The following is a 144,179-nucleotide window of genomic DNA, read 5'->3' as shown; positions in this document are numbered from 1 at the left end:
TCCTTTGTCATTTAAACAACTCGATTATTGTTGATTCATCGGGTGAATGTTATAAACATCTCGGATATTGTTCCTTTATCGGTTGAATGTTATTAGCTAACCTCGACCACATCGATGTCATGATATATTTCCTACACGATGTGTAAATGTTGAAAGGGCCAAATGTCCTCCTCTCATAGTATTGACTTCAAGGGTGAGCGAAATCAGGTGTTTAGGTTTTCTGAGGCGGGTTTCTTTGTACCTAAAACATTCAATCCCAAAAAATGAAATAGTCGGTGTCGGTCATTAATCTGTATTTCCGTTCATTTGTGTTAAGGTTGATAACGTGTCTAATAAGTATATCATTCATTCAAAGTTGAATTCCTGTATAAATGAAATACAAATCGACGGATAATGTTATCGTTTCCTAATGGTATTATCGTTTCCTACGCGTGATATCGTTTCCTAAGGGTATTATCGTTTCCTAAGCGTGATATCGTTTCCTAAGGGTATTATCGTTTCCTGCGCGTGATATCGTTTCCTAATGGTATTATCGTTTCCTACGCGTGATATCGTTTCCTAAGGGTATTATCGTTTCCTAAGCGTGATATCGTTTCCGAAGCGAACTAAACAAACTGGATTTAATCCTGGTCAGCGATTCCGCTTTACTGCACTTACTTGGTATCAATATACACGTCTACTTGTGTTTGGAGCGTTCAAATAATATTCCTATTTAATGACGAGAAAACGATGACACTGCTAGTTTGTGTACGCTAATTATGATATCATGTCATCATATTATTCAGTTTAAGGACTCTGGTGATGGCAACGGTACATAAACCTACACAACATGCCCTGCTTCTTCCTCTAATACAATATAAGCATTGTAATATTATCTTTACGAATGTAAATGTATGACAAGTTAGTGCATGATGTCCTCGGTACCCATCTCTGGAGCTGACTTCATTCCTGCCGAGATATGAAAGAAACATTCTCACTGCGACGTTGAAGTTTAACTCAGTTTTGTCATTTGTTTCTGACTTTGTTGGAATATGTAATCAGTTCAGATGGAAAATCTATATATGATAAGACACAATATTAAATATGCATACAAGTTCCATGATACAGTGTTTGTGCAAATACGACTGATGTAAATATTGGTTTCGACATAAAAATGTGTTGGCACCTATTTAGAAGAACACCAAAACATGAACAGTATTTGACCTAAAGATCGGGGTACTATAAGGCAACCTGGTGATAGTTTAATATGAGTGACTGATGAATGTCCAACGATGAATAACTATGACTGCTAGTGTAGACAAGGGCCGGTGGGGCAAGATTTGTTTATTTTAGTGTTAAGTTTCCGCCCAGTAGACCCCGGAACGCCATTTCCCCAGTGTATCAAACATGCTAATGCGTGTCCTCCCTTGTCGGCAGCCTATGCCCTAAATTCGCTCGATTGATTCTCTAACTTGTGGTGTTCAATTGGCCAATTACTTCAAGATGCTTCAAGAGGCAATCCACAAACTACTCTCGTTGATGTTCAGCTATCGTGAGACTTTGAAGTAGCTTCTCAGACAATCTTGCCTCTCTTCAGTTACCCCCCTTGGATATGGCCTATAGGAGCAGGGTTCAAAAATACCAACAATATTTTTGGATTCGTCTGGAACTCACAGAACAGCGGCAGAGTAATCAGATTAAGAAAGCTTTTAATACCTGGACCTCGGAACTTAAATAGAAGTAGCTCGTGCTGTAGAGCGTCTGATGTCGACCACCAATGGGGAAGTGCTGACAACTGTGTACCAACTTCCAGAGTTGCACGGCAGTGAAACACTACAGCTAGGAGTCATCATATGCTTACGTGGAACATGACTCGGAAATTAAAGCAAACACGTTTTTCATCTATTTCAGTTCTACAAGCGTGAATGTCGTTCAAAAGAGTAACCGGTATCTACAAACTGACAATTGGATACAGTCACTAGCATATTATTAGCGTAATCGTATTTCAATCATTCGGGAAAGAGAGAGGGTAGATATCTTATATCGAAAATATGCTACTCATCAAATAAACAGCAAAGCACACTTTTGTAATTCAGTATAACGGTTATTCATCTGCTAAGGTTTTATACCATGACTAAATTACTACCATGCATTTTACAGTTGAGCCTTACATGGATGCATCGGATGTCGCGGTATAGAGCCTCCTGGAGAACCAAGAACATATATCTCCACCTGATGAAGGAGTAAGCATATACTCCGAAAAGTTGTGTTCATAATAAAAAGGTCGACATCCATAAATTCTCATCCTTATGTGTGTCACATCTAAATGCCTTTCAAAACACTTGAAAATATACCTTCTCAGTTGCTAGACATGTACGGTTAATATGGCTATGCAATTACGTTTCAAACAATTCACTTAGTGATTCTGGAAGCGAACACTGAAATAGTTATGGTTGCTTTTTCATCTGTTCTACTGGTGTGGGTAAATGAGCTAGGCCTCTCAAAACACAGTGTGAACCAACACATGTTCTTGTCTTCTACCCTACTGGTGTGGGTAAATGCAGCGACCCCTGTCAAAACACAGTGTGAACCACCACGTGTTCTTGTCCTCTGTTCTACTGGTGCGGGTAAATGCAGCGAGCCCTGTCAAAACATAGTGTGAACCACCACGTGTTCTTGTCCTCTGTTCTACTGGTGTGGGTAAATGCAGCGACCCCTGTCAAAACACAGTGTGAACCACCACGTGTTCTTGTCCTCTGTTCTACTGGTGTGGGTAAATGCAGCGACCCCTGTCAAAACACAGTGTGAACCACCACGTGTTCTTGTCCTCTTTTCTACTGGTGTGGGTAAATGCAGCGAGCCCTGTCAAAACACAGTGTGAACCACCACGTGTTCTTGTCCTCTGTTCTACTGGTGTGGGTAAATGCAGCGACCCCTGTCAAAACACAGTGTGAACCACCACGTGTTCTTGTCCTCTGTTCTACTGGTGCGGGTAAATGCAGCGAGCCCTGTCAAAACATAGTGTGAACTACCACGTGTTCTTGTCCTCTTTTCTACTGGTGTGGGTAAATGCAGCGAGCCCTGTCAAAACATAGTGTGAACCACCACGTGTTCTTGTCCTCTGTTCTACTGGTGCGGGTAAATGCAGCTAGGCCTCTCAAAACACAGTGTGAACCAACACTTGTTCTTGTCCTCTGTTCTACTGGTGTGGGTAAATGCAGCTAGGCCTGTCAAAACACAGTGTGAACCACCACGTGCACTTGTTCTCTGTTCTACTGGTGTGGGTAAATGCAGCTAGGCCTGTCAAAACACAGTGTGGACCAACACGTGCACTTGTCCTCTGTGTGCGTAAATGCAGCGAGCCCTGTCAAAACACAGTGTGAACCAACACGTGTTCTTGTCCTCTGTGTGGGTAAATGCAGCCAGGCCTGTCAAAACACAGTGTGAACCACCACGTGTTCTTGTCCTCTGTGTGGGTAAATGCAGCGAGCCCTGTCAAAACACAGTGTGAACCAACACATGTTCTTGTCCTCTTTTCTACTGGTGTGGGTAAATGCAGCGAGCCCTGTCAAAACAAAGTGTGAACCACCACGTGTTCTTGTCCTCTGTTCTACTGGTGCGGGTAAATGCAGCTAGGCCTGTCAAAACACAGTGTGAACCAACACTTGTTCTTGTCCTCTGTTCTACTGGTGTGGGTAAATGCAGCTAGCCTGGTCAAAACACAGTGTGAACCACCACGTGTTCTTGTCCTCTGTGTGCGTAAATGCAGCGACCCCTGTCAAAACACAGTGTGAACCAACACGTGTTCTTGTCCTCTATGTGGGTAAATGCAGCCAGGCCTGTCAAAACACAGTGTGAACCACCACGTGTTCTTGTCCTCTGTGTGGGTAAATGCAGCGAGCCCTGTCAAAACACAGTGTGAACCAACACGTGTTCTTGTCCTCTTTTCTACTGGTGTGGGTAAATGCAGCGAGCCCTGTCAAAACAAAGTGTGAACCACCACGTGTTCTTGTCCTCTGTTCTACTGGTGCGGGTAAATGCAGCTAGGCCTGTCAAAACACAGTGTGAACCAACACTTGTTCTTGTCCTCTGTTCTACTGGTGCGGGTAAATGCAGCTAGCCTGGTCAAAACACAGTGTGAACCACCACGTGTTCTTGTCCTCTGTGTGCGTAAATGCAGCGACCCCTGTCAAAACACAGTGTGAACCAACACTTGTTCTTGTCCTCTGTGTGAGTAAATGCAGCGAGCCCTGTCAAAACACAGTGTGAAACACCACGTGTTCTTGTCATCTGTTCTACTGGTGTGGGTAAATGCAGCTAGGCCTGTCAAAACACAGTGTGAACCAACACGTGCACTTGTTCTCTGTTCTACTGGTGTGGGTAAATGCAGCTAGGCCTGTCAAAACACAGTGTGAACCAACACGTGTACTTGTCCTCTGTGTGGGTAAATGCAGCGAGCCCTGTCAAAACACAGTGTGAACCACCACGCGTTCTTGTCCTCTGTTCTACTGGTGTGGGTAAATGCAGCGACCCCTGTCAAAACACAGTGTGGACCAACACGTGCACTTGTCCTCTGTGTGGGTAAATGCAGCGAGCCCTGTCAAAACACAGTGTGAAACACCACGTGTTCTTGTCCTCTTTTCTACTGGTGTGGGTAAATGCAGCTAGGCCTGTCAAAACACAGTGTGAACCAACACGTGCACTTGTCCTCTGTTCTACTGGTGTGGGTAAATGCAGCTAGGCCTGTCAAAACACAGTGTGAAACACCACGTGTTCTTGTCCTCTTTTCTACTGGTGTGGGTAAATGCAGCTAGGCCTGTCAAAACACAGTGTGAACCAACACGTGCACTTGTCCTCTGTTCTACTGGTGTGGGTAAATGCAGCTAGGCCTGTCAAAACACAGTGTGGACCAACACGTGCACTTGTCCTCTGTTCTACTGGTGTGGGTAAATGCAGCTAGGCCTGTCAAAACACAGTGTGAGCCACCACGTGTTCTTGTCCTCTGTGTGCGTAAATGCAGCCAGGCCTGTCAAAACGCAGTGTGAACCATCACGTGCACCCTCCTCTCATAGCCACTCGGACACAAATGTTAAACCTTTTCAAATCTTTTCCCATTTGAAATGGCAATTTTGCTTGAAAAGTGAAATAGAAGCCATATCTCAAAGTGAACATTTGCATTGGTCTATTACACCATTACATATATAGCTGACAGTGCGAGAGTCCACAGTCCCTTCTGTTAACATGACCTGCGATATTGGAACCCTATTGAATGTCCTACAAATACATCTTGACAGGCGCTGTGTAGGTCAAGGACACACATTGACCCGTGCTTGTTAACAGTAGTCAATAACGGAGAAGTAACAGTTCTTAGCATACATGACACAAGGTAGATGAGGTGAGGTGAAATTGGGTTAACGTCGCGTCCAAGATTATATTCCTTGTTTTAGCCCCTTTAATGCCGAGCGCCAGACGGGGTAACAAAAAGTACCATCTTTTAACATCTTTTGGCATGACGCGGCCGGGGATCAAACCCCGGACCTTCCGCTCTCTTGGCGGACGCTCTACCACTTGACCACGGAGGCGGTCCAAGGTAGTAGTAGGTGTCACCGCACCCGCGCGAAGGTTTGTGGGGTCACACTGGGAATCCATGTACTAAATACTGCTAAAATTAGAAATTTGAGATACAACACAACTTACAGGTGTGGCCAGTATTTACTAGTATGTTTGCTTTTTGGTATAGTAGGCTTCTTTTACATAGCTTACGCATATTTATGAAATTTACGGCGATTGGGGGTTGTTTACCATACAAAAAACACCTCAGGGAGAATAAACCATTTGAACAGCCTTTTCAAGGGTGTCAATAAATTGTACAAACTTCAAAACATTTTCACGTATTTAAATAATGACTCCTCGAATACAATCCGACCTCGGGAATGTCGGACAAGTCCATGTTATGTACAGGAGAGTTAAGTTTGGTATTCTCACAATTTTCACGTCGATTATCTGCACCTTTTCTCCCAATACCGATTGTCATATCTTTCCCACTTTTGGGTGCGATCGTACGACCAATGCGTTCATCTACGCGGTACAGCGATGTTTGTGAGGAACAGCTCAAAAGACACTTCCATCTAAACAAATAACGTCGTTCTATTTACGACGTCATCAAGTTGCGAGCGCATGTTCGAATCCCCAGAAATGACGTCATGATAGAACAATGTTTTATCGTGAAATAAACTAAGCTTCGTTTTTCATTGTTCTTTGCGATTTATCATGTAGCTATTTAATATTTTGTAATAATCATAAAGTATAGCAATAATGATAAGTATGAACACTACAATAATGGTACAAATAATGATAGTAGTCAACATTGTAATAATGATAGTAGTCAACATTGTAATAATGATAGTAGTCAACATTGTAATAATGATAGTAGTCAACACTGTAATAATGATAGTAGTCAACACTGTAATGATAGTAGTCAACACTGTAATGATAATAGTCAACATTTTAATAATGATAGTAGTCAACATTGTAATAATGATAGTAGTCAACATTAGAATATCGATAGCGAAACATATAATATTGATAGTAGAAAACATTATTATATTGATGATGATATATAAGCATAACAATAACGATAATCATCCTCATCAAGACGCTTCACTATTTAACAACAGTAGATGACACAGGTTCCCGTGCCATTCCAAGCAGCTTTGAGGGGTAGGATAGAAATACATCCAGTTTTATTCATTTTTTTCGTTTCTTTCATTTCCTAACTTAAATATCTTACAATCACACACGTTGACCTTTCAAGACGGCACAACCAGTAATAGAGGCAATTTTCAGCTTGTTGAGTTTCTACATGTGACAATTGGAGACAGGGAATCTCAGGGAAGACTCTACTGCATTTTGGCCATTCCACGTCAAGTGGTGCATAAACACGTTGTGACAAGTTCCATTCTATTTGCATACAGTGGAGAATTATATTACTACACCCCGAGCGTGCTGCCAATACAGTTAAATCATTCAAATGAAATACCGGACAGTTCTGGTATTTCAGTATGACAAATACGTTTAAGAACATAGTTATCGCCTAACACAATCATTTTCTTTTAAATTTTATGATAGACTGCGGTTCAAGCTGTTACGAAATCAGCAGTATCGTCTCGTTCATAATATAATCAATTCACGCCTGTCAGTGGCAAAAAACCTGGGCCAGGAAAATAACTGACAAATGTGCATATCTGTGCATATATAACTGTTGCTCAAGTTTCAACACTTTATATATGGAGTCGATAAATACACACGGTGTAGCACGAATGAAGATCAAGTAACAATTAACGTAAAATAAAATAATACACGACATTTACTCAGGAGGGTTAAAGCGTATGGGCAGCAGTTACACGTACTCCCGGATGTGGCGTTTGATACTGAAAACTGGTCTTGGCACATAATAAATATTGTGTCTCTTTATATCGCTTTGGCCTCTCTCGGTGGCATTTGAACGGTCACGTAGGGCAAATTTCACAATCGAAATCTTCAAGTCATATGTCCTCTTTTAAATTTGTTCTCAATATTGGCAGAAAAACGCCATTGTTGAAGTAAAACATTGCAGGAAACGCGATTAATGGTATCAACGGTCTGGTTGTCGATGCTGCCGAGTCGTAGCGGTTAGATGCCAAGTCATAGATATGAACGCATCAAAGCATATGTTGTACACCTCAAACAAGAACTAAAGCTTTGTACTAACATACTCAGGTGCCCTTAATACTCCATTTATTGGATTTCATTGTAACATTTTCAATTTCAAATATATTTAGTGTTGTATTTTCTTCCTTGCTTAACGGGTTTATTACGGAAACACAATCCAGTTTAAAATTGTGCTTATTTCTATTGTCACGATGAAGAAATATTATATTTCTACACTTATACAAAAGGTCGGGGCGGTCTAAATGGTGACTCCTACATCCATGGTCCGGTGCCAACAACAACAGGCATGATGGACGGGATTAGCCTTATTAGCACTACTGCTTTGATGAGGCGGATCATTTGACAGTGCGAAAACCAAATGAAAACTTGATTGACTGATGTAGACTAAAACCTAATCAATTTCCACACGAGGTTTGTTTAATTTCTCAACCGCCCTCTGACAAGAGCGACACTTTCATCGTTATGATTTGAATGTACTAAGGCGCTGAACAATGTGTGTTAGTTTAAGGTATGTCATAATGCCATCACAAGTCTCTATCTTATACCGTAAATAGAAAACTGGGAACACATGGGTCATCGAGATCGCGAACAGAGTGAAGATGTGCTCGGTTAAGCGTTAAACTTGTGTAATGTGGCATTACAGCTCTTGTCGTGAGTGAATTACCAGCGCATAGTCGTCGTGCAGCTATAACCCAACTGGCTTAAACGATCGATTTAGAGTAAATATCGCTATTCGTTATAAAATACGGCTTTCAAATCAGTCATCCTTGCACACAAATGCTATTGACATACTGAAATTAGCAAACACCAATTTCAGCAATAGATTTAAGTCGTGTCATCGGTTTAGAAGGGCAATTGATCACTTGGCGAAACTCACTTTGTGTTTTACAATTATGATGAATGTAACTCCGGGGTAAACAAACAGACTGGCTATTAGGTGACAATGGATGCTCAGTTTACGACTAGATAATGTCTGATCACCACAAATCGGTTCATGTGGTTTTTACGACATTAGAATGAAAATGAATCTTATGCCGCAAATTTTGGTTTTATGGCTGCTTTACGGCAATGTTCGGAAAGCAGATATCGGATAAATAGTTCAGTTGATTTAGGAATATATTTAAGATAACTGACGCAGTGACGCGTTCTGACCAATAGAAACGTATTCCAAAAGATAAGAAAGTACATAAATATGGCCCAGCTGCCGCAGTGGGTTAAAGTACTTGGGTAAGGAAATGAGATTTCTGGGTCACACCATATGCGAAGTCGCACACATTTTCGGTGAATGTGACACAAAAATAAAATCCATCGGTATCATCTTAGAGTATACTCAGGTGGTAGAAAAATAAAAATATAAATATGGAATCCATTACCAATGATAAACAAAAATGATACAGAAAAGCTAGAGTACATACATAGACACAAACACACGTTCCTGCCTGCCTTCATCGTCTAGCGTATACTTACGCACGTGCGCACGAACTCACACACACAAATATGGGGGATGATCTTAGGTGCAGAATATGACGTGATACCTAGATTTTGAATCATACCCCAGTTGTTAGACAGTGGAGTAAAGATTGCTTGTCAGAACATATAAGATATACCTGTTGTGGTAATGGACCAGTCCTAATAGACTTAATCCTGTGTATAATTACGGTTAAATAAATAAAGACGTTTGATTTTTGTTCGTTTAACGCCGCAATATTCCACGCTTCATGACGACAATCTGTAAATAATCCAGTGATTGACATCATGAGCATAGATCAACACTTTTGGGACAAGCCCGATCCCGTTAGTCGCCTCTCACAGGTATAATCGCCTTTTACGGAAAGCATAGGCTGCAGAAGACCTATTCTAACCCGGCTCTTCACGGTTGAAAGACCTTTGACGTTATAAGGTAGAATAATTGATTTAAACATTTAAACATTCGCAAAACATTTGATCTTGAAAACATCTTAAATTTGTAAGTTCTCACCCAAGTTTCTTTAGAGAATGTTGAGTTTTCTCAATTTATATGTTTTTACTAAACTGTGCATATAGTCAGAGATATCTGAAAGAAAGTTGCCTTTGTTACAGGCCTCAGGTACTCTTTCATCAGGGCCTCTGTAGCAGGAACAAGATTGGGTTATTCTACCACAAGTAGCAATCTTGACACGTGCTTTCATCATAAATGTATTTTGTTTTCATAATTTTTGTAACCTACGTTAAATAACGTTTATAAAAATAAAATACTCGATAGCGACGTTTGCACGATATCAATTAATGAAAAATGTTAAGAACAAAAGAAATCAACATCAAATGTCATAACCACATAGAATAAATCTAAGAATTTGTTCAGCTGTAAGTTGAAAACTAGGTTTTCTAATATAAGAGCCTGATTATATACCAAAGGGCACACAGAGGTGAATATGTCACACATTTTAAAATGTACATACATCTTAAGTGATTTGTTACGATTCCATAGCCCTAAATGATGTACCTTGATGAAGTGATACATTACTTACACCTTGTTGACATATTTATGTGGCTATTAAAGCCCATGAAACACAGTGAAAGTATTTGCATTTAATTGTTATAACTCTTATACAACTGTATTCTCAATGCATGCGCGCACGCACACACACACACACACACACACACACACACACACACACACACACACACACACCACCTAGGTTTAGTTGTTCAAGTATAACTGATAGTGGTTTACATATTATGTCTGTGTTTTGGGGGTCGTGCTTGATACTTCCGCATTATTGACGCGTGAGTGAGTGAGCATGGTTTGACGCCGATTTTAGCAATATTCCAGCAATATCTCGGCGGGGGACACCAGAATGGGCTTCACACATTGTACCCATGTCGGGATTCGAACCCGGGACTTACTGACTGGTGATTTCCTTCACAAACGAAAGGTCACATAATTTGTTCAGATCTTTGGTAGTTATCTTACATATATGTACTTTGTTTTTCAGGAAATGGATCATTTTTTGACGACAGTGACGGCTGTGATTCTCGCATGCGTGTGTGTGACTTCACTTCCGGTAAATGAAGGCGACGATATATCCAACCTAGCCAACTTATTGGGTAAGCTCAGGTCACTTCACAGAAAGAGGCTTGACTCTCAGAGCTGGGGACATTTCAAATCTACCTCAGGAAATGACGACAAACCACAGTCGTCGGACTTGGCAGACTCAAAAAGCGATGTGGCAGACGACCCCCAGGCCCTTTTAACTGAGGATGTGCCGGACATGAGAAAGCGACAGGGCGCGTGGAGCTACGATTACGGTCTGGGCGGAGGAAGGTTCGGGAAGCGCAATTACGGAGAATATGGATTTGGTGGAGGTCGTTTTGGACGGGATGTGGATCACGTGGATCTAAGCGACTGATCGTCTGAGGCCCGATGACGGGTTGTATTCCCCAAACACGAAACTCATGAGAAGATAAAACTTATATTTAACCTTGTTCTGTTTTCGCAATTCTTTTTCATTCTTAAATCCAACAGACTATTGAATGTTGTGTCACATTGTGACGTCTCGGAAACACTCCTACACCTTCTGTTGACCAGACACAAGCTGTACAGATCACAGCTGCGCCGTTGTATACCTTGGACAATATGCCTGAATTTGTTTCCCAGTTATGATGACATGTATATTGTGCTGACTTGTAACTTTATGTTTTCCAACAAATATCTTCGACTGACCCCTCAGGAGATAGAAATTACTTTATGTTATGAGACAATCAAATATCGTTTTCCAAGTTTCTGTTTGAAATAAAGCTATTACATAATTCACTGTGTTTTAACCATCCAGAAATAGCTTAGATAACGGCAGTTATATGGAGGTATTTGTAGATGGTGATACTCAAATGGTTTTAGAAGAGCCTGACACAACTAGGTGTGCAATTTTAAGATTAAGACATTTCGGAACATTTTATAAGATTATTGACATGACTCATTTTGTAGTCAGGACACGTTCACAACATTTAAAATTGTAATCAGCATCTTGAAAAATAATTACACCTTTTTCAACAATGTTAATGCTGCGTTGGTCTCCATGCACATGGAACAAACTGAAGGAGTAAGGCTGCGTGCACATTGCCTCTGCATGAAATCGATGTGCAAATAAATGATTATTATTCCTGCCATATCATGGCTGGAGACACCGTGAATAGGTGTCATGACCTGCATCCATGTGGCCACATGAACCGGGGTGTTCCGAGTTGCGCGCTACCATTACGGTGTAGTTGTAACGCCCACTAACCACAACCTATATACCCCGACATCCTACTGCTGCTGCGTGTCGGGTCTTCACTGTGACGTACAGCAGATATGTGTATAGATGTATTCTTCTATTTCCTTAAAGCAAGATCACCAGTACAATACGAGATGGAATGTTTCATTATTGAGACATACCAGAACCAGCAGCACGATCAGTTACCTGGCTTGTGAAGACTGCTGGCCGCCCCCTCTAGGCTGGGACTGGGGTTACTTCATACATTATATATGCGTTTCTATTAAGAACTGGTTATCGGATTTCGTCAAGAAAACCAAACTGATTTGCCAGACCAACTTTACCTGTATTCATTATATTACTTTAGTTCTTAATATGAAATATCATACACGATGCATGTGAACTGTGTTGTCGTTAATAGTTTAACGATTCCCCGAACAATGTGTGTGTTTTTTTCATATTCAAGACAGGTGTCTACAAAGCTAGGCAAGTCACGTCGCCGTGTGTTCTGATTCGTTATTCCATTCAGACAGATTAATATGTTTGTTTCTATTTAACACCGCACTCAGCAATATTCCAGCTACATGAGGGCGGTCTGTAAATAATTGAATGTGGATGAGACACGCATGTGGGATACGATGACATGCATCAGCCAAGTCAGCGAGCATGACCATCCGATCCCGTTAGTCGCCTCTTCTGTGGTTCTAGCTGAACAAATCCTTGATTAACGTAGCACGTGGCACTGGACGAAATACCAAAAGCAGGAAGGTTTGTAGTATCACCCGATTTATTGACCCGGGGTATAGAGATAGTTTGGCGTATCATCTGAGTTAACCAAGGTGTGTGAGTGAGTGACTTTATGGTTTAACTTCAAACAGGGCATGTGAGAGATTAATGTGGGGCAGAGCGACAATGATGCAGGAAGATACGTATAAATGAGCATGGGTATAGTACTGACAAAATAATGCTTATGAGCAGAGCGGTGCTGGGGTTGGACGCACGAACAGAGAATTAGGACAGGTGGGTCGTGCTGAGGGTGTTCCAACAAATATAAGACCACCTGATATCGTCTAACAATGAACACATTTTCTTGGCAGAATGTGCCATCCTCGAAAGCCCGCAGCTGTATTTGTAAGCTCATCGATGTACACCTAGCCCCACAAATGAATAATGGCAGCCGTCGATCCTTAAACTTATTATTTAGCTTAAAATATTTAACCACTGAAAACAAATTTGGTAAAATCGACATCAGGTAGTAGACCCTGACACGCATCGGCTGCTGCCTTGCTTCAGGTGATGAGAGACGGTTGGTCACGTGACCTATGTTGTATGTACAGAAGTTGTATCCTGGAAACCTATTGTTCTTCAATGCACAGTCACTGGTCAGCTGGGAAATGAGAGAGTCATAGATGCTGTAATCCGAAACATCGTGTTTAACGTGGTAAGGAAAACAATGTCACAATTTGCGCTTTTCACAGAACTTGTGTAAACCCCACATCACATGCAGGGAAATGAAGACCTTCGTTTGCCACAGTCGAACCTAGAAATGATATTTCTCTCATGACTGACAAAAACACATCTTTATCCAAGATGTTCCCGGAACACTGACCGCAAACTCCACTAACTGTTCATGTTAGTAATCACGTCACCTCAAACAAAGTGATGCATAATAGTCCCGAATAGTAAAGTAACGTCTAAGCGGAGTAACGAACACGGGGGAAATGCCGCTAATACACATGTAGCAGTTGAGGCTTCAAGGAACATTTTGAATGCACTACACGAGGATCAAGAGCAATTGGTCACGCCTTAGTCTGAGCTCTGAAACCAACAGACATTGTGCCAGTCGTGACATTTATATTTCTCCAGTTATTCTTGAATTCAGAAGACTGATTGTGGTCTGAAATTGTTGGTTTAAACTCTATGGTCATCAACTTTCGACAAGAAAACATTCAGTATTAATTTATGGTGTTAAATTATTCTATTGTAAACAATGAAAACCGTAAATAAAAACAATGCTTACATACCAAATACTGATGATCATTTGAAATTATTACAGTTTATCTTTGGTGACGGTGAAGTATCGGGTAGTGATGTTGACATAGTATAATGGTACAGCTGCTGAAGACATGAGGATGCTGACCTGTCTGTCGCCCGGCTGCCACCATTACCACCTGTACTTTACACACAGAGAAAGCATATATGATGTGGCGACACATCATGCCTTTAATCTGTCAACAATTGGTATTAAAGACAGCATCCTGGTATGTATTAGGTCGGTCCTTGTAGGTAGAACCATCCTGTCTTCATGAGGAATTCTCTGGTATCTGTGTTATTGATGATAGTCCCATATGTTTAAAGTGGTGATAAACGTGGACGGTTCTCTGTCGAATAAACGTAATATTAGCTGCACCTGACAAAGACTCATCACATGAATGTCGATAGAAAATTAAAGTTCACATATATACTACAAATCTTACCAAATGCAATCAACAATGTATGTCTAAGATAAAGGGGCTGCTACTTTGTTAAACTTTGACCTAACTATCCTAACTTTTACGGACCAGTTTCTGACATGGGGTTTCAATCGCTCTCGAGGAAAGTGTTTTTTAGTCAAAGTTGAAATGTTGAAATTAAACACACACAAAAACATTGATCTCATGATGGGGATTATTAGACAACTGCAGATTTTTTCCAAACCGAGTCGACTAAACAAAATCTAAAACTCTATGACTTGTTGCTTGGTGTTGAGATTGCGGAAGTACATGGTGTGTATATTGTATATCTTCCACATTTTACCGTCTTAATTCAATGAAAACAGACGAACGATACACAGTTTAGAAGTATGTGTTTACTAGCTGTGCCCGGTGTACAGTACAACAGTTGGGTTTGGTTGTACAATCCCGTGATACGTGTCGTATCTTGTGTGGTACAGGTCGTGGAAGTCCGAGCCTAGCCGCCACACCCTAGAGAAGCCCGGGGGGTATGTCTGCACCACTCCCATGTCCCCGCCTACATCAACAGACCGGGCACCGCTAGTTGGCGATTCGCGGTGTCTCGATCGGATCACACGAACACATTTCCCGTTGGTCGTTTTCGAAACAGTTGCTGACGAACAAGTCTGTGTTTCTTCGTCCTCCTCCCTGAAGTAAGGGTCCTCACATATCCCCATCTTGTTGAGGACACTGAAAGGGAAGATCTCCGACAATGGCGGGACACCTGTCCCAGAACCACAGCTCCGGGCGGCGACTGTTTCCCGTCTCGGATGTGTTACAGCTATCTCCGATGAGAGTTTCTGAAGAGAGAATGTTTTCCCTGTGATAATATCCCGCTCCGACCTGAATGTACTTTTACCATAGACAAAAGAAGAGCCCTTCCCAAAGACGTGGATCGTGTCATCATCTGTATCATCAAAGCCCTCACTGCGGACAATATTCAGTCCTGCTGTTTTGGCCCCTTGTGCCAGAAAGATTGCTTTCTTCAGAGCAGACGACACAATTAATGTTACTCCCTTTCCCGCCAACAGGGCCTGGACTTGAGTCAGGGCTAATGTATCGGCGTCAGAGCAAGGTGCCTCTTCCCCGGGAACTTCCTCAGCTGATCTGGTTGCTGGAGAAGATGCTCCAACATCCGATTCACACGAGGCTTTGGTTGTCTACAAAACAAGGAATGTGAGGATCTTAGTGATATCATATACTTGCCACTGTTAATACTTACTATAAGGGAGATTATGTAAATTAATATCAACAGAGTTAAATGAAAATTAACAGGATAGCACGGGGTAAAGCACAAGATGTGTATTGCTAAATACATGAATGTGGATATCATTGAGTTATTGTATATACCTTCTTCACACTAAGGAAGTCCTACCCTACTAAGGAAGTCCTACTGCATAACCATTTGATAAAGGCTGACACCCTAGTTTCATAATCTCGAGCTTTGGACATCAGTTAAAGAGTAATTCTACACGAGTTAACCTGATAAAATCACACGGGTAAGAAAACTGAATTATGTTTCATATGCATGCAACAAATTTACAACGTCGGCCTCCAGCCTTCATTCGTATCACTAGTCTGCCTTCAATGGAGTGTACGGCTGCTCAACTGACTCGTGAAGATCCAGGGTAGAATAGGTCTTCAGCAACCTATGCTTGCCGTAAATGGCGACTATGCTTGTCATAACGGGATCGGGTGGTCAGGTTTGCTAACTAGGTTGGTGTATGTCATCATATCCCAATTGCACGATGCTCGTGATGTCAATCACTGGATTGTTTGGTCCAGATACGATTATTTACATACCTCCGTCATATAGCTGGAATATTGCTGGATGTGGCTTTAAACAACAAACAAAACAACAACAACAACAACAAAAACGGCTGCTCAACTGAAGATCAACAAATAGTTGAAATTAACCAGTTGTGTATTTGAAATTGATAATAGGGGAGCTGAAATGTGTGTGTGTGTGGCTGCTTGTACTAGTCCGGACTGATGCCGATTTATAGTGCTAGCCCACGAAGTAGCCAGGTCGCAGTTTAACATTGATACACCACTCAGACACAACATACAGTCCTTGATTTAGCCAGACAGGGTAACAACAAGTACCATCTTTTAACGTCTTTTGGTATGACGCGGCCGGGGATCGAACCCCGGACCTTCCGCTCTCCGGGTAGTAAATGTGCTTTAAATAATATAATATTTCTCTACATTGTTATCCTTCAATTGACTTGGTAGAGAGATAATTGACGGCGAGGTGCAACCAGCCATACAGCGACTGCAGTTAACATGCGATTTCATCTTAATTAAACGTTTTATGAAGTTTAATGAAGTTGCTTTTACGCAATGTTGACACTCAATGGCGTATACAGCCTTTCAAAGAACAGTGTCAGGCAATTCAAGTGTTACAAGTCCTAGTGATGATATATATGTTAAGATTGTCAGATTTAACAGTTCTCCGGAGCAGACAAAGTATGTTTATCATGAAGACAGATGCCCCACCCTAGTAAAGCTTTTTCTGAGTTTGACACTGTACACTGGTATACTCCCAGGGATTCCGGGTCAAACTACAGTGGGAGTAGAGTCGGACGAGGCAACTTCATGGACCGGTGGTCAGGCTTGGGGACCCGATGATTACGTGTCATCGTACACCGATGGCGTGGGTTGTTACTCATTATATCAATCACTTGATAGTCTGGTCAAAACGCGATTATTTCACTAAAATATACACATATTCCTCTGTCAAAGCTGCACCTGAATTTTATGCAACTTTCGGTAGATGAATTGTTGCTTTGGTTCATTTTCCGTTTATTAAAACCATGAAGCATCAGGTTATTACTCATCAACGCAGGCGTCCATGAACAGATTGCAGATCATATAACGACAGTTGAAACATCATTTTCTGAAGATTACATATGTAACAATATGATGTGAAACACGGTATGATAAAATAGGCTGGTGTACATACGTATAATTTCTACCTTGGGAAATCAAAACACACGCGTACAGCCACTGACGCTTATCCTGACATGGCTTCAAGTCCAACATGAGGAAATAGATCCGTGTGTTGCCACCAAGCAGAGACAGAGAGACCTGCACCACCCCTGGCCAATTTACAACGATGACGAGGCTACAGTGACGGGACTGTATAGGGGATGCACAAAGTTGCAAAAACCTAGCAATGGAAACAAATGATTTCAGGATTTGGAATGTCAGTTACCATACATGCTGGAGAGATATATCTTGATATATTACGTTTTGGTGTCTCTTACTTTGGGCGCATTTTTATAAACATGGTCAACATCAACTCCGATGATATTTCTCTTAATGAGCGATCATGTTGCCGCCTACAGGCCACATTTGCATTTAAATTGAATGTCTTGTCAAGAAGGTCATGGACGCTCCCGAATATAGCTCTGACTTAACGCTTGTTTCTCTATGACATTAGATTGGTGTTTTGTAGAGCAGTTATTATCTGTTCTTTTATATGAGAAGACAGTGCGTTGTAAAGGTTGTAAAGGTGCAGTTACTCATAATATCGCGTATGCTTTCATGATGATGACGAAGATGTAGCTGAGTTGGTCACTCGAGCTGACCTAGTCCATCACGTGCATCGAGCGGACCCCAGTGGTCGACAGGAACAACTGAAAACGTGGCGTACCTGAATGTGGGATTGATTCGCTGATGCTTTCCTGTAGAACATATAGACCACGGCAGATGACGAAGCACCGACCAAACCACCGGCTAGGAAGTAGCGACATTTAGTTGCGCTTGTAACTGAATCAGCCATTGTAACGCAGAGCAGATCGCGCCTAACGCTGTCGTTGCATGGGAAAAGACAATGATGTGACGTCAGAGGCCAAATCACGTATGACAACAGAAGGTGCTGGCATAAATCTCTTTTTTATGGGCTTGATGGAAATAGCCGAACGTGATTAATGTTGTCACTGAACGGGACTAGAGACAAAGGTGTGACGTCCGAAATGGGTCTGTCACGTGACGTCAGGGGCTACATCACGTATGATACGGGACTGGAGACAAACGTGTGACGTCGGACACGGGTCTGTCACGTGACGACAGAGGCAACAACCATTCGTCACCACTCGCCCCTTTCCGTAACCTGCAAGAAGAAGTTAAATTCATCTGGGAAATATGGTCAGTCGTAAACCTTTTAAATAAAAAACCCACTGTATTGGCATTCCCAAAGACATAAACAAACGTTTAAACATTACTACATTTGGGGTTAGAGGACAAATTTCCCAAAATTCAAGATTCTTGTAATGGCCGCGCCCACACTGGTGGCAGCGATGTTACCGAGAGTGTTAACGAAGGTGTCACGCGCTGGGAATTAGCTTGGTATGATACGGTACTGGAGACAAACGTGTGACGTCGGACCCGTGTCTATCACGGGACGTCAGAGGTTGAATCACGTATGATACGGGACTGGAGACAAACGTGTGACGTCAAAACTCGAAGAGAAACTTAGTCAAATGTATGAGTGTAATGTGCAAGTAAGTAAGCTGGTTCCCGGCTCTCTATACGCGTCGCCAACTTATGATATGTAGAGGCGGGGTACGGATTACAAGAAAGATAAAAGACCTAACGCTTGGAACTTTTGACATTTATCGCAATCATGTGATGGTGACGTAGGTTCTGAACGTTTGACCTAAACGTCGCACAAGTGATTTACAATAACAAATATTGTCCATAAAGCGACACAAAAACAAACGATAAAGGTGGTTTCAAAGGTGGGGTTTTAACGTATAGTTTTGTGGAGTAAACTGAGGTTAATTAAACAATATCGTGTATACCCGTTCTACTAAGGAATAACGCATTGCACGGCTTATCCCGAACAATGGGGTGTGGCCATAATGTACTTCGGCTTCCTTCTGAAAAAAAACAGTCTTTCGCTCTGCTGTAAATCACAGCATTCGACGGGTTTAGATGGGGATTACACCTGCTTCTATTAGCTCCTGCTTGTTGTAAAGGACATCTGAATGGATCGGGTGGTCAGGCTTGATGACTTGGTTGATGTGTCATCGTCTCTCCACAGCGTGGATCGTTTCTTATATTGTCAAGGATAGTCTGGCCCAGACGTGACTATTTACTGGCCGCCGTATATTGTTGAGTGTGGCCCTAACGACTGACAACACAGTTTAACGAAGCTCTCTGTGGTTGTGAAATCTGATCACAAACATTGCTGCCACTCAATCGCTTCATGCGGTTTTACGGTATTTAGAAAATATACGATTAGAGTGTAAGAATATTTGTGTTTAGTTATTTCTTACATCTACATCGCTACCACATAGAGATAGTCAACGACCTAGTGCAAACCGTTGAAAGATGGTTGTAATAAACAGTTTCACATGCCTTAACCTGTGTGCGCAGTGGGTTCCGATCTTCCAGCCTGGCGTAGAGCAATATACACAAGGGTATTTTACGAGAGCTTCGGGGTTATCGTGGCCTGAAGTTCTATGATGTCTATGAAAGAAAGATATGTATCAATTCCAAATGCTTGCTCCAACAGAGTAGAAAGTGGTATTATATTTGTGTTCAGTTCACACAATTGTGTAGCCGTTTCCGTGTTAGTCCGTGAACGAATTTCACGAGCGATACTAATATCGAGATTAAGGATTTCTCCTGCTTGAACTCAAGGAAGAAACACATTCACCAATCTGACTCGGAAATATGCAGCTTTTCAACTGTTTATTCTCGAAAATTATACACACGGTGCTAGAAGGCAGTACAATTTAAGTAATGCAACGACAATGGTGATGCACAGCATCAACATCTAGCCGCATCTAGGCATCAGTGTATTTATGATGTTGAAAACCTTTTGGAACATAGCAGAAAATCGCAAACGTCTCTTCATTTTGGACTGGGTTGTACTATTCAGAAGGTTCATAACGCATACAAGAAGCTGACAAAATAAGTAGAAAGTGAAGGCGAACATTAACATTACCAGTACAACAGGCGCCAGTCCTTGTCAGCTCCCAGCGGGCACAATAGTTGGGTATTTCGGTAAAACCTCCTTAGACAATACAGAAAGGTTTCCAAGATATTCTTTGAACCAAAAACTACTCACGTTTAAATTTGAGCCCAGTTCTCACAATGTGAAGGCATGGGTTGATCTTACATCTCTCAGAGAGATGCTGCAAGGTTCGGCATAAGTTCGGCACTGAGCACAAACCCTACCCTTGGCTAAAATGTCTGCCGTGTGAGCACTATAACTGACACCGAAATAGTGTCCGAAATAGCAAAAGGCAGCAATTCAGCATTTGCCTGAGATATATCAAAGCGTTGTGAAATGTTTGAACCGTTTATGAGCTATAAAAATTCCTGTATAATAAAGGGCATTAGTTCGACATATCCTAGTGAGTCAGACTTGCTGCCTTGGAAACACAACAAATGAAAGCTTTGAAAAACCTCCTGAATTGCAAAAGATACTTTCAATACTTAACTGTGTACAAAGCTTCACGTTATGCTGCAGACATGATCCTTCTCTTTTTGAAGATATTTGAAGAAACGCTGATTCAAGCATAACTTTAAAGTGTTAACATAAAATATTTTGTAAAATGACACACTTGAATGGCTGTAGAAATGTATACATACGGTTGTACAACATTTCAGAATTAACGAATTTACGTCTTCAGTAGTCCCTGAAGCGTGCCACAATTTCTTGTATGAAGTGACAAAGTGAACACAATATTTGGATAAAAACTTCTTTATTACTGTAAAGGCATAGACCCATGCTTGACAACGGTTGAAGGATACATACTGAAATGTCGCCTTTACAGCAATAAAGAAGTTGTTATCCATAAACTGTGTCTGCTTTGTCATCCGCCAACTGAGGGAGAATCAGTGCCCTTCCGCATCGCCCTCCCATTCATAGGAAAAGCCTCCTACATCATCAACCGCCTCCTCAAACAGCAAGCCAATATTGACACCTACTTCGCAAGTTCCACCTCCCCCAATACCCTACTAAGAGCCAACGACAGGAACACAACCAAACCCCCAGAGCCTAAAGGTGTAGTTTAAAATATTGACTGCAACTGTGAACAATCTTATGTAGGTGAAACATCTCGCCCCATCAACACCAGAATCAAAGAGCACAAAACCCCCACCATCAAATAAGACAGCAAATCAGCGATCTCGGACCATATCAGCAACTGTCCCAATCACAACATCAACTGGGACATGGTCTAAATCCTCTCCAACAGCCTCCATGATTTCACTAAAAGAAAACTAACAGAAGCAGTCCACATTCGCCGCCACAAGCCATCAATCAACAGAGACTAGCCTATTTCATCCCATCCGCCTACTATGAACTCATTAAGCAATAACCACTACACCTATACAAACGTATCCTGTTTAGTTGGCTTCATGTCCCATTGGCTTCCACCTTTATGTTCTCTGTCCATCATGTTGTGACAGTCTTATCCTTCTGTTGTCATTACTTACTCAAGTTCCCCACTCATGTATGCAATTGTTGTTACTGTTAATCATCTGCTGTTAATCCTCCACCTACCATATATATTCTGTACTATGTTCTTCATTCAGTCAAGACATACTTAAAACAGAAAACAAACCCACAAAAGAAACAAACAATAACAATCTGGAAATAAACCAACCCTACACAATGGAGGAGCTCCTCTACGTAATCCAAAACAGGAAAAAGGGCACAGCCCCAGGATTAGACCTAACTTCTTACCAAATAATTAAAAAACTCTCCCTAAAACTACTCCAGGCACTACTCAAACTATACAATCTCATCTACCTAAACCGACAGGTTCCTACTCCCTGGAAACAGGCCCTAGTCATACCAATCCCTAAACCTAATAAACCAGCTAATCAAGCTAACTCATATAGACCAATATCCCTAACTTCAAACTTATGTAAAGTAATGGAATCAATGGCTAAAAATAGATTACAACATTACTTAACCCAAAATAACATCATAAACCCAGATCAAAGCGGTTTCACTCCTGGCCGCTCAACCCTAGATAACCTCGCCCGACTAGAGCAAGACAACTAAATAAACAATATACCACAGGCATCTTCTTAGACTTCTCTAAAGCTTTCGACATGGTATGGCACGACGGGCTAATACAAAAACTTCAAAACATAGGACTCAAAGGTCAGATAATAAAATACATCCTAGACTTCCTAAACAATCGTAAAATAACCGTGGGTATAGACCAAACACTATCGGACCAATGTCCCCTAGAAAATGGCACTCCACAGGGCAGTATCCTCAGCCCCACCCTCTTCAATATAATGATAAACGATCTATTCGAGGGCCTATTCCCTAAAGTAAACACATCAAAATTCGCGGATGATGGAGCCCTCTGGATCCGCACTAAAAGCATTAAAATGGCCCAAAATTTACTCCAAAAATCTCTTAATAAAATACAACAATGGGCTGACAAATGGGGCTTTTTCCTTAACTCAGAAAAAACAACAGGAATAGTATTCAAACATAAAAACATGAAAGCCGCCTCCCCAATCCTCAAGCTAAACAACCAAACAATCAAATTTCAAAAACAAACCAAATTCTTAGGACTTATTTTCGATGAACATCTCACCTGGGATGTTCACATCCAAAACCTAACAACTAAATGCAGTAAAGACCTAAACACCCTAAGATGCCTAACTGGCTCTAACTGGGGAGCATCCAAAGATACCCTCCTCTACATATCACTAATTAGATCAAAACTAGACTACGGCTGCGCCATATACAACACCCTAAACAACTCTCTATCTAAAAAACTTGACTCAATACAATATCAGGCTCTCAAACTAATTACACGCACCCAAAATGGCACCTCCTACACTTCACTTCAGGCCTTAACAGGAGAGATGCCACTAAGTCTACGCAGGGAACAGCTAAGGTTAAATTTCTGGGCCGCGTCCCATTCAAACCTTCTCATCCAAAACTTAATACGGTAAACCAAAACATCAGCCCCAAAAACCAAGCTCTATCTCGTAAACACCCCTTACTTACCCCAATATCCCAAAGAATAACAAACTACCTAAAAGAACACCAAATTAAAAATCTTAAACAAAACTGCAAACAATAAAATATCTTCACCCCTAAACTTAAAATACCCAAAATAGACACAACACTAGCTAGCCAAATAAATAAACAAACCGACCCAAACATAGCTAAAACCACCACACTAGCATACATACACGAAAATTGGCCAAATTGGTGTCACATTTACACGGATGGATCTTCAGATCGGACCTCCAAACACACAGGTTTCGGAGTCCATACCACACAACCAACTAAAACCACACAATCCTTCCGACTCCCAAACAACCAATCAATATTCACGGCAGAACTAATGGGCATGGCCTCAGCCCTCCATAATCAAGAATCCAAAAACCACCAAAATAAAATCCTAATACTAACCGACTCCCTAAGTGGACTACAAGCCCTCCAAAACAAAAATACCAAAAACCGAACTAAATTAATAAATCAAATACTTAAAAGCTCCAACGACCTAACTAAGGCAGGCAAACAAATAACCTTCTTGTGGATACCCGCCCACGTAGGAATATACGATAATGAAAACGCCGATAAGGCAGCTAAACTATCCCTCAAAATCCCAGAAATAAGCTTAAACTTACCCATCTCAAAATCAGAAATTAAAAGCGTAAACAAGCAAAAAATCACCAAAAAATGGCATAACCTATATCTAAACTCAAATAGCCAAATCAAAAAAGTACTGAGCAAACCACTAACCAAACCAAAAATTCTCCATCCATCAAAAAAAATCGACAGAGTAATCACTAAACTCCAAACAGGACACACCAACCTAAATAACCACCTAAAAAAAATATTAAAAAACATACTACAGGTAACTGCCCACACTGCAAACAACTAGAAACCCCAGGACACGCACTCATCCACTGCACACACTACCTCACACATCGAACCGCATTACAAACCACCCTCAATCTAAACAAGGCTCTCACTCTAGAAGCAATACTTAACCCACTAAATAAACTAGAAAACTTCAAGGCCTTAGGCGTATTCTTAATCAAAACGGAACTAATAAAACGCATCTAAAAACACTATAATCTACCAAATCAAAATTACATAAACAAACAAACATCCACCATACCCAGCTCCCTTAGTCCTCCTTCCCAATCCCATCGGCATCTATTCCAAATCTCAAAATTCCCAAATTCTATATAAGCAACCCCTAAAGCCCCCTCTTGGGTTGCACACACCACTTTCGCCCCTTTCGGAAACACATCAGTCGGAAAGCGCACGTTAAATCTCCAAAGTAAGTAAGTAAGTAAGTTCATTCAGTCTTGCCTGACAACGGTATAAGGATCTATACCGAAACGTCGCCTTTGCAGCATTAAAGAATGGAAGAAAGTAGATAGTTTTATGTTCGAATGAGTGAGTGAGTGAGTATGGTTTTACGCCGCTTTTAGCAATATTCCAGCAATATCACGGCGGGGGACACCAGATATGGGCTTCACACAATGTACCCATGTCGGGAATCGAACCCGGGTCTTCGGCGTGACGAGTGAACGCTTTAACCACTTGACTACCCAACCGCCCCCTTATGTTCGATGAGCTACTTCATTAGAGGGCATTATATTTTTGGAAAATCAAATTCCGTTTATTCACGATCGTTAATCCCAAACTGTATCACAGACCGCTGGGAACCTTTGAGAAAGGGGACATGGCTACGTTCCGCAGAGCTATCCTACATCAGCATAGAAATAAATACATGTCTCCTAATGTAGGCTTCAAACATAGTCGGTTAAATATGTATCATAACCATTTTCTGTGACACATGTTTAACTTAAAACATATTTCATTCTCATGAAAAGGATTGGGCACAAATTATCGCAAGTTTGATCACCCTCTCCCACAGATTTACACATATGATCAGTTACAATTGATACACTAAATGACAGAAAGGAAATGAGAGAAATAGAGTAATAAATGTACATGATATGTACATTAACATTTGCATGCAGAAAGTTACTAGCGTCAACATGGTCAAGTCAATATTAACATCGAATGTATATTTCACAATTAACAATGATGAGTGTATCAATTCGTTTCTAGCAGTTTAAAAGATGGACATTCAATGAAAAATATGTAACGTTTCACATGGGCTGGCACATCAGTAGTTGGATCCTCGTTTGAACCTCATATGTAATTCACTATGACATGTCTTAATTTTGTAAATATAATGCTAATTTATATGAGAATTATGGTGGAACTGTATATCTAAATGTTATTAAACTGGATTTAAATGTAGAGAAGGTTTCAATATTCCTTTGTTGAATGAGTAATGTATCCAAAATGTAATAGAGCAATGTTGTAACGAGGATTCAGAAAACGCTGTACGTAATAAAGGCATGGTTATATTATGAGCAATGCGAAGGTTGTATGTTATGTTTGATCCGACAGAGTCAGGTACGACGTCTTTAAGATATGAATGTGTCATAGTGTTATGTATTTTATAAAATAAACACAATCTATGATTTCTCCTACGCTCCGATAAGGGTTCCAAGGAGGTTTCCAAATACATATATTTTAACAGAAGTATAGCGTGGTAAACCAATGATAACACTTGCTGCTTCCAATAACACCAAATGGTAACAGACGAATGCAGTCAGAGACCATCCTCGGAGTGGCAGGCCACGCGTAATCAATAATCGACAAGACAACTGGATTCGAACAACACACCTACGAAATCAATTCTAGCCAGCAACAGTGACTGCAAGAACCATCCCTGGCTTTCGACGAATATCTTCACAAACCATACGTCGTCGCCTCAGACGTGCAGGGATTGTCGCCAGAAGACCCGCCAGGCGTCCCATTTTGACAGGAAACCACTGTCAAGCACATCTACAGTGGTGCAGACAGCGTTCTATTCACTGACGAGTCTTGTTTTCACCTCAGCCACAGAAGATCGGTTCGGGGGCGGCAGCGTCATGCTATGGGGAGGGATTACAGCAGGATAGAGGACCCGTTTGAAAGTGGTAGAGGAAATTCTCAATGGACAGCGCTATCGCGACGAGATCATCGACCTTGTTGTACTACCGTTTTTGCGTCGTCATGGCCCAGGCATGGGATTGCCTAAAAGTCGGGCCGGGCCGGGCCAAGACGGGACAAAGTTGTATTGGCTAATTACTCCATTATCGGCGACCATACCTACATTTCATTGATGCAACACACACACGTGACATTAATGAACAATCATCAGCCAAAAACGTGCACCATAATTAAGTGATTCGGAGTAAATCGCTTGAAAACCAGAAAGGGGAGCTTAAGAAAATCTTTGTCAGAAGTGTTCGTTCCGACTTGACCTGGGCTGTCAAAATCAACTTTAAACACACAGATGTATCATCAAATGAGTTTACATCTATAGACTAATATTATATCTACCTACATACTACTTTATAATGGCACAGTACATCGCATTGAAAGAAAACTTATCCGTTAAAGTCAAACACTTTTACTGAATTTTCTTAAGAAAATCTTTGTCAGAAGTGTTCGTTCCGACTTGGCTCGGGCTGTCAGAATCAACTAAACCTCACAGATGTAACATCAAATTGTTTCACATCTATCAACTAGTATAATATATACCTATATATCACTTCGTAGTGTCACAGATCGCGGTATTTAAAGAAAACACAGTGTCAAAGTGAAGCCCTTTTCCCTCTCCATTCTCAACATAATCTCCATCAAAAGTGTTTGGCTTTTGTTGGGTCCGACTTGGTCTGGGCTGTCAAAATCAACTTTAAACACACAGATGTATCATCAAATGTGTTTACATCTATAGATTAGTATTATATCTGCCTTTATACTACTTTATAATGTCACAGATAGCGGTATTTAAAGAGAGTAAGGAGCTCAAAGTGAAGCCCTTTTCCCTCTACATTCTGAACATAGACTCTATCAGAAGTGTTTGGTTCAATTCTCATATTGTTTCCACATCATTATAACACACTTGTTTTAAAATAAACTTGTTATAATGTGCCTTCTCTGTATGTTGAATGTACTTATGTGTTTTGCACTTACTGTGCATATATTTTGTAGTTTGTGATATAGAGAATCTCACCCGAGTGTCTTTTGATATCAAATATATCAACACGAGTTGATAAAAGTGGAAAAATCCGAGGCTTGCCGAGGATTTTTGCCACTTTTATCAACGAGTGTTGATATATTTGATATCAAAAGACACGAGGGTGAGATTTTATTTATCATCCAACATCATTCTTTCAACTTTTTCAATTTGTAGACAGTAATTAGCAGTGTCTTCAGTGTAAAAAGTACTGCAAACAGCTTCAGTAGCAGAGCCATTAGTGATGTCATTTGATTGTGACGTCATGGTAACCAGTGATGTCACAATGGTCTGCAAAGCATTGTGATGTAATTTCATTGCAGCGATATCTACAGTGTAGATATCGCTTGATCTCATCCAAGCGATATCTCCTGTGGGAGCCAGTTTTGGATGATAAAGTGTAATATTGCCACTGTTTCTTCATGGAATGTTACGCAATACACATCTCATCTTCAACATCTTTGTTATAAGACAGTTTGTTACAGTTGTGTACGGGGGCACGGTTGGCCAAAGTCGCCTTATGCGCTACAATTCGCTATGCAGAGTGGTGTCCCTTGGGCACGCCAGAAACCTATGACAGTGTGTTCGAATCCCGGTTCGCCCCGATTATGTTGTCAGCACTGTACCCGTGCTCATGGGTTTCACCAAAGTGGTGAACGTCTAATACCTGCATCACTTCGGGCTTTCCTTCCACATCAATCTAACACGCCGTTATATAACTGGAATTATACTATTCAAAGCGGCGTTAAACCCAACTCACTCACTACTCTTGTGTACGGTTCCGTTTGGTGAACTGGGTTTGCGTTGTGATTACACCCGGCTTAAATTTGAAGTATGTTTAGAAAAAATGTTACTATGTTCAAGCCAAACATAGTGAATATATCATGCAACCGAATTATTTTTCAGGAGAATAATTGCAAACTAAGGGCCAACATGTTGATTTCCAATGTATCCAGAAGCAAAGATCTTATACGGGTGTATAATCTCTGCAGGAAGTTAAAAACAACTGTCATACAATAAACCATGCAGAACCATAAACCGCCGTATGAAACGGTATGAATCATACTTTACATACAGTGGACTACTTGAAACTCAAATCTGCACAGCAAGCACCATACATGTGATTGTGAAGACAACTTATTACAAATTTCTGATATCAAACCCGTTGTTTTACATGTGTTGTTTATTGAACAAAGTCATGCTTCATAGAAGCCTGGTATTTAATCGTGTGGAACAATTATTTGCAATAGGAGTGTGAAGGGAGAACGACTGAGTGCCCGTTACATGCTTGACCTTAATTCCCTCCCTGGAACCATTATCGCTGGCTGCCTGAATAACATACGATACATTGCAAAGTGCAAAGGTAGTGCGCAAAAGAGCTATTCGGGTAAGGGAAATAATCACTCACTCTCAGTGATACAGCTTGAATAAGATACGATGTACAGCATTGCAAGGTCACGCGTGATAAACCCTATACTACGCATACAGCTAAAGGAGATAAACGCTCAGAGCGCAATAGGTAGATTTGTTAGTAAATTTATTGAACCTAATAAAGTCGATATATTTTATTTAATATCATAGATACAAATATGAAATTTTGGAGTTCGCTAGTCCCATGTTGTCGTTGTATAAAGGCATTGAAAACTGTTCATTGTCACGTCACATAAGGCCACAAGGGTGCGCTGAACTCAGTATCTCGTGTGACCGCCCTTGGCAGCAATCACGGCTCAATCACCAGCTGTCAATATACAAAACAGAATAATACATCAAGATGACAGTTTTCATGTAAAGATTAAGTATTTCTAAGCAAATTAAAGATACATATATCTAGATATTGTACATATCTTTAAGTTGCTTAGAAATACTTAATCGTTACATGGAAACTGCCATCTTGATGTATTATAATGTATTGTATATTGACAGCTTGTGATTAATTGTTACCAGATGGCTCCAGCTGGGGTAGCAGACGACATACTTTCCAACAATGGGGAACAGGGTAAAAATATGAGTAGGCTGGTTATCATCGAGCAGACGACTCACCAGTCTCAGATGTATTGAAAAAACACACAACCTTATCTAATGTTAAAGGGGCACTGATCTAACGCAATTCCCCGGGACTGGTTGTTGCCTTTGTTATTGTTTTTTCCCAGTGAGTACCCGGATGTATAGCAGAAATCTAGACTAGTTCGCGACCTCTGCTGCGCCATTCGTAAGCGCATTAGTCACTTTTATGGGTTGTAATAAGGGCGTATGGTCACATTGATCAACAAAATGAAATACAGTTTTCGAGATAATAGGTAATGTAGGTATCTTTGTGAGTAGCACCGGTAATGGTGACGAAGTTTTGATAAGTCACTTGCTTGGTAATTTTGCGATTTTCGTTTACACTATTTTGACTTGCAACACAAAGTATATATTTCACCTGAGCATATGCTTTTTTTATAGTGTGTATATTTTTTTACTGTCAAATGTGTAACAAATATATTAAACGTCTAAATATTCAGTTATTTTACAAAGTGACAGAAAAACATTTCCATCTGTATTATTATGACAACGAATTCCAAACATTTTGATGTTTAATGTCATCACCAAGAGACTGAAAATGTTACGTTGAAAAGTACATTTCTAAGTTGTTTGGCTTTTAATCCTACATAATAATCTGTTGTGATGTTTGTAGGCCCTTTTGATCGTCTTGATCAATCTGGACAGATTTTTTAGCCAAAATGACTGAAATATTTACACATTCTATAAATTGCCTGAGAGAATCACATTTTAGAAATTGACGGTAATATATACACGCTTACAAAGGAAAAGACCTGTGACAACGTCTATCGCGCATTGAAGAATTTCCCAACCAAGACGTAGAGAAACAAGAACGAATCGGTTCAAATGAAGGAAAAAATGCAGATATCATAATTACAACCTACCAAATTTATGCGTTTAAGTTTTAGGCAGCTTCCTTGTTCGAGGAATGTATCCGTGAATATCCACACAAAGGAACAATATCCCACTCGTCTGCAGCTGTACAAAGAAACTTATTGGATGTCACGTGTCTCAGTAACAATCAAATATTTTAAACGATATATATCGTTTCGGGATATTATAACCCGTGTTCGTTTCTCAACTGATCGCTTGGATTGTTTCAGGTGTTTTACATAGGTGTCAAGTCTCAATGGTCGTGACAAGTATTTTCATAACGTCCACGGTTCCTTGAAATTCCATTGAGTGATAGATAACAATGATCAATCAATCAACGTATTATGAGTTAACCCTTTGAACAAAGTATGTTGTTTATACATCGGCACTTCTCGCCATGATATGAGTGTATTCCCTTTGTTTTAGTAAACCTAGACATGTAAACACTCACTCTTGACATATCCACTGCGCAAGATAACAGTGATTAATCAATCAACGTATTTTCTGTTAATCCTTTGATGACTAGGAACGATCCGTTGATTTACAAAAATAAGTAAATCAACTGATCATTCATCTCTTGCTGGGCTGCCACGTGTAATTACATAACACACATTTCACCTCACTTCAAACCTGGATTTAGATTGAATAATTACCCCAGACACAATAAATGCTAAATGGGAACCTTTGTCAGGTAATCTAAGTGGCGCTACCACTAATTGTACCTGTAATAAATTCATTAACTGAGCATCAAGTGAATGACGACAAATACACAAGTGTAGGGTTATTATACGAGAAAACGTGGATGACAACAAGGGAGTAGTAATCGTATTATCGACGCAAGCCGAAATTGCTTTCACAGCATAGATACTTTTTTTTAGTATTAAACTATAACCATCTGGGGTATTTCCAAATGACATCCGATGAGCTCCCTTGTTCTTTTTGTCTGTTTGTTTAGGCTGAAGAAATTAATTAACATGCGCCCTTTGTCGAAATCTTTATAGATCACAGTTAACCAATCAGTGTTCAAAAATGCGTAAAACAAATATTGCCTCCAGCCTCCAAGTTTATTTAGCTGTCCTTGCAGACGGTACCCCAGTCTCTGGTCACGCTCAGTTGCGTTGCGTATCATCCGGGTACTCACGGGGGAAAAACAATAACAAAGGCAACAACCAGTCCGTTAGATCAGTGCCCCTTTAATTCAACAATTCATCATATACTTAGCGGTGGGGTATTCTGTTAATAATCTCTCATAATTCTATTCAATGTTTCTGTACATTCTATCAATGTTTATTTGTACAAAGCTGTTTTATGTATGTACAGAAGTGAGACATTAATAAATTATTGTTTGTCTGTCTACAATGTATACCGTACAATTAAACCGATTACACACAGGAGCTTCACTTTGAGCTCCTTGTTTTCTTTAACTACCGCGATCTGAGACACTATAAAGTGGTATTTAGGTAGACATAATACTTGTCTATAGATGTAAACACATTTGATGTTACATCTGTGATGTTTAAGTTGATTTTGACAGCCCGGGCCAAGTCGGACCCAGCACAAGCCAAACACTTCTGATAGAGACTATGTTGAGAATGTAGAGGAAAAGGGCTTCACTTTGACACTGTGTTTTCTTTAACTACCGCAATATGAGACAACAAATTGGTATATAATTAGATATAATACTAGTCTTTAGATATAAAGAATGTTAGGAACTTTAGAAGTGCTTGGACAGTTCTTAACACGTGTCGTGTCAATCACGTGTTCCACAGACACTCCAGGAACTTCGAAACTTGCTCCAGCAGATATGGATAGATATCCCACAGGACTTTGTGCGACGTCTGGTCCATTCCATGAGACGAAGATGTGTTGCTTGCATCGCAAACCAGAGGTGGACACACACGCTATTGATTTGTAAATTGACATTTTGGCATGTACATGTTGTTGTTGTTTTTATGAAATCACGCATTTTTCAGAAGCCAATATGGCAAATTAAACCATTTGTACACTTACAGGAGTCTTTTATCTGTTGTAAACCGAAAATGTTTCAGATTTGTTAAAAAATACAACTTTGCATTAAATCTTATTCAATGTCACAGAAACTTTTGTTCAGTATAATATTCAACACACTAAAGATGAGAATAACCTTAAACTTTCTCACTGAATTATTCGTTTTTAGGTAGTTTTAATTATTAATTCAAGATGACAGGACCACTTGTCTGATTGAAGATGCAAAACTCCTTTTGGTACGCGTGATATAAATAAAATTGTATTAAGTACTCAGATTAAACATTTTACAAAAATTATGGAGTACGTAAACATTTCCTTTGTATATTTTTTTCAGCAATTAACTTTAAATCGCACCCTTTTACGACCTAGCAACGTGATCTATATAGGTTTTCGTCTGTGATCAACGGTCTGCTTTAGTAGCTCAGATATGTGCTTTTGAGATTTGTCTTAAGTAGTGTTTGAGATTCAGGAAATGAGACAAAGCTAGAGTGAAAGTATTCGGGATTCAGGGAAGTGGGGATGGAACCGTCCTGATTACGACAATGGAACACCGAGGTGTTTGTGTGTTTGTATGGGTTTGTGTGTTAACATTTTTAATGTGTTTATTGGCCATTGAAATTATGTGTCCCTCAGTAAGCAACAACTAGGTAAATCCCCTACATTCCTTCAACACTTTCATTTCCAAGGGGCCCCATAGTCTACATATAAGGGTTGATCACCCCAAACTCCTTCCCAGCGCGTGACACCTTCGTTATACTCTCGGTATATAGATAAGCTGGTTCCCGGCTCCCTATGCGCGTCGTCAACTTGCGCCAAGCTAGGAGCCGGTACAGGCCAAAATAAAAAGCACTCAGCGTGTTTATTTGACGTCACATACGGTGATTTTCAAAAATGGCTACGCTAATACCGATACAGGGGAGGGAGGGGACACACCTGTGAAAAGCGTGTCATCTTGCGTTTGCTGTGGTTACACCAAAATCTGATGGCGGGCAATTTTATAGAGTGGAAAATAGAAAAACAAAATCAACTGACAACAGTCTCGCTAATATTTTGGAGCGCTAAGGCAGATTAAAAGTGGTTCATGGGTTGAATTCTAAGTGAAGACAGTAAATATTCAAAAAATTGTATTTCTGAAATTCGATGATTTTGTTTGCGTTTGTATATTCACATAAACCTAAAACAATTAGATCCTGTCCTCTAAATGGTTAAAAGAGCTGCATTGTTGGCATATGTATTTACAAGATATATTTTGGAGCACCTTTAGAATACGGTACTGAATTCTAAAGGTAGGCCGAAGATTTTGTAGATTTTCGGGCAACGAGGTCCATTTACACCTTGTCCAGAATGAAGGCTTACAAAATTCCTAAAAATGTTATGAAGAAGAGAAACTGACACAGGCTTTATGATAGAGGGACATATTTGTCCCTCCTCTTCAACCCTCACTGTGAAGTCGAATAAAATTCAAACTGCAGCAGTCACAGATACACTTCACAGTTTTGAATACGGTGGGAAATTCCCTGTTTGGTCATGTCATCCACTGGCATTTTTGGCCAAGCAAAATTACTGAAAATTAGGTGCATAGTAAATGTCGACATATTTTTTACACATTTCTAAATTACCACTCACGGCGTTATTTACAGCATGTTTTGAAATAATAAGTTCGGCTATTCACTCGGCGAAATGAATTTCACAAATAGCGTAACATCACCGGTATATCTGTCTTTGATCAAATCCTCAATGCTCATTCCAAAACGTCGTCGATAGCCCTAGAATCGTTTAGAATGTCTTGGAAAATACGCAAACACGATCGCCGAAGTGAACTTTCCGTCATATTGGATAGCGTTTACAAAATCACGTTTCACGTATCCTTGCGTAATATAAGTTCGATCACATAAGCAATCCCGCGCCGTACTAGCGGGAAACAAAGCAAACATAAAGAAAACGAAAGCTCACCTTAATTACTGTTTATTAGCGTCCATATTGGCAAAGTTCCAGTGAAATCCACTGTCAGATCGATCGCTACTTCGCCCGCCATGTTTGAAGTAAACAAACATGACCTAGAAAAACGTCACATAAGTTCGGTCACCTGATTGGTTGGCTCGCTCTCCCGCATACAGTGGAATGTATGGAGTCCTATCCGTGTCACAGTACATCACACAATGCCACGTTGTCGGATTTATCGTTTTTCTTTTAATGTTTAGAGAAAATCCCACACATTTTAAAATTTGAAGAAAACATGAAAATTAACATATTTACACAAGATACAGTCTGGATATTATTATTCTTTTTCGTTATGACAAGGGCACCAGAATTCTGAGTTTCTTCTGACTACACGCACTGAAGTGCAATAACGAAGGTGTACCCAATGCTGACAGGTTGGATGAGTGCATTGAGCCCAGCTAGTGTAAAGTTCTGAATAACAGTTGCCAATTGCCTGTGGCTCACGTTTGCTGCAAACACAACAAACTTCATTATCTGCCTCTCTGTCGCTGTCAGAAGACCAATCCAAAAGATCGCTATCGTTGATAGATACAGGAGAATTATTTGCCGCTTTGCTTGTTGACAGTCGGGGCGATGCCTGGGTGCATTTCTTCTTCTTCGAAATTGGTTTGGAGGTTTTAGGTGGTTGAGATTTCCTCTTTGGCACATATGTCTTAGCCTGATGTGAAACTATTTCATCCAGAATTGAAGACTTTGTTATCGGCTTACCACCAACAACGGCACTGAGAACGTTTCTTTTCTTGGTAGGCACTGCCTTCTTGCTTAAAACATCTTCTTTGTCTTGAAAGAAAGTTGTAACATCTGTCAAGGAAGTAGTTTGATCGCCGTCATCGTTTTCGCCATTCGACTTTGAAGCTTGTTTAAAGACTGTAGACGGGGCAAAGTTGATTTTGGTAGTAGTTGACTTGTCGAATGGATAGATTCCACATTTTCGGAAAGAAGACTGTAGATTAGAAGTAGTGAGTGAGAGATTATAGGCCTTGTATGCTAATTCACAAATCGAGTGTTTGTCAATTGATGATGAAGCATTCTCACGCATGGACTTGTGACGAAGGTTGTTGTAAACCTTAGAAAAGGGTCCAAAACAACCAACATCCATCGGCTGTTAAACATGTGAAGTATGAGCTGGAAGCACAAATAGAACAATATTATTTTCACGCGCCCAGGTAATAAGTGGAATGGAAATATGGGACTTGTGACCGTCATACAAGACCAACAACGGAAACTCTTCAGAAGCGGCGACAGCGTGTTTCTTGAAATGAGATTGTAGATAATGCTGGAAAACTTCCGTGTTTGACCATCCCGTCTCCGTAACAGTTCCAGTCGATCCTGGTGTACAACCTGACAAAAGCTCCTCTCGCATTCTTTATCCCTTAAAGACGAAAAACGGGGAAATAGCATTTCCTGACGCATTACCACATCCGATGACAGTTGTCGTGCTTGACCTCGGTGCTACAACAGCTGTTGGCACTTGTTGACTTGAAACTATGGAAGGTGGAACGTGATTTTCTACAAGTCCCTTTTCATCTACATTATAGATTCTCTGTGGACTGTCCTCCAACCTATATTTCTTCAAAATGCTGCCCAGTTCATCAAAGTAATGGGTAATGGTTTCCTCGGATGTTGCCTTGGCTCTTTGAAGATCTAAAGATCGGGGCTTCTTAACACGAAGATCAGGCCATCTCTTAACAAAACCGTAAAACCACTGCATAGAAAGAGGTGGATCATCTTTACTTCTTTTTCCAAGATGGATCGCAAGATCAGTGGCAATAGCGGTAACCTCTGCCCTGGAGTAACCATGTATATCCAAAGTTAGCCATGACGTCGATGTGGTCAACTAATAACTTTTCTTCCTCAAGTGAAAGAAGAGGCTCCCTTCCAGTTGTAACACAGTCAACTGACACCTTCCCGCTAATCCGATCATGTAAAGTCGAAAACGGTACACAAAATTTCTCTGAAGCTCTCCTTATAGCCATCCCATCAATAACAGCTTCATATGCCTTGTCTAGTGCGTTTGACATATATTGACGGTACTGGCCTCTCCCTGTTGGTTCTCCATCGAAGATGGCCTAAAATATTAAATTCATTCTTGTAAATAACTTGCATACACTTGAAAACCCCTAATATAAAAAGTTCACGTCGACCAGAAAGCTTTAAATTACGTGGAAATCGAAATAAGATATGGTCCAGTGAAGCTTCCATAGATTTTTAATCAGGCGAGGGCGTGACCTATTGTGTCATGTGACTTCCATTGTCCAGATAGTAAACAAAGCAGACGACGTTTTCTCTGACATTTACGATGGCTCATTTCTTTAATATTACGATGTTTTGTTTGTGGAAAAAGTGAGTTAAGGAATCCTTGGTTAAAAGTACATTTTTTTATAATTATTTGGATTAAACTTACGTTGTGCATTTTCACACGAAGCATATTTAGTCCAGTCGAAGCGAAAGGCTGCCGCTCTCGATGAAAGCTCCAGGTACCGCAAAATCTAATTGCTATTCTATTCCAATATCAATATTTTCAACAGAGGTTTTATCATTTTAAACGTAATCATCCAATAAATATATTGCAACCAAATACGAGTCGTACAACACATTTCTATTTTGTCAGAAGAGTCACATCATATTTATTACGAGTTATTCTTTATTCCTTAAATGGAACACCAACCCTCTTAAATAAACTTTTTCGACGTCATGGAATGGAAAGACAAAGTTAGGAATATTTTCAATGCGACATTTATACTGTATGGGTGGCTCTACATATGTCGACATATATAAACTTCCGACATGCGTATCAGGAGATTATCAAAGGTAGATACACGTTGTGGCCTAGATCTACGTATAATATCACAATATAACATTGACAAATATCCAAGGTAGGCGAAAAAATGTATGAAAGATATGCAAAATCTACAAAACAATTATAACTGTAAACAGCAGGATACAATGATCGTGTGTGCTTTCATTCAACATTGTTCAAGGACCTTCACCTCCAAGAAATTACCTAATATGTTCAACAACGTTGGCGTATGACATCACTACCGGTGACCGACTTTTACACACAAAAAAATGGCGTGTTCACTGTCAACGGTACACGGGATTTTAAGAAGGGACTTTCGTTGATTCAGGAATCGTGCATGCATGAATGTGACATGTAAATAATCAGAAACATTCTGACAATCAGTGTATTGTTATTTGTTGTGATATTTTTCATTGAAACCAACGGAAATAGTCAGAAATTCCGATAATTTTCGTTGTCGTTGTGCGTGATTTTGCGTCAGTCATGGCGTCAGTTGAAAATATCGACCATTGCAATGTATCTGTTTTTAGTTCCCTAATTCTGCATACGATTCTCTTCCCATGCATATTTTGAAATTGTTGTGCCAATGTATTCAATGAATAGACGAATGGATAGTTCAAAATAGGACTTTGATTGATTTCATCTAAACACTTTGTATTGGTGACAAGGACCATGTGTCATTTGATTCTACTCTGTCTGGGGAATTCAAGGATGTATGTATCGCAGCTGAGTATAAAATAACGTGATGTTACAGGCATCTCATAACCAGTATACGTGAAACGTGGTTTTGTAAACACTATCCAATATGGCGGAAAGTTCACTTCGGCGTTCGTGTTTGCGTATTTTCCAAGACATTCTAAACGATTCTAGGGCTATCGACGACGTTTTGGAATGATCATTGAGGATTTGATCAAAGACAGATACCGGTGATTTCATTTCTCCGAGTAACGCGAAGATTCCGGGGTAGAACAGGTCTTCAGCAACCCATGCTTGACGTAAAAGCATTCGTGACCAACTCGTGTTATTCCGAGACAAGCCGAATAGCGACTCGTGCCCCTCTCGTAGCCATTTTACGACCGGGTTCCATCTTAGCGCAAACGGGCATACCTAAAACAATATTGGCGATTCGTTGCGTAATGGTTCACATATATTTCCCCATATATCATATATATTTCAGATGCAATTTAAAGCACATCGGGACTTGTGGAATTATACAGTATGATTGAACACATTTAACTGTGTCTTGGGTATGTTTTTAGATGCAAGACATATGTAAAATCAAAAATTATTTATGAGGGATTCTTTGGAATATTGCTGAGCGCGGCGTTAAATAACCAACGAAATTATTATTTCAAAACATGCTGTAAATAACGCCGCGAGTGGTAATTTAGTAATGTGTAAAAGAATGGCGACATTTACTGTGCACCTAATATTCAGAAGTCATTTTCAGTAATTTTCCTTGGCCCAAAATGCCTGTGGATGACATGACCAAACAGAGAATGACCCACAGTATTCAAAACTGTGAAGTGTCTCTGTTGAATTTCATGACAATATATATTTATACATCAAAGTGACCGTATCGCTAGCTCTCCGTTGGGCTTCGATGACAGCACGTGGAGCCGTACAACCTATGTAAACAAAGGATAACTACGCAAAAACAAATAGATTTTCACGTATTAGGATATTTTCTTAATGAACCGTAGCCATTCTTTGATATTTGTTTTATTTGTTTAGGTTAAAAAGATATGGCAAGACAAAAACGCTCGAGATGAAGCCCTAGCTCGTAAAAATCCCTCACTAAAGCCATCTGGGATATTAGTACGTGAACTCATTCGAAGTCACAATTGCGATGACATTCAGCCTCCAGAAAGTCACTACAAAGGGTTACACCCTCCCTGGACTTTAAAAACTCCCAAAGTTGACACTGCTTTAACATCAGAAGTCACTAAAAAAGAAAACCCAACCCTACTACGATCAGTAGCTATCACTAAAATTCAAACTACCTGGGACAGCTGGGCATATATATACACTGATGGATCCAACAATCCTATCAACAACAGTGTTGGTTACGGGATCCATATCCACAGCTCCAACCCCCAAGCACATTCAGTTCGCTTGCCTGATGGTCAGTCAGTATTCACGGCTGAATTGGAGGCAATTCATCATGCACTCAAACTCATACCGGAACTCCCGGAAGCAAAGACAGTCGTCCTATCAGACTCGCTAAGTGCACTTCAGGCCATCAGTGGCAGAAACTCAAACCCCAGGCCAAACACAGTCAACAATATTCTATAAGAATATACAAAACTATCGGACCAAGGGCAACAGGTGGAGCTGTGTTGGATCCCCTCTCACATAGATATTCATGGAAATGAAAAAGCAGACTCACTGGCGAAGCTAGCTCTAGACAAAGCGGATATACAGCCTATTCCATTTGGTAAACTAGAGATAAAAAGCAAAATCAAAGCCTCCATAGCAGAAAGATGGCAAACCGAATGGGACGCAAGTAAGATCGGCAGATGGCTATACAAAATTCAACCCAAGGTCCAACAAAAGCCAAACTCATACTCAAATGAAAGGAAAATTGAAATTGCTATCTCACGCCTCACAGAAAGCACTATGACAAGGTTTGTTCATCTTGCAATCGGGCTGAAACCATTGACCACGTGTTACTAGAATATTTATGTCAAGACCATGCCCCAGCCCGGGCTAGGTTAAAACAAGAATTGCAGTTAGATCCGCTATCTGTCATAGATCCAAAGCCAAGAGATGCAATAGCGAAGGCCAAACTAACTCTATTTCTGAGAGATGGACAGCTGCTCGAATGTATATAAACAGAGCAGCCAAGGATAAAAATGAAATCATATCAATATAAGAAAATAGAAATCATATCAATGCAAAAACAGAAATTATGTGAACACCGAACTCACAATAGATATGCGAACCCTTCTCACACACAGGAGTCCCAAAAAGGGACAGGTCAGCCGAAATTGCCTAGGCAGAAGGCGACCTCTTAAACACCTAATGCAACAACAACAATTTTACAACACCAACGACCGTATCGCTAGCTCTGCGTTGGGCTTCGATGACAGCACGTGGAGCCGTACAACCTATGTAAACAAAGGATAACTACGCAAAAACAAATAGATTTTCACGTATTAGGATATTTTCTTAATGAACCGTAACCATTCTTTGATATTTGTTTATGAAAATGTGTAGACTTGTCAAACATGAAACGGATGAAAAGCATATTCAATATCTTGAATGGACTGTAGCCTATGCTATGCTGACTGGCTGTCGGCCACATGGAACTAACTCAACAGCCGAGAGTGTAGACTGGTTCCCTGATCCTCCGCTTTGTGTCGATGCTCTTGCTCCGCTTTCCAATCAAAGGTACGTCGCAGGAACGAACGGGAACCAGTCTAACGAGAGTGTAACGAAGCAAGCTCCTTCCCAGCGCGTGACACCTTTGTTACACTCTCGGTAGTATGAGAGAGCTCCGCGAACGGGCTATCGCTGCGAGGAGCTTGTTAACGAAGGTGTCAGGCGCTGGGAATATCGTAGACTGGTTCCCGGATCCTCCGCTTGGTGTCGCTGCACTTGTTCCGCTTTCAATCAAAGTTCCAGTCTGTCGCAGGAACGAACGGGAACCAGTCTAGGAATATCGCTGTGAGGAGCTTGGATCACGCCGGATACCTAAGCTGGTTCCCGGTTCCCTATGCGCGTCGTCAACTTGCGCCTATATTGTGATTTTAGAGACGGGGCCTAGCTTACCTGGGAAGCCCAGTACTATGAGGAAATACTTCACGAATGTGGGCTTCGCCGTTGGCGTCTTGTTTAAAGTATGCAACACGTTATTACTGTCACGGGCTGAATTGGAAGGACATTCGATCAATCAGGTAAGAAATGAGAAGTATGTGACTAGAAAAGGATACATTGTAAACATTATAAGGTAAACAATCATGTCCAGTGTTCAGCTGATTAGATGTTTGTGTAGGCATAGTGCGATGTAGGCCAAGATCTAACTAGGCTAATAGTAATAATAAACAAACTCGCAAAAACTCGTCTGCGAATTTGTTTGTTATTTTTATTAGTTACATGACACTGTGGTGTATGTGAAATGCTCTAATGGCTCTTTCACGAAAGATTGCGTGTTGTGCAAGATTACTCAGTCCAGAGACCATAAAATAGAGTCATTATCAGATTTGAGCATTCTCTTGTCCTGTTAGTTATGTTTGCATAATTTCAAAACTGTTGATCAAATATTTATCAGATTTGGCAATGTATTAAGAAAGACTTTGTTCTAACACTAAATACAAATATAAACAACCAACTGTATTTTATGAAAGATTCTGTGCAAAGTTTGGTAAAAGTGTGTGTCCCCAGGTCCAGTCTGCTGTTCAGACCATCCTGGACAACAAGCTGGAGGGTGTGGGCAAAGCAACGCACCTGGGAATACCCAGCTAAATTTGCAGCTAATGACATACTGCTGGCAGTATCAGTGGTTCTCCCAGAAATCGTCTAAATTCGAAGTTCATCCTTCACCTGTTTCCAAAGCAATCTTAATGCTACTGCAGTTGTAAGGAAATGTAAATAATGTTACAGCACCTTTGATCATCGTAGACAACGATTGCTTTGGTGAGCAGAGGTGCAAATTTGTGAATGAATTTGTAGTTAGTTGTAGTAACCTAATTCCTTTTATGGCATATGTGGATCAATCAGATAAAGAAGGAAGTTATGTTATGTGCGTTTGTGACACAATCCACAATTGAAAAATGCACATGTATGTCAACAACTAAGTATTTATTTTATAAGTTATCAGTAAATTTACGGAGTGTCAAAAGAACATGTAATTTTAGTATGTAAGCATTGACAGAAACATTACAGGTATCATAGATTAATTTTGAAAACTAGGAGCACCTTAAGAACAGTACCACAACTTCCCGGAGGACAAACCATAGATCACGTCTCAAAGACAAGCAGCCAGTTTTTGTGAGAATCTGTCAGATGCAAACATGCGCCCTTTGAATTGTTAACCTGACACCTAGCTGACTGAGCTACGTCTACACTGTGAAACTAAGTGCAAATTTAACTAGTCATGCCTACGCCGTTACAAAACTGAAAGAAAAGAGTCGAATAGATGACGGACACTTAAGAAGGTTAGAGGTAAGCACGGTGTCTTGTGAGTTTAGTCTACGGACACTTACGAGTGATTCCGATGCCATTCAGTTATCAATAAGATACCAAGTAGTGAGGAGTGAACCGAAAATGGCTCCAGGCTTCAGATATCAAACTTGCGGGTATGCATGAATGACATGGTATTTAATCATTCGTCAAGTGATTTTTGTAACAGAAAAGTGTTTTAGGGAACCACAAATATTAGATATTAAACCATGTAAACCTTGACATCTAACAGTCATTTCACTATCACAGATATGTTGCATTTCATCATATGAAAAGCGGTATTTTAATTATTTTATGTAACTATTTTGTATGGTGCCAGTATCATGTGGAACACACATCATTAATCTTTATTCATCAAGAGTGCAAATGGTGTTGCTGTCGATCACTTCCGGACTGCACTGCACTTTACCGATCTCTCTAAGTGTGTGTTCAGGCTATACTAAACCAGAATAATACTACCAAGAAAGTATGACTCATAGTTAGGCCGACCTGATTCTACAGAAAAACATTTATTTTCGAGCCGATACACGTTAGTATGCAGTACCTATAATCAGAGCTCAAGATAAGCTTTTGGTGTTGTGGGTATTTTACCCATGCATTTTAAAATCGATGGGTATCAGTAATTCTATCTGGGTATTCAAATTTCTGGTACCCACTAGTTTTTACATATGTGGGTATTTAAGTTAAATATTTAAAAACACTAATCATCTAGTCCCTGCAAACTGGTGTCGTGTGGGTTCGAGAGCTTTGTAGGACTCAAAAATACCACGATACTTCCACAAGAAAGTGTGATGGCAAATGATCATGATGTAACTGTCATCTAGGAGTTTGGCAAGGTTGACGGAATGCCCGTTTATAATTTCAAAATAAGTACTACCAGACCGCCCCCCTAGTGGTTAAAGCCTTCGCTCGTCACGCCGAAGACCCGGGTTCGATTCCTGACATGGGTACAATGTGTGAAGCCCATATCTGGTGTCCCCCGCCGTGATATTGCTGGAATATTGCTAAAAGCGGCGTAAAACCGTACTCACTCACTCATTCGAACATAAAACTACCTACTTTCTTCCATTCTTTAATGCTGTAAAGGCGACATTTCGGTATAGATCCTTATACCATTGTCAAGCAAGACTGAATGAGGAACATAGTAAAGAATATATATGGTAGGTGGAGGATTAACAGCAGATGATTAACAGTAACAACAATTGCATACATGAGTGGGGAACTTGAGTAAGTAATGACAACAGAAGGATAAGACTGTCACAACATGATGGACAGAGAACATAAAGGTGGAAGCCAATGGGACATGAAGCCAACTAAACAGGATACGTTTGTATAGGTATTTTCTATAGCAGTTGCGTTTTTGACTTGATTCAATACATGTACTACAATATTGAAAACCAAACTTTACTTGTTTGAAAAATACACTAAAATATTGGTGTCACCAGGGTCACAGGAACTTTTGTTGTTGAGTACATTACAGACTCTATGATACGTCAGCTCTCTACCAAATGTTCTTAAATGCAGGGATTTCAGCAGGTTTTGCCCCAAAAAGAGGAAAACTCTAGGGGGGTCTAAGGGCATGCGCCCCCAGAATTGTTTTAAACATTTGGTTGGATTTTAAGCAATTTCGTTCAAGTTGGACAACCTTCAAACCAAGAAATGTAATAAGTCTATGGCACAAGTCAATAAGTCAAATAAACAAAGATGGCGGATGTAGTAAAATTTGAAGTTAAATCAGTATTTTTTTAAAAATCAGGCATAGCTTCCGCACACCCAGCTACCGGCCTTGTCTGGGAGCAATACTGCCATAAACTTCAACCCCCGTCCCCCAGACACAAGGACAGCTGTCACAAGCGTGCAATGTCTGACCCTTTACCCATGTTGAACCATATTGAAAAAAACTTACTTTATACTTACCTCGAAAAAAACAAAACAACATTGCAAACATAAGACATTACTACAACATATATCCCCGTGTTTTGTGAAAAACAGGACAAGCCGCGATGGTTGGCCAGAAACACGATTATATTTTTCGGAGAATTTTTTTTAATTGTTTGATTATATTTTTACAAGGAAGATGATTTATTCCGAGGACTACTGTTTTAACAAATGTGATTTTCCGCGTTTCTGCAGAGATTTCACATCCCTGTAAATGATGTATCTCCCAGTGTTGAAAACAACAACATGAACTAAGGGAAGGTATTTTTAAATTTAATTATAAGCTGACAAGGCCACTACCAAACACCTCACTCATTGGCTGGCACTTACAATGATCTCTTTCGACTAGACATTATATACAGGCCTGGATACACAAGTGCTAATATTCATGGCATTATGTGTAGATTGTGTGGATGAAGATGTGAGACAGAGATGGAGATTGTGTGGATGAAGATGTGAGACAGAGATGGAGATTGTGTGGATGAAGATGTGTGACAAAGATGGAGATTGTATGTAGATTGTGTGGACGAAGATGTGTGACAAAGATGGAGATTGTGTGGATGAAGATGTGTGACAAAGACGGAAATTGTATGGATGAAGATGTGTGACAAAGATGGAGATTGTGTGGATGAAGATGTGTGACAAAGATGGAGATTGTGTGGATGAAGATGTGTGACAAAGATGGAGATTGTATGTAGATTGTGTGGATGAAGATGTGTGACAAAGATGGAGATTGTGTGGATGAAGATGTGTGACAAAGATGGAGATTTATGTAGATTGTGTGGATGAAGATGTGTGACAAAGATGGAGATTGTGTGGATGAAGATGTGTGACAAAGATGGAGATTGTAAGTAGATTGTGTGGATGAAGATGTGTGACAAAGATGGAGATTGTGTGGATGAAGATGTGTGACAAAGATGGAGATTTATGTAGATTGTGTGGATGAAGATGTGTGACAAAGATGGAGATTGTGTGGAAGAAGATGTGTGACAAAGATGGAGATTGTGTGGATGAAGATGTGTGACAAAGATTGAGACTGTGGATGAAGATGTGTGACAAAGATGGAGATTGTGTGTAGATTGTCTGGATGAAGATGTGTGACAAAGATGGAGATTGTGTGGATGAAAATGTGTGACAAAGATGGAGATTGTGTGGATGAAGATGTGTGACAAAGATGGAGATTGTGTGGATGAAGATGTGTGACAAAGATGGAGATTGTATGTAGATTGTGTGGATGAAGATGTGTGACAAAGATGGAGATTGTGTGGATGAAGATGTGTGACAAAGATGGAGATTGTGTGTAGATTGTCTGGATGAAGATGTGTGACAAAGATGGAGATTGTGTGGATGAAAATGTGTGACAAAGATGGAGATTGTGTGGATGAAGATGTGTGACAAAGATGGAGATTGTGTGGATGAAGATGTGTGACAAAGATGGAGATTGTATGTAGATTGTGTGGATGAAGATGTGTGACAAAGATGGAGATTGTGTGGATGAAGATGTGTGACAAAGATGGAGATTGTGTGGATGAAGATGTGTGACAAAGATGGAGATTGTGTGGATGAAGATATGTGACAAAGATGGAGATTGTGTGTAGATTGTCTGGATGAAAATGTGTGACAAAGAAGGAGATTGTGTGGATGAAGATGTGTGACAAAGATGTAGATTGTGTGAATGAAGATGTGTGACAAAGATGGAGATTGTGTGGATGAAGATGTGTGACAAAGATGGAGATTGTATGTAGATTGTGTGGATGAAGATGTGTGACAAAGATGGAGATTGTGTGGATGAAGATGTGTGACAAAGATGGAGATTGTATGTAGATTGTGTGGATGAAGATGTGTGACAAAGATGGAGATTGTGTGGATGAAGATGTGTGACAAAGATGGAGATTTATGTAGATTGTGTGGATGAAGATGTGTGACAAAGATAGAGATTGTGTGGAAGAAGATGTGTGACAAAGATGGAGATTGTGTGGATGAAGATGTGTGACAAAGATTGAGACTGTGGATGAAGATGTGTGACAAAGATGGAGATTGTGTGTAGATTGTCTGGATGAAGATGTGTGACAAAGATGGAGATTGTGTGGATGAAAATGTGTGACAAAGATGGAGATTGTGTGGATGAAAATGTGTGACAAAGATGGAGATTGTGTGGATGAAGATGTGTGACAAAGATGGAGATTGTATGTAGATTGTGTGGATGAAGATGTGTGACAAAGATGGAGATTGTGTGGATGAAGATGTGTGACAAAGATGGAGATTGTGTGGATGAAGATGTGTGACAAAGATTGAGATTGTGTGGATGAAGATGTGTGACAAAGATGGAGATTGTGTGGATGAAGATATGTGACAAAGATGGAGAATGTTTGTAGATTGTCTGGATGAAAATGTGTGACAAAGAAGGAGATTGTGTGGATGAAGATGTGTGACAAAGATGTAGATTGTGTGAATGAAGATGTGTGACAAAGATGGAGATTGTGTGGATGAAGATGTGTGACAAAGAGGGAGATTGTGTGGATGAACATGTGTGACAAAGATTGAGATTGTGAGAATGAAGATGTGTGACAAATATGGAGATTGTGTGAATGAAGATGTGTGACAAAGATGGAAATTGTGTAGATGAAGATGTGTGACAAAGATGGAGATTGTATGTAGATTGTGTGGATGAAGATGTGAGACAGAGATGGAGATTGTGTGAATGAAGATGTGTGACAAAGATGGAGATTGTGTGGATGAAGATGTGTGACAAAGAGGGAGATTGTGTGGATGAACATGTGTGACAAAGATTGAGATTGTGAGAATGAAGATGTGTGACAAATATGGAGATTGTGTGAATGAAGATGTGTGACAAAGATGGAAATTGTGTAGATGAAGATGTGTGACAAAGATGGAGATTGTATGTAGATTGTGTGGATGAAGATGTGAGACAGAGATGGAGATTGTGTGGATGAAGATGTGTGACAAAGATGGAGATTGTGTGGATGAAGATGTGTGACAAAGATGGAGATTGTGTGGATGAAGATGTGTGACAAAGATGGAGACTGTGTGGATGAAGATTTGTGACAAAGATGGAGATTGTGTGTAGATTGTCTGGATGAAGATGTGTGACAAAGATGGAGATTGTATGTAGATTGTTTGGATGAAGATGTGTGACAAAGATGGAGATTGTGTGGATGAAGATGTGTGACAAAGATGGAGACTGGATGAAGATGTGTGACAAAGATGGAGATTGTATGTAGATTGTCTGGATGAAGATTTGTGACAAAGATGGAGATTGTGTGTAGATTGTCTGGATGAAGATGTGTGACAAAGATGGAGACTGTAGATGAAGATGTGTGACAAAGATGTAGATTGTCTGGATGAAGACCTGTGACAAAGATAGAGATTGTCTGGATGAAGATGTGTGACAAAGATGGAGATTGTATGTAGATTGTGTGAATGAAGATGTGTTACAAAGATGGAGATTGTGTGGATGAAGATGTGTGACAAAGATGGAGATTGTGTGGATAAACATGTGTGACAAAGATTGAGATTGTGAGAATGAAGATGTGTGACAAAGATGGAGATTGTGTGAATGAAGATGTGTGACAAAGATCGAAATTGTGTAGATGAAGATGTGTGACAAAGATGGAGATTGTATGTAGATTGTGTGGATGAAGATGTGAGACAGAGATGGAGATTGTGTGGATGAAGATGTGTGACAAAGAAGGAGATTGTGTGGATGAAGATGTGTGACAAAGATGGAGATTGTATGAAGATGTGTGGTTGAAGGTGTGTGACAAAGATTGAGATTGTGTGGTTGAAGATGTGTGACAAAGATGTAGATTGTGTGGTTGAAGATGTGTGACTAAGATGGAGATTGTGTGAATGAAGATGTGTGACAAAGATGGAGATTGTATGTAGATTGTGTGGACGAAGATGTGTGACAAAGATTGAGATTATATGTAGATTGTGTGGACGAAGATGTGTGACAAAGATGGAGATTGTGTGAATGAAGATGTGTGACAAAGATGGAGATTGTATGTAGATTGTGTGGATGAAGATGTGTGACAAAGATGGAGATTGTGTGGATGAAGATGTGTGACAAAGATGGAGATTGTGTGAATGAAGATGTGTGACAAAGGTGGAGATTGTGTGAATGAAGATGTGTGACAGAGATGGAGATTGTGTAGATGAAGATGTGTGACAAAGATGGCCTCAATATTTATCCTTGCATCAATATGGGCAGTCAGATACTAAGTATATGATGTGAAGTCTATTACAACTTGCCTGCGTCACAGCAGTTATGTATATGATAATTACCTGAGCAAGAAGAAACATACATCTTCTATACAGTTGTTTTAGTTGTAAGTTTAATCTGACAGCCAATTCTGATGAACATGTGATCACTTAGCTGTATTCGATTCAGCAAATAGTGGTAGATCTTTCTAGGGCCATTGGTCTTGTCTGTGAATCCCTTTCAAACTTGTGCCTTGTTTAAACTACAGGTCATTGTTCTTAAAACTGATGGTTTGAAGTTGTCCAGAAAGTGTTCGTTGTGACTATAGGTTGATCTGTGACACTCGTCCTGCTTGTTTCCGGGACAAAAACACATGTCAAACCTTGATGTGTTATTCATGCCATCAATAAAACAATTATTTTCAGGATGAGACAACCCCACACACATGTGAAGTAACAAGCACTTGTTAGAGGCCCCTTGTCACACCAGCTCAGACCAGCCACCTGGACACATACACCAAGTTGTCAAGCTGTCTTGTTAAAGGTAGGAACTGAAACAAGATATTTCTTCATGTCGGGTCTGGATTTGATATTCATTTTCTTTTCTTTGACATGTTTGATACAGAGAAAGAGTTTATATGGTTTTAACACAAATTCACATATTAGAGCAATGGTATTCCTGCCTGACTACTCCGAATGGACTGTGGTGGTAATGAAGCATGATGGGCAGTATGGATTATCAGCAACAGGTTTAGTGATGACAGCTGTGTGCCAGAAATATGTAATACTACCAGTAACAGGTACAGTGATAGCAGCACACCGTGGCATGTTGCTGCAAAGGTGGTGCAGGGATTACTTTATCATACTCATAGATGATATGTATTGTGAATGAGCATCTTCACCAGATGCATTGGCAAGTCTATACGACAGAACAGTGATTTTCATAATTGTTTGTAACTTGTTCCATTTTGGAAAAGGATTCTTGAAATAATAATCCTAAAAATGTATCAGGTGATGTTTGTATGACATACGTTGCATATGTGGATATACTTGCATGAAGGTAATGTTCACTTTCTTTTGTAGGTGTTGTGCAGATAGGCCGAAGTAATGATGGCGTACTCCTCCATATTGCCGTACACGTGTGTGTATATTGGTATGTCTTGTTTACCTTCTTGTCTGATCTCAGTTTGGTTATGCACAAACATCCACTGTTTATGTATTGTATAAAGATGGAAAGTAAAAAGGAAATGACCAAAATGTGATATGTATCTGATTTGAACCCCTGTATGTGCTCTGGAGAAGTCTCAGGACTATCTGACGATGTAGTGAGCATGATACTGAATCAGGAATGATGTCATGACATGATCATGATGATGCTGTAGCAAGAATGGTGTCATGACAAGATGCTACAGTGGGAATGATGTCATGACAAGATGCTACAGTGGGTATGATGTCATGACAAAATGCTACAGTGGGAATGATGTCATGACAAGATGCTACAGCGTGAATGATGTCATGACATGATCATGATGATGCTGTAGCAAGAATGGTGTCATGACAAGATGCTACAGTGGGAATGATGTCATGACAGGATGCTACAGTGGGAATGATGTCATGACAAGATGCTACAGCGTGAATGATGTCATAACATGATGATGGTGATGCTGTAGCAGGAATGATGTCATGACAAGATGCTACAGTGGGGATGATGTCATGATAAGATGCTACAGTGGGAATGATGTCATGACAAGATGCTACAGCGTGAATGATGTCATAACATGATGATGGTGATGCTGTAGCAGGAATGATGTCATGACAAGATGCTACAGCGTGAATGATGTCATAACATGATGATGGTGATGCTGTAGCAAGAATGGTGTCATGACAAGATGCTACAGTGGGAATCATGTCATGACATGATGGTGCTGTAGCAGGAATGATGTCATGACATGATCATGATAACACCACAGCAGCAATGATGTTATGTGTATGACATAAGACAATGATATTGTACATTTGGGCCATGTATTGAGACCCAACATTGGGGCATCCAGGGCAAGAAGAGAAATCTGGAAATATACTTTTTTGTCATTTGATTCTGTATGTCCAAGTTGTATTCAATCAATCATCTGATCACTAAAATGACTAAATGAAACTAAAAAACTGTAACGAATTTACCTGTTCATTGAAAGAGTTCTGATGTTTTAGTCGACATGTTAAAATTCTCAGTTGTAAATCTTTTATTATCATTGTTCTTTTTTATACAACTTTTTTTCAGATTGTGATGCAAAGGACTTGACTTCTGCTGTATCAAAATGTATGAGCTTTGACAAGGACAGAAATGGTTTGATAAGAGAGTTACAAAATCTATGGACATCCCACACAAACCCAAACCCAGTGATACCATGTCTCTCTGTCAGAAGTGGCTTTGACCTTTTCCTCACAGTTATGAATTTTCCACCACAGTCGGAGATCATAATGTCTGCTATCAACATTCCATCAATGGCTTATATTTTACGGGAACATGGATTAAAGATTGTGCCCCTAGATGTAAACATCGAAGATGTTGCTCCCAAAACGGAAAGGATGACAGATCTACTGACAGACAAAACTGTGGCCATTTTGGTTTCTCACTTGTATGGCAAGATGTTTGACATGGAACCAATCATACATTTTGCCAAGAAACATAAACTTTATGTGGTTGAAGATTGTGCAGAAGCATTTTGCGGCTTCAGTCATATTGGACACCCTGAAAGTGACATCTCACTTTTCAGCTTTGGCGTCATCAAGTTCTATACCTCATTCGGAGGAGGCATAGCTAAAGTGAGAGATCAGGATGTTTACCAGAAAATGTTAGACCTCCACAACTCCTACCCAACTCGAACCAATGGAGAGTATCTCAAGAAGATTCTCAAGTATTCCTTGGTTTACATATTTCTAAACTGTCCAAGTATTATCAAACCTCTTGTTTTCGCATCTCGAAGTCTGGGAATAGATCACAAGAAGAAGGTGATCAAGATGCTGCGAGGGTTTCCAGAGGATATGATGGCCAAGATTCGGCACCGCCCCTCCACAGCGTTATTGGACATGATGCTGGAGAGACAATCTAATTTCTCCATGGCAGAGTTCTGTACACGGCGCCTCAAGGGGGAGTATGTACAGCACCGTCTGCCCGAGGACATTGAGATTGTTGGGGCAGGCCTTGAACACAACAACTATTGGCTGTTTCCTATACTTGTGGTAGGTATGAGAGTGGTGCACAATAGTCAAATAGGATTCTTTGTATCCCAAAACAACTGACAAAGGAATTTGTTTTATGGCTTTACAACTGTTTTTTAATGAAGGGTTTGACATGGGAAACTTTCCTTAGAAATGCACATGACATTGATAACAATAGTAGATTAATAGTGTCACTGGGTCGGAGGGTTAACGGCGAAGTTGCTGAATAATTGTAAATAGCAGTGTATCACTCAACTTTTGACATGCTTCTTTCAGACAAGGTTAGTGACAGTTTAAAGCCATGGAGCATACACTTTGATATCCATGTTGTAATTTCAGGACAATCCTGACAATTTTGTGGAACAACTAAATGCATTTGGTGTCGATGCCTACCGCGGTGCAACACAGCTCAACATTATCGAACCTGAAAACGGCAACTCTACAATGCATCCTGCTGCATCTGTGAACCAGCGCTACCCTCATGAGGCCAAGTATCTCATTGACCATGTTGTGTACCTGCCAGTCAACAAAACTGTGCCTTTCCATGTCCTTGACCAGCTGATCAAGGTCATCAAGATGGCGGTCATGCTTAGCAAGACACAAACTGACTCTCACCAGGTCAAACTGGTATCTAAGCTGTAGGCTGTGATCACAGGATGTGAATGTCTGTTTATTGTTGATGCTTCCTAATATTGTGAAGAAGTCAATTTGTTTGGGGTTTGATGTTTGGGAGTTAGGACCTTGAGAAATATTAGGTATATGTATACACAGCTCAAACATTATGATATATGGTTATGATCTGTCATATTTACACCGTGTAGATAAATAGGTCTTGTTAAGTGGAAGTTACAGCTTTCCTGGAAGAACATAAAGAGATTGATCTTACTGTCAAATCACATTTCTGAATGCTACTTGGCAGAGTCACTAGAATAATTCATGCTAATTGTGAATATTGAGTAAATCAAATTAACCATTCAGAATTTACTTCTTATGCAGACAAGTTTCAAATATTTTGATTAATAGTAACAATAAATTATAATTATTGGAACCGGTTTTGTAAAACCATGATAATAATTCTAATATTAGCTATAAAATAAGCTGTCACTTGCTTTGAGTGTTTACTTTAAACATTCTAAACAATATCTGAGCAAAGGAAATTTGAAGCAGATGTTGTCAAGTGAACAATAAAATACTTCTATATTCAAATAATACATAATTCTCATGAATACCCTACCTCTATTACATCATAGCCATAAATTCCTGTTTATGCTGAGAACCACACTACAAATTTGAATAAATTTTCAACAGACGTCCTCTTCACTGCCAACATATCTAATAGTTGTGAAGGAAACCCTATCCCTCGTCAGAGACGCCACTGCACATGCGCAAGGCGGGAATCACCTCACTTCTTTCCCGTGTGTCCAGATGACAACAAGGAAAATATTTTGTTGCATACATCTGTACACATGATTGCTGTTCCACACTTACAAGCCACACTAGATCATCGCAAGCTTCACTAAAGACAAGCAGTGACCAGTTCTACAAGCAGAGAACAGGGGTATAAGAAGGCAGAAGGCTCTCGTAAGTAATTAGTTGAGAACGTGTTGTGGGATGAGGATTTCATCCCCAAAAGAGACGCCTGTCTGTTCAGGTTGTGGGCAACATCAAATCACTGGTGACCCTCACCCTAGGTGCCTATCATGCAAGAAAAGCAATTGCATGCAAAAATCAAGGTGCAGTTATTGTGAACCTTTGTCCAAGGAGAAGTTTGAGAAACTTTCTAAGGCATGGCTCAATGACCCTGATTATAAAAAGAACACTAGAGCATCAGCAAAATATTCATCTGCTTCCTGTAAAAAAAAGATTAAGTCCGTTGTGACACCTAAAGAAAATAATTTGGGTGACAAGCGAGTGTCGTGTAGGGACGCCTTCTCGCCTTCTGAAGAGAAGAGATCTCGTTGCTCATCCCACTCTCCGAATATAGTTAAGGAACCGATGTACCTTTCAGGTTTTAATGTAACCTGATAAGGTGGATAATCTAGGCTTGGAAGAAGCAACCGATTTCCACGTTTTCCCTTTAACTTAAATGAGTTCACGGAAAAAATAACCAATTCCATGTCTGTAATGATTGACAAACGTATGCAATCAATGTCTCATGAAATCGCATATCTAAAAGAATCCATCGCACAACACAAGATTCAAAAGAGATCTAACGCTGAATATGACAGGGCATCCTCACAAAGCAGACACGCACACAGTCAAGCTGAATCAGATTATTATGAGGACAGTAGGAGAGTCATAAAAAGAGATGGAGAATCTCATAGATCCTCTCCCTACCACGCACATCATAGGGTAGATCGTGAATCACGGACATCGCATCGCAGAGTGCACAGAAATACACACCAGTCACCTTCTAGCCGCTATGATAGATGAGCTGATAACAAAACTCATACAAATCAGGATAGAATTCCCAAGCGTGCGCCATCCCATACCGTCACACAGTCCAGTTATATGGGCGGGGAAAGCGAAGCGGATGTTCACTATCATACAGTTATAGAACACGTGATTCCTGCTCCGTTAGCCATAGATCAGATGGCCGGGATTACTCTACCCCGAGCCATATGTCCTACCCCCAGTGCAGCCTAAGCAAAGGGTGTGGATCTCTCGCTAACACTGGTTCTTCATACACTTTATAATATGTTGCCGGCCTTAAAACCAGATAACAAAGACAAAATGTCTGTCAAACCCTTGTTAGAACGTGCTGGGTATGAAGAACCTGTCAGCAAAACTGAAGAATTTCCCCTGTCTGTCATATATTGATGACATATGACGTCATCAAGAAAATCGAAGCATCATTGAACGCTTCATTGGCGCATAATATCAGACTTGGTATGCCTGCTTCTAATATAAGTGCTTACAAGACACACGATGCCCCTTTCGCACAACAGCCTAGTATTGATGAAGATTTCTATGATCTTGTTAAGAAACCTAACACCAGGATGCACGTTGACATGGCCAAAATCAGGGACTTTGACAACATCAATAAACAGATGATTAATATCAGTTCATATATTAACTGGATTGCAGCTGGAATTCGCCACGTCATTCCCCCGAACAATCACAGCGAAGGTCTTCCCTTAAGACACCCCCATGGAGATGACACTACAGCAGACCGGGTTTATTCACAGCTCACTGGACCATATGCAGGAAGATCTTCAATCAGCACAAGTTTGGATGTCAGCACAGTTCCTGCTCATGCAAAGAAATCATCTGCTACAACAAGTTCATCATATGATTCCAGAGCTGCTAAGAAGGTCCATGCCATCACAGGCTATTACAGACCACAGATATTCAACGGCAGACTGAAGTCAGTGAAGGAAGCCATTGCATCATCAACTGGTCAGAAGTTCAAGAATCCACGATCTCATCCAAGATCCAGAAACGGCCGGCAGATTTCCAGCATCAACAACAGAATCCTAAATCTCGTCATGTGAACTCTGGTTGCGATTCTTTTCGAGCCTCTACATGGAAGGACATATAAACTGACGTCCAAAAGAAACTTTACCAGAGTTTGAAATCACTCTTGCTCAAAAACAATAAAACATACATGCATGAAGTAAAGTGTATTGAGAAAATCAATATATCAACACAATCAACACTGAAAATGACGTCAAAGCCCCCAAAAGTTGGGTGTGGTACAAAACTCGAGCTTTCAGAATCATGGACAATAGGCAGAGTACATAAACAATCGCTCACGTTCAATAACAAGTCAATAGTAGCGTGTGTGACCACCAAATGCCTCAATACAAGCAAAAAATCTTCGACGCACAGAAAAAGTTAGTCGTCTGATGAGGTCACATGGGATTTGACGCCATTCTTCTTGGAGGGCCAAGATCAGTTCTTGCCGGTTGGCTGGAGAGTGTGTTCGTTGCCGAACACGACGATCCATCAAGTCCCAGAGGTGTTCTATGGGGGACATGTCGGGTGAGCATACAGGCCACGGCATGTCGTTGACGTTGTTGGCTGCAAGGAAGTTAGTGACAATTCTGGCTGTATGGGCTCTAGCGTTGTCATGCTGATAAATGACACCACGTGGCTGCTGTTGGAGAAATGGTAGGACAACTGGACGAAGAATGTTATCCATGTAACGCAGAGCTGTCAAGTTTCCGTCAACGATGACCGAGGGTCTCCTCTCCTGCCCACAGATCCCTCCCCACACCATGACACTCCCTCCACCATATGGTACGACCTCCTGCAGGCAACACGCCGCCGTTCATTCACCCCTTCGGCGGTAAACACGTCTTCCATCAGCCCTAAACATACAGAATCAACTTTCGTCAGTGAAGACAACCCTCTGCCAGTCACGTCGTTGCCAACGTCGTACAGTCCGGGCCCATCTCAACCGCAGACGACGATGTTGCGCTGTCAATAGCTGTCCTCTGTATGGTCTAAAAGCCTTGATTCCATGAGCCCTGAGTCTCCTGGCCACTGTCTGTCGACTAACCCTGTGACCTAAGGCATTTGTCGCCGATGACGTCACTGTCAGGAAGCGATTTCGGAGGTGCAAGGTACCGGTCATCATGGGGCGTGGCCACCCTGGGTCTGCCTGTCAACGGTCCGCCCTGTCTGTCTGTAACGTTGCATCAAGTTGGTAATGGCAACACGGGAGCAACCGAAGGTTCGTGCAATATGGGCGTGGGTGGCTCCCATCTGTACCATTCCCAAGGCTCGTTCACATTGTTCGACTGTGAGTCGTAGCATTTCTTTTGTGTTTTTTTAACACTGTTGATGTCTGACTTGCCGTTGCAATCGTTTTATAGCCTTACCCGCACGTGCATTTGCAGTTGTCCGTGGTGCACGTGTTTATCACTTTTTCGCGTGTTATCTCATAAACATGTAACAGACGATTAACATTTTCTGCATACACTATTGTTGTATTTAGGTTATGTGTTTTAGATAGACTTCATCGAAAGAAAATGTATACTTTGTCTGAAATTTATATTTTCAGTTGGTAAAGTTTCTTTTGGACGTCTGTTTAGTTTCACTCCAAGAATAGGAACTCCAAAGATGATCATCCCACTTCACAGAGAGGTAGAGGCAGAGGAGACTTCCAAGGGGGATACTGCCAGAAATGACTCAACCAGAGATCTACAGATTCCTTCAGACCCTGCTGACATTGCCTGCCCAGTGGACAACGATTTAGAACTTCAGAAGATCAAGGCTACAACCACATTGAATCCCGTCGAACTAGCCTGTCTCACAGACATGGAGCCAAGACTACCCAAGTTCAGCACTCCCCCTACCCCGGGACCAGTCGGAGGTTGTCTTATGCAGTACTCAGACAACTGGGAAGCCATCACAGACGACTCATGGCTGCTCGAAGTAGTAAGAAAAGGATACAAACTTCCTTTCTTAAAACGCCCAAGACTAGTCATCCATCCTACTGGACCGCGATTCCATCTATCTGGACGGAAGTTAATTGCAGCAGAAGTGGCCATACAAAAACTACTTGCAAAAGGAGCTATCAGCAACTTAAAGGAGTCAGACACCACTCACGGATTCTACTCCCCAGTATTCCTGGTACCAAAGAAGAATTCTTCAGAGATGCGATTAATCATAGATCTAAAAGTCCTAAACAAAGAATATCTGGAAAAGCCTCCCAAGTTTCAGATGGAATCTATGAAGAAGTTGAAGAATGCCTTAAGCAGATTCAATGATAAGCATAGACCTCCAAGACGCCTATCTTCACGTCCCCATCCATCCAAGTCATCGTAGTTATCTGCGCTTCGTTGGTGGATGTCTTGCCTCGGCTCGCTCCAAGATCTAACCTACAGAGGCAGACTACAGTTATGTCCCCTGCAAAATTGGATGAATACCACCAAAGACCTAGGGTTGGAAGCTTTAATTCAACCCATCATCTGCACCACTCATCAGTACAGATTGCTACAGACAACTTGACCGTGGTTGCTTACATACAGCAAGACACATACCGGGCAAGTTAAATATCCTAGCAGATTACTTATCCCGGAAAAATAAGATTGTACCCACGGAATGGTCACTCCAAACCTAGATCTTTTCGCCACATGTCTCAACAACAAACTACCAGTCTACGTCAGTCCGGTACCAGACCCGCTTGCTCTTCAGGTCCACTCTCTTTCTATGGACTGGGAGGGAATGTTTGCTTATACATTTCCCCCATGGGCTCTTCTAGACAGAGTTCTGAAGAAAATAGAAGAGACAGACTGCGTCATAATTCTCATAGCCCCGGCATGGTCAAACAGGGATTGGTTTCCAAGGTTACTACCCCACCTAGTGGAAAAAAAACCTCTGAAACTCCCGGTACATCACGATTTACTGAGACAACCAAAAACGGACATATTTTACGGCCGCCTCGACAATCTCCACCTTCACACTTGGAAGTTATCTCGAAGGAGGTGCAAGCCGCCGGGTGAAGATTTCAGAATACCTCATGAACTCAGGGTAAGTCGACCTTTGTACTTAGTTTGCTATTGGATAGTAGACAAGTCAAGTGGCAACACTGTAATCATAGATCGGAAGGATACAAGTAATATATGGTTTCTACATGATAATCTGGGATGTATGATGTACTAACACCGGAAGTGACGTCATGGGAGACCTCACTCCGGACTAACGTCCAAAAACGTTAAATATCACTATCCAAAAGGGCATAACGGATGCTACATCATAAGGTGATATGAAATCATAGAAGACATATGTCGCAAACGAGGTCATTGAATGACAACCGGAAGTGACGTCACAGGTGATGTCATCACCGGAAGTGACATCATAATATGTCTAAGTATCACAATTGTGGCTAAATATAAGTATATTATATTCATAATAGGACGTTTTTCTCTATGTCTAGCCTTGAAGTTAGGTCATTAGACATATACTGTTTAGTCCCAATTTTGTATACAATCCTTGTATTCCCACTTCACAAAGCCAAATATCTAAGGGATGCTAGATACAAGATCCCACCTGTCCCTCTGGTTTATACTGGCTATGATGTAATAGAGGTAGGGTCTTCACAAGAATTATCTAACAATAGTTATCATTTTGTATAATTCTAAGAATACTACCTCTATTACATCAGGAATTAATCCCTCCCACCTCCCCAAATATCTGCATCTAGTTGATGAGGGTCACAGGTTGAAAGAAATGAGGTGATTCCCACCTTGTGCATGCTCAGTGGCGTCTCTGACGAGGGATAGGGTTTCTATCACAACTATTGATATGTTGGCAATGAAAAGGACGTCTGTTGAAAATTTATTTCACTTTGTAGAGTGGTTCTCAGCATAAACAGGAATTTATGGCTATGATGTAATAGAGGTAGTATTCTTAGAATTATACACAATCATAACTATTGTTAGATAATAATCGATCATATATTATTAAGTAATTTTTTATCATGTATATTACTTTTGCACATTATATTACAATTGTTTTGATTTTGCTGTTACATTATCATTTGTGCACCTGCACTGAGTGTTGACAAATACACCCATGATAAAAAAACTGGTAATAGACCAACAAGAGCAATACATGCACCTGTGATAATTTTAGCTACAAAATGTGATTAGTAGTTATGCATCTCACCATGACTACAGCTGACATGATCTCTTGACAGTTCATCAAGAGAGGGAGAAGACTCAGTGGCAGTGGCATTTAGGTGAGCTGTACATAGATGGAGTCACTGTGAGGTGCTTGTATGTTCGACTGTCAACATTTCACCCAAAAACTTTGAGGATTGATTAGTTCTGTAAACATGTTTAAAGTGTTTGTAGACATGTGAATTTATGATCATGTAATTGAACTTGTATCTATTTAAAAAATATAGTTTGAAGAAATCGGCTGTCATCTTTCCAGGGGTGTATTTATACTCGCTCAGAGGCAGACATTTGGCCTCAATATGCCACAAATGTCAGTACAAAATTCTAAATGGGAATTAAAGATTTCCCAATTCATGTTAATATACTGGTAGTTGTAACTGTAGAATGTGATGACTTAGGCTACTTGTATTTCACTGATAACAGGACCAATATAGTTGAAGAGCCTTGAATGCCTCATGTTACAGCATTACATTGAATACAATATAATGTTAAATACCCGAAATTAACAACTTTAAAACAATCCCAGTTATAACAAAAATAACAATTATAACCCATTTTGTCTACCAAGGGGACTTCGTTTAGCATCACCATATTTGAGGTTAGGGAGGAGTTCTTGTGTTCAAACAACACTAGCTGGGTGAGTCCAGGGCAGACTTGTCTCATTTCCAGTTTGGATTTAGCCAATGACATGTCAGCTTTGTGTGCCGAACAGGTCTCCTTGCATAGGATTCACTGAACAGATAGCACAATGTGATTTGAAAGTTTAAATTATTGAAAGGCCTGTACTGGATTTGGACATTTAGAATGCTTTCTTTTAGGTCATAGTTACAAATTCAACTGGAATTGGAAATCACATTGTTCATAAGGCTCCCATTAAACAGTGGGCATAATAGTATATGTTTATCCAAGGTTACTGGGTGATATAGGTAAACATGTCCAGAGAAACACTTTACTATCACCCACAAGTGCACTGCAGGTTGTATATTTGTTTTGTTTTATGATATTTATGATAGTGTGAGGTGTTTATTGATCTCTACATTATTCATATTCATTGTTTTTGTTTTAAAATATTCTAGTTTGAATCTGTGCCATATGTGGTATACTGTTTTTGCATCGAGATTACTTGAAACATTAACTTTGAAAAAGAAAACAATTCTCCATCAGTCTCCAATGCCAACAGTTTTGGCCTTTCACTACTTCTAACTTAGGTATTTACAGGATGAAGTGCCTCTGACCATCTTCTGGACCAATCTTTAAGTAGGAGTGCACCTGACTAAGTTGACCCATTTACGAGTCTCTATTTCTTATATATATTACAGAATATATTACAGAACACTCATCTGTGTAGGAGTATATAATTGCCCGATAAGTATCAGCGAAAACGTCTCAGTTTCATCAATGTTTGAAGTAAGTTTTTTCTTAACGGCTCAATCACAACAAATTTAACTTGTGTGTGGTTTTAATATGTGCACCCTTTTGTCAATGTTCTAAGGGTCATACTAGGGTGAATAGGGTTATAAGATAAGAATTGGTGCTTTAGCTGGAAAAGCTCAATTTTCAGTTGATCAACCGTTATACTTAAATTGGTTCATTAATTGACTAACCTGATTAGACGTGTTGTCTTGACCATGTTTGGACCAAGATATACCTACATCTATGGCATTGAGAAACATGAATTGTGTAGTGTAGGTGTGACTTTATGAATAGCCAGTAGGACCGCCTAGGACCGGTACGGTATCTCAGTGAACTAGCACTATAAATCAGGATCAGTCCGGACTAGCACAAGAAGCCATACACACACACGTGCATGCACGTCGCTATATAAGTGCAATAATCTTGGATTCGACGTTAAACCCAATTTCACCTCACCTCACCATGTATAGCCAGTAGGCCTGGACCAGATAGATGACTACATTACTTCATGTACTTTATCACCACGGGAATGGTATGCATTATAAGACAATTACCTCACTGAGTTACTTATTAAGCTTCACTTATGTCAGTATATCACCAGGTGATAGTACACACTTCATGGGAACAAATCTCAAGCCAAGCAATACTTAGTTGCATTGTGGTTCCTATCACTTCTGCCAGTACGAAGCTGTGTAAACCATATCAAAAGTACTTAGTCTGTCTCATGTTGTATGTAACCACTTATTATCACTCCACATTGCACTGCACACACCATTACTGGTGCAAAAATATGTAGATAAGTTTGAAAACATCAGTACTTGTGGAAAGTTGGAATTTCCAGTGTGTGTAAGAAATGAGTGAGTGAGTGAATATGGTTTTACGCCGCTTTTAGCAATATTCCAGCAGTATCATGGCGGGGGACACCAGAAATGGGCTTCACACATTGTACCCATGATGGGAATCGAACCCGGATCTTCGGCGTGACTAGCGAATGCTTTAACCACTAGGCTACCCAAGCCCCTGTGTGTAAGAAAAGTAATAGATGTTCTTGGATCAAGATATATTCACAATGGTGACATGACACTTGTAGCTTCAGATTGTATTATGGATTGGACAAACCACTTTGATTTCTTGTTTTACTTAATAAGACACTTTTGGAAGAGTAAGAAGGAAAACAATGTTATTATTTAATATGAGACATGGTTATAACATTCTCCAACAAAACTGCCACTGTGGTGGTGTTTATTGTTTGTTAAACATACAGCTTACTTGTTTGTTTCTCTACAGTATCATTCGTTAAAACTAGGAGCAGATGACAGCAAGTATATGTTCTACTGATCATAACGTCTTTTGTGCATTGTATTGACTTTGCAAAACTGGAGGCATGTGCATATATAGAAACAAAAAGATCTAATTTGTTATTCAACTTCAAAATATTACCGGTAATGACTAATGGTCAGTCTAATTCAAACAGATCTCAGTTCTCACTACTGCTGAACAAAGATCTGAGGACATTCCATTATGGGTCGTATCAGAATGACTTTTCATCCTACCTATCAGTGTCACCAGATTGGGAAAGTGACAGTCGAAATATGTTTTCTTATCATGCATCCTGAAAGAGGTTAACAGTGCTTAACACTAGGTTTTCCAAAAGACAGTTATGGGCTGAATGATTGATTTCATCAAAATCTTCGTATTTGAAATTGGAAGCGATTTCCATAGCCGGTGGTATTTTTGGGAAATACTGCCACACAATCTCGGCCATCTATTAGATATTCCAGCGTTTTCTTTTGTTCAGTTTTCAAATTTTGAATCAATATTTTTCAAAGCATAGTATGAAATGGAAGTCGCCAATTTGAAACTAGTGCCGTAAAACTTGATAAAGTAGCTTTCTGATTGGCTAATGTTGACCTATCGTTACCTGGTAGTCATTTATTTCATTGGTCGGTCAAAGTTCGCAAAAGGTAAGAAATATAATTTGAAAAGTTTGTATTACCATGATTTCTAATATATACAGCTAGCAAATGATGTGGATGTGACGAGGCTGAACTTAGTGAAGATGCCAGGGGCAGCAATGTTGAAACTGTATCAGTGTTTCATGTGAGAAACCGGGGCTTACCAGGACTTGACACATACTGATAGTATGGAAACAGTTCCACATTCTTAGTTTTGTGAATGGTTTTCAGTAGGCTATGAATCTGTAATGGTGAGTTTGTTATGTATTCAAGTTATGTACAGAGTCTACTCCACAGCTGACAAGTTGGCAAAAGTATCTCACTTTCCTATCCATTACTGAACATGTTTGATTTCATACTAACAATTAATACACATATCAGGAAGAGACTTCATGGATGTCAACTTCTTTATTATTAGTCAACATCCATAAACTCTCTTCCTTATGAGTATCACTTCTAAATGCCTTTCAAAGACTTACATACGCATATCTACGCAATACAATTTCATGTTTTACACTTGGTGTGTTAGAGTCTCAATAAATTACTATTTTTACACTTTTAAATGTGTTTGCTGTTGTTTATAAGGAAAAGCTAATTAAGCTACATGTTTCACAGATTTTTGTTCCCCATATACCTTGATATACCTCTTGTTGAAATACCAATAAATCAATGACATACAGTACATACATAAATTATGACTACAGTGTACTTAGTGCCTAATACTATAATTTCTTGATGGGGTTATAGTTTTATTTTTAAAATGCCATCCTTTGACATCAGGGGACGTTTTTGCTGGAGTGAGCTAGAGAGAACACATATAATCAAAATATCTTTCTTATATTAAATCTTACTATACCAAGCTATTTAATTTTTTTTTATTTATATGACAAAAACGTGATCAGCAGATAGTAATCCAGTTAGTCTGTCCTTAACTGTCAGTCTCGTGAGCAGCTCTTTTGAAACCAAAGTGGCAGCTGTGAATCATCATGTAATAATTATGAATGAACCTAGATAGCATATTTCCTTGTACAAACCTTATGAACTGAAACACTGTTAGACATAACTCATAGATACTCAATAGCTTGATGGCTATACCATTAGAACTCAACACTTGAATTTTAAATCCTTTGTCCAGAAAATATGAGCGCAAAGCGAAGACTGCATGACATAAATAGTTTATTATACATGTATACACTCACACGCAACAATGGTGATGAACATCAGACTACCACATGCTTCCTACAGATCTTGTTAACTGTGCAGACTAGGAGAACTGCTGCAGTGCTGTCTTCACCCTGAAAACAACACCATCCATTAGTTCAGTCATATCAGCAGGTGCCTTTTAACAGGTGAGTTAAAAATGGTGAGGACAGATTGCCTCTAATTGTATGTGAGAAAAATATTGCTACCTGGTTAATGAATTGTAAGTTTTAGACTAAAAATGCTGGTATATGACTGCAGCTGCAACTCAGGAAGTTTGCCTTGTGCATCGCTTGAACTTACTTGTCAAAGAGCGTGGAGTCTTGTGTACCCAGCAGCTGCTGCAGGAGCTTCTGGACGCCCATGTCCCGGAGTCGGGTCTGTCGATTGTATGCACCTAAACAGCAGGTATATCTCATTCACTCATCAACCAACACTTGACAGATATAAAGGCACAGCTTGGAAAATACTGGAATTGGGTTCCTGTTTTAGTACAGGCTTCAAAGAAATTGTAATATGGCTAGGAAATGCAAACTGCCTCTACTCTCTACTATATTGTGTTCCAAGTAGTGTCTGGCAAGATGTACTTTGCCTACCTTCCTCCTCATTGCAGACCAGGTTGGAGATGCAGAACGTAGCAGCAATCTGCAGCTTGACATTGCTGTGAACCTGTGAGGAACAGAAACATACAACTCACATAACTAAACAAACACTACACCATGGACAGGGACATTGTTAGTGACATCTAGACACAGGACGCCCTGTACAAACACTACACCATGGACAGGGACATTGTTAGTGACATCTAGACACAGGACGCCCTGTACAAACACTACACCATGGACAGGGACATTGTTAGTGACATCTAGACACAGGACGCCCCGTACAAACACTACACCATGGACAGGGACATTGTTAGTGACATCTAGACACAGGACGCCCTGTACAAACACTACACCATGAACACCCCGTACAAACACTACAGCATGGACACCCTGTACAAACACTACACTATTGACAGGTACATTGTTAGTGGCACCGAGTCCCTGTACAAACACTACTCCATGGACACCCTGTACAAACACTACAGCATGGACACCCTGTACAAACACTACACCATGGACACCCTGTACAAACACTACACCATGAACACCCTGTACAAACACTACACCATGGACACCCTGTACAAACACTACACCATGAACACCCTGTACAAACACTACACCATGAACACCCTGTACAAACACTACACCATGGACACCCTGTACAAACACTACACCATGAACACCCTGTACAAACACTACAGCATGGACACCCTGTACAAACACTACACCATGGACGCCCTGTACAAACACTACAGCATGAACACCCTGTACAAACACTACAGCATGGACACCCTATACAAACACTACACCACAGACAGGAACATTGTTAGTGGTACCTAGTCCCTGTACAAACACTACACCATGGACACCCCGTACAAACACTACTCCATGGACACCCTGTACAAACACTACACCATGAACACCCTGTACAAACACTACACCATGAACACCCTGTACAAACACTACACCATGGACAGGGACATTGAAAGTGGCATCGAGTCACTGTATAAACAATACAGCATGGACACCCTGTACAAACACTACACCATGGACACCCTGTACAAACACTACAGCATGAACACCCTGTACAAACACTACTCCATGGACACCCTATACAAACACTACACCACAGACAGGAACATTGTTAGTGGTACCTAGTCCCTGTACAAACACTACACCATGAACACCCTGTACAAACACTACTCCATGGACACCCTGTACAAACACTACTCCATGGACACCCTGTACAAACACTACACCATGAACACCCTGTACAAACACTACAGCATGAACACCCTGTACAAACACTACTCCATGGACACCCTATACAAACACTACACCACAGACAGGAACATTGTTAGTGGTACCTAGTCCCTGTACAAACACTACACCATGGACACCCTGTACAAACACTACTCCATGGACACCCTGTACAAACACTACTCCATGGACACCCTGTACAAACACTACACCATGAACACCCTGTACAAACACTACACCATGAACACCCTGTACAAACACTACACCATGGACAGGGACATTGAAAGTGGCATCGAGTCACTGTATAAACAATACACCATGGACAGGGACATTATAAGTGGCACCAAGTCCCTATACAAACACTACACCATGGACAGGGACATTATAAGTGGCATCGAGTCACTGTACAAACACTACACCATGGACACCCTGTACAAACACTAGACCATGAACACCCTGTACAAACACTACACCATGGACACCCTGTACAAACACTACAGCATGAACACCCTGTACAAACACTACACCATGAACACCCTGTACAAACACTACTCCATGGACACCCTGTACAAACACTACACCATGGACACCCTGTACAAACACTACTCCATGGACACCCTGTACAAACACTACACCATGAACACCCTGTACAAACACTACACCATGAACACCCTGTACAAACACTACAGCATGGACACCCTGTACAAACACTACACCATGGACACCCCGTACAAACACTACACCATGAACACCCTGTACAAACACTACACCATGAACACCCTGTACAAACACTACACCATGAACACCCTGTACAAACACTACTCCATGGACACCCTATACAAACACTACACCACAGACAGGAACATTGTTAGTGGTACCTAGTCCCTGTACAAACACTACACCATGGACACCCTGTACAAACACTACTCCATGGACACCCTGTACAAACACTACACCATGAACACCCTGTACAAACACTACACCATGAACACCCTGTACAAACACTACACCATGGACAGGGACATTGAAAGTGGCATCGAGTCACTGTATAAACAATACACCATGGACACCCTGTACAAACACTACACCATGGACACCCTGTACAAACACTACACCATGGACAGGGACATTATAAGTGGCATCGAGTCCCTGTACAAACACTACACCATGGACACCCTGTACAAACACTAACCTATGGACAGGGACATTGTTAGTGGTACCTAGTCCCTGTACAAACACTACACTATGAACACCCTGTACAAACACTAACCTATGGACATGGACATTGTTAGTGATACCTAGACAGACTCCCTGTGCAAACAAACGTAAAACTCACCACCCACCCACCCCTTCTTAATACACTACTTCTAAACAGCAGACTTGGTGGCTGACACTGTATGCAAGGTATTCCACTCCTCACCATGTAAGACATGAGCTTCTTCAGAACATCTTCATTAGCCATGATGACATCCTTGGCACTATCTCCATCTGCGATGTTTGCCAGGATACAGAGAGTCTGGAAATATGTTAATTACAGTCTGTATACCTATCAATCATAAAATCTCTATTTTCACCTGTGGTGATCAGTTCAAAGCTTCTGGTTAACCATTTTAAAAAGGCTACTACAAAACTGGCAGTGGTGATCTGTAAATATCCTCAAGTATGGCAGAATAAATCATATTCCCATGAAGTCTGAATGTATTAATATCTGTGCAATGGAGATATTGTTTGGTTGGTATTGTATACACTAGGAACTACCACTGAGAGCCCTGTATGTGGCACAACCCTTTGAAGCTAAGTATACTGTAACCATTCCATACAACACAACAACGAGCAAAATAACACACCTGTTCCTTGACATCCACGGAGTGATCTCCCTCAAGAATAAAGACAACGGCCTGCATCACCTGTTTCCCATACACGTTCATGATACTGTCGATGTGCTGAAATTTGGTCAATGTCTGTAAACATTTGAGTGAGATTATTCTTGAATATTTGCATGAGTATGGTGAGTGAGTGAGTTGGGTTTAACGCCGCTTTTAACAGTATTCCAGTTATATCGCGGCGTGTCAGCTTAATGTGGGAGGAAAGCCCAAAGTGATGCAGGTCTCAGACGTTTACCACTTCGGTGAAACCCACAAGCACGGGAATGGGGCTGACAAACCTAGAAACATAATCGGGGCGAACCAGGATTAGACAACTGGGCCACCCATGCCCCCTGCATGAGTATGATATCATGAAAGACAGTCAACAGATGAGATTCTGAAACTACAGGACAAGATGAAATGAAGTATGGAAGATATTAAGCACTTGCCAGAAGTCAGGAGTGTGTGGACCTTGGAATAGGGAGTCCTCTATGACAAACAACAATTCTTAGATTGGTAAACAAATGTTTTCAAGCTTGTCTTTCACATGACATGTGGTTTACTCAATCCTGATTACTTTCTGATCTTAAGTCCATCAGATATTGCAGGAGAACTGGACATAATTTGAAGCTGCACAATGACTGACCAGCATATAGGAAAGGAGTCCTGGAGAGAGTGGGGGCAGTTATTAGAGCAGGGACTCCTATTATGTTGAATATTGGACAACAAGAATCCAACAGGCGAAACATAAGCCTCTTGTTACCTTCATTCATTGTTCTATACATGTAGTGATTGTTGTTTCAGTTTTCAATGTTGAATTTAACAGATTGGAATAGTGTATTGTATAGGAATGTCATAGTTAGAGGGACAGTGCTTCCATTAACTACATGTGTGTAACAGCTGGGTGTCTAAAGATGTACTGAGATGCAAGAGGAGAAGAGATTTATGAAAATTAAACGTTTCAATGATCTTTCTCAAATTTACACCACCATTGAAAAGAGAATGTTTTGGAGGAGAGTTAAAATATCATTACCTCCATGCAAATTCAAAAAAACAAACTAGATGCAGATTACATCCAACTGAAATGAAACCCATTGAAACTGTTCCAACATGCTGTCCAAGAGAAGAAGGAAGCCCAGAGCCCAACACAAATCACAGAGTAGACAGCACAAAAAACTTTAACCTACTTGGCACTTCTGAAATTTCAAACCTACTGGTTTGTTTGACAGGAGATTCCTCAAAAGACCCAAAGTCTTCATTAAAATGTTGGGGTTCTGGTCTGACAGAAGACAAAACAGCTGATCTGACCCCAGTGTCTCAACAATCTGAGTCTTCACTTTCTGGTCTGCTTGAAATGCCATGTTCTGAAATAAAACAACAGACTAAATGACATGACTGTATACTGTACTCAACCATGAAAGGCAGATAAATACAACAATGGACAAGGTAGATAAGTGTGAAAGCATTTCCTACAACTGTACACTGTCAGCTGATGGGATTCACAAAGTGTACGGTGTATGTCATAAAGTAAACAAAGATGGGAATACACGTAATGATTTTCTGCGTACATGTAGCAAACATAATGATGTTGGGTAGAGCAGCAGGCAGGCATGAAAATGTATTGATTACTAAGTTTGGGCTAATAGCTAATAGTGGCATGTGACTACTGGCTGCAGTTCAACCATGTGGAAATCACCAAACATACTAATCTTCCTGTGTCCTTTACACTAGACAATGGCAGTTTTCACAAAAAACATGGGCAAAAGATTGAATGTGTTAAGTGTTGTACGACTCTCACCATCAACCCCCACACTCCATTCAGTCTCAGCGGGGCCTCGTTACGACTGGCAAGACTGGCTAGGATATTGATAGCTCCACACTCTAGAATAGGCTGAAAATGAATAATAATAATGATATGGAACAATACTTGAAAAGAAACTTAATTCTTCAAATATCAGCTCATTTATAATTGTCTTAGCAATACACATCGTGTAGTTGTTTAGCACATTTTGTGAAGATGTTTTGCAGAAATGTAGAAACAAATATTTTTGTAAACTCATGTACAGCCTCAACTGATTTCTGATTAAATGTAATGTTTTTTATACTTACCTGCTATAAAGTGCTTTGGATTCCCTACCTTATATAAACAGACTGGAATAGGAGAGACAGTTCAAACAGACTACAGCCCATAGCCCGATACTCACAGGTTATCCACCTTGGCCCATAATCCCTCATATTCTTCACTGTATGACTGCAGGCGCAGCATTGACAGTGGTGCCAGAACGGTGAGTCAGAAGAGGCAGACGCAGTCTGGGTGGGCCCAAAGGTGTAGCACCAGGTGGGTATAAAAATATTGCATTTAATCAGAAATGCTCATGTTTCACCCTACCTGACGCTACACTGTGCTTTATTCAACTGACATGGAAAGCGGGCTTAATGTGAGAAACGCCAGTCACACTGAGGCATCACAGCGAAGGAATCAGACAAGGAAACCTACAGGCGACAGCGAGGCAGCCACTCCAGTCTCAATAGTCTGGGAGATTGGATGTGGGTCAAGCCCTCTTGGAACAGAATGGTGGGCTGAAGGCAGAGAGAACATCACTTGACAAAAGGTAAATAACAAGGCAGACCGCATCCAGCTCGAGAGAGGGGGGGAAAACGGTACCAATACTTTACCAGGTAATGACTGCAACCCAGAATATTCATAAAGGACTGAAAAAAGGTGTGGTCCTACCTCGTCAGCAGGTGCCAGCAGAGCAAGTGGGGCCACAGGCGACCTAGTTCCTCATATAGGGCACGTTCAATGACATCGGGGATTCATCAGCTGCTGGGCCAAGATAAGTGGACTGAAGCTGTTTCTGAAGATCGAGTTCCACATTATCATGTGGACCGATGATCCCCGAAAGTTGTGGGACATGAACATGCGGATCAGGTTGACCAGGAAGTTGATTTTTAGCGAGGAAGTCCCAAGAAAGACCAAGGTGAACCAGGCCGTGAGGTCGCTGGTCGAACCTGACCCGGGTGACATCAAGGGCATGAAGCTCACTAACCCTGACCACCGTGGCAAGAGCCAGGAGATAGCAGGACTTTATGGTGAGATCTTCAACGAGGCAGACATGAGCGCTTTGTACAGTTGCTTGGCGTAACCCATATAAACCAAAATTGAGATCCCAAGCAGGAGGACGGAACTTCTTAGTCTGACCATCCAGTCGAAAACTTCAGACAAAAAGTGCAGCCACAAACGATCTGCAAGACAGAATGGAGTGCCGCAAGATACGTTGCAATACTGGAACCAGCAAGGTGACGGGACTAGCATAGATAAACCAAGGAGTCAGCCTCCTGGCCTCCACCAAAACGATGTGTCTGATTGAGCAGAAAGCAAGATGAGCAATCAACGATGAGCCCTAGAGACAGCCACTGCAGCACGAGTCGAAAACCCTTAAGCGATCAAGGACTTCTGGAGTCATACCATACAAGCAGATAGTAGTTGTTGGGGTTTTGATGTGGTTGTCTGGTGTTGAGCATGCCAGAAGATGCATACCTGGCAAGCTGAAGAAGGCTTGGAAACCAAACTGTGGCCGGCCAGTAAAGCTCGACCAAAATCAGATCCAGAGGACAGGTCTGAGGTGCATTCAATAAGCTGTTTGGAGCCGATGTGCCAGCAAGCGCCTCCGAATATTTTCTAATGGATGAAACGCATACTGAGAGCGCTTTCTAGTGCCTCCGCGCATACTGAGGAGATGGCACGCCGAGGGACAAAGATGGCAGACTTGAACAAATGCGGGTCCTGTGAACATTACATTTTCGACATGGAAGAACTTGTTAGACATACACACACACAGTGGTGAAGTTTGATACAACCACATTAGTGATTACATTTATTGGAAGACTTGTCACTTGTTAAAACCAGGAAAACCCAATTGTTTTAGCTTCATTCAGAAACCCCTCACAGCACAGAGTATTTTTCCTTGCAACCCATGTTAATTTCAGAACAGAATAAAACCTTTGCATGTGCTGTTTGTGAACAAGATACATGTATAATAAAATTTGGTATGAAGTTGCAGTTTTGTCCCAATAACACTCATTTGATTTCTATTTGTTAACATTTGACATATATTATTATGCAATATAAACCTTCATTTGTAAAAACTAAAAGAAAAGGTAAATTCAGATATTTTCATAGATGTCTGTCTTTTCTTAAATAAATCTAAAACATTGCAATTTGTTTTTTTTTACTGCAGTCTACAATATGCCAGCAATATCCTGGCGGCCTATAAATAATCAATTTTGTCCCTGACAACTAAACCAGTGGTGATGTGGACAACGTCCCATGCCGTCGGGGCATTTGTGGCCAACTCGTGTTATTCTGGGACAAGCAGGTTATGAAAGGGGAAAATGCTGACGAATGGCCGTCGGGGTACAATGAAACACAATTAATTTATTCCCCTTAATAACTGTCCTGAATATACTGAAATTAAATATATATGAATTTAAATATCAAACAATTATGTTTTTACCCATTAGTGGGTAAAAAACAGTTAAATAAAATACCTGGAATGCAGTTTTAAAAAATAAGATTTTATTTGAGTCCGTAAATCCACATCTTCGAGTATAAGGCTGATGGCTTCAATACAAGTTTTCTTATGGGTCTTTCAATTTCAATTTCCCCCTGACGTCAGCAAATCTGGTGATTCATCAATTATATTACACTCCCATACACACATACCTTGCCGCGAATAGCTGCAAGATTGCTGAGTTAAGCAAAAATTACTCACTCACTCATACACACATACAAACAGTACTTCAACAGTATATTATTTCATTATTTATTTATATTATGGAATAGTTGATAAATTACGTCCAATCTATTTCAAGGGTATATTAATATTAAGACAGAAAGAATTTCAAATACATATTCTGATTTAAAAAAATATTTTATAGCTTTTTTCTGTATGATTTTGGTGAGTGAGTGAGTGAGTGAGTATGGTTTTACGCCACTTTTAGGAATATTCCAGCAATATCATAGCTGGGGACACCGGAAATGGGCTTCACACATTATACCCATGTCAGGAATCGAACCCGGGTCGTCAGCATGACGAGCGAACGCTTTAACCACTAGGCTACCCGACCGTCCCTGTATGATTTTAGAATAGTATGGCATCCAAACTTTAGGGGGATTTCCGAAATCAATTAGAGAACCATAGAGATATTTGGTTTAAGGATTTCCAAAATACTGGAACATTTTTGAGCTCATCACTGATTAAAAGATTGCTAAGGGAACAAGATATTTTGTCAAGTCAAAAGATCTGTGATCATTGTTCGGTGGAAAGTTAACTTGTGGATAAGATATAAGATATACGTGCTGAACCAGAAGTCCTTATTTACCTAACTTTCCAATCTTTATTTTATTTACCCCAGTACATTTGTAAATACAGTAGGGCACTGATATAACGAACACGGATAGAGTGAACAAACAGATACAACGAACTGTTACAAAATCCACGATTTATCTCCTATATATTATCATATAAAATTTGCGTACATAACGAACTCTCTACAGCGAACTAACGGATATAGCAAACTGATATCTGATCCCTGACGAGCCCATCTACCACTAGTGACTTGTACAGCAAACTGAGAAATCTCACTCAGTGTCAAGTGTCACTGACAATTGGCTGTACACAATCAGCGGCAAATCAACACAATCACGGTCTATAATTTGATTTTCCAATGTTAAATAAGTCGGTAGGATTACATGAGTTGGGTCCGACATATATCACGATAAAGCCATAAAATAGAGTTTTGTTGTTTGATCGGTGACCGTCTAACTTACGGTAAGTTTATCATATCTTTATTCTAAACAATAATACTTTAACATACACATGTTCAACAACATTGCTAAAATCAGTCTGCAACCCCATTTTGAAAATCACGCCCTCTGCTGGCGGAAGTTGACACATCATTCATTTGCAGCCGAACATCCGCAGAGAGGGCTAAGTAAGCGCTCGGAAAGCACCTCGGCCTATTGAGCACAGGCCTTGTCTGCTTTGTGAATGACCTGGGTAAGAAGAAATGGGGGCAGAAAAGTTATGCGCTCTGTGGGGGAAGGACGATAAGGTCGAGAAAGTGAGTCTGCTAACACATTGCGACATCCCGGAATATGATGGGCCAGGATCTGAAAAGGGCGGAGATCGAGTGGTTGACCTTGTGCTCACTGGGCCCTGGATTGGATGGCTTCGAACCGATCTGGAACTTGTAGTGAACTGTCAGAAAGTAGCTGCCAATGAAAGTGAGGTGGCGAGAGTGATTAAGATCCGACTTCTCCAACTTGACCACCCAACCAAACTCATGAAGGAGTTGAAGGGTGAAATCTGGCTTAAAAATCTGGGTCTGAAGGAAGCTGTGGCTGATGATGCAGTCGTTGAGGTAGGCTTTGAACCGAATTCCCCTCCGGTGAAGGAACGAAACTATGGGCTTGGTTAAACACGTGAACAATCATGGGGCTGTAGAAATTCCAAATGGGAGCACTTTCCACTGAATCAATGATGCGCTGCATGAATGAGAACGTGCAGGTAGGCAAACTGTGGGTCCAAACTGATGAGGTGGTCCATCGATTTTATCAGGTGGTGAAGGGTGCAGTTGGAGATCATCTGCAACTGCGGCATAGGAGCGAGATAAGCGCCAGGTTGTGAATCATCCACAGTTTGGAGGAACCCTTCTTGGGTGAATAAAATCCTGACTGGATGGTGTCAGCGTCCAATTTTTCAAGTGCATTCTTGCCACTCAGTAAGTCAATACTGGCCTATAGAGGCCGATATTGAGGTTCCAATAGGGTGGTAGTGAGAGGAGGAATGGCATGAAACTATAGGTGAAACCCATGTCAAAGGATCCACATGATGAATGGATCCTGTAACAGCTGCCAATTCCTCCTGTACCCTTGAAGTCAACCTCCTACTTGCTGAAAAAGGACAACTGGCGGAGGAAGTTCCTGGTTGCGGGGGCGTCTGAGGGAAGTCATTTATGTCGGCGGTCCCTGCCAGAAAAACATCCTGAGCAAGGGGCCTTGTAGTTCTGGTATTTCTTAAGGGACTGGCACTTGTGCCAAAAGCAAGAGGGCTCCCTCGTGAGACTAGGCTGCCCTTCCAAAATCTGATTTCCTCTGTTGAGAGAGCTGGGAAGACGTTCCTTATTGTTAAGGAGAAGAAACTATTGTTGGTTAGCATCCCAACTCTGTGCGCCCTTTGCTACTGTAGGGACCTGGCTGTGGAAAAGAAACGAACCAGACCAAGAGTGGCACATCAACTGAGTCTTAAAGAAGACAGCTTAAGTAAAGCCGAGCACCTAGCAATTGTTTTGGAGCCTAGTCATTATTGGCAGCATGTTGACATGTGAACACGCTGTCGTCGTTGCCAGTGCAAGGCAGAAAGTAGCTGATCATTAGCTTCAGATGGATGTTTGTCCAAACTGTCTTGTATTGGTCGAGTTGCCGGAAGCCACTGCCAACAGGATAAAGGGAGTGGCAAACAGCCGCGTCCATCCAACCCAGTTGTGTATCAGTCATAGGGATCAATGAACTTGTTTCAGAGGATCCGACAAGCATAGGGACGCCCTCATCAATGGGTAGCGAGAAGTTAGCCAAGTACATGGAATAGAACGGGCTATGCTCCTTCCGGAATCTAGGGATCTGAATATACGGTTGGCCGTAGGGAGGGCCGTAAAGGCAGCGTCCAGCAATCAGGCCAAATCAACAACTAACTGGAGAACGTCACCTGAATCCGAGACATTGTGTTCCACCTGGGTGGAGGCACCTCGCTCAGGTGAAGCGCAGGGGAAATGAAAAGTGGAAGAGAAGTATGGGGCGAGAAGACAGCCTGGTGACTTGTCGGTGACCGTTAACGATGTCCATGTGCCTGCAGGCGACATTCTGGCGACTTTCCGAAGACAGCTGCCAACAGCGCTTGCCAAAGGAATCAGGGAGGTCTTCAGGTGTACGGGAATGGCAACAGGATCCTGCAGAATCCCGTGAAGAAGTTTCGCAAGTTGTGTCGAGCGCTTAACAAGAGCTCTTCTGTAAGATGCAAATTCTAGAATTGACATAGAAGAGCAAACAGAGCACCGGTTTGCAAAAGAACATGCAGGTCAGCAGTAAGGGCAAAGATGATGTAGGTCTTTCCCCGACACGGGACGTTTACACAAAGTACAATGCATAGAATACATTCTGCAAAAATGTAAACAAGCACATAAGAGTAATTATCAGAAATAAATGTTAAGTGGAACATGTTACTGGAAAAACATGAGAACCATGCCCCAAAACACAACCAGAATGTGGAGAGTGCCTGCAAGATAACCAAAAACATATTACGCCCAAATGATAGGTAATATGTCAACAGTAAGTCAATATCATTAACTCGTTGGTATCGGGGCACGGGCTGTAGACTGTTTCAACTGTCTCTCCGTTCCAGTACTATCTGTTTGTATAATGTAGGGAAGCAAAAGCACTCATTATCATTCACACAAAAAAAGAAAAGTTTCTTTTTCCCCCAGAGCAGATTAATACCGGGTACATTATTTATTTGTAGATCCTATTGAGGTTAAGATTAACTTGATAAGGTAGTATCATACTTCCTTGCTAGGGGAGAACTCCAGCAGCAGGTTACACAGCGTCGATGAGGCAATGGCCACAGCTTCCTCATTGCCACTCTGCATCATCTGCAACATTCCACACACACACCACATCTGAGATTCTTTAACCACTACAGGTCTGAACGCAGCTTTAAATCTGCAACATTCCACACACATATCCATCTTCCCGAGGCAAGGAGTTAACTGACTTTAAAAGTCAAGTTTCCACCCTTGCCGAACTAGGCTGGAATTCCTGGGCTGGATCATAGCGCCACCAGTGGCTATTGAGAGTTATGTCCTTTCTATGCCTCTCCTACTGACCAATCAGATTCAACCTCTCGTATCACTTGTATTTGCTTCAAACAAAACGGTGGCGCCCAGTCCAGCAATCTGATCGATAATCAAGATCTATATTGTGATAAAACAAGTCTTACATTGCGAAGTGCATCAAATCACGTGAACACCTTGATTAAAAACATGAAAAGATTTAGAAAATATTTGTTGACAACGAGTTAGCGGTGCACATGCTTTGCAACCGAAATCTGCATGACACTTTACGAACCGGATATCCATTTCGGTGCGCGATTTTGATTGGACTATGCATAGACTCTGCAACATTCCACACACACACCACATCTGAGATGCTTCTAACCACTGCAAGTCTGAACGCAGCTTTAAATCTGCAACATTCCACACACACACCACATCTGAGATGCTTCTAACCACTGCAGGTCTGAACGCAGCTTTAAATCTGCAACATTCCACACATATCACATCTGAGATACTTCTAACCACTGCAGGTCTGAATGCAACTTTAAATCTGCAACATTCCACACATATCACATCTGAGATACTTCTAACCACTGCAAGTCTGAACGCAGCTTTAAATCTGCAACATTCCACACACACACCACATCTGAGATGCTTCTAACCACTGCAGGTCTGAACGCAGCTTTAAATCTGCAACATTCCACACATATCACATCTGAGATACTTCTAACCACTGCAGGTCTGAATGCAACTTTAAATCTGCAACATTCCATACATATCACATCTGAGATGCTTCTAACCACTGCAGGTCTGAATGCAACTTTAAATCTGCAACATTCCACACATATCACATCTGAGATGCTTCTAACCACTGCAGGTCTGAATGCAACTTTAAATCTGCAACATTCCACACATATCACATCTGAGATACTTCTAACCACTGCAGGTCTGAATGCAACTTTAAATCTGCAACATTCCACACATATCACATCTGAGATGCTTCTAACCACTGCAGGTCTGAATGCAACTTTAAATCTGCAACATTCCACACATATCACATCTGAGATACTTCTAACCACTGCAGGTCTGAATGCAACTTTAAATCTGCAACATTCCACACATATCACATCTGAGATGCTTCTAACCACTGCAGGTCTGAATGCAACTTTAAATCTGCAACATTCCACACATATCACATCTGAGATACTTCTAACCACTGCAAGTCTGAACGCAGCTTTAAATCTGCAACATTCCACACACACACCACATCTGAGATGCTTCTAACCACTGCAGGTCTGAACGCAGCTTTAAATCTGCAACATTCCACACATATCACATCTGAGATACTTCTAACCACTGCAGGTCTGAATGCAACTTTAAATCTGCAACATTCCATACATATCACATCTGAGATGCTTCTAACCACTGCAGGTCTGAATGCAACTTTAAATCTGCAACATTCCACACATATCACATCTGAGATACTTCTAACCACTGCAGGTCTGAATGCAACTTTAAATCTGCAACATTCCACACATATCACATCTGAGATACTTCTAACCACTGCAGGTCTGAATGCAACTTTAAATCTGCAACATTCCACACATATCACATCTGAGATGCTTCTAACCACTGCAGGTCTGAATGCAACTTTAAATCTGCAACATTCCACACATATCACATCTGAGATACTTCTAACCACTGCAGGTCTGAATGCAACTTTAAATCTGCAACATTCCACACATATCACATCTGAGATGCTTCTAACCACTGCAGGTCTGAATGCAACTTTAAATCTGCAACATTCCACACATATCACATCTGAGATACTTCTAACCACTGCAGGTCTGAATGCAACTTTAAATCTGCAACATTCCACACATATCACATCTGAGATACTTCTAACCACTGCAGGTCTGAATGCAACTTTAAATCTGCAACATTCCACACACACACCACATTTGAGATGCTTCCAACCACTGCAAGTCTGAACACAGGTTTAAACCTCAGTGATAACACAGACATAAAGAATATCTGTAAGCTTATAATTATCAGTTCAGAAATGTGTGCTCCCCATAACATTAGACACAAAGCCAGAGAGGCTTGACCAGGTCAGCATGTTCTCACCTTGAGCAAGGGCTTCCACACTGCATGGTCCTGGAATGTTGTCCTGAGCTGTTGTACAGAGCGTGACAGACTGTGGAGACATCTGGTGGCAGCGATCTGAACCTTCATGTTGGTGCTGTTGATGGCGACCACAATGTGGTCCATCAGATTCTCAGTGGCAATCACCTGGCAGAAGTCAATATGGTTACTTGAATAGCAGTTATTCTAGTCTAGAAATAACAGAAGATAACTTACGTTAGGGGCTTCCTTACACTAAGTGATATCAGTTCTTTGATAATGAGATTCCATGGTGGGATATGGCCCCAGTACATGATGCTTGGGTACTGTGTGTGCTTGTGTACGAGTGGGCTTGCGTGTGCTTAGGCCGCACTCAGCACTGTTCCAGCTGTATGATGGCAGCCTGTAAATAATTCATTCTGGACCAGACAATCCAGTGATTGATTTTATGATCAACAATCCATGTTGTTGGGAGTACAATGACATGCAGTCAAAGAAGTCAGCAAGCCTGACCACCTGAAGGATTTAGTCCCCTCCAATGAACAGCATGGGTTGCTGGGGACCTACACTTAGACACTCATTAAAACTTCCTTAAAGAAACATTTTACTACCTTCTTGCGGATGTCTTCATCATTGGCACCTAGAGAGGCAAAGGCTTTGAATGCAGCCTGTCTCATTTCATTCCCCCAGTCAATATCCTAAAAAATGGACATTCATTATATTAGTAGGAGAAGTTTCTGGTGCAACATATTGTTAATTCCTCTTCTCATCAATCATATAACACAGAACCCACAATGTGTCACTACTACATCCGAGATGCCCCTTGCCCTTGGATACCAATCAGAGTTATCTTTCCTTGATTCCTCACTTCCTTCTCATCAGCACATAGCTTGATGTCCAGACAGGAGATGGGAGGGCATGCCTGAGACCTTTTATGTAGTGTCAGGATAAGTATACTAATATCAAGAATATCCAGATTCATGTTAATTATTTATTATCCTGACAAAACAATTAAATGTGGGTTCTGCACATTGCAGTATTGGTAACAAGAGCCAGATTGCTCAGCAAGCACCCTCTTCACTAATCACCTGTCACATCCTTACTGTAACATGCATGCAAAGCTATGCCTCAGGGTCAAATACATGTGCAGCTTCTGATATGTGACAGCAAGAGCCCAGAAATCCCACAAGCATGAATATTGTGATGACAAACCAAGAACAATAATCAAAGCTAACCGGGATTCAAACCGACGATCATACATTTCTGGCATGCCCAAGGGACGCAACCCTGCACAGAGAATTGCAGCACCTTTGACATGCCCCATCAAATCTAAAGCTCCACTGCATGGCTGTTAACTCTGGCACTGTGCTGGACCCAGGAGCTGCTAGGACCGGGTTGATGGCAGCAACTTAAGTACCCATTGCTCCACCCTGTAACCTCTTGGCTGGTCGTAGAAATAGCAAGTAGTCTGTGATGAACTGAGGCATTGCCTACTGGCATCCACCCTTTTGCAGTAGGCAGTCAAATAATAGCTGTCATAGGACATTTCAGTGTCATTCCTGTGTGCACATCCATGAGTAGACAGCCTGAGCAGGACTGCACCAAACAGAAATGTAGTCATCATGGTGTTCACTGCCCAAGCTACCTTAGTCAAGATAGAAGAAGTGGTGATGATGGAGGTGATAACACGAGTTAACTCTCCTACCTATCTAACTCAACGCCTGCTGAGTCTTCCTGCTACGCTAAAGACAGGCCTCAACCTGCTCTAAAGATACAACATATTACACTCCCAACATCCAGAATCTAAGCTGCTGTTAGATTCCCTGCAATCAGGAAAGTCAATTTGGGGATCCCTTCTTGACTTGCGTTCCAGTAATTGTCAACTAAGAAAAGCAAATGCCTGCATAGAGAAGTACTCACATATCTGCCATGCTGTAAACATATAATGAATTATTTTTTAAGTGTGCATAAACATCACAAAATGAAAGAAACTAGTTACAAACAATAAATGTGATAAAATCACACAACAAATAGAAAGACTTTGGCGGGAAAACCTTCCTATCACCCACACGAGTAATGTGAAGTATATTTGCCACAGAATATGATGTATTAACTTCCGAGAAAGGTTCCGAGAAATTGCAAAGTTTTTTTCATCAAGAATGTATAGTATGACCGTTATTAAGGATATAATTCCACAAAAGCAAGCACATGTGCATCCTCTTGTGCGATGAATAGGAAACTGAAGGATCAAGAACAAATTGGTAACCAAGAGCAACAGGTGCCCTGCATGTGTAGAAGAGGCACATTTTGTGTTCTGTGTCACATGATCAAAGAGAAAGAAATTGGAACATGTTGTGTCAAAATAAGAAATAATTTAACTACTCTGTTCTCGACTAAATCAAAAGTGGCAAGCTCTAACCGGGGGCTATAATTTGATGTGAAATAGAAAAACATAATGTTTAAGGGACTGTAGGACAATTCCCTATTTACAGATTTTAGGTTTCATTGGTGGTTAGCTTCTGGAGTGATAATCGTAATGTTCAGTATGAGTAATATGTTGGAAATTTTTAGGGTTTTCAATCAAATGGTCGACAATGCAAGGGAAAGGAGTGACTTCACATATGTGGGGAATCCAACCCATTTGTTCCTTCAATGTGCTGAGCTAATGCTTTACCAAGTTCTCTACCCCTCACAACAAAGGTGATGTATGGGGGACGCGGCTCTGTAGTGATCCCATGTCACAGGCTGACCAACGAGATCCTTCATACCATGAAACACAGCCGACATTAGGAAACCTTATGTCACGGACCACTGGCCATGTTTCTAATCTGAATCTGTGTTTCTGATTATGTTAGTTTTTGTCCTCCAGCTTACTATGGAAGTTTTACAGCATTATCACCATGTTGCTAACCTTCCTCTGGGTGCGAGACCCGATCTGCTGCACATCGCCATACTTGAGGTAGTCAGCTAGTGTTTTTATCACATGATCCGAGATTGATGCCAGTCGCTGGAGCTCGGGGTCTACCTCAATCAGGTATGCCAAGTTCTCTGCTCCTTCCACATTCTCCTCTAATGTACGATCTTTCTTGCACATACGGACCAAAGTTGGAAGTGTCTGAAATTATAAGAAATATTTTGCCCCAATTCAAGTCTACAGCAAGACTCATTGCCATGGTGTTGCTACATCAGACATAACACATTCAAACTAAGATAACCTACATCCTGACAAACCCTCATCATCACAACCATATAAGAGCAATGACCATAGAGTAACACCCATATACATGTACTGCTAATAGGAAAAAGAATTCACTCCTTGCATGAAGCTCTGGAGGGTACCTTCAGTGTGATGATAGTGTTGCTGGCCTCGATGGCGCTACCCCGATACAGGTATGTCATACACTTAGCAGCTGCCATCTGCATCTCAGATGTCTTGTCTCTGGCCAGCAGGTGGATGAGAAGTTTGGGGATTGGGTCCCCATTGTAGGTGGCTGAAGATAATAATTCTAAGGATGACTTTCTACATACATTGCTGACAGAGTGGAGATGATGACTACAAATCCCCTGATGTGACTTCAATTCAGTGTATGAAAAACTTCTAGATGGTTTGCAGACACAAGACAGGTTTGAACAAAAGAAGAAAATTTTGATGAAAACTAGATGCGACATGAGTTTCATGACAAGCAGAGGTACTGGCTGCATCCCTCACACACCTGAAGCCACAGCCTGTGACACAGCATCATTCTGGTGACACAGAACAGCGAAACATTTCAATGTTGGCATCTGGACCTGCAGCACAAACAGTATAGTCTTGTCTTAGTTCATGAGTCACCATTATATCTCATTACATGTCAAACAAAAAGAGTGTCTATTGAATCTGAAGTTAATCAAAACAAAGTGAAACAAAGGAAGCACATAAGTATTGCCTTTCTCCCCTGACAACTGAATCTATAGAATTTTAGTAAAATCTAATTTTTTTTACATTTGTATACTTATCCTGCATTACTCCTTAATGCATTCACTGCTTACCTTACGACAACAAGAAGACAGCACAACGGCGATGGTCTTGGGTGAAGAAATGAAGATTTGTAGGGTTGTTCAAATATCAAACAGATTGAACATAAGAATTAAACAGTAGTTACCTATACACATTTAGTAATAAAGAAAATAATAGCTAATCAGCTAATTCTTTACTTACTATGTCATAGAGCTGGCATTGACAAACAAGATTATCTAATATTCGTCCACTGGCGGAAACTGAGCGACTGCACATGGAAGTAGGCTGGCTCTGTATAGGACGAGTTCATTATTAGCGTCGGGGGTTGGTAACCTGCTGGGCTACAACAAGAGGGCCAAAACTTTGCTCACCTTCAATGTCCTCAAAAGCCACATTGCGAAGATAATGACTAACGAAAACTGTGTCGAACCGCCAAAAACTTCCTTTCATGATTGTTCTAATAGAACAGTTGCTCTGTAAAGCCATGGTAGAAGCTAGCATCCTGATCTCATGAGGGTTATTTAGGCTCTCGGGGGATCAAGTTTGGCGATCCAGCCTGAAGGATAACTGCGCATAACCATAGGGACATGGTGTTGCGACTAACTTCAGTCCTGAACATAGGAGACTTGGGTATAAATAACCACTTCCTTGAACCACACCTAGTCTTGGAGCGGTGGATGAAAACTCGAAGTGCTCACACCGGGCACAAGAGAAGTTCACCCTCATCTTGGGCTACCACAATAGTTGATATTGGTGGGATGGTAAAGGAACAATCGGGTTGGCCTGGTAGTTGATTTTTTGCTATAAAATCCCAGCACAATCCGAGATGTCCCGCTCCATGCGTCCCATGCTCAAAGCGTATGTGGGTGATGTCCATCGCATGTAGCTCGCTCACCAGTGCAGCCATGGCTAAAGCAAAGATAAATATTGTTTTCTTGGTGGGTCATAAATTTTTACAAACCTGTAGAGGTTATGAATTCTCTGATGAAATCCTCCTTCGGGGACTTATTGCAATTTCCTGGCTCAAGAAAATCTACATGACATAGTTGTAACCATTTTCCTTAATAAAAAATGTTACCACACAAAAAACTTCGTTTTTGTATGATATACGTCCACCTTTATGGTGCCTCACCCTCCATGGCGCGTCACGCCAAGGGAAGCAACTCTCACCCAAATCACTTTCCATATGTCTAATGCTGACGGAATGTGGGGAGGCGGGTGGCCTTGCCCCAAGGAGGATTTCATCAGAGAATTCATAACCTCTACAGGTTTGTAAAATTCTCTTTCAGATTAAATCCTCCTTGGGGCACTTATTGCATCAAGATAGACTCTTAAAGATAATCTAGGAAGTGGCATCCGTCAGCAACAATCGTGCACAAATACATCGTATTTTGATTATTTCAATGAATAAACAAGAGTTCAATAAATGGAACCAACCTTATCGTGAGTCACCACCGTCGAAAGGCGGGGGCTGGAGACAGGGCGTGGTCAACCATACACAATGAAAAGAGCCATTCTTTCTGGCTTATCATATTGAGAACTCGAGACACACACACACACACACACACACACACACACACACACACTTTTTTGAACAAGTGATATGGGGGCGCAGATCACGAGGGACTATAAACCCGTGCAGAGCTAGGCCAGAGGGTCCCCGTGAATCGAAGGAGTGCATGTGCAAATACGATGATTATCGAGTAGTAATGGGTGGTATTGTTATCGACCGTAGAAGATATAATCCGGACCGTTACTGAGCAGTTTTATAACCGGTCCGGGCGGTCTAAAATCTCGAAGGCTCAATCGGCTAGAGATGCAGAACTTTGCCCAGTTCGGAGAACTGACTGACCAAACCGAGCATGCTCGCTTGAGTGTTTGTCGAGTTGGTAATGTTTGATGAACGTGCTCGGCTGGCTCCAAATAGCCACGAAGCAGATCTCCTCAATGGGCAGAGCCACGGCGTACGCTTGTGTCATAGCCACTGCTCAAACCGAATGAGCCTTCAACTTGGTAGGGGGGGGTCCCTGCCTTGAAGGGTGTACGCAGTACATATAGTAGAGACTATCCACCTGGAGATAGTTTGTTTGCTCGCAGGTGAGCCAGCCTTCCTACCGCCATAACAGCAAAATAGTTGATTATCCTTATGGATACCCTTAGTTCTGTTGATATAGGACTTGAGGGTCCTGCGGACATCCAAGACATGAGCGTGTCTTGTAGTGTCACAAGGAAGGCTGTGAAAGAGCAGGTAGCTCAATTGGAGCTGTCCCTTGGAAGGCGTGTGCCACCTTAGGACGGTAAGAGTCCAGCAGGCGAATACTGACCCTGTCCCGGTGAAAGACAGTTAGTTCGGGATCGGCTGACATTGCGTGAATGGCGCCTACCCGTCTGCCGGACATTACAGCCACAAGGAACGACGTCTTCCAGCTCAACAGCTGAAGAGAGAGACGACATATCCCGAAAGGAAGGACCGGACAGCCAATCAAGAACAATTGATAAGTCCCAAGGGGGACTGATCCGCTGGACAGGCGGTCGGATCCTGTCAACATCTGCTAAAAAGCCCTGCACTAATGGGTGCGCACCCAGAAGTGCCCCGTCGACAGGGACGTGAAAGGCTGCGATAGCTGTAGAGTACCCCCGGACTGTCGATGCGGCCAGGCCGTCATCTAGTCACGACTGGAGGAACTCAAGCACGGCTACGAGATCTGCAGAAAAGGGATCTGCAATCCCTCTATCGGCACACCAGCGTGCATAGCAGGCCCATCTATCCTCGTACTGAACGTTTGTCGAATCCCTCCGCGAAGCCAGTATTGTGTCTGCAACTCGTGCAGGAATACCGCTCTTCTGGAGGCGATTCCGGACAGTGGCCAAGCCACCCACAGAATCCTGGGATTCTGGTTGTGGGCCTCGTTCTGGGATAGGAGGTCCGGTCGTAAAGGTAATAGAACAGGAGGCTGAGCCAGAAACCTGAGTATTACTGGAAACTAACTCTGTGCCGACCAAAGGGGTGCCAGGAGCACAAGTAGTCGTGCAGGCTGAGTGGCTAGCCGAGACAGGACCTTGGAAATCAGAGGTACTGGGGGGAATGACCACAGAATTCTGTCCGTACAATCTAGCTGGAAGGCGTCCGGTGCCACCAACCTCGGGTCGGAGACTCGGGAGCAGAACGTTGGTGTCTGGTGATTCACCCCAGACGCAAACAGATCCACCTGGAACGACACTTATAACTAGGAGATAATCCCAAATATCCCCGGGTCGAGCCTCCACTCGTGAGGAGCGAGGATCCGGCGAGACAGAGCATCTGCACGGACGTTGTCCACCCCCGGAAGATAAACAGGTAGCACCCTGATAACGTGTGAGTCGCACCATAGGAGGAACTGCCACGACTTTTGGAGAAGCGATGGAGACACCATTCCCCCCTGCTTCCGGATGTAAGTCATCGCCATTTGGTTGTCCATCTCTAGACACACCACTTGGCCACGAAGCAGATCCAGGAAGCGTTTGAACACCAACCTGACCGCTCTCAGTTCTAGCACATTGATATGCAGTTTGATCTCCTGCTGGGACCATAGTCCCGAGGCAGTGTGATCGTTCAGAACGCCTCCCCAGCCGGAGAGTGAACTGTGAGAGACGGAACGGGAGTGTCGAGGGGGAGCCCCCGGGACAGATTCCTGACCTCAGTCCACCACTGCAGGTGTGCATTGAGCCCTTGCGGAGTCTCGAGAACAGTCTCGAGATCTTCTGAGTTCACCCAAAGTCGACGGAGCGCTTGTTGAATGGGTCTCATTCTCAAGCACGCCCGCCAAACCACATCCACTGTCGCCGCCATGTTGCCCAGTAACTGGAGCCATGTACGAGCAGTGTGACATGCGGACAGAAGGAACTGGGAAGTAACACTTCTGACACTGGTGACAGAGATACAAGTCCACTCACCGTGTTGAAATTCGCCCCTAGGAAGACTAGATTCTGAGTAAGGCTCAGATCTGACTTCTTGAGATTGACTATCCACCCTAGAGTGATCAGAATGTCTATCACGTCTTGTGTAGCTATCTGACTCAGGGATTGCGATAGAGCTCTTAGTAACCAGTCGTCGAGGTGAGGATGGCAGAACCGATCTTTTCACCTGGCCACTTGGGCGGGAATCAACATCAGCTTGGTGAACACCCTCGGGGCCGTGGAGATCCCGAATGGTAGAACCCTGAACTGATAACACCTCCCGTCGAAAGAAAACCTCAGGTATTTCTTGAACTCGGGGTGTATGGGTACGTGGAGATAGGCGTCTTTTAGGTCTATTGACGTTAGCCATTCTGCTGTCTCGACAACTGAGATCACCGAGCGCAGTGTCTCCATCCTGAAGGACGGTACCTCTATAAGTTTGTTCAGCCTTCTCAGATTGAGAATAGGCCTGAACCCTCCATCTTTTTGGGTAACTAGGAAATATGTCGAGTAGAAGCCCTCGCTTTCCTGTCCCACGGGAACCGGTTCGATCGCAGCCTTCATAAGAAGTGCGTCGACCTCGGCACGGAGGAATTCCGCCTTCTCTCAAGTAGCAGGCACCGGAGTGTGCTTTATCCCGGAGAAGGGGGGCGGATGATGTTTCCACCGAGGCATATGGCCATCCCTTAGAGTGGACAGGGTCCAGGGATTGGATGTGACTGTCTCCCATTCCTTCAGGAATAGAGCCAGTCGGCCGCCTACGGGGACATCCGGCTTGAGGCAGTGGACCCCGGCTGTCGGCAGTCCGATAACATGCAACCGTGGGTCCGTCTGGGGCACTTCGGGCGCTAATGGGGGTTCCCGGCCCCGCGAAAAGGCTGCTGGCCTCGACCAGCTGTCTTGCCCCGGCCCCTGCCTCTCTTGCTCCTCCCGGCGCCCTTACCTGAAGGATGTGACCTGACCCGGCGCATCAGCGTAGGAGGAGTCAAGTGGAGAGGTCCGCTTACGCGATTTAATCCTTGAATCCTTAGAATCCTTAGAATCCTTGATGGAGGCATACAACTGTGCTGCCTCTCGACCACCTGCTGAGCCCCAGGGAAGAGGGTGGCACCCATCTTATATGGCAAAGCAAGTAGATCCCTGCGTGTGGAAGCCGAGTATTTGGATACCGACATCCACAGCCTGCGCATGCCCATGACTGTGCACATCATCTGCGAGGCACAGCTATGGATAGCGTCCCTCGCAAGATGACTATGGACCTACGTAAGTTCCGTGGCCAACTCCGAAGAGTCGGCCGGACCCTCTCCCGCTAACTCCATCTGTATGGCTGACAGATATGCGGAGTGTACGGACACACAGAGCTGCTGACATGCATTACGATATTGCTCCTCGAAACAAACGTAAGCAGCCTTCAGCTCCGCACCACACCTTGGAAAGGGTGGCAACCGCCGGCCCAGCTTGACCTTAGCCAAGTTGGGGGTCGAAGACCCCCCAAGGGTAACGGAGGTCCAGACGCATTCGTCCACCACCGGTACCTCAAAGTCACCATCCTCTGCTAACGGGTACCGCTTAATAAGTTCGGGCAGGTCGAACTTCCTGCGGGCACCCGACAACAGAGGGTTGATGACTTCATGCACCAGTGAGGACAGAATACGGAGCCGCACCTGGGGTGCCTTGCTCAGAGCAAAAGCGTCCCCCAGAAGGCGGAACTCAGTCGGATCCGACTGGGGCATGGGCACAGCCACCTGAGGCAGTACCTGGACAATCTTGTCCCGTACATGCCTCAACGAGGAAATGAAGGAAAATGTTCCCAAGGTCTCCGAGTCGTCTTCCCCCTCCTCCGTCCACTCCTCTCTCGATTCCGAGCCGAATTTAATCGACTCTTCCCCGAGAGAAGAAGCAGACGAAGTCGGAAGGGGACGCCCGAAGGCCTGGGCCTTCACATCCCCGGGCTGCACACAGCCCAAAGCCGAGTCCCGGTCCCGAGGTGGTTGTCCATCTCTAGACACACCACTTGGCCACGAAGCAGATCCAGGAAGCGTTTGAACACCAACCTGACCGCTCTCAGTTCTAGCACATTGATATGCAGTTTGATCTCCTGCTGGGACCATAGTCCCGAGGCAGTGTGATCGTTCAGAACGCCTCCCCAGCCGGAGAGTGAACTGTGAGAGACGGAACGGGAGTGTCGAGGGGGAGCCCCCGGGACAGATTCCTGACCTCAGTCCACCACTGCAGGTGTGCATTGAGCCCTTGCGGAGTCTCGAGAACAGTCTCGAGATCTTCTGAGTTCACCCAAAGTCTCAGTAAGGCTCAGATCTGACTTCTTGAGATTGACTATCCACCCTAGAGTGATCAGAATGTCTATCACGTCTTGTGTAGCTATCTGACTCAGGGATTGCGATAGAGCTCTTAGTAACCAGTCGTCGAGGTGAGGATGGCAGAACCGATCTTTTCACCTGGCCACTTGGGCGGGAATCAACATCAGCTTGGTGAACACCCTCGGGGCCGTGGAGATCCCGAATGGTAGAACCCTGAACTGATAACACCTCCCGTCGAAAGAAAACCTCAGGTATTTCTTGAACTCGGGGTGTATGGGTACGTGGAGATAGGCGTCTTTTAGGTCTATTGACGTTAGCCATTCTGCTGTCTCGACAACTGAGATCACCGAGCGCAGTGTCTCCATCCTGAAGGACGGTACCTCTATAAGTTTGTTCAGCCTTCTCAGATTGAGAATAGGCCTGAACCCTCCATCTTTTTGGGTAACTAGGAAATATGTCGAGTAGAAGCCCTCGCTTTCCTGTCCCACGGGAACCGGTTCGATCGCAGCCTTCATAAGAAGTGCGTCGACCTCGGCACGGAGGAATTCCGCCTTCTCTCAAGTAGCAGGCACCGGAGTGTGCTTTATCCCGGAGAAGGGGGGCGGATGATGTTTCCACCGAGGCATATGGCCATCCCTTAGAGTGGACAGGGTCCAGGGATTGGATGTGACTGTCTCCCATTCCTTCAGGAATAGAGCCAGTCGGCCGCCTACGGGGACATCCGGCTTGAGGCAGTGGACCCCGGCTGTCGGCAGTCCGATAACATGCAACCGTGGGTCCGTCTGGGGCACTTCGGGCGCTAATGGGGGTTCCCGGCCCCGCGAAAAGGCTGCTGGCCTCGACCAGCTGTCTTGCCCCGGCCCCTGCCTCTCTTGCTCCTCCCGGCGCCCTTACCTGAAGGATGTGACCTGACCCGGCGCATCAGCGTAGGAGGAGTCAAGTGGAGAGGTCCGCTTACGCGATTTAATCCTTGAATCCTTAGAATCCTTAGAATCCTTGATGGAGGCATACAACTGTGCTGCCTCTCGACCACCTGCTGAGCCCCAGGGAAGAGGGTGGCACCCATCTTATATGGCAAAGCAAGTAGATCCCTGCGTGTGGAAGCCGAGTATTTGGATACCGACATCCACAGCCTGCGCATGCCCATGACTGTGCACATCATCTGCGAGGCACAGCTATGGATAGCGTCCCTCGCAAGATGACTATGGACCTACGTAAGTTCCGTGGCCAACTCCGAAGAGTCGGCCGGACCCTCTCCCGCTAACTCCATCTGTATGGCTGACAGATATGCGGAGTGTACGGACACACAGAGCTGCTGACATGCATTACGATATTGCTCCTCGAAACAAACGTAAGCAGCCTTCAGCTCCGCACCACACCTTGGAAAGGGTGGCAACCGCCGGCCCAGCTTGACCTTAGCCAAGTTGGGGGTCGAAGACCCCCCAAGGGTAACGGAGGTCCAGACGCATTCGTCCACCACCGGTACCTCAAAGTCACCATCCTCTGCTAACGGGTACCGCTTAATAAGTTCGGGCAGGTCGAACTTCCTGCGGGCACCCGACAACAGAGGGTTGATGACTTCATGCACCAGTGAGGACAGAATACGGAGCCGCACCTGGGGTGCCTTGCTCAGAGCAAAAGCGTCCCCCAGAAGGCGGAACTCAGTCGGATCCGACTGGGGCATGGGCACAGCCACCTGAGGCAGTACCTGGACAATCTTGTCCCGTACATGCCTCAACGAGGAAATGAAGGAAAATGTTCCCAAGGTCTCCGAGTCGTCTTCCCCCTCCTCCGTCCACTCCTCTCTCGATTCCGAGCCGAATTTAATCGACTCTTCCCCGAGAGAAGAAGCAGACGAAGTCGGAAGGGGACGCCCGAAGGCCTGGGCCTTCACATCCCCGGGCTGCACACAGCCCAAAGCCGAGTCCCGGTCCCGAGGTGGTTGTCCATCTCTAGACACACCACTTGGCCACGAAGCAGATCCAGGAAGCGTTTGAACACCAACCTGACCGCTCTCAGTTCTAGCACATTGATATGCAGTTTGATCTCCTGCTGGGACCATAGTCCCGAGGCAGTGTGATCGTTCAGAACGCCTCCCCAGCCGGAGAGTGAACTGTGAGAGACGGAACGGGAGTGTCGAGGGGGAGCCCCCGGGACAGATTCCTGACCTCAGTCCACCACTGCAGGTGTGCATTGAGCCCTTGCGGAGTCTCGAGAACAGTCTCGAGATCTTCTGAGTTCACCCAAAGTCTCAGTAAGGCTCAGATCTGACTTCTTGAGATTGACTATCCACCCTAGAGTGATCAGAATGTCTATCACGTCTTGTGTAGCTATCTGACTCAGGGATTGCGATAGAGCTCTTAGTAACCAGTCGTCGAGGTGAGGATGGCAGAACCGATCTTTTCACCTGGCCACTTGGGCGGGAATCAACATCAGCTTGGTGAACACCCTCGGGGCCGTGGAGATCCCGAATGGTAGAACCCTGAACTGATAACACCTCCCGTCGAAAGAAAACCTCAGGTATTTCTTGAACTCGGGGTGTATGGGTACGTGGAGATAGGCGTCTTTTAGGTCTATTGACGTTAGCCATTCTGCTGTCTCGACAACTGAGATCACCGAGCGCAGTGTCTCCATCCTGAAGGACGGTACCTCTATAAGTTTGTTCAGCCTTCTCAGATTGAGAATAGGCCTGAACCCTCCATCTTTTTGGGTAACTAGGAAATATGTCGAGTAGAAGCCCTCGCTTTCCTGTCCCACGGGAACCGGTTCGATCGCAGCCTTCATAAGAAGTGCGTCGACCTCGGCACGGAGGAATTCCGCCTTCTCTCAAGTAGCAGGCACCGGAGTGTGCTTTATCCCGGAGAAGGGGGGCGGATGATGTTTCCACCGAGGCATATGGCCATCCCTTAGAGTGGACAGGGTCCAGGGATTGGATGTGACTGTCTCCCATTCCTTCAGGAATAGAGCCAGTCGGCCGCCTACGGGGACATCCGGCTTGAGGCAGTGGACCCCGGCTGTCGGCAGTCCGATAACATGCAACCGTGGGTCCGTCTGGGGCACTTCGGGCGCTAATGGGGGTTCCCGGCCCCGCGAAAAGGCTGCTGGCCTCGACCAGCTGTCTTGCCCCGGCCCCTGCCTCTCTTGCTCCTCCCGGCGCCCTTACCTGAAGGATGTGACCTGACCCGGCGCATCAGCGTAGGAGGAGTCAAGTGGAGAGGTCCGCTTACGCGATTTAATCCTTGAATCCTTAGAATCCTTAGAATCCTTGATGGAGGCATACAACTGTGCTGCCTCTCGACCACCTGCTGAGCCCCAGGGAAGAGGGTGGCACCCATCTTATATGGCAAAGCAAGTAGATCCCTGCGTGTGGAAGCCGAGTATTTGGATACCGACATCCACAGCCTGCGCATGCCCATGACTGTGCACATCATCTGCGAGGCACAGCTATGGATAGCGTCCCTCGCAAGATGACTATGGACCTACGTAAGTTCCGTGGCCAACTCCGAAGAGTCGGCCGGACCCTCTCCCGCTAACTCCATCTGTATGGCTGACAGATATGCGGAGTGTACGGACACACAGAGCTGCTGACATGCATTACGATATTGCTCCTCGAAACAAACGTAAGCAGCCTTCAGCTCCGCACCACACCTTGGAAAGGGTGGCAACCGCCGGCCCAGCTTGACCTTAGCCAAGTTGGGGGTCGAAGACCCCCCAAGGGTAACGGAGGTCCAGACGCATTCGTCCACCACCGGTACCTCAAAGTCACCATCCTCTGCTAACGGGTACCGCTTAATAAGTTCGGGCAGGTCGAACTTCCTGCGGGCACCCGACAACAGAGGGTTGATGACTTCATGCACCAGTGAGGACAGAATACGGAGCCGCACCTGGGGTGCCTTGCTCAGAGCAAAAGCGTCCCCCAGAAGGCGGAACTCAGTCGGATCCGACTGGGGCATGGGCACAGCCACCTGAGGCAGTACCTGGACAATCTTGTCCCGTACATGCCTCAACGAGGAAATGAAGGAAAATGTTCCCAAGGTCTCCGAGTCGTCTTCCCCCTCCTCCGTCCACTCCTCTCTCGATTCCGAGCCGAATTTAATCGACTCTTCCCCGAGAGAAGAAGCAGACGAAGTCGGAAGGGGACGCCCGAAGGCCTGGGCCTTCGCATCCCCGGGCTGCACACAGCCCAAAGCCGAGTCCCGGTCCCGAGGTGGTTGTCCATCTCTAGACACACCACTTGGCCACGAAGCAGATCCAGGAAGCGTTTGAACACCAACCTGACCGCTCTCAGTTCTAGCACATTGATATGCAGTTTGATCTCCTGCTGGGACCATAGTCCCGAGGCAGTGTGATCGTTCAGAACGCCTCCCCAGCCGGAGAGTGAACTGTGAGAGACGGAACGGGAGTGTCGAGGGGGAGCCCCCGGGACAGATTCCTGACCTCAGTCCACCACTGCAGGTGTGCATTGAGCCCTTGCGGAGTCTCGAGAACAGTCTCGAGATCTTCTGAGTTCACCCAAAGTCTCAGTAAGGCTCAGATCTGACTTCTTGAGATTGACTATCCACCCTAGAGTGATCAGAATGTCTATCACGTCTTGTGTAGCTATCTGACTCAGGGATTGCGATAGAGCTCTTAGTAACCAGTCGTCGAGGTGAGGATGGCAGAACCGATCTTTTCACCTGGCCACTTGGGCGGGAATCAACATCAGCTTGGTGAACACCCTCGGGGCCGTGGAGATCCCGAATGGTAGAACCCTGAACTGATAACACCTCCCGTCGAAAGAAAACCTCAGGTATTTCTTGAACTCGGGGTGTATGGGTACGTGGAGATAGGCGTCTTTTAGGTCTATTGACGTTAGCCATTCTGCTGTCTCGACAACTGAGATCACCGAGCGCAGTGTCTCCATCCTGAAGGACGGTACCTCTATAAGTTTGTTCAGCCTTCTCAGATTGAGAATAGGCCTGAACCCTCCATCTTTTTGGGTAACTAGGAAATATGTCGAGTAGAAGCCCTCGCTTTCCTGTCCCACGGGAACCGGTTCGATCGCAGCCTTCATAAGAAGTGCGTCGACCTCGGCACGGAGGAATTCCGCCTTCTCTCAAGTAGCAGGCACCGGAGTGTGCTTTATCCCGGAGAAGGGGGGCGGATGATGTTTCCACCGAGGCATATGGCCATCCCTTAGAGTGGACAGGGTCCAGGGATTGGATGTGACTGTCTCCCATTCCTTCAGGAATAGAGCCAGTCGGCCGCCTACGGGGACATCCGGCTTGAGGCAGTGGACCCCGGCTGTCGGCAGTCCGATAACATGCAACCGTGGGTCCGTCTGGGGCACTTCGGGCGCTAATGGGGGTTCCCGGCCCCGCGAAAAGGCTGCTGGCCTCGACCAGCTGTCTTGCCCCGGCCCCTGCCTCTCTTGCTCCTCCCGGCGCCCTTACCTGAAGGATGTGACCTGACCCGGCGCATCAGCGTAGGAGGAGTCAAGTGGAGAGGTCCGCTTACGCGATTTAATCCTTGAATCCTTAGAATCCTTAGAATCCTTGATGGAGGCATACAACTGTGCTGCCTCTCGACCACCTGCTGAGCCCCAGGGAAGAGGGTGGCACCCATCTTATATGGCAAAGCAAGTAGATCCCTGCGTGTGGAAGCCGAGTATTTGGATACCGACATCCACAGCCTGCGCATGCCCATGACTGTGCACATCATCTGCGAGGCACAGCTATGGATAGCGTCCCTCGCAAGATGACTATGGACCTACGTAAGTTCCGTGGCCAACTCCGAAGAGTCGGCCGGACCCTCTCCCGCTAACTCCATCTGTATGGCTGACAGATATGCGGAGTGTACGGACACACAGAGCTGCTGACATGCATTACGATATTGCTCCTCGAAACAAACGTAAGCAGCCTTCAGCTCCGCACCACACCTTGGAAAGGGTGGCAACCGCCGGCCCAGCTTGACCTTAGCCAAGTTGGGGGTCGAAGACCCCCCAAGGGTAACGGAGGTCCAGACGCATTCGTCCACCACCGGTACCTCAAAGTCACCATCCTCTGCTAACGGGTACCGCTTAATAAGTTCGGGCAGGTCGAACTTCCTGCGGGCACCCGACAACAGAGGGTTGATGACTTCATGCACCAGTGAGGACAGAATACGGAGCCGCACCTGGGGTGCCTTGCTCAGAGCAAAAGCGTCCCCCAGAAGGCGGAACTCAGTCGGATCCGACTGGGGCATGGGCACAATCTTGTCCCGTACATGCCTCAACGAGGAAATGAAGGAAAATGTTCCCAAGGTCTCCGAGTCGTCTTCCCCCTCCTCCGTCCACTCCTCTCTCGATTCCGAGCCGAATTTAATCGACTCTTCCCCGAGAGAAGAAGCAGACGAAGTCGGAAGGGGACGCCCGAAGGCCTGGGCCTTCGCATCCCCGGGCTGCACACAGCCCAAAGCCGAGTCCCGGTCCCGAGGTGCCGGGGGTTCAAGGGAACCCACATGGCTCTGGGCTAGGAATCCGCTAGAGGAAGCCTCGGCCTCGGAAGAGGCGTCTGGCTCCGCTAGGGAGAACTGTGCGTCGGTAGTGAACGGGCCAACGCCCGCCACCCCTCCGCTGGGGAGCGATCTCGAGCCGGCGCCGAAGCCAAAGACGTGCAGGAGAGGTTGCAGTGATTGTTACGGGGACCCTAGAGCCTTCTCCCCCGGCCCCAGGGGAGGGAGCGGGGGAGACAGTCTCTGCTGCTTTTTTACCCTTACGTGCATAAATTGTGAAACTAGAAGCAAAAGCGTAATTTAGAATGCGATTGGTAACCCGATACTAATAGCCAATGTCGTAGTATAATTATAACACCAAAGTGGGCGTGTTACGCGCGAAGGAGTAAAAAAAACGTAAAAAAAAGGTAAGTGTAATTTAAATATAATTAACACACCACCTTGGGTTTATTAAAGGAAAAGATTGTAGGCCAAAGCCCGATGATATAACATTAAAAAACCCAAGCCGTTTTTAATGGCCCTGGCGTTACATGTATCATACGTGGCACTACAATATGGAAGCCACGACGGCCTTTGTTTCAAAGGTATCTTACACATGTCACATAATTACAACTTTATAACTTTACAATGCGAGGTATTACGCCTTTGCATGAAAGAAATGTACCATACATACAGTTTGATCTGCCATGGTTCTTGTACGAACGATTATCTTGTACTTTTTTAGTCTTGAAAAAAACAGGCACGTCTGTCTTTGTCAGATGACATAAGGAAAGTGATTTGGGTGAGAGTTGCTTCCCTTGGCGTGACGCGCCATGGAGGGTGAGGCACCATAAAGGTGGACGTATATCATACAAAAACGAAGTTTTTTGTGTGGTAACATTTTTTATTAAGGAAAATGGTTACAACTATGTCATGTAGATTTTCTTGAGCCAGGAAAATGCAATAAGTGCCCAGAGGAGGATTTAATCTGAAAGAGAATGAGGATGCCCAGAGGGGCTCGAAGGGTGATACTTGCAAACCTCGAAGTACAACGTTCAAATTTCAAGCAGGTCGGCGGAACTTGGTCTTCTGACCCTCAAACATGAGTGAGTGAGTGAGTATGGTTTTACGCCGCTTTAAGCAATATTCCAGCAACATCACGGCGGGGGACACCAGAAATGGGCTTCACACATTGTACCCATGTCGGGAATCGAACCCGGGTCTTCGGCGTGACGAGCAAACGCTTTAACTACCAGGCTACCCGACCGCCCCCCTCAAACATGAATGAGCGCAGTAGGGCCTGTAGTTTCGGGACCTTAGTCATCTTTCGATTTTCAGATTTACGATTTATAGTGCAACGAAATACGTAGCAATGGTGCTACCTTTCAAGTGTCTATGGGTACGCAGATGTAGGAGGTATTCGGCTAGGAATTGTGGTGAAACACTAGTAGGGCCATGATTTTTTGCCCTTCAAAAAATCTCAAATGATCCCCATTTGTCATCATATAGTCCTCTGGTAGAGGGACGATGAGCATAAGCTATAGCTTTTGATGTCCGCGCCGTATAGGCCTTCGCAATTAATATCTTTTTAAGATGAACCAATCATGCAGACAAAACCTGTCTGACATTGGGTGAGGCAGTTTGCTGTGAGGGTGGATGAGTAGGGGTAGTGGATCGCCTTCTGCTCGACAAACCACCCTCTTGCCAGCCACCAGCAAGAGCAAGATTCCTTGTCTCCTTGATCTTTTGCATCACCTTGGAAAGTAGAACTGGTGGCGGAAAAGCGTATGCTTTTAGCCCTTCCCAAGAGATGCTAAACGCGTCCTCACCCAGGCCAGCAGATCCAGTAATAAGGAGACATATGTCATGAGTTAGTTGTTTTGACACGTAGCAAACAGGTAGATGTTTAGTTGCCCGAACTTCTGAATTAGTAACTGGAATGCTTCTGTGTGAAGTTTCCACTTGGTGGGAGCCACCCTGTCTGGACGCGATAACACATCAGCCAGTATGTTTCAACATGTGCTAAACTATGAACTGAAGTTCCAGATGATCCACTAGATGGAAAAACCTGAATGTCTGTTGAAGCAGGGAGTGGGAGTGCGTTGTTCCCTGAAAGCGCAGGCACCACACCACAGTGCTGTTATCTGTGGATATTGCAAGTTAGGCGGAGAGTAGCTGATTCTGCCAATGGGATATGACCAGAATTAATGCTCCCAACTCCAAGTTGTTTATGTGCCACTTTCGATGGGCGCTGGACCATAGCCCTGAGGCTGTTTGGCCTTGCAGTTGAGTACACCATCGCTGAAGGGAGGCGTCTACAACAGGTGTAGACACGGGGATAACCCGGATAAAGAGACTCCTCCTAAGAAAATCGACTCTACCGTTCACCAATTGAGGTAAGGCCTTAGGTGAGCCGGCAGAGTGATGGCCTTGAGTGGATCCTGACTCCTGATGTAAGGGTTCAGGAATTGTTGAATTGGATGCAGTTGTAAGTGGCCTCTGATGGTTAAGTCCTGTGACGAGGTGAGTGACCCTAGCAACACATTTGCCATTGGTGAAGCATGTGTGGCTGGTGACAAGAGGCGTAGGATTTTGTGCCATCTGTCCCTTGGTACTGATAGGAGATCCTGGTCTGTCTGGAACTGGCCTCCGATGAACTGGAGCCCATAGGATGGAGTTAACTCCAACTTCGCCTCACTGATTACCCGTCCCAGTTGATAGAGTAGCCGTCTGGTGAAGACCTGGTGGTGTACTAACGTCTGCATGTGTTGATGACACAGGAGACAGTGGTCTACGTATGACTCGAACCAAATGTTCCTCAGGTGTAGATACGCTGTGACTGGCTTCATTACTCATGTAAATAGCCACTGGGCCACTGAAATGCCAAATGGTAGCACTGTCCATTGGTAGTGAACCCCATTGAACTGGAACCATTGAATCTGGTATCCTGAACCTTAAGAGTGGTTGGCCTTGTAGAGCCTGTCATCCTCTGTATGTCCTCATCCAAAATATGAGCCAGGTCTGCTACCGCAAATGCATGGATAGTTTCCTAAACTTGGCGGGCTTAAATGACGGCGCAAGTGAGAGCTTGGAGACATCTTCATCCAATTACCTAGTCATATCTGTCAGCATAGGGTCGGCAAGATTCGATGTAGGATGCGACCATATGGTGTCCTTTTTAATCCACCCCGTTACCACCTTAAGACCCTCATACGAGACAGTCCGCTACCAAATCAGGTACTTGCGCTAAGCAGAGGTGTGTATTCCATTCAAGCAAGGAATCGCCATCTTCGCCATTTGAACAGTCTGACGAATCAGAACCGCGTTGACGTGTTCGCCTAGACGGCGATCAGCTTCTGCTCCAGTGCGTAGCACTACCTCTGAAAGAGGGCTTGCATGATCCACCTGGTGATAGGGAGTCATGCGTCGATGTCCATCTACGCACAGGCATACTAGCCTTGCCCAGAGATGAATGGGCTATACTATGACGCACAATAGTTGTACTGTAAATGATAGGTGCCGGCGCAGGCGCTTAGCCCTGTGCCATGATTGTAACTGACGCAGGCATCTGATACATAGGCATAGGCGTGGGCACAGGATACAGGTGTGCCATAGACTGCTGCCACATGGACTGCATGAAGTTTTGCATCCAATTAGTGTTCTGGAAAGGTGTTGACACCCAAATGGCGGACAACAACAAACAAGTGGTGGGAAAAAAGACAGAGTCTTTTTGCACCTAAATAATTCACATAAAACTACACAACATGGTGAAAGTAATATGAAATGAATACATCACCCATTGCAAATCAATTTTTAGAATCATAGCCGAAAACTGAAGGTCTCAATTAATCCAATTAGAAGAGCTCCGCTGGGACACATCCTTGCTGTAGTGTGACAGGCAATGATGTGAAGAAGGTGAACTTAGGTGTCACCATGGTCACATGACAGTGGCGGTGGTCCGTATAAAAGTGTGACTTGAAAACAACAACATCTTTATTTCTTCACCCAAGACCATCGCCTTTGCGCCGTCTTCTTGTTGTCATAAAGTAAGCAATGAATGCATTAAGGAGTAATGCCAGATAAGTAAAACATATAAAACAAGAGTCATCCGAATATGACATATCACCCCAACGTGGCATGTCGGTAAACTGTGTGTACCTTCAAATGTATTTAGATTGGCAAGGAAATCCTTTTCCTTAATGCCCAAACCAGAAATATAATGAAGGTTGTTAAATATTGGTTCATGTAGCTCACTTTCTGATGATCTCATGAAATTGTAATAACAATAACTTCGCAGATTCGCATATGAATAGCTCTGTAGTAGCCTCATGAGACAAAGGCATAAAGAGAATGTACTAGGTTATGTAGCTCACATCATATATAGTATATGGTATCGGTAAATAGTACACCTTAGAATTATATGTCAGGGGCTACAAATTAAAAAGATTAAAATCTATCAATAACAAACTGCACTACTAGTGAACATGATTGATATGTGCATAAAGTTTGGTGAATCTCTGTCGCATGGTTTAGAAGATATGCTCCATCAATTTTCAATTAAAATTGAAAAAAGAAAAAAAAAGAAAAATCTGTTACTAGCAAAGGCACCACTACATAACGTGCTTAATAGGTGTAAAAACTTTTGAGAAGCTAAGTTGTAGGTTCAGGAGATATGGTCCGGACAAGAGCACTACCCTCAAATTTCCTAAGTTCATCATATTTCTATTGAAACAACAAAAATAAAAAAATTTAAAAATCTCTAAATAGCAAAAGGCACTTCTACTGAGCCTGAATGTTAAGTGTACCAAGTTTTGGGAAGCTAGGTTGTACGGTTTAGAAAATATACTCTGGACAAGAGCACTACCCTCAAATTTCCTAAGTTCATAATATTTCCATGGAAACGACAAATATATAAAATTCTAAAAATCTCTAAATAGCAAAAGGCACTTCTACTGAGCCTGATTGTTAAGCGTACCAAGTTTTGGGAAGCTAGGTTGTACGGTTTAGGACATATGCTCCAGACAAGAGCACTACCCTCAAATTTCCTAAGTTCATCATATTTCCATGGAAACGACAAAAATATAAAATTCTAAAAATCTCTAAATAGCAAAAGGCACTTCTACTGAGCCTGATTGTTAAGTGTACCAAGTTTTGGGAAGCTAGGTTGTACGGTTTAGAAAATATACTCTGGACAAGAGCACTACCCTCAAATTTCCTAAGTTCATAATATTTCCATGGAAACGACAAAAATATAAAATTCTAAAAATCTCTTAATAGCAAAAGGAACTTCTACTGAGCCTGATTGTTAAGTGTACCAAGTTTTGGGAAGCTAGGTTGTACGGTTTAGGACATATGCTCCAGACAAGAGCACTACCCTCAAATTTCCTAAGTTCATCATATTTTCATGGAAACGACAAAAATATAAAATTCTAAAAATCTCTAAATAGCAAAAGGCACTACTACTGAGCCTGATTGGTAAGTGTACCAAGTTTTGGGAAGCTAGGTTGTACGGTTTAGGAAATATGCTCTGGACAAGAGCAGTACCCTCAAAATTTCCTAAGTTCATCATATTTTCATGGAAACGACAAAAATATAAAATTCTAAAAATCTCTAAATAGCAAAAGGCACTACTACTGAGCCTGATTGGTAAGTGTACCAAGTTTTGGGAAGCTAGGTTGTACGGTTTAGGAAATATACTCTGGACAAGAGCAGTACCCTCAAAATTTCCTAAGTTCATCATATTTTCATGGAAACGACAACAACAAAAAATTAAAAAAATCTCTAGAAAGCACTACTACACGGACAGACAGACAGACGGACGGACGGACGGACAGACATACTGATGGCTATATCCCCCGTCATTATATGTCGGGGGGATAAAATTAGAGAGACAATACAAAGAGTACACGCCTAGTGCAAGGTGGGAAGTCCTACCTTGTATATGTCAGAGCCGAGGAGAGGGGCCAGGGCTGCTATAGCTCCATTCTTACACAGCATGTCTTGATGGTCTGGTGTCTGATAAAACAAGTGGCACAACAACAGTCTTGGAGGTAAGTATGTCTGGCATGCGATGAGGACTTATAGTTTACACTAAGTCATACTTTAGGAATCAAGGCCGTACTTAGTTCTGTTGATAAATACAGCCCCAATACTTCAAATACTATTCAGGGGAAAAGGTACAATTCATCACTTACTATGGTGGCCTAGCTTCATAATGAAGTGGGAGAGTATTGATAGGTGTGCACTCCCATGGGTGGGGACATTGGCAGGAACATTAGTGTTATGAAGATCTAAGTTCATGTAATACAATGCATCATACACTAATGTATTCAAAATTTATCAAAGCCCCAACAAAAGATGATTACCTTGCAGCAGTTAGCAAAGATGGTGGTGATGCACTCCTGTGTACAGACAGACTTGGAAATGATGTTGATGAGGTGGGGAATGATGGTGGCATCCTGAGGAAGAAACCACACACTAGGTCAACATTTCATACAGTTTACCACACACTAGATTACAGAAACCAGACACTAGATCAACACTCCATACCAGACACTAGATCAACACTACATCCAAGACTCTAGGTTAACACTCCATACCAGACACTAGGTCAACACTACATACCAGACACTAGGTTAACACTACATACCAGACACTAGGTTAACACTACATACCAGACACTTCACACCAGACACTACAGGTCAACACTTCATACCAGACACTAGTGTGAGTGAGTGAGTTGGGTTTTACGCCGCTTTTAACAGTATTCCAGTTATATCGCGGCGTGTCAGCTTAATGTGGGAGGAAAGCCCGAAGTGATGCAGGTCTCAGGCGTTAACCACTTCGGTGAAACCCACGAGCACGGGTATGGTGCTGACAAACCTAGAAACATAATCGGGGCGAACCGGGATTCGAACCCACAATCATAGGTTTCTGGCGCACCCAAGGAACGCAACTCTGCACAGCGAATCGCGGCGCCTTAGACGAATGGGCCACCCGTGCCCCCTACGAGACACTAGGTCAACACTACATACCAGACATTAGATCAACACTTCATACCAGACACTAGATCAACACTACATACCAGACACTAGATCAACACTACATACCAGACACTAGATCAACACGACATACCAGACACTAGATCAACACGACATACGAGACACTAGGTCAACACTACATACCAGACACTAGATCAACACGACATACGAGACACCAGGTCAACACTACATACCAGACACTAGATCAACACTACATACCAGACGCTAGGTCACACACTACATACCAAACACTTCATACCAGACACTAGGTCAACACTACATACCAGACACTAGGTCAACACACTACATACCAGACACTTCATACCAGACACTAGGTCAACACACTACATACCAGACACTTCATACCAGACACTAGGTCAACACACTACATACCAGACTGTCACTTCATACCAGACAATACAGGTCAACACTTCATACCAGACAGTACAGGTCAACACTTCATACCAGACACTAGATCAACACTACATACCAGACACTAGATCAACACTACATACCAGACACTAGATCAACACTACATACCAGACACTAGCTCAACACTACATACCAGACACTAGATCAACACGACATACCAGACACTAGCTCAACACTACATACCAGACACTAGATCAACACGACATACCAGACACTAGCTCAACACTACATACCAGACACTAGATCAACACGACATACCAGACACTAGCTCAACACTACATACCAGACACTAGATCAACATGACATACCAGACACTAGCGCAACACTTCATACCAGACACTAGATCAACACGACATACCAGACACTAGCGCAACACTTCATACCAGACACTAGATCAACACTACATACCAGACACTAGATCAACACTACATACCAGACACTAGGTCATCACTACATACCAGACACTACAGGTCAACACTACATACCAGACACTAGATCAACACGACATACCAGACACTAGCTCAACACTACATACCAGACACTAGATCAACACGACATACCAGACACTAGCTCAACACTACATACCAGACACTAGATCAACACGACATACCAGACACTAGCTCAACACTACATACCAGACACTAGATCAACACGACATACCAGACACTAGCTCAACACTACATACCAGACACTAGATCAACACGACATACCAGACACTAGCTCAACACTACATACCAGACACTAGATCAACATGACATACCAGACACTAGCGCAACACTTCATACCAGACACTAGATCAACACGACATACCAGACACTAGCTCAACACTACATACCAGACACTAGGTTAACACTACATACCAGACACTTCACACCAGACACTACAGGTCAACACTACATACCAGACACTAGGTCAACACTTCATACCAGACACTTCACACCAGACACTAGAGGTCAACACTACATACCAGACACTAGGTCAACACACTACATACCAGACACTCCATACCAGACACTAGATCTACACTACATACCAGACACTAGATCAAAACTACATCCAAAACTCTAGGTTAACACTCCATACCAGACACTAGGTCAACACTACATACCAGACACTAGGTCACACACTACATACCAAACACTTCATACCAGACACTAGGTCAACACTACATACCAGACACTAGGTCAACACACTACATACCAGACACTTCATACCAGACACTAGGTCAACACGCTACATACTAGACTGTCACTTCATACCAGACACTACAGGTCAACACTTCATACCAGACAGTACAGGTCAACACTTCATACCAGACACTAGATCAACACTACATACCAGACACTAGATCAACACTACATACCAGACACTAGATCAACACTACATACCAGACACTAGATCAACACTACATATCAGACACTAGGTCATCACTACATACCAGACACTACAGGTCAACACTTCATACCAGACACTACAGATCAACACTACGTACCAGACACTAGATCAACAGTACATACATACCAGACACTAGGTCATCACTACATACCAGACACTACAGATCAACACTACATAACAGACACTAGATCAGCACAACAGACCTGACACTAGATCAAGATATTACACCATGCAATGTACCAGACGACTGGTCAACACAAAACAGCATGTGTTTATGAATTACTTGTTTTACCTCCTGCGGAAATACACTGAAAGGATACACTAGAACATCAGATCATACTGGCTACTTAACACTGATCCTAAACTTAGAACAAAGTTTAGTCACTAATAGCTATATTAATGGCATGTTGTTTTGAAAAACATGAGCGTTACAATGAATGACTTTGTTTGTTTCCACATACCTGGTAGACTAGCTCTATGGCAGCTTTATTGCACAGGAAGATTGTTCTCAAGCATCTAAGACAAGCCTCAACATACTTCAGATTGTGGTTGGACAAACCTATAAGAAACAAAGCCAGCTGAAGCAAGTGGTAAACTCAAACATATGAAGTTTGATGTGTAACCATGGTTACACTGCGTTACACACACGCACTAGTACGCTAGTCCAAGATGAGTGAGAATCAGATTCAGTAATGAGCTGTGGACTAGTGGATAAAACCCATATCTCTCCCTGGTAACAATTTACTTTCACAGAACTGACCAGACTTCTGATGGTAATATACAATGGCTGTCAAGTCAGTCTAGGTATTAACATGACAGACATGATAGAACATTATTGTATTCCTGCTACAACCTTTCAACAAGACAGAGACGCAGCCTGCCTCCACCAAAGCTGAGATGTTCTCATCAGTGCCCTTCGCTAAACTCCCCAGCACTACTGCACACTCTGTACGGAGCTCAATTGGAGATGCTTCATTGATCATCCATTGCAGCAGTCTGCCACAGGAAAACATTTATAATCATAGTACATGTACCAATAATTTTAAAATAAGACATATGGCAATAAGAATATTTACTAAAATAGCATATGTGGCAATAAGAATATTTACTAAAATAGCATATGTGGCAATAAAAATATTTACTAAAATAGCACATGTGGCAATAAGAATATTTACTAAAATAGCATATGTGGCAATAAGAATATTTACTAAAATAGCATATGTGGCAATAAGAATATTTACTAAAATAGCATATGTGGCAATAAGAATATTTACTAAAATAGCATATGTGGCAATAAAAATATTTACTAAAATAGCATATGTGGCAATAAGAATATTTACTAAAATAGCATATGTGGCAATAAGAATATTTACTAAAATAGCATATGTGGCAATAAAAATATTTACTAAAATAGCACATGTGGCAATAAGAATATTTACTAAAATAGCATATGTGGCAATAAGAATATTTACTAAAATAGCACATGTGGCAATAAGAATATTTACTAAAATAGCATATGTGGCAATAAGAATATTTACTAAAATAGCATATGTGGCAATAAGAATATTTACTAAAATAGCATATGTGGCAATAAAAATATTTACTAAAATAGCACATGTGGCAATAAGAATATTTACTAAAATAGCATATGTGGCAATAAGAATATTTACTACAATAGCATATGTGGCAATAAGAATATTTACTAAAATAGCATATGTGGCAATAAGAATATTTACTAAAATAGCATATGTGGCAATAAAAATATTTACTAAAATAGCATATGTGGCAATACGAATAAAACACACAAAGGTTCCCCAGCTTCCACTGTTTCCCACTCACCTTGGTATGACTCCATGTTCAATGACATTTGATTTCTGTTTGTTGTTACCAATTACGAGATTCTTGACATTGCTGATAACATTTGGATATATTATACATTACATGTTATACATATTATATTATTCTGTTTATTAATTTATGGCTTATATCAAGTATTGCAATAATTACAACATGTACTTGTCTTGTTTTATGTACAAAGTCTTGTTTTACATAAAGAATATGTTATTGTAGTATAGTATATATATATATATATATATATATGTATTCCCTATGGTAGAAAACATTCTTAATAACATGATTAAAAGGATCATATGATTTGATTTTATATTTTGTCATTTCCTGTGATACGAATTATTAAACGCGAAATATAAGTGTTACAATAATACTGGTAATTCCGACAGTGAAGGAAGGCAGTGGAGCACACATACTTCACAGCATCCGTCCATCGATCATGTTCTTCCGAGAATATTATCTCCATTGAACTTTTACTTCCATCCACTTCCTGAAAAATCACAAGATATTAGAAATTATTAATAATGCTTAAATACACTAGAACAATAATAGTTTATCCTTACTTTCCTTCAGTGCATTCTAAACAATACTGTAGAGCCAGTGTTTCTGGTGGGATTAATATCTTCCAGTCATAGGGACAGACTTCACAAGCAAATACTGGACATGACGTTCCCCGTCAGTTTCACATATATTTAACAACAATTGTTTTTTACCTTTATTATCAAACTGAGGTCAGCTTATGTCTGCTGTTAGATGGCACCATAATCTTGAATCATGTCACATACGAGATAATGTGGGCATAGTATTATCACAGTGTATTTGACCTATCCTAAATGATGAGGTAATAGTGCTTGGCGAGACCACCCTGATGACATTGAAGCCATAAATGACTATACTTAATCTGTCTCGTCAATATCTATTCAAGACCAGAAATCACTGCATGGTATTTCATTTTCACAATACATATTTTTGTTGAACCATTATATACACTTATGTCTAACTGAAAGAATGTATACTTCAGTTGTCTGTTGTCGCTTACAAGAGAACATTTCTACACCATTTCTACTTGACAAGGACTGCCCTTACACTTACCAGTCAAGCCATATCAATACCAGAAAATGGAAACACTGATAATTAAGTCATTTAGGAGATAAACATACTGTGTTTTCAATGTAGAGCTAGGTTACCTGTAGATTTAACCCTGCTAAATTGAATTTGGAACCGAACGCGCAGCATGAGGTTTCAAATGTTAAATTTAGCACGGTTAAATCTACAGGTAACCTAGCTCTACATTGAAAACACAGTATGTTTATCTCCATTCTACCATGACTAAATAAAATGTGAACTCTTTGGTGTTAGCAAGTATACTGAGTGACGCGGCATGGGTTGAGTTCAGTGTTTTGAGTGGGTTATCGATCTGAATTGCGGAATCACCAAACAAAATATGGTGCTGTATATACGCAAGCAGTTTGTTTACACCGTAATACTTCGCTCGAACATATGACAGGCATTGAAAGTATATAATCACGGCAACTTGGTAAGCTAACATGAGGTGGGCATCCCTAAAGAAAACAAAGAAAGCTTTGCAAGGCTTTCGCTCTACATCGCACGTCACCATTATGACGTCATATCACTCATTGTGACGCAAAAGATATGACGTCACAGTCGTATATAGAAAAGCGCCAAAATTCCAAGCTCTCTGTTGTCTCCAAAACGTAAATACATTCCCTTTGTTGACTTCTGTCGTATTTTTCTGCACGAAATGTATTGCCACACATCCTTTGAATATTGTAGTAACCGCATCTGTGCATTTTGTAACCAGTAATTGTAGATATAATTATTTAAATGTGCGACAATTACTGAAAATAGTACTATTCTATCAATTTTAGCTTCCGCGGTGATGCGGCCGTCAAACCAGCTGTTTCAATCAGAGGGGGTTTATTGTGATTTAATAGCCTCTGATTGACCAATCAGAATCGAGTAAATTTCAAATTCATGCTAGAATCCTCCTTATTGGTTCTGTTTTCTTTCATTGTTTTTACATTTATTATGTCTGTTTTTCTGTATGAAATTAGACCACCTAGTGATACAGCATCTGCCTGGATAATGGAAGGTTGGTTGACAAGATAAAGACTGGTTGGTTCAGAGTCATTATACTGTGTCTGAGTGGGTTATCCATGTTAAACCGTGGCATGGTATCTCAGTGGGCTGGCACTATAAAATAAAACTACCATAAGTGGAGACTAGTACAGGCAGACATACACACATGCATGTTGCTATATGAATTCAATAATCCTAAACCCTATTTCACCTGTATGACTTTAATACATTTTTAGAATGTACTTAGTGACCATGGTCAATTATAACTATTTTCTATAAAAACTCATATTTTTTATTGAGTCTTAAACTAAAATATTTTTTCTTTTGATTTATTTTTCATGTTGTTTTTCTTCTTGTTCTAATTTTCAGGGGAATCTATCATCCCTGCCCACACTATCCTAATGTTCAATCATGTTCAATTTCAGTCTGCCACACAAAACCTGAATAAACAGTTATGCAGGTGTTGATAAACCAACATGATTAAGTAATTAATAAATTTTCAATGATAAAATACTAAGGTTGTATATATTTGTCTAGACACAACACATTCTTGTTATTTGTGGATATACCAAGCACAAAGATAAATTGGTGCCTTGATATGTAACAAGATCAAATCTTGTATATTCCCTCACAATCCTGATGTGTGATATCCTTTAATAGTTCATTCTATTATATGTATGGTTGGCAGCAAGATCTCTATTACATGTATGGTTGGACGCAAGATCTCTATTACATGTAGGGTTGGAAGCAAGATCTCTATTACATATAGGGTTGGAAGCAAGATCTCTATTACATGTATGGTTGGAAGCAAGATATCTATTACATGTAGGGTCGGACGCAAGATCACAATTACATGTATGGTTGGAAGCAAGATCTCTATTACATATAGGGTTGGAAGCAAGATCTCTATTACATGTATGGTTGGAAGCAAGATATCTATTACATATAGGGTTGGATGCAAGATCTCTATTACATGTAGGGTTGGACGCAAGATCTCTATTACATATAGGGTTGGAAGCAAGATCTCTATTACATGTAGGGTTGGAAACAAGATCTCTATTACATGTATGGTTGGAAGCAAGATCTCTATTACATGTAGGGTTGGTTGCAAGATCTCTATTACATGTATGGTTGGAAGCAAGATCTCTATTACATGTATGGTTGGACACAAGATCTCTATTACATGTAGGGTTGGACGCAAGATCTCTATTACATGTAGGGTTGGATACAAGATCTCTATTACATATAGGGTTGGATGCAAGATCTCTATTACATGTAGGGTTGGACGCAAGATCTCTATTACATATAGGGTTGGACGCAAGATCTCTATTACATGTAGGGTTGGAAACAAGATCTCTATTACATGTAGGGTTGGAAGCAAGATCTCTATTACATGTAGGGTTGGATGCAAGATCTCTATTATATGTAGGGTTGGACACAAGATCTCTATTACATGTAGGGTTGGACACAAGATCTTTATTACCGTATTTTCTTGAGTATAATGCGCACTTTTTTTCGAAAAAACACAGCTGTGTAGAAGGGGGTGCGCATTATACACGAATTATGAGTTTGGATGTTTTTTCCTCCCATGGAAAGACATTACCGTGAGCACGAAACACCGGAAATACCATGTCAACAAATCCATACTGAAGTACGCAAAATAATCATGTAATTACACTGTCTGGCTATAAAAAGTGTTCTTTGTATATCTGGACTTATGTTTGTAACTTATTTCCTTAATTTTATTCAAAATTCTTTTTGATATTGTTTTTATTAATTTCGGCGAAATCGTGTGAGAAGTGATCGAAATATCACAAAACTCACCGTTATTAACGGCAACCATGGTCAGAATACTGCTATTGACGCCTTGAAACGAACTTTAGTTGACAGAGAATGGATACATATATCATAAATGACATACTTTGATTCGTTAAAAGTCATATTTGTTTTTGTTTGACGGTTCTATGTCAACATGAAATTCTCGCGATCACGCGATCACGTGCGCGTGAGCCTTGACGGTGACTGGTCAGACTGGTTCCATGTAAAAAATAATACCCGGGAATAGCGATCAGCTGCTTCGCTTAGGGTTATTATTATTTTAAATATGTTAAGTAAAGGCTGCATATAATTAAGAAAATAATGGAATATATCATTCCTGATAAAAAAAATTAGTTTCAGATACAAATGTTGCCGATCCTTGCATTAAAAATCTTATAAAGTTATATCATCGGGTGTGTCTTGACCAAGAAAACGTGTGTACAGCTGATTGCCGTTTCAGGCTTAGTTTACGAGAAAATGCACAAGGTAATCTTAATCCCTAGATATAAAACAATGCATAGCAGAACAATAAATACTATTTAATCGGTAAATAAACATGTCTGGTGATTTTTTATCTCAAATTTCAAATTTATACTGACGAAGTTTCTCATCACCCATCCGTTTGCCGGACTTCGCTGAAAGGGTACGGTGTAATTTTTTTCTGCGCATAATATTCAAATTTCTTTTTTTTCCAAAATATTAAACCCGCTAGAGGGGGGTGCGCATTATACATGGGTGCGCACTATACTCAAGAAAATATGGTACATGTAGGCTTGGAAGCCATATCTCTATTACATGTAGGCTTGGAAGCAAGATCTCTATTACATGTAGGGTTGCATAGTGAGGTTTCACCTATTTCATATTAATTAGTGTTATACAGTGGCTCCAGTAAAACAGAAATCTCTCGTTGACATTTTCTCAGTAATCGTTCGCCAAATAGACTAAACAAAACATATTCAGGAGTACTGGACTTAAAGGGGCACTAATCTCTGGCTTCTTCCCGGCTGTCTAACACTGCCTGCCAGGGCTCACTAGCTGCCGTTATTTGATTTGCTAGCTAACGCAACTGAGCATGACAAGAGACTGGGCTGCCGTCTGCAAGTCCAGCTAAACTTGGAGGCAATACTTGTTTAACACATTTTTTAATACTGACTGGTTACCCGTGATCTATGAAGATTTCGACAAAGGGCGCATGTTAATTAATTTCATCATTCTAAACAAACAGATAAAAAGAACGATGGAAGGTCATCGAATGTCGTTATTTGGTGTCGTTATTTGGAAATACCCAAATATAGGGTTATAGGTTATAGTTTAGTAATATAAAAAAAGTATCCCTGCAGAGAAATCATTTTCGGGTTGCGTGGATAATATGATTACTACTCCTTTGTTGTCATCCATGTTTTCTGGTATAACCCTACACTTGTATATTTGTCGTCATTCAATTGATGCTCTGTTAATGAATTTATTACAGGTATAATTAGTGGTAGCACCACTCAGATTATCTGATAAAGGTTCCCATTTGGCATTTCTTGTGTCTGGGTTAATCATTCAATCTAAATCCAGGTTTGAAATGAGGTGAAATGTGTGTTATGTGATATGCACATGGCAGCCCAGCAAGAGATGAATGATCAGTTGATTTACTTTCTGTAAATTAACAGATCATTCCTAGCCATCAAGGATCAACAGTAAATATGTTGATTGATTAATCACTGTTATCTTGCACAGTGGATATGTCAAAAGTAAGTGTTTACATGTGTAGGTTTACTAAAGCAGACGGAATGCACTCATATCATGGCGTGAAGTGCCGATGTAAAAAGTACATATAGTCAGACACTCGTTTAACCGATATTCAGCTGTATCTGACACTAATGATGGGAACCGATTAAATCAGTGCTATTTAGACCCATCAATCCGACAGTCTCGCACTCCCACTCCGACACACCTAATCTGCAACGAATTACCGAAATCACTCATTAATCAGTCTCGTTAATCTGACACAGTGATCAGCGTACTCCATGGTAATCTTAATTATGTTTATCCAACATACTCATTCATCCGACACAATCTTATATGCAACCAACCATGGTCGATTAACAGGACTTGACTATACTTTGATACGTTGATTGATTGCTCATTGTTATCTAACTCAATGGATTCGTTTAAGAACCGTGGACATTATGAAAATAGTTCTCACGTGGACCTTCTCAGCTGACCTTTGAGACCTGACACCTATGTGAAAGAACTGAAACAAACTAAATGAACAGTGGAGAAACGAACACATGTAAGAATATCCCGAAACGCTATATATATTTTAAAATAGTTGATTGTTACAGAGACATGTGATATCGAATAAGTTTCTTTGTACAGCTGCAGACGTATGGGATATTGTTCCTTTATGTGGATATTCATGGATACATTCCTCGAACACCGTAGCTGGCTAAAGTTATATATGTAACTTTGGTAGGTTTGCAATTATGACATTTGCATTTGGTTTTCAGTTATTTGCTGTAGCATTGAACAGAATCATTCTTGTTCCTCTACGTCTTGGTTGGGAATTTCTTCGATGCGCGATAGACGTTGTTTTCACATGTCTTTTCCTTTGTAAGCATGTATATGTTACAGTCAATGTGTAAAAAGTGATTCACTCAGGCAATAAAATTAACTGCTCTTAATTGTAATAAAGAAGTTGTTCATCCATAAATTCTTATCCTTACTTAATTAATAAAATGTCTAAATATTTCAGTCATTTAACAAATTAACTGAAACATCTGTCCATTTATTTAACAGATTGACTAAACATGATTAAGACATTCAAAGGGGCTTAAAAACATCACAATAGATTAATTATACTTGGATTAGAAGCCAAACAATATAGAAATGTACTTTTAATCCTAACTTTTTCAGTCACTTGGGGATGATATCAAAAATAAATTTGTTTGGAATTCATTATCATAATAATAAAGATGGACATATTTTTCAGTCAATTTGTAAAATAACTGCATATTTAGGCGTTTAATTTCTTAAGTGAAAATCTTTAACATTTTGACTGTAAGAATATACACACTATAAATTAAGCAATGCTCAAGTGAAATATTTACTTTGTGGGGTCAACTGCAGAATTTGGGTCCCAAAGTCAAAATAGTGTAAATGAAAATCGCACAATTACCAAGCAAGTGACTTATCAAAACTTTGTCATCATAACCGATGCTACCCACAAAGATACCTAAATTTCTATATTATTTCCAAAACTGTATTTCATTTTGCTGATCAATGTGACTGTACGCCCTTGTACTATCAATAAAAGTGACTAATGCACTTACAAATGGTGCAGTACAGGTCGCGAACTAGTCTAGATTTCTGCTATATCATCCGGGTACTCACAGGGAAAAAAACATTAACAAAGGCAACAACCAGTCCAGAGGAATTGCTTTAGATCAGTGCCTGTTTAAAAATTTCCATGGCAAAAGCGGAAGCATATCATATGTCATGGGTATCAAATTTTGTGGTAAACATTGAACATTCCTGCTGAATGTTGACTACACAAATACAAATATCATGGAACTTGAAAATGAACATATGGCTTATTGTTTTCCGTATAGAATCGGAAATTATTTGGGGCCTTTTATTTTAGTTACACAGCCAAAACATCTGAGAAGATCGCGACTTTTCTCTATCAGACATTTTGTGCTGGCCCATAGCTTAGGCGTCGCTTGGATCAATATAGGCTAGAGTAGAGCTGCTTCTATTGCTTGTTTCGTGTTTTTCTTTCTAGTAGAAATGAAAATGTGGCAGTCCAGTAGTCTGGACCATTTATCGCAATATCAAATCATATCTACCATGTTTGAAGGGATCATGTTCGATGTTCGCTACAATTTGTTTGCTCTGTCTTGATTCTTGTTGATCCTTATCAAAGATCCTATTTATGATTGTCGCAAACAAAAATAAAAGACATATATTGGTTTTCATTATTATATAAACATATATATTATTTAACACTCTCTGCAGTAAGTTATCAATAATGTCAGAACTTTTCTTTATCATATTTAAAAATGAAAATAAATGTCGCAAAAACACGCACGTGCGTCTATATCCGGTGAACATGGCTTCTGGATTTTGAAAAGTAGAAGGTTCGTTCGTAAGAAGTTGATGTAATTTTGTAGTGAAATTATCCTAACTACACTATGGAATATGCTGTTCCAATTTGTGTTTTATATTTAGACTAGAAAGATAGTAACGTCAGCAGTGCAAATGCACGATAAACATTACATGTTGCTTTGTCACAAAGTTCGTGTGTTCATGGGTGTAGGCCTAGTCGGCCAACCTACCTAGTAGCATAGTATTAAAGAGGCCCTATAGTGATGCCTCAAAAGGCAGCTTGATCCCCACTTCAGCAATCCTTGAAGACCTAATAGGTGTAGGTATCCAGTGTATGTCTCTTGACCTGTTGACTTGGTGACCAGTTTTAACAGTAGATATATATCACATCATGTTTCAGTAGTGACTGGTAGTGAATCTCTCAAAATCAAAATGAAGATTGCAGTGGAGGGTTGTTGCCATGGTGAACTTGACAAGATCTATGAGACCATCCAGCATCTTGAAAAGAAAAACAACATGACAGTTGATCTGCTTCTTATATGTGGTGACTTCCAGGCTGTACGGAATAGGGCAGACCTTCCCTGTATGGCTGTTCCACCAAAATATCAGAGACTCAACACTTTCTACAAGTGAGCAGATCTATAATTGTTTATTAACCATTGTGCATGTTTTTTTCCAAATACTTTTCCCAAAGGGCTTATAACTTTGTCGCTAATTTAAGGTAGCTGTGCTGTTAGCATGATAAGCATAGCACTTTTGTTTCAAATTCATACTGCTCTGTGAATATGTTTTCCCAAACTAGTAGTGATGTCAGTAAACAGGGAATGCTTATAACATGTATAACTTTGGCAATGGACTTTGTTTCATACTTTTAATGCATATAAGCATGGAATTTTTTCTTCCTAAGTTTTACTGCATAGGGCATGTTTTTCTTCAAAACTGTAACCATGGTAAGTGATGCCAATAGACCTTTTGCTTGTGTTTAGGGTAGATTGAGGCATAGGACTACATTAGACAACAGACCCGTGAAGATTCCGGGGTAGAAAAGGTCTTCAGCAACCCATGCTTGCCGTAAAAGGTGACTATGCTTGTCGTAAAAGGCAACTAATGGGATCAGGTGGTCAGGCTTGCTGACTTGGTTGATGCATGCCATCGATCCCAATTGCATGGCTCGTTGCTCATGATATTAATCACTGGATTGTCTGGTCCAGACTCGATTATTTACAGACCGCCGTCATATAGCTGGAATATTGCTGAGTGCGGCGTTAAACAACAAACCAACCAACCAACATTAGACAACATAAGGAATCAAAGATGGTCGGGTGGTCAGGCTCGCTGACTTGATTTGATGCATGTCATCGTATCCCAATTGCGTGGATTGATGCTCATGATGTCAATCACTGGATTGTCTGGTACAGACTCTATTATTTACAGACCGCCATCATATAGCTGGAATATTGCTGACGGCAGTGTTAAACAACATACTAACCTACCAATATCAACATACAAAAATGGAAGCAACCCCATCCTCACCTTTTCCTGAATGCCCTAAAACTGTCCCAAACATGTATCAATAACAGTGTTTGAAGTGATTTAAAAGCTCAACAAGAGAGATGATCAGGCGATCCATAAATGTTGCCTGCCCATCTTCAAAGTTACCTCCCTGCAGACATTATAAATAATGAAAAATAAGAGACAAATCAGGTCTTGATTCAACAATTGTATGCAAACACCTATGTAGTTAGTTTTGAGACCCTAGAGTGGTACAAGTAGACATCTATGCATGCCTCCTTTGCAGATACTATTCTGGAGAGAAGATGGCCCCAGTCCTGACCATTTTTATCGGTGGAAACCACGAAGCATCCAACTACCTCCAGGAACTGCCATATGGGGGATGGGTGGCACCAAACATTTACTACTTGGGTGAGAATTTAGGAAATCATAATCTAGAAACTGCAGATAGTATCAGTAATCAGAGTCAGTTGTCGCTTTGAGTTTGTCCAAAACATTTTCATCCATAAATATTGACTCTTAGGAGACATAATGTAGCACCCTCTTTCTGTACAGTGGGTTTTATTGGCACAATATTGTGTCCTATAAACATACAAACATTTGGAATGAACACACATAATTTACATTGTGAGTTTTGTGGGAAGCAAGTTAGTGTGGCTGTTTGAATCAAATTACATATAACTGACAGTTCTATTCTGCTCAGATATATACTCAAAGATGAAGATGCCTGTTGATTTTCTTACATCTAACATTGAAATCCTCTCAGAGTAAATATTATTAGTTGTCAACTGGTGAGATGTATCCTATGTGCAAGCCTATACACTCCTAGCCAGTTGACAAGGAATTTTTATTACCGGCATTATTTTAGCAACTTTATCTAGCATGTCTTATTCAGTATGGCTAGCAAACTATTTCACAGACACCTTGACAGCTTGTAAACACAGCCAGAGTTATCGCTCTTGCAATACAATTGGATATGCTAGGTTTGGTGCATTGTCCTTGTGGAGTGCTTCAGATTTCCGTCCTGGGACATAGGACTACTCATACAGCATCTGGTATTACAGCCGTACGAACTGATACAGCAAACAGAGTTGTCTTTGATCCAATAGACTGTTTTTGTCATAGCCTTGGTTACTGCATCTTTATTGGGGAAATCCATGCCTTAGATGCAATAAAGTTTGACAGATGACCAGAGGCCAGAGTTCATATGGGATTTGGTCATCAAAGCCCAACAACTAGGGTAGGTAACCAGTGAAGATCCGGGGTAGAATAGGTCAATCCATGCTTGCCGTAAAAGGTGACAATGCTTGTCTAAAGAGGCGACTAACGGGATGGGGTGGTCAGGCTCGCTGACTTGGTTGATGCATATCATCGTATCCCTATTGCGTGGATTATTTTACAGACCGCCGTCATATAGATGGAATATTGCAGAGTGCAAACAACAACAGACATTACAAAACATTACTAGGGTATGTAGATAAAAGTTTCAGTATATCACTGGTGTCATCAGTACTGGGGCGTGATGACACTCCTGACTTGCCATTATGGCAGTGACAAGGTCTATGGACAGCACTTTCAAAAACTATTATCCAAGGGATGTCTCTGTGGAGGATGTACCAGTCTGGGCCACTCAGATTTGCTCAGTTGTTGACTGTTCCGCATCATGTATCACAGATGGACTCAATCTCAGAATACATGTCTTTGGGCGAGTAAGGATATCTCAACAACACTCTTGACGGATTGTCTCGCTCATGTTGATACACAATATGACTTGAGACTATCACAACAGCACTGGTCTGTCAGTGTTTGCTAGATATTTCCCTTGTGTCGCAGTGTCACAATAACTATTCTGAGTGATTTGTGGGCTCTTGGTATTATTCGCTACTCAACACTTCGGAGGGAGCACAGGTACTTGACCAGGAAGCATAGCATTCTATGTTACAGTAAGGATGAGACAGGGGAAACAGATTTACTAAAAAGAGCACTCGCTGAGCATACTCTAATCCTGATATAAATCCAGTGCTAGTTACCAATACTGCAAAGAATAAGGATAAGAAATAAGTTTCATGAATCTGAATATACATGATATTAGGCTTAAAAAATATATATTCTTGGTTCTCAGGCGCTGCCCTATCCTCACAAAGTCCATCTCTCTTTTCGTTTTTATTTCCATTTTTAAAAAAAAAAACGAAATCCTTAAATAATCTGTGTCTTGAACACAACGATCCCAGCAGTGAAATGTTACAATACTTAAAAACAACACAATCCAATATAGCGTGCAGTTATTTCCCTTTACATGTGCACTGATGTACTGCGCATCTCTTGTCATATGTTATGGTCATGGCAGCACTAGTTATGTGCTTGTTTGCAATTTTGGTCAATGAAAACATGAATCTTTTTATTAAACATCACAAGATATGATGATGGTATTTGTGTACTGTATGACAGACAATGTTTCATACGCAGAGAATAAGAATACATGTGTATTCGTCTCGTTAAATAAGCCGGAAATAGCTCTTCTTGTCATGGCCAATATCATACCTTAAAAAGAAAATTGATAGGAAGACCGAAGACTTTGTATCTCTAACGACTCGTATTTGTTTCAAGGCAAGTTCACGGTGAGTTGATGAGATTTGTCAATCAGAGCATACATGATTTCGTGTGTAAGCTCCCTGCCCTGCAGTGTGGCTGGTACAGCTTCCTGCCCTGCAGTGTGGCTGATACAGCTTCCTGCCCTGCGGTGTGGATGGTACAGCTTCCTGCCCTGCAGTGTGGCTGATACAGCTTCCTGCCCTGCGATGTGGCTGGTACAGCTCCCTGCCCTGCGGTGTGGCTGGTACAGCTCCCTGCCCTGCGGTGTGGCTGGTACAGCTCCCTGCCCTGCAGTGTGGCTGATACAGCTTCCTGCCCTGCGGTGTGGCTGGTACAGCTCCCTGCCCTGCGGTGTGGCTGGTACAGCTTCCTGCCCTGCAGTGTGGCTGATACAGCTTCCTACCCTGCGGTGTGGCTGGTACAGCTCCCTGCCCTGCGGTGTGGCTGGTACAGCTCCCTGCCCTGCGGTGTGGCTGGTACAGCTTCCTGCCCTGCGGTGTGGCTGGTACAGCTCCCTGCCCTGCGGTGTGGATGGTACAGCTTCCTGCCCTGCGGTGTGGATGGTACAGCTTCCTGCCCTGCAGTGTGGCTGATACAGCTCCCTGCCCTGCGGTGTGGCTGGTACAGCTCCCTGCCCTGCGGTGTGGCTGGTACAGCTTCCTGCCCTGCAGTGTGGCTGATACAGCTTCCTGCCCTGCGGTGTGGATGGTACAGCTTCCTGCCCTGCAGTGTGGCTGATACAGCTTCCTGCCCTGCGATGTGGCTGGTACAGCTCCCTGCCCTGCGGTGTGGCTGGTACAGCTCCCTGCCCTGCGGTGTGGCTGGTACAGCTCCCTGCCCTGCAGTGTGGCTGATACAGCTTCCTGCCCTGCGGTGTGGCTGGTACAGCTCCCTGCCCTGCGGTGTGGCTGGTACAGCTTCCTGCCCTGCAGTGTGGCTGATACAGCTTCCTGCCCTGCGGTGTGGCTGGTACAGCTCCCTGCCCTGCGGTGTGGCTGGTACAGCTCCCTGCCCTGCGGTGTGGCTGGTACAGCTTCCTGCCCTGCGGTGTGGCTGGTACAGCTCCCTGCCCTGCGGTGTGGATGGTACAGCTTCCTGCCCTGCGGTGTGGATGGTACAGCTTCCTGCCCTGCAGTGTGGCTGATACAGCTCCCTGCCCTGCGGTGTGGCTGGTACAGCTCCCTGCCCTGCGGTGTGGCTGGTACAGCTTCCTGCCCTGCGGTGTGGCTGATACAGCTCCCTGCCCTGCAGTGTGGCTGGTACCGCTCCCTGCCCTGCGGTGTGGCTGGTACAGCTCCCTGCCCTGCAGTGTGGCTGGTACCGCTCCCTGCCCTGCGGTGTGGCTGGTACAGCTCCCTGCCCTGCAGTGTGGCTGGTACAGCTCCCTGCCCTCCGATGTGGCTGATACAGCTCCCTGCCCTGCGGTGTGGCTGGTATAGCTCCCTGCCCTGCGATGTGGCTGATACAGCTCCCTGCCCTGCGGTGTGGCTGGTACAGCTCCCTGCCCTGCGATGTGGCTGATACAACTCCCTGCCCTGCGGTGTGGCTGCTACAGCTCCCTGCCCTGCGATGTGGCTGGTACACCCCCTGCCCTGCGATGTGGCTGGTACAGCTCCCTGCCCTGCGGTGTGGCTGGTACAGCTCCCTGCCCTGCAGTGTGGCTTGTACAGCTCCCTGTGATGTGGCTGGTACAGCTCCCTGCCATGTGGCTGGTACAGCTCCCTGCGGTGTGGCTGGTATGGCTCCCTGCGGTGTTAAAAGAGTTAATGCCTTATAACGGGCGTAGTGCTTTAAAATTTAAAACTATCAGCAGGAGAACAAATATGTCGACCTTGGGCCTACAGGCTAATGTCTATTTCTTACACTGCTCTGATTTGGTAACCAAAAGCAACAGGCGGCCCGGATGTAGAAGAGGCACATTTTGGGTTCTCTGTTATATCATCAAAGAAAAAGAAGGAAACTGCAATATGTTGTGTCAGGATAAGTATACTGATATTATGAATATCCAATTTTAAGTAACCTCAAAGTAAATGTTCAAATTTAGTCATTCGTCTCTGCTTCTGAACTAAATTGAAAATGATGCCAAGTTAGTATTGTTTGAGTGACCTCATTCAAAACCCCACAGACAATATGCCCAAGCTAATGTCATCTTGGAATGTTTCTCACTGAACACGTACATTGAAATGCTGCTTCATGTTTGTCTAATAACATCTGATTCCAGGTTATGGAGGCATCGTCCAGGTTGGAGGTATCAGAATAGGTGGACTGTCGGGGATTTATAAAGGAAAAGACTTTCAAAGAGGTGAGTTATTTCTGAAATACAGTATCAGTACGTGTGAGGTGTGAAACAATACTACTATAACTAGGAGGCAGCATACACATGTTACATCATGTAAATGAACAGACAATGCCTTCTGTGCCAGGGGGACGTCTGCTACAGCAACAAAGGTCTTTGAACCATCAGAATCAAGACGTTTACACACATTTAAACAGTGTCAAAACATGCTTGAACAAAGTTTCCAGCTTCTAAAAATATTTTGCCTGAACACATCTCAGCATCACCATGGTTACCGCCCCAACAATTGGGTCACACACTGTAACCCTGTGAGTTGTCAACTTAGACTTCAGTTACAGAGCAGTACTTCAGCAGATAACCAGCTAATGTGTTTTGTTGTACCAAGTGCCGGTTCCTCTGCCATCACACTCCCTCCCAGGCCCTTCATGTCTCATGTCACTAGTAATTTTAACAAGGCTTTTGCTATTACTCAATAGACTTCAAACTCCTCAATTCAACTCATGGTTTATCTTCAACTGCCGTGGTACTCGAATTGAATGTTGATGTTGCGACTCTCTGCCCCAAGCGCTCTGTTAATACTTCAACTGTGGATGATCGAGAACTTGCCCACTTAGATACTATCATCTGACATACTCTCCCGTTTTGATTTGAACCATCCTGTCGGCAATGGAAGCCATCGCTGCATCTGAGTCACACGCCAAGTCTTCCGAGGGCCGTATTAGAGGTTCCATTGCATTGATTCATGAGGAGCTTATGGGCATCATGGATCTTATCTCGCACAATGCTGGTACCATCACTGCTCTCCTTCACCATGGTGTCCTCCAGTACTGTCAGTGGGACGACCACTTAAACACAAGGTTTTACCATGTTCCTTGGTCTACCCGACACCCATCTTCCTGATGCAAGGGAGTTAACTGACTGTAAAAGTCCAGTTTCCACCCTTGCCGAAATAGGCTTGAATTCCTGGGCTCAATCGTAGCGCCACCAGTGATTATTACGAGTTAAGTCCCTTATAAGCTTCTCCTATGGACCAGTCAGATTCCACCTCACTTGCATTTGTTTCACACAAAATGGCGGTGCCAAGTCAGACGATCTGATCGATAATCAAGATCTATATTGTGATAACACGGGTCTTAACTCGTGAAGTGCCACAAATCATGTGAGCACCTTGATTAAAAACGTGAAAAGGCTTGGAAAATATCTGTTGACGAGTTAGCGGTGCACATGCTTTGCAAATCCTGCACAACAGTTTACTTACCAGATTTCGATTTTGCTGCACCATTTTGATTGGACTGTGCAAAGACTTGTTAGTCCAGCCAAAACTCCATAATACCAGCCTAGTTCGGCAAGGGTGGAAACTGGACTTTTATGGTCAGTTAACTCCCTTGCCTCGGGAAGATGCCCGACACCTGTTTGCCTACAGGTTTCAGGAAGTTGCCCAGGATGTTACTCAGGACACATCTCCAGATATCCGTGGACCTGCTTTGGCTTCAGAGACAGCACCTTTAGGACCAAGAAAAGAAGAATTGTGACCTCCATGAGGTTTTTGGATCTAAAACTAGTTCTTTTCGTGAGAGAGGTCGGGGGCTGCCAAGGACAACCTGGATACAAGTCCTCCAACGTGCATTATCCTCGCACCAGCTATGGGATGACTGGGAACTTCCATTCTCTGTCTTACCCATTGTAGAGACTCCTGTAGGCAGAAGACTGTTATATCTCAAAGATCTGCTGCATTTTCACATGACGTCCATCACATTCCTTCGAACGAATATCCATCTGGGAGACCACTTGGTCAATCTCAACCTACAAGACGCCTATCCCACTTGGAATCTCAAGGTCATCCTCAGCCATTTAACCTCTGCTGAGCATTAACCACTTGCTGAGAAGGACTTCGAGTTGATCACCCTCAAGATGTTTTTCCTCCTGGCCCTTGCAACAGCTGATGAGGGAGATCCACATGCTCTATGTTCACAGGGTCCAGTTTGAGGGAATACTGACTGGGAAGGTCTTTCTGGGGCTTCATTCTGACTTCATCGTGAAGAATCAGCTCCCGGGGCAGCTTGACTGTTTGTTTACCATTCTGTCGTTGGCATCCGTCTTGAGCCCAGATGATCATGAAGACATCTCCTTATGCCTGGTTAGAGAGCTCCATATCTACCTGAGCCTGCTTGGCCACTTCACCACGTCCACAAGAGACTCTTCAGGCCCATTTCCATGGCGACCACCACAGTAGTTTCCCTACCACAGTCTGCCTTCACTCATCTATTCTTTGGGTATATGCCTTTGCTGAATTGCATGCTCCTGTGACTTCCTAGTCACATGAGACTGGATCTCTGTTTAGCACCAGCTTCCCCGTATATGTCTCAACAGGCTAGGTATCTTGAGCCCCACGAACCATCCGTGGGATAAATGCATAGCGTGAAATAGTTTAGTTTTAAAATTTAAAATTTTACATTAAATTGCATATTTATGTGGTTATCCTATCTCACACGCTATATTTCACTTATCAGATGTGATCCATAATAAACACTTGTCAAGGTCCGATGTAGCCATGGTAGCTGCATCGCATACAAGTGATGACCGGAACATCCACAACCATTCCTGTCAGAAGGAAACAAAGGTGACGCAAAAAGAAAACCGGAATAGGTGGCAGTAATAGAATGAGATGGGTAGCCAAAAACTAGAACTGACCTAAGAGCAAATGCGGAATTTGGGGTGGTAAACACCAAAGAGGTTGATGGGCCCCGCTTGGGTATCAGAGAATCGGTGGCATTGGGGAATGGTGACCTGTTGTGCTACCAACAGGGGACCAAAGCTGTGGACGCCAGCGACATCTTCCAAGGCTATGTCATGGAGGTAGTGACTGGCGAAGACGGTGTCTGATTGCCAAAAACAGCCCTCCATGATCAACTTGATGGAGCAGTTACTATGAAGAGCCATGGTAGATGTGACCAGCCTGATGTCGTGGGGGTGGTTAGCCTTGGGGCTTCCAATCCGGCGGCTTTATAGGCTTGTAGGATGACCGCCTGGAGCTACAGGGAAATAGTATTCCGCCTGACCTCCGACTGCGATGATGGGAAGACCAGCAGGAAAAAGTGTTTCCTTGACTTGTGGCAGGCTTTTGACTGTCGTACGAAAATCTTCAATGACTGTATCGGACATAATAGAAGCTCCACCTTATCATTGGCATCCACGATAGACGAGAGGGGGGAATGGCGAACATTCTATCAGACTGTCCTGGGAGTTGATTCTTGGCAATGAAGTCCTAGGTGAACGGCGCCATGAGTACCGCGTTCAAACCGGACATGGGCAGTGGTAGCAAAAGCCAGTAGAAACACTGTAGAAGGAAGGAAGACGAGTGGAGTGGTTTGAAGGGAGCAGTCTGAAGAGCCTGTAAGACCATGTTCAGATCCCACTTTCTGATCTTCAGAACGAACCAAGCGCAGCAAGGCCTGGAGTTCATACATTTTCGTCATCTTCTGATCTTGCAAGATGGAAAGCACAGAGTTAATGGTGACCAAGTAAGTAAGAGATGGTAGAGCCTTTCAACCGACGTGTGTTGCTGCCATCAGATCCTGGGGTTTGTTGGAGCAGAATGCCTGGAAAGAGCACCATTTGTTATCATATAGTCCCTGTGTAGACAGACGGTGGGCTAAGGCAATAGCCTCGGCTGCTCTAGCCGAATAAATGTAATGGTGATGACAAGATAGGCATAGGACTAGGAGGCATAGGACTAGGAGGCGTAGGACTAGGAGGCGTAGGACTAGGAGGCATAGGACTAGGAGGTGTAGGACTAGGAGGCGTAGGACTAGGAGGTGTAGGACTAGGAGGCGTAGGACTAGGAGGCATAGGACTAGGAGGTGTAGGACTAGGAGGCGTAGGACTAGGAGGCATAGGACTAGGAGGTGTAGGACTAGGAGGCGTAGGACTAGGAGGCATAGGACTAGGAGGTGTAGGACTAGGAAGCATAGGACTAGGAGGTGTAGGACTAGGAGGCGTAGGACTAGGAGGCGTAGGACTAGGAGGCGTAGGACTAGGAGGTGTAGGACTAGGAGGCGTAGGACTAGGAGGCGTAGGACTAGGAGGTGTAGGACTAGGAGGCGTAGGACTAGGAGGCGTAGGACTAGGAGGGAAGCATAGGACTAGGAGGTGTAGGACTAGGAGGCATAGGACTAGGAGGTGTAGGACTAGGAGGCATAGGACTAGGAGATGTAGGACTAGGAGGTGTAGGACTAGGAAGCATAGGACTAGGAGGTGTAGGACTAGGAGGTGTAGGACTAGGAGGTGCAGGACTAGGAGGTGTAGGACTAGGAGGTGTAGGACTAGGAGGTGTAGGACTAGGAGGTGCAGGACTAGGAGGTGTAGGACTAGGAGGTGTAGGACTAGGAGGCATAGGACTAGGAGGTGTAGGACTAGGAGGTGTAGGACTAGGAAGGATAGGACTAGGAGGTGTAGGACTAGGAGGTGTAGGACTAGGAGGTGCAGGACTAGGAGGTGTAGGACTAGGAAGCATAGGACTAGGAGGCATAGGACTAGGAGGTGTAGGACTAGGAGGTGTAGGACTAGGAGGTGCAGGACTAGGAGGCGTAGGACTAGGAGGTGTAGGACTAGGAGGTGTAGGACTAGGAGGTGTAGCTTTCGATGACACAGGCAGTCTCCGTGGTGTTGGCCATCTCAGGGTGTCGACGAGCTTGTTGGGTGACACGTTTCATTTGACTCGAAAGTAAAGGTTGAAGGAAGATGGCGACAAAGGACTGTAATAGCGGCACTGCACTGATTGAGTACAAGGTGTCTACAATCAGGGCAGGGAGGATGAGGGTCCCGACCAGATTTGTTCCCACGGCAGTAAAGTCATATTGATGTTGCAAGAACACAACCGGAAATGGGAGGTATAATGTAACTCAAAAACTTTCCAGTTTTAAAAGTTATGCGAGCAAACAATTATGCAAAAGTTGCTTTTGAAATAAACAAACATGAGGTAAAACAGAATAATGGGTTACCTAAGCCAAACAACAAATAGTAAATAGTTTGTTAATTACTGAAACATTACATATTTCTAACTGATTTTAACTTCAATGTTTTAAAAACTAAGATTGAGTTCAAGTGACAAATGACCCCCCCCCAAATCTCCCATGTTACCAGTGTTCACTACGAGGAAGTAGATCACCGTGAACACCTTTGAATAAAAATTTGATTGAGGAGTTACATAAGAAGAATTATCAAAAGGACCAAAAATTGTTAATATAAAAACACATAAAAAATGGAACAATATCATTTAAGAAAATCAATAAATTAATAATTTCCATCTAGCTTTAACAGATATGGTAAAGAATTCATAAATTCAAACTAACACAAAGCACAGATACTGATGATGATCTACATGTGTGGAAACAATTTTGGAAAATATATTAGCTATACAAAACCAGTCATCAAAATTTCTAAATTCCATCATGTTTCCATGAAAACAGAAAAAGAGAAAACTTTCAGAATCTTATAAAAGATAAAAAAAACAATCATAGTGGTTAATGTAGCAAGTTTGCTGAAGCTAGGATACATAATATTGTAAACATGGATCGTACAAAAACTCCACCCAAAATTTATGTTTCACAATGATTCCATGGAAACGGCAAAAATAAAAAAATTCAAAATCTTCAAACTAGCAAAAGGCACAAATACTCATTGTGGTAAATGTGTGTAGCAAGTTTGGTGAAGCTAGGGTGCATACTTTAAAAGATATAGGCCGTACAAAACACCCACCCTAAAAGTTTAAGTTTCTTAATGTTTCCATGGAAACGGCAAAAATTAAAAAATTCAGAATTTTCAAACTAGCAAAAGGCACAAATACTCATTGTGGTTAATGTGTGTAGCAGGTTTGGTGAAGCTAGGGTGCATGGTTAAAAAGTTATGGGCCGTACAAAAGCTCGGACGGATGGAAGGACGGACGAACGGAACGCTATATACCCCCAATTTACTTCGTAAACGGGGGTATAATAAAAGAATTCAGAATGCAATACACGAAATCGTGGCCTCGTGGTGAATTTAAAATGGCCAATGGAACAACAATACGCCCGTAAATTACCGTGACTAGAGCACCAATGATTGATAAAACGTTATAAATGACCATAATGGGCACAAACCATAAACAGGAGACAATATATTAGCAAACAATGAACGTAGAAGCAAAGTAGCTAGCAAAAACAATAGGTATTATTTCCACAAAGGATACATCAATACGACCGTTCATGGAGGTGAAAAATTAGTAATGTGACGTCATTGCTTCCCGGCCACGTGCCGAATGTGTTAGGGTGCTGCCAGCTACTGGTTGGAACAACTTTTCTTCAGTAGCTGGATCTCACACAGTTCATCTTTCTGTTAGCAGTAAATGCATTAAGGTGTAATGCATATAAAAAACTTGGCTACTTCTAGCCCCCCACCCGCCTCGCTGCGCTGCCTCCCCACGAAGTTTCAGATGTTATGTTTGAAGCAGTAATGTGCTCTTATGTGATGGCATCGCTTCCGGGTCACGTGCCGACTTTTCTTCAGCAGCTGGATCTCACACAGTCCGTCTTTCTTTCCAAAAAACAGCATTAACAAGTAGAATATAAATAAAAAACATATTTTAGTTTTTACTTAGTTTATAAATATACAATTTAGTCTAAAATTTACAATTCTTGCTGTTCATGCTAGGACTGTTACATGATTTGTTTGACATGGTTGAGACAGATTCTGTTCAATACCTATCTCATGAATGTATTGTTTGCCATACCTGTTACAGGAATTTCTTTAATGCCCCGTTTCTAACAATGCTAACAAGAAGCGATAGTTACTGCTGTTTCATTTCATGTCATTTTAATTATGAGTACGTAATATTAACTGTCAAGTTCATTATGTACAGTTGAATGTCATAGTTGTGTGTTTAGGTGTGACCTAACCAAATATGCAATTTTTTTGTTTCAGGTCACTTCGAAAGGCCGCCCTATAACGACTCTACAAAGAGATCTGTGTACCATGTCCGGAACCTTGAAGTGTTCCGATTTAAACAGGTGAGACATTCATCACGGGGAGAGGTATGCCACCCGGTGTGGTCAGGGGCATTCGCATGCTACCTACTTTTGACCTATGCAACTTGGTGGAATGAGTAGTACGACATAGGACATGAGAACTCTGACTCACATTGGTAACTCCTGTGTGCGGCAGACTTTGTGGTGATGTGGGGGTGTCTGAGAACCAAGATTTTATAAAAAAAATTAGCCTTAGGTTGTTAACATCCATATGTTCTGAGAGATGAATTTTCACTGCCTTTCCAAGCACTTTTGATGAAGGCTGAAGGCTAAATTGTTTGCCAATCAATAATTTTCCAATAGATTTGGATTAAGGTTATGATTTTTTGTAGAAGCTTGACAGTAGCCTCCTTGAAACATCATGGAACTTCCACAGATGAAGTTTCTATAGCCCACACATCATGCACACAAATACACTTCACAGTTTCTATTCTGTGATGACATTAACAGTTATTTAAAGCAGAACAACGTTGATATCACCATTTTCACATTTTACCAGTCTGTAATATTTATCCCATTAATGGATAGCTACATGGATAGTTCAATTACAAACCTATCTTTTGTCGGTGCTTTGTCTCCAATAACATCAGACTATCTAGTTTCAGTGACTTTTTCAGGAGACAAGGACATTTTCATGATGTTATCAATGTTATCAATGTTTTATAGGACATTCTTCCATATCATTATACAATTTTTTTACTTATCCTGCATTACTCCTTAATGCATATTACTGCATGTTTCTTGACAGAGAAAAGAGCTGTGTTAGGGTCTTTGCTTGAAGAAGTTGCTCCAACTAGCTGAGAGGCCAGCCCATCACGCAGCTCCCACGTGACCAAGGGAAGTGACGTCACAGATCCTCACATTACTCTTGTCACTTGATGAGAGAAGACCTGTTTTTCTTCCTGTAACATAAAACTGATTCAAACCCTCACGTGTTTGCTATCTGAGTTAATGTTGTTTTGTCTTTGTGTTGTGCCTATGGTTTGTATTTTGTACATTCTATGTTTCATAAACATGTGCATAACGTTATTAGACACTTACTGGCGTTTTCCCAAAAGAAAACATAAAACCAGGTGTCTTGTTGTTCCAAGTAGCCATATTGAATATTTTACGTAGCCAGCAGTTTGTGAACTGGTTTGCGTTCTATATTCTTTTGCTTGGTGCCCCATGACTGGCGTATCATCGCAAGTATTGTTTGTTTTGTTGTATGTTGTCTTACGTTTGTCGTAATATTTGTTTCATAAAACCACACAGTGTGATAAACAAATTATAGCATACATAATCGGGCGGGGACGCATTGTGATTTTACACTGCTTCGTTGCAGATATCATGCCCTCCTGCTTAAAGTGCCGGCGTAATATTTCGACGTAGGATCCCCATCCCCTGTGCCTTAATTGTACATCTCAATGCCTCCAGGGTCACCGATGTAAAGACTGTTTACTGCTTTCAGTACCTCTGTGTGTGTAAAAAACGCAGAACACAGCAGGCCAGGAAACACTGGCGCACGATGTCAGACTACTCCGAGGTTTCGCCTTCTAGATCGGCTATCTCGGATGACCACCCCTAGACCTCAACTACTACGTCTACGTCGGACCCCAGGGTTGTAGTCTCTACCCAGAGCACTTTGACAACCACGACAGCGACTATCTGTATGGCGGTGACCACCGTGACGCCCAGCGTGGCGCTCACATACCAGACGGTGCCTATACTATCCTCCGGACAGACACCCACAGGAGCCCCCGCCAACGGCACAGATGCTCGGTCTCCCACAGGCGCCCCCGCCTACGGCACTGACGCCCATGAAAGATGCCTCTCTCCTCCAGTACTTTCAGTACTTACAGGCCAGTTTGTCGACACCTCTACAAGCGCCTCCCATAGCCCCTCTGCAGACGCATCTACGGATAGCGCCTATCCTTAAACAGTGCTGATACAGACGCCAGCACCTCGTCGGGGGCCTATACAGACACCAGCGCCTCGTCAGACACCTATACAGACGCCAGTGCCTCGTCGGACCCCTATACAGACGCCTTTACAAAAGCACCGTCTACAGCGACCATAACGGCGTCTATCCTGGCGTCTCGGGTTGGGCCTATCCTTGCACCTCTGCCAAGTGCGCCTCTACAGACGCATACCCGGGACAACCGCGCAGACAGACGATTAGCCATTCCACGATGTCCTTGTGGCTACCTGCTCTCAGTCTACAGGCCTATGAGATCGTCAGCTCCCCAGGGCCAACTACCTATGGAGACCAGAGCGGTCGCTGGACACTTGATTGGCGTCCATACAACGGCGCTCCAACACGGACACTTGATTGGCGTCCATACAATGGTGCTCCAACACTTCCCAAGGTCCTGGAAGCGCCTAACCTCGTGGTGACTGTTCTGTGGAAATCTCTCACCAACTTTCCTTGTCTATCAACGTTGGTTGAACGTTTCCTCGGAGAAATTAAACAGACTCTCAAAGATGTCCCTACCCACGGTGTCTGGTAGATATTATCTGCACAGTTGACGATCACAACCCCATTCAACAGAATCGTCATATGCTTCCGGGTACCCAACTGGGTCATCATTCCCAACACCGGACCAGTCGTCACTCTTGTCATGGGGATCAACTTGCCCCTACACCGGCAACGGCACAGTTCCTACTCAGAACTTGGACACACCACTGGTCTGTCAACCACAGAATTCACTTGAACTAGTCCACTAGGACGACATACATGTCACATGTCAAGAACTACGACTGTAAACATCGTCGACTGTAATCAGGTCAACCGACCTTATGGGATCCGTGCAGTGTATTTGTACAGACTGGCTTGCATGATCACTTATGCGTAACACTGCAACCACTCGACCAGACGCCTGTCGCTGTACATCAATGACTCAATCCCGAGTTTCAGCCTTCGCCCAAGACGAGACGGCTCTCAAGACCCTGGCTAGGGGATCACAGCCAGCCTTCGCTGAGGCGTCCCAGTCGGGCTCATACCAGCCGCGACGCAACACCCTCCAGCCCCAGTGGCGCGGCACCACCTCAACCTCTCGGGGTAGAGGAAAAGGCCGGGCATCAGGCGCATAACACTCCCGCCATGGCCATTCCAACGGAGCTAACGCCGACCGCAGGGACTTCCAGTTGTTGTGGACACTCCAGTACGTGGGAGACTGGGTCGTTGCTGGCAGAATTGTGAGATCCTGGGGGACCCATATGTCACCAACATCATCGGACATCATCGCCGCTCACGTCATTGCCCATGGCCACCTACCATGCACTCTGCGCCAATGACAAGTCCTCCTTGGCCTCCTAACCTCAGCACAGGACTTGATGAAGGCTCCAACTGCGCCTAGCTCAGATGTTCCATGGTCCTCCCGGATCATGTCAAGCAGCATCCCCGGTGGTGGACGGTGGAATCGAATGTCTAAGGCGGCGTCTCCTTGACAGGGCTTAATACCTCTCTGCGCCTATTCGTAGATGCGTCCCTGCAGTGATGGGGCACACACCTGGAGGGACAGGTTGCCTTGGGGCTGTGGTCAGCCGATCAGCCGATCAGCGCCTATGGCACATCAACAACCTCAAACTGGAAGCGCTTATCTTGGCCATCGCTCACTGGAAGCAGGCCTTCAGACACGCCCGGCTCTCCATCTCGACGGACCACATCACTGTCGTATCGTGCCTTCGGAACCAAGAAACGACTCACTCGACTTCGCTCCTTCAACAGACGTTCCGATTGTTTCACCTGGTGGATCATCTGATCGTTCCTCACATTGACCACGCCTCCAAGTCCAGAGCCGGCCTTTCGACCTCCCTTGGCGTAAGCCCAGTGTCCATTGGCCCTGGACTCGAAGGTTCATGGCTCATTTGCATACGGCTCGTTGCTCCAGTCTCGACCTAACCAAGCGTTATTGTCAGGCTGCGCAGTACCAGGACACAACGCATACCTGACTCTTCCCTTCCATGGAATGGTCATCCAGGCCAACCATACAGCCGAAGACGGGCTGAGGGAAACAGAGTTTCCTATACATGGAGTGGTCACCCGATGCCGACCACACAGCCGAGGACGGGCTGAGGGAATGGGAGGTTCCCACACATGGAGTGGTCACCCGATGCCGTCCACACAGCCAAGAATTGGCTAGGGAACAGAGTCTGGAAATAACAGATGAAAGTATGCCCCCCTCCGGTTCCGTCCGATAAAGATGCATTAAGGAGTAATGCAGGATAAGTAAAAAATCTAGTAAAATCCTAGATATTTTTTATATTTGTATACTTATCCTGCATTACTGCGTCTAAAAGGACCTGCCCATCGCAGATCTACTTCCCCAGGATGCCTCCCAATGTTTCGGACTACAGATTAATGTGAGGATCCATGACGTCGCTGGCCTCTCAGCCAGTTGGAGCAACTTCTTCAAGTAAAGACCCTCACACAGCTCTTTTCTCTGTCAAGAAACAAGCATAATATGCATTAAGGAGTAATGCAGGATAAGTATACAAATATAAAAATTAACTAGGATTTTACTAGTTTTAAATGTATCTTTGGATGACAATCAGTAAGTGTCCAAGGAAACCTGTCAATATTGATAGCTGTGTGGGAACAGTTTTCTTTGTCAGCCATAGTAAATTTTCACCATGGATATGGAGATGTAATGTCTGTGAGTTATGTATAGCTGAGTTATGTCCAGTTCAGGTATGTATAGCTGAGTTATGTATAGCTGAGTTATGTATAGCCCAGGTATGTATAGCTGAGTTATGTATAGTTGAATGATGTATAGCTCAGGTATGTATAGCTGAGTTATGTATAGCTGAGTTATGTATAGTTGAGTTATGTATAGTTGAGTGATGTATAGCTGAGTTATGTATAGCTGAGTTATATATAGCTCAGGTATGTATAGCTCAGGTATGTATAGCTCATGTATGTATAGTTGAGTTATGTATAGCTGAGTTATGTATAGCTCATGTATGTATAGCTGAGTTATGTATAGTTGAGTTATGTATAGTTGAGTTATGTATAGCTGAATTATGTTTAGTTGAGTTATGTATAGTTGAGTGATGTATAGCTGAGTTATGTATAGCTGAGTTATGTATAGTTGAGTTATGTATAGCTGAGTTATGTATAGCTGAGTTATATATAGCTGAGTTATGTATAGTTGAGTTATGTATAGCTGAGTTATGCCGCCTTTTCTTTGTGTATGTGTTGACCTCTCTTCTTTATTTTCATTTCACAGTGGAAAATTAATTTTCGCCACTTGCAAGAAGAAAATTTACGTATTGACTGTGTTACTTACATAACCACACAATTCAACATGGTTGGTTGCATATGATTATGTCGGGAGTAGCGAGGATGTCGGATAAACAAAATTCAGTAGCATCAACGTTTGGATCGAAAATCGGACAGCTTAAAGATAGATAACGGTACATATACGTTGTAATAAAATAATGAAAACAAAAATATTCATATTGTTATGTTAAATTGTTAGCAGAAATGTTTTCATTGTTTTCTAATCATGCAATTTCTAAAACACAGGGTATTCTGAACTACACAAAAGGGCTGTATGACTGATTCAGAATATACTCAACAACAAAAGTTCATGTGACACCAATATTTTAGTGTATTTTTCAAACAAGTAAAGTTTGGTTTTCAATATTGTAGTACATGTATGGAATCAAGTCACAAAAACGCAACTGCTACAGAAAAGCATGCATTCAATGCAAAAGTAGACATTTATGCAAGCTCCATGCATTTCACTACACAAGAATGGGTATTGAAACGTGCGTTAACGGGATTCCATATGCATTGTTTAGCATCGTGCTGACAACAACCACTCAGAAAAACAACAAAATTACACAATTATTCAACATTACAAAATGCCACGCTGGTCCAAAAATGAGCGTCTGCGGGCCATTGGTATGCTTGAAGCAGGATCGAGTCAACGTGATGTTGCAAGACAATTTAACGTCCACAGAAACACCATTTGATGTTTATGGCAACGTTGGCAACAGACGAATGCGGTCAGAGGCCGTCCTCGAAGTGGCAGGCCACGCGTAACCAATAATGGATTCGAACAACACACCTACGAAATCGATTCCAGCCAGCAACAGTGACTGCAAGAAGCATCCCTGGCCTTCAACGAATATCTTCACAAACCGTATGTCGTCGCCTCAGATGTGCAGGGATTGTTGGCATAAGACTCGCCAGACGTCCTGTTTTGACAGGAAACCACTGTCAATCATGTCGAGCACATGTGGGACGAGATGGATTGGCACCTTCGACATCAACAACGTGTTCAACAGACACTCCAGGAACTTTGAAACATGCTCCAGCAGATATGGACAGATATCCCACAGGACTTTGTGCGACACCTGGTCCATTCCATGAGACGAAGATGTGTTGCTTGCATCTCAACCAGAGGTGGACACACACGCTATTGATTTGTAAATTGACATTCTGGCATGTTCATGTTTTTTATGACATCACACATTTTCTGAAGTCAGTATGGCAAATTAAACCATTTGAACACTTACAGGAGTCTTTTATCTGTTGCAAACCGAAATTGTTTTAGATTTGGTAAAAAACATAACTTTGCATTAAATCTTATTCAATGTCACAGGAACTTTTGTTGTTCAGTATACTTTTGAGAGCACAGTCTGGAATGGAAGTCACCAGTATGAAACTAGTGCCACAAAGCTGAAGAAAGCTGCTTTCTTAGTGGCTATTGTCAATTCCCTGCAAGCAATTTCATTGGTCAGTCAAAGTTCGTGAAAGGTCATTATTGAAGTGACCTGAAATGGGATATCCTCAGCAATAGCTAGAACTTATATAACTTATTTTTTAACTTATCCTGCATTACTCCTTAATGCATTCACTGCTGTCTTCTGACAGAGAGACGAACTGTGCAGGATAGGTATACAAATGTAAAAAATATTTTAATTTTACTGGTTTAATGAGATTGGGGTAATCTAAACATGTGATTATCCTGTTTTCTTTATTAAAGCATTGATTGTTTATTAAGTAAGTTTGTCTCTGTAGCTATTGTAATATGCAGCTACTAGCCGACTCATCTCACATCAAAACACAAGTCTGTGTTTAGGTCAATCATTAGTGTTCATGAAGGATTATTAATTGTTTGCTTCATGAGTAAATCCGATGAGTCTGTCAATTCTATTTTGGCTCTATGATTGTGTCCTCCATTTTGTTTGTTGGCCAAACTGGGTTTGGGCCATCCATCAGGACACACTGTCGGCCTAAGTAGCCTGCCCGTGGCCATCTCAATTCTCATACCGTGTTATCCATTTGGATAAATCATTTTGTCTCCACAACAGAACACAACATGTCTTCAATTCTATTTCTCAAAACAGCAATATTTGAACTTAAGAGGTGAACTGATGACTTTTGATAATACATTTACTGTCCTTCATGTCATTGCTAGGGAGAGTTGTTGTAAGTTGCCTCAAATCAGATGCTAGTTACATAGTTACAAATCTTTGACGATACAAATATCCATTTCTAGATTTCTCGTCCCATTGACATTTTTCTGTCGCATGACTGGCCGAGGGGTGTGTATCACTTTGGGGACGTGAATGGTCTTGTGCGACAGAAGAGTTTCTTCAAGGATGAAATAGAGACAAACACACTGGGCAGTCCACCTGCAGAGGAGCTGCTCCACTTCCTCCAGCCCAGTTACTGGTTCTCAGCTCATCTACATGTCAAGTTTGCAGCCCTTGTCCAACACAAGGTAGGGTGCTACACAGGTATATCTTGGGACAGTCATGTTACCAACACTTGGCCGACACAATATAGGGTGCTACACAGTTATATCTTGGGACACTCATGTTACCAACACTAGTCCAACACAATGTAGGGTGCTACACAGGTATATCTTTGGGCAGTCATGTTACCAACACTTGTCCAACACAATGTAGGATGCTACACAGTTATATCTTGGGGACAGTCATGTTACCTACACAATGTAGAGTGCTACACAGTTATATCTTGGGGACAGTCATGTTACCTACACAATGTAGAGTGCTACACAGTTATATCTTGGGGACAGTCATGTTACCTACACAATGTAGAGTGCTACACAGTTATATCTTGGGGACAGTCATGTTACCTACACAATGTAGAGTGCTACACAGTTATATCTTGGGGACAGTCATGTGACCTACACAATGTAGAGTGCTACACAGTTATATCTTGGGGACAGTCATGTGACCTACACAATGTAGAGTGCTACACAGTTATATCTAACTGATATCTTAATGTTGTCAGATGTTAAAGAATTAATTATTTTGAATGTTGCAGGCAATGGACGGAGTAGAGAAAACAACCAAGTTCCTTTCACTTGACAAGTGTCTTCCTAAGAGAAAGTTTCTTCAGGTTGTCTACAATTAGTCTACATTACACATGAATCAGTGTCAAATGTCCAACAACACATCTGCTGTTGTTTGTCTTGTACATAATTCTTTATTTCTGTCTGGCGCAAATTCTGGAACATTGGGTAATAGGTCTCAAGAATTCATACTTATACTTGATTATCATTAAATATATCCAAGTCTAAAAGCGACTTTAAGAAATTGTAAAGCAGCTTCGCACTTTGCCTTTGACACCACACTGTTCGCAGCCATACCAGGGGTATCATATCATATGTGTCTTCTTTGTAGCCCTAGGAACCTTGTTTGTCATTTGGACAATTCATGTCAAATGTCAAGGTCACCCCCCAGGTCCTAGCTTGGACAAGAAAGGTGCTCTCATTAGGATATAGTGGAGGTCATTGAAACTGAGTAATAGGAGTGAGTGGGAGGCATGTTGTTGTTAACACTGCACTCAACATGTTCCAGCTATATGATGGCAGTCTGTACATAATGAAGTCTGGATCTGTCAATCCGGTGATTGACATCATGAGCATCAATTTATACAATTTGAATGCGATGACATACATCAACCAAATCAGTTGCATCTTACGACAAGACATGAGTTGCTGAACACCAATCACAGGACTTATGCATGATGTAGTGGTTATGTCATTTGAATAATTATGTATGACAAGTGATGATGTTCATATGATGTCAAAGGTTTTAGGGCACTGTGATCCTGCTTTCAGTGAGAAGCACATTGCAATTTGTTTTGTTTTTTGTATTGAATTTTATGTGCAAAGTTTCTTTGATACATATAAAGTAAACAATAACAACTTGAAATATGATAGTGATATTAGACAACCTGATCCCCACCATTTCCTGAATGCCCCAAATCTGTGCTTCAAGCTACCTCATTGACAGATATAAAAGCACCTTGGTTTTGGGTGAGTGAGTGAGATTGGCTTTACGACGCTTTTAGCAATATTCCAGCAATATCACGGCGGGGGACACCAGAAATGGGCTTCACACATTGTACCCATGTCAGGATTCGAACACGGTTCTTCAGCGTGACAAGCGAATGCTTTAACCACTAGGCTACCCGACCGCCCCACTTTGGTTTTGGAAGACACATGTTGTATGTAACACGACAAGTTGTATAGGGTTAAGGGAAGAACATTATGGGCTCCCAGGACTGTTGTGTTGGTCAAACACAAATGGAAATAGGTCTTTTTCATGTTTTAGGTTATCGATGTACCACATGACACCTCTCAAGCAATGAAAATCCATCTGGATCCTGAGTGGTTAATGATTCTCAAGTTGACCAACCACCTGCTGAACCTCAGCCCCTCTACGCGGTACATGCCAGGACCGGGCAGCAACGACAGGTAGTGTAATATGACACCTGCACAGACAGTAATGACAGGAAGTGTAATCTGACACCTGCACAGGCAGTAATGACAGGTAGTGTAATCTGACACCTGCACAGGCAGTAATGACAGGTAGTGTAATCTGACACCTGCCCAGTCAGTAATGACAGGTAGTGTAATCTGACACCTGCACAGACAGTAATGACATGTAGTGTAATCTGACACCTGCACAGACAGTAATGACAGGTAGTGTAATTTGACACCTGCTCAGACAGGCAGTAATGACAGGTAGTGTAATCTGACACCTGCACAGACAGACAGTAATGACAGGAAGTGTAATCTGACACCTGCACAGACAGACAGTAATGACAGGTAGTGTAATCTGACACCTGCACAGACAGTAATGACAGGTAGTGTAAGCTGACACCTGCCCAGACAGTAATGACAGGTAGTGTAAGCTGACACCTGCCCAGACAGTAATGACAGGTAGTGTAATCTGACACCTGCACAGACAGTAATGACAGGAAGTGTAATGTGACACCTGCTCAGACAGGCAGTAATGACAGGTAGTGTAATATGACACCTGCACAGACAGTAATGACAGGTAGTGTAATCTGACACCTGCACAGACAGTAATGACAGGTAGTGTAATCTGACACCTGCACAGGCAGTAATGACAGGTAGTGTAAGCTGACACCTGCACAGACAGTAATGACAGGAAGTGTAATCTGACACCTGCACAGACAGACAGTAATGACAGGTAGTGTAATCTGATACCTACCCAGTCAGTAATGACAGGTAGTGTAATCTGACACCTGCACAGACAGTAATGACAGGTAGTGTAATGTGACACCTGCACAGACAGTAATGACAGGAAGTGTAATCTGACACCTGCACAGACAGTAATGACAGGTAGTGTAATCTGACACCTGCACAGACAGTAATGACAGGTAGTGTAATCTGACACCTGCACAGACAATAATGACAGGAAGTGTAATCTGACACCTGCACAGACAGTAATGACAGGTATTGTAATCTGACACCTGCACAGACAGTAATGACAGGTAGTGTAATCTGACACCTGCACAGGCAGCAACGACAGGTATTGTAATCTGACACCTGCACAGACAGGAACGACAGGTAGTGTAATCTGATACCTGCCCAGACAGTAATGATAGGTAGTGTAATCTGATACCTGCACAGGCAGTAATGACAGGTAGTGTAATCTGACACCTGCACAGACAGTAATGACAGGTATTGTAATCTGACACCTGCCCAGACAGTAATGACAGGAAGTGAAATCTGACACCTGCTCAGACAGGCAGTAATGACAGGTAGTGTAATCTGACACCTGCACAGACAGTAATGACAGGTAGTGTAAGCTGACACCTGCACAGGCAGCAACGACAGGTAGTGTAATCTGACACCTGCACAGACAGTAATGACAGGTAGTGTAATCTGACACCTGCACAGACAGGCAGTAATGACAGGTAGTGTAATCTGACACCTGCACAGACTGTAATGACAGGTAGTGTAATCTGACACCTGCACAGACAGTAATGACAGGTAGTGTAATCTGACACCTGCACAGACAGTAATGACAGGTAGTGTAATCTGACACCTGCACAGGCAGTAATGACAGGTAGTGTAATCTGACACCTGCACAGACAGTAATGACAGGTAGTGTAATCTGACACCTGCACAGGCAGTAATGACAGGTAGTGTAATCTGACACCTGCACAGGCAGTAATGACAGGTAGTGTAATGTGACACCTGCTCAGACAGACAGTAATGACAGGAAGTGTAATGTGACACCTGCTCAGACAGACACTAATGACAGGTAGTGTAATCTGACACCTGCACAGACAGTAATGACAGGTAGTGTAATCTGACACCTGCACAGGCAGTAATGACAGGTAGTGTAATCTGACACCTGCACAGACAGTAATGACAGGTAGTGTAATCTGACACCTGCACAGACAGTAATGACAGGTAGTGTAATCTGACACCTGCACAGGCAGTAATGACAGGTAGTGTAATCTGACACCTGCACAGGCAGTAATGACAGGTAGTGTAATGTGACACCTGCTCAGACAGACAGTAATGACAGGTAGTGTAATCTGACACCTGCACAGACAGTAATGACAGGTAGTGTAATCTGATACCTGCTCAGACAGACAGTAATGACAGGAAGTGTAATGTGACACCTGCTCAGACAGACACTAATGACAGGTAGTGTAATCTGACACCTGCACAGACAGTAATGACAGGTAGTGTAATCTGATACCTGCTCAGACAGGCAGTAATGACAGGTAGTGTAATCTGACACCTGCACAGACAGTAATGACAGGTAGTGTAATCTGACACCTGCACAGACAGTAATGACAGGTAGTGTAATCTGATACCTGCTCAGACAGTAATGATAGGTAGTGTTATCTGATACCTGCCCAGTCAGTAATGACAGGTAGTGTAATCTGACACCTGCACAGACAGTAATGACATGTAGTGTAATCTGACACCTGCACAGACAGTAATGACAGGTAGTGTAATTTGACACCTGCTCAGACAGGCAGTAATGACAGGTAGTGTAATCTGACACCTGCACAGACAGACAGTAATGACAGGAAGTGTAATCTGACACCTGCACAGACAGACAGTAATGACAGGTAGTGTAATCTGACACCTGCACAGACAGTAATGACAGGTAGTGTAAGCTGACACCTGCCCAGACAGTAATGACAGGTAGTGTAAGCTGACACCTGCCCAGACAGTAATGACAGGTAGTGTAATCTGACACCTGCACAGACAGTAATGACAGGTAGTGTAATCTGACACCTGCACAGCCAGTAATGACAGGTAGTGTAATCTGACACCTGCACAGACAGTAATGACAGGTAGTGTAATCTGACACCTGCACAGACAGTAATGACAGGTAGTGTAATCTGACACCTGCACAGACAGTAATGACAGGAAGTGTAATCTGACACCTGCACAGACAGTAATGACAGGAAGTGTAATCTGACACCTGCACAGACAGTAATGACAGGTAGTGTAATTTGACACCTGCTCAGACAGGTAGTAATGACAGGTAGTGTAATCTGACACCTGCTCACACAGGCAGTAATGACAGGTAGTGACACCTGTAGACTGGCAACATTGGCAAAGGGAAACCACTCCCAACTAGAGTATGGATGAAGATTAGCTGCAGTATGGTTATTACTGTACCCCATTGTATTACTGTACCCCATTGTATTACTGTACCCCATTGTATTACTGTACCCCATTGTATTACTGTAGTCTTCTGTTTTTACCCTTACCAAATCAACAAATACATATGTTGTTTCACACTTCCGGAAGTAATTAACCTACTGTAATGTACTGAAATCTGTAATGTTATTGATTTTTTCTAAGTGAATTGTGCAGTTAAACGAAACGAAATGTCAATGTTTCAATGTAAAGCAAATTAATTGTTTGAAAAATATCTGGGCAAGTATGCCGCCACCTTAGTCAAAGGTGAAATATAATTACGACAGGAATGGTGCAAACATTCCAATTATGTCTTAGGGTACGGATAGTTTCGAAAATAGGCTGTGACAGACTACGATTTCCTTACGATAGTTTTATTGTCTTTGGGCAAAGATTGTTTTTAAAATCTAGGCCCAGTACCATGAATCTCATCAGCACTGTATGGATACTTTTTGTGTTAATCCTCCAACTATGTATATTCTCCATTCTACTGCTTACAGGTGGGATTTCAAGGTAACAGACCAAGAAATGGAAACAATTAGAGAAAATTTTGATGGAAACTTGGCATTGCCCTACAACTTTGAAGCTACCGTGCCTGTTCACGAATCAGTGATGAGTTCCCCCCACAAGTGTCCTGCCATCGTTGTCAACCCTCAGACCACACTGCTGTGTACCATGATGGACCTCACGGACCCATATGCTGTGTACCTTGGGAAGGACTCACAGGTCCGGGAGGAGGAGGTCCTGGCATCCCTAGACCCAGCCGACTTGGAGGATGACATCAATGATGACGAAGATGATGGAACATGCAGTGACATCAATAGTAGCATTGATACATCATATAATGACTCCTTTGGTCTGAACACCACAGATTTGTCACTGAATGAAACTGCAGAGCTGGCATCAGGGAATCTCTCAATACTGTCAAACAATACAGACATTTCCATTGAGGAGGAAGATGAATTGAGTGAAATACTTTCTGCTCAAAAGAAAATGCAAAGTAGCAATGGACACGAATCAAGTGTGGATAGCTCTGTTGATGGTGAAAATGATGATGATAAGCTTGGATCTCAGAAAGTTGCATGGTGCAGATCAAAAAGTGAACTGTCTAAATCAGACACTTCATTATCCAAGCTTGAAGTGTCTGGTGTGTTTGAGATCGATGCGGATTCTGCATCACAGAGTGACTCTATCAGTTCGTCAGCAGAAGATGACAGAGACTTGAATCAGACAGCAGATGTATCCAGCAATCCAGTGAGGGACACGCCTGCTTCCTCAAGATCAGTCAAACGGACAGATGTGTCTGATGTGGAAATAAGTCCACAAAGTAAAAAACTGAGAAGAAGAAATCAGAGCATGTACTCATCAACAGAGGACGAGGCTGATTCACAGTGATTTCTGCTGGTGATTTTACCCAGGTTGACATCTGTACAGAATGGACACCTACTGTCACTGGACATGTTGGAGGTTCAGATACCTCAGAGAACAAACGCTTACTTTGTAAAACATTCTTTATTTCTGAGCAAGTTAAGGTGTTGTTTTAGAATATGTCAAGACAAATCAGTTTTATATGGTTTGGTTTGACTTTTGTATTTTACTTACTCACGTCAAATGTTTGCAAACAAACGAGCATGACCATGAAATTAAATGCAACATGAGTTAGATTTATTACACAGCTAGTGGCCATGAGACTGGAGAAAAACTTGGTGAAATGTGAAACAATCGATTCATAATAATTACTTTTAATTTATCTGAAAGTACTAAGTATTTTGTGGGTCTCAATGTATGTCATTTTCCAAATTATAAATAAATCATAACTTCTTTTCTCAGCTAACTGAAGTTCATGGAGCTTATTCTATGGTCTGGTTGTCCATCATTAATGTCTGCAGCATCTGTAAATATCTTCCCCGAAATCTGTTCATAAATAAATGCCAACTCATGGCACATATACCTCTATACCTGTTGAGAGGAAGGTCGGTGGTTTCATCCCTGTCTGTCTCATACCACATGTTGAAAGATGGTACTTGTTACCTTGTCTGGCGCTCGGCATTCAGGGGCTAAAACAAGGACTGGTTGGCTCAGAGTCAGTATACTGAGTGAGGTATTCATGTTAAACTGTGGCATGGCGTCTCAGTGGGCTAGTACTACAAAACAGGTATTAGTCCGGACTAGAACAAGCAGCCACACACACTTGAACACAATGTTAAACCCATTTTCACCCCTTTTCTAATATTGGGCTGCAATTTGTTGTGAAGATTTGCATCGCTGGGTAGTGACAGAATCCAGTGTTTGTGGATTCTAGTCCCCGATTCACATGGCCAATTACTGTAGTTTGTCAGCATCAAAGCTGTTCATAGGTATCACAGAGGGGTGAAGTCCACAACCTGCAGCTTGTTGGCTCTCACAGGAAGGACACAGGAAGCACAGACACGCCAGATCACTGAAATAACTCCCTATAACTGTAATTAGCTTTTGTGTACAAAATAGTACTTTATTTCCATTTGAAAAAGGTATATATTTTATCATCTTATTTTTTTCCTGTTTAGTCAGACCGATTGTAAATATTGTGAAGGAAACTTGGTGGATGTGTATGTACTAGCTGTAAGTACAGTAACTTGAACATGAGCTCCATGAATAATGTTATGGTTCAGTAAAATATACTTGTTCAAGTTAAGAGCACTTAACAGTGCAGGATGCTGGTCACCTGAAGGGGATGCTCCCGACTTTTATGACACTGTAAATGTGCCTCTGATTTTATCTGTGTTTGTTATGCATCTCAGTGTTTTCAATATCGGACTAAGCATGTTGACTGATGACGAAGTTTAAGTTGTTGAAACTGATGATATTTTCATGTCTCGCTATTTTTCGGGAACTAAGTGGGGATGGTGATCGTGAAATCCTGATAGGCGCACGTGCAGCTGACGCTGAGAGGTGTATGCAACACCATCTGATTCTAATAGTACAGAGACAGGTACAGCCTTGTTGACCTTATCTAGCCCTATGCAGAAGCACATTAGTCACTAAGATGACTGCAATTATTACTTTTTATCCATTCATTTTTATTTCCTTTTAAAATTTATCAAATTTGTTGCATGGTTTGATATATTTCAATGTATAATGAACATTCTGTTGTATTTTAGATACCACCAACTTGTCTTAAGCCATGTTAAGTATATTAGTAGTCAAAGAGATACTACTACCCTGGTCAGTTTTTGACATCACTTTGTTTCTAATTTAAGTGTCAGACATTAAATTATGGATGTTGATTATCTGTACTGTTGTTTTTGTATTGTGTCACACAATTAGGAATGAGGAATGGTGCTGCTGAGTGCCTGGTCCAGACTCCATTATTTACAGACTGCCGTATATAGCTGGAATATTGCTGAGTGCTGCATTTAAAAACAAACAACAAAAAGCTGATTTTGTGTCTTGTTCTGACAGGTTTTACCAGATGTCCTATTGCCCTTTTCCACTATTCCGCCTTCATGGATAAAAAACAAGATTTTTTACTTATCATATTACTGCTTGTTCTTGACAGAGAAAAGAGCTGTGTGAGGGTCTTTGCTTGAAGAAGTTGCTCCAACTAGCT

At 42.4% G+C, this 144,179-nt stretch overlaps 4 protein-coding genes and 1 pseudogene across 6 annotated transcripts; 2 read left to right on the top strand and 3 right to left on the bottom strand.

Annotated features, from left to right (window-relative positions):
- Positions 1–14,772: 14,772 nt before the first annotated feature.
- LOC139473437 (uncharacterized) lies at positions 14,773–18,200 on the bottom strand. The gene is made up of 2 exons (XM_071256007.1): positions 18,072–18,200; positions 14,773–15,573 (listed from the first exon to the last, which is right to left on the bottom strand). Exons 1-2 carry the CDS (start codon positions 18,198–18,200, stop codon positions 14,773–14,775), a joined length of 930 nt encoding a protein of 309 aa, XP_071112108.1.
- A 16,514-nt stretch (positions 18,201–34,714) lies between these two features.
- LOC139473523 (uncharacterized) lies at positions 34,715–36,865 on the bottom strand (annotated as a pseudogene).
- A 4,154-nt stretch (positions 36,866–41,019) lies between these two features.
- On the top strand, positions 41,020–53,074 carry LOC139473485 (uncharacterized). The gene is made up of 5 exons (XM_071256086.1): positions 41,020–41,136; positions 49,007–49,124; positions 49,664–49,733; positions 50,859–51,820; positions 52,139–53,074. Exons 3-5 carry the CDS (start codon positions 49,688–49,690, stop codon positions 52,439–52,441), a joined length of 1,311 nt encoding a protein of 436 aa, XP_071112187.1. The 5' UTR covers positions 41,020–41,136; positions 49,007–49,124; positions 49,664–49,687; the 3' UTR covers positions 52,442–53,074.
- Positions 53,075–59,555: 6,481 nt separating this feature from the next.
- LOC139473453 (armadillo repeat-containing protein 8-like) lies at positions 59,556–113,988 on the bottom strand. Of its 3 annotated transcripts, XR_011653952.1 has the most exons (21): positions 113,918–113,988; positions 106,580–106,653; positions 106,152–106,223; positions 105,166–105,308; positions 104,774–104,871; positions 101,811–101,903; positions 101,380–101,460; positions 82,458–82,533; positions 82,084–82,235; positions 81,656–81,859; positions 79,356–79,442; positions 78,748–78,912; positions 76,351–76,437; positions 69,527–69,619; positions 68,916–69,092; positions 67,711–67,806; positions 67,284–67,379; positions 64,595–64,667; positions 64,302–64,395; positions 63,998–64,093; positions 59,556–59,577 (listed from the first exon to the last, which is right to left on the bottom strand). XR_011653952.1 is itself a non-coding variant. In XM_071256035.1 (20 exons), exons 1-20 carry the CDS (start codon positions 113,933–113,935, stop codon positions 64,063–64,065), a joined length of 2,010 nt encoding a protein of 669 aa, XP_071112136.1. In that variant the 5' UTR covers positions 113,936–113,988; the 3' UTR covers positions 63,967–64,062. The 3 variants fall into 3 exon arrangements, 2 of the variants coding, with proteins under 2 accessions (XP_071112136.1, XP_071112137.1); XM_071256035.1 differs by lacking the exon at positions 59,556–59,577 and having other exon boundaries at positions 63,967–64,093; XM_071256036.1 differs by lacking the exon at positions 59,556–59,577 and having other exon boundaries at positions 63,967–64,093; positions 68,943–69,092.
- Positions 113,989–114,171: 183 nt separating this feature from the next.
- On the top strand, positions 114,172–143,829 carry LOC139473482 (lariat debranching enzyme B-like). The gene is made up of 9 exons (XM_071256084.1): positions 114,172–114,208; positions 114,577–114,805; positions 115,975–116,099; positions 120,502–120,582; positions 127,534–127,619; positions 135,131–135,355; positions 135,925–135,999; positions 137,220–137,362; positions 141,091–143,829. Exons 2-9 carry the CDS (start codon positions 114,609–114,611, stop codon positions 141,983–141,985), a joined length of 1,827 nt encoding a protein of 608 aa, XP_071112185.1. The 5' UTR covers positions 114,172–114,208; positions 114,577–114,608; the 3' UTR covers positions 141,986–143,829.
- Positions 143,830–144,179: the final 350 nt, after the last annotated feature.

This window comes from Haliotis cracherodii, unplaced genomic scaffold (genome assembly GCF_022045235.1).
Source record: "Haliotis cracherodii isolate W230 unplaced genomic scaffold, xgHalCrac1.p SCAF_29, whole genome shotgun sequence".
In the NCBI taxonomy this organism is placed as follows: Eukaryota; Metazoa; Mollusca; class Gastropoda; order Lepetellida; family Haliotidae; genus Haliotis; species Haliotis cracherodii.
The sequence above is the reverse complement of the archived record's forward strand: the minus strand, read 5'-3'. Positions and strand labels throughout refer to the sequence as shown.

Bases quoted from the DNA above. Each gene is read 5' to 3' on its own strand.
- LOC139473437 (XM_071256007.1), bottom strand. From the start codon at position 18,200: ATGGCTGATTCAGTTACAAGCGCAACTAAATGTCGCTACTTCCTAGCC. The intron at 15,574-18,071 runs GTACGCCACGTT...CTTGTTTTGTAG, and splicing joins CGAATCAATCCCACATTCAG to ACAACCAAAGCCTCGTGTGA.
- LOC139473485 (XM_071256086.1), top strand. From the start codon at position 49,688: ATGATGGCGTACTCCTCCATATTGCCGTACACGTGTGTGTATATTG. The intron at 49,734-50,858 runs GTATGTCTTGTT...ACTTTTTTTCAG, and splicing joins GTACACGTGTGTGTATATTG to ATTGTGATGCAAAGGACTTG. The intron at 51,821-52,138 runs GTAGGTATGAGA...TTGTAATTTCAG, and splicing joins GGCTGTTTCCTATACTTGTG to GACAATCCTGACAATTTTGT.
- LOC139473453 (XM_071256035.1), bottom strand. The intron at 105,309-106,151 runs GTGAGTGGGAAA...TTCCTGTGGCAG, and splicing joins GAACATGGAGTCATACCAAG to ACTGCTGCAATGGATGATCA. The intron at 101,904-104,773 runs GTATGTGGAAAC...TTTCTTCCTCAG, and splicing joins CCATAGAGCTAGTCTACCAG to GATGCCACCATCATTCCCCA.
- LOC139473482 (XM_071256084.1), top strand. From the start codon at position 114,609: ATGAAGATTGCAGTGGAGGGTTGTTGCCATGGTGAACTTGACAAGATC. The intron at 120,583-127,533 runs GTGAGTTATTTC...TTTTTGTTTCAG, and splicing joins AGGAAAAGACTTTCAAAGAG to GTCACTTCGAAAGGCCGCCC. The intron at 127,620-135,130 runs GTGAGACATTCA...ATCCATTTCTAG, and splicing joins AAGTGTTCCGATTTAAACAG to ATTTCTCGTCCCATTGACAT.